General features: G+C 38.1%; 1 long non-coding RNA gene across 1 annotated transcript; it reads right to left on the bottom strand.

The window, feature by feature from the left end:
- Nucleotides 1–46,085: 46,085 nt before the first annotated feature.
- On the bottom strand, nt 46,086–98,677 carry LOC149175993 (uncharacterized). The gene is made up of 5 exons (XR_016258589.1): nt 98,459–98,677; nt 98,270–98,355; nt 97,871–97,995; nt 51,938–52,017; nt 46,086–46,396 (listed from the first exon to the last, which is right to left on the bottom strand). It is a non-coding gene; the product is annotated as an uncharacterized LOC149175993 (long non-coding RNA).
- Between the last annotated feature and the right edge of the window lie 45,502 nt (nt 98,678–144,179).

The raw sequence follows: 144,179 nt of genomic DNA, 5'->3' as shown, positions 1-144,179 counted from the left end.
GGTCTATTATTCGTAGCATTGGTGCATTAGTGAGAAATTACTTCTATTGATCAAATGTTGTAGCACATTCAAATGTCCATTCAAACTTCTTCCCCTTCTTTTGTAATGCAATGATTAGATGGCCAATCTTGGAGAAGTCCTTCACGAGCCTTCAAAAATAGCCTACTAGCCCCATAAAGGATCTAATTTTAGACACATTCTTCATTGTTGGTCACTCCATGGTGACACTAACATTTTTTGGATCAACTATACTCCCTCGTTTGAGACAATGTGTCCCAAATAATTTATGTGTGACTGGAAGAATTCATATTACGAAGCTTTGCATAAAGATATGTTGTCTAAACAATTGTGGCACTAGAACTAGGTGATCTTCATGTTCATCCTTGGTCTTTGAATAAACCAATATGTCATCAACAAAAACCTCTACAAACTTATCCAGGTAAGGTCACATCACATTGTTCATTAAGCATATAAAAGTTGCAGGTGCATTGATCAACCAAAAGGGAATTACCACAAATTCATAATGCCCATACCTTGTCGTAAAAGATATCTTATGGATGTATTTCTATTTAATGTGAACTTGGTGATAGCCTGATCTTAAATCAATTTTTGAGAAGACTGCCTCTCCCCGCAATCGTTCAAATAAGTCAACCGATTCATGGGAAGGTGTATTTGTTCTTAATGGCAACTTTATTCAGCTGCCTGTAATCGAGGCACAACCTGAGTGTGCCATCCTTCTTCTTCACAAATAAGACCAGTGCTCCCATGGAGACACACTCGGCCTTATGTAGCCCTTGTCAAACATCTCTTTGAGTTGTAGTTTTAACTCAATTAATTTTGGAGTGCTCATTCTATATGGAGCCTTAGATGTTGGAGTTGCCCCTGGAAGTAGTTCAAAGGAGAAATCCACTTCTTTGTGAGGAGGAAAACTTGGAATTTCTTCATCTTGACCTGGTTTAAAATATGATGCTTTGAAAGAATGTCACAAACACCATCTTTAGTGTTATTGTTAGCTTCAACACCACTTCTAATTTGAACAACGAATATCATACACCCCTTTTTACGACTCTTTTTGGCCTCCATGGCCGTAATTGACCTGAATGAGGTAGGATTCAATTTTGTCCAAAACACCCTTTGCTCCCCAATCTCATCGAGGCATTCAATGGATTTCTTAAAGAAGCCTACTTTGGTGTGATGCATAAACAACCAATCCATTTCGAGAAATGCATTATATGCGTCTAGTGGTAAAACATTGAAATTGGCAATAATTGGCATGCCATTAAGCTCTATGGGCATGCTCTCACCCGATTCTCCACTTTTATATTTATTCCTGCTACCAATTGGACCAAACATGATTCCTCGTGTGATTCCTTGGCCAATTGAAAATGTTCCATGTTTTTGGAGCTAATATAGGTATAATTTGAGCTTGGGTCAATTAAAATGGAAACAATTTGGTCACAAATCTTACCTTCCGTCTCAATTATGGAACCCTATTGGTTGACCTTCCCACTGTCCACCGCTACATAAATTCAAGGTAAGCTCTGAGCCATATCCCCCATGATATGGGATTCCTATTCATTATACAATCATGGCCCAACATTCCTTTGTTGGGATAGTCCCTCTTTTGATGGTTTTCCCCATAGGTCTATCATTTTAATGACTCTCTTGCATCGAACGTTTTCTGTTGCATTACTTTTGTGTTGTGGTTGTCCTTGACTAGCTAAGGTCATGTTTTCCATTTTTTCCTATATCCCATGACTTCCACACTTTCTTATGCCCCTTTTCCTTATACTTCAAGCCCCTTTTACCTTCCAATCCTTCTTAAATTTTTGCGTGCACTTTGACTATTCATAATAGTTCTTCAGTTTTTTTACTGCATCTTCTAATGCCTTGGGCTCATTGAACTCAATTTTTCCCTTGAAAGACTGTGGCATCCCACTAACATACCTCTAAATCTTTGATTTTTCATCCTTGAGGTAGAGAACATACCTCAACAACTCTAAAAATTTGGTGGTATACTCCTCATAAGACATTTGCTCCCTTTTGAGCTCATAGAACTTCTTGGATTTGCGGTCAAAATACCTTCGTGTTAGGTATCTCTTGAAATTTCCTTCAAACTCACTCCAATACAATTCTTCTTCTCTTATGACTTTTAGATTCTTTAAATCCTCCCACCAGATGGCATCCTTGACTTTCAAGCTAAAGGTAGCCACCTTTTCTTTCATATTCTCGGAGTAATCATAAACTTTGAAGAACTTTTTCATCCTAAGCAACTATGCTTCAACATATTCTACTTTCTTTAGCTCACCATCAATGGTAGGAGGTTTATATTTCTTAAACTCCTTTGGTACATATTCTATAACTCCTTTTTTCATGATGATGATGATGATGCCTTCTATGAGTGCCTTCATATTGTTGCTTATGGGTGCTTGTCCTTTTCTCTAGGGTATCCAATATAATACCTCCTTTTATTATGTCTTCACTTGTCAACTTGTGCCTCTTTCTACATCTGCTCTCATCTTCTCCACTTATTCTTTCTTCATTTGTTCCAAGGGGATTTATCCCTCTCTATGGTTATCTGCCAACTCATGCTTTATTTTCCTTTGTAAATCTGAATTGCTCTATAATATGACTGCATTCACTTCTGTGTCGCTCTCCTATGCTCTAATAAGTCTCTCATTTCTATCCTTGCAACTCCTTATTCCATCCCTTAAGACTTTCAGTGTATCCATCCAGTCATGAGAACATACATCTCCCCACTGATCAACTGATCTTTCCTCTTCATAACCATGGTGGGACCTATCAATACTATAATGCACCATTGGAGTCCTCATTTCTTTCAACCTTTAGTGTCTTCTTATGTGCTGTCACACACACACACATAATTGTTAGATTAAATAATCATAAATTCATAATATAAATCATCACCTTGGGTGGTTATTGATGAGCCTCATAAATGGGTAATTATATGGGCTCATTTTACCTCCTAACCTAGTCAAATAAACCATTCTCTTAGCTTATTGTATGATTTTCTGATTATGTGAGTTGAGTTAGTTATGATGCCAGGTGATCTAACATGTGTTTAATGCAGATTATTGATGAATTTTGAGGTCAAAGTCAAGGATCTAGTGGACAAATGGCAACAATAACTTGAAGTGGACAAAGGAAAGGACTTATAGGAGGGAATCCCCCTTATTCATTAGTCCTCACTTCAAATTCCCCTTCATTCAGCTTGGAGTACAAGCAGCCAAGTCATGCACTAGAAGGCAACCGAGCAAGTGAAGGATGACTGATGATTATCTCGAGTTTTGTGCCTCCTTGATTTTAAGAAAGTTGTTGGTACCTTCATTTGTATAATTAGAGAGGCCTAGGGCCTCACTAGGGTCATAATTTTTTCGGATTTTTGTTGTATTTTTGATTATGTAAACTCTGCTCAACTTCGAGCTTATTATTTTGTGACAGTTTCATGTAATCTTGCTATTGTTTTGGAAATAAAGATGGAGTCCTTTTTGAGTTAGCACTAAGTTACCTCAGAGGGCTGAAGCTCTTGGGTTAGGGCCCAATCCAAGCAGCCAAGCTCCTCTTTACTTGTATTTGTATGTTTTATTTCAGTTTGTAGATAGGTTGCTTTTGATGATTCAGTAGTTTGCTTCCATTTTGCTTTATATAGCAGGTTCATCAGTGATAAAGAAAAGATTCAAAAGGCTAGCAATAGTGCCTTGGCATCTCTTCTTCCCTTTGGGACCATGATTTGAGGCAAATACCCTCTTGCTGCCCCAAAAACACATATTTTCCTCATTCATAGGACTTCTAGTGTTAGCATCTTTTTAGTTGGTTAATAGTCTAGTTTGCTTTGCTTCAGAACTTCTTCATCATGATCACTTCTATATTTACAAGAGTATTCTTTCATTCTTTCCTTTCTTGCAACATTCCATAGCATTTACTTTCATAGATCGTCGTTTGGACTACTTTGATGCAAAACTATGTTTTTCTAGATGCACTTCTTTCATTGCTTGCTTGATCTCATTGGTTCACTGTTAGTTGTTTATGCAACATACCTCTTCTAGTAGCAGGCCAGCCTATCAGCCATCCCATCCTCCATCTGATCCATGCCCTACAGGTCGCCCAAGCCTCCCCTCAATTCTGCCTTAGTTTCCTGCATTTTCCATAGAACTTCTTCCTCTCTCCTTGAGCAAATCCAATCATCTTTCTCTCTCCTAATGATTCTTGGTAGACCCTAGGTGCCCTAACACATCATTCCAACCTTCATCTACCTTTTCCACCCACTTTCACACCCTCAAAACATTGAAAACTTCTCTTGGCCTCCTCCTGTAGAACGTTGTTTTTCCTCCTGTAGATTTTCCTATAGGCTTTCTTTTGAAGGCCGAGTGTGGGAAAAGCCCCCAAAAGGCCACTTGAGACCTCCTAGGACCCATCCACACCATCCTACATCCTCTCAAGTCTCAAAACCACCCTCCAACGCCACCTATTCGTTGCCACATTCACAAACAACAAATTACATGCATGTCAAGTTCACATAAAAATACACAAAAATCCAAAAAGATGTTTTTTATTCATTTACTTCCAGAAATAGTTTAGTTAGATGTTGTTTACTTGAGTAGATAATGGAATTCTTTTCATGATTTTCATAGTGCTTTTTGCAAAAGTAGAATTAGTTGGGTAACTAGGATTTACTAGGTTTGCTTTACATTTCAGTCTTTCTCTTTTCTGCAGTTAGAGTAGCATCTGTAGAGTAATATTTCTCTCCTTTCATCACATATAGAGATTCTTCTGGAATCCATAGAAGTTGGCTTGAGCTCCTAGTGATCTTGCATCAACTGACCAAGTGACAACCTATAGTACTTGTGCATACAGCATCGTCGCTTCCAAGTTTTTTACGAACTACTGGGTTGATAAGAGTAAAGAAGGCAGCCCAGGAGTTGCATCATTATTGCTGCCATACTGGTACTCACCATCTTTTTGGAGCCGTTGCCGAGGAAGTGTTAGAGTATTCTGTGATTACCGCTTTCTTCTATTTTATATTGCAACATTCTGCTAATAGTTTATTTCAGCAAGAGTAGACTAGGCATTTCCTTTCCTTTCAAGTTCTACATTTCCTTGCTTTCCTTTTCAATTCTGCAAATTTCATTTCAGCAAGAGTAGACTAGTCCTTCTTTTCCTTCAGTTCTACATTTCTTTGCTTTCCTCTTCAATTCTGCAAATTTCATTTCAGCAAGTTCATTTCAGTTAGTTGCAATTTGTTTTGTTCAATCAATTTCAGTTTTGCGGGTTCTTTCAGTTTGGGGAAAAAGAAACAAAAACCAAACAAAAGATTTCCTTTCATGCCTCGTAGGAATAGAGATAACTCAGGAAAATTTTTTCCCAAAACCCCCACTACTTCACATAGCCAACCTTCTCTCTTCTTTGGCGACTGCGATCAAGAAGAACCCTTAGGTGAACAACAAGGCATATTTGAAGAACCTATAGGGGAAGAAGAAGAAGAAAACATTTCTTTGGAGCCAATGGCTTAACACAGAAATGCTAGGGGGAATGGAGAGAAAATAGAAGGTACCTTTCCCATTTAGGAGACCAATGGGGACACCAAAATGAAGAATATAAGCCCTTCCGCCTTACCTCATTTCCATGGTCTGACTACAGAAGATCCTAACACCTTTTTGTTTGAGTTTGTTGTTATCTGTCGAACCTATGACTACGCAGAAGATGAGAAAAAGTTGAAACTATTCCCTTCTACTCTCAAGGATGTGGCACTGTGCTGGTTCATGGGATTACCTGGTAATAGCATCACAACTTGGGCTCAGATGCAGCAAGCCTTTAACAACAAGTATCAAGACTATTGTAGGTCAAAAGATATTAAAGAAGAAATTTTCTGAATGACCATAGGAAGTGATGAGTCCCTGGACGACTATGAAGAGAGGTTCCAGCTCAGTTACAAAAGGGTTGGATGTACACTTGACCCTGAGTCTCTGAAGCTGGTTCTGCTCAGGGGAATTTGGGAAGATCTTTTAGACACCCTCAATCTACTGGCCGAGGGAGACATCTACCAACTATCCTATGAGGACATAAAGACTATTTTTAGGAACCATTCTAGAGTAGCCAGAAAGAAAGGTAGGGGGAGTCAACCCATAGCCAATACGTCTTCCTCTAGCTCATCCATTAAAGGATAAATTGGAAACATGCTGGAAGACTTCAAGAGTGAGATGCTGTAGACTCTTGCCATGCAAATGGATACCTTACACATCAAAAGTAAACAAGAGGAAGCAGAGAGGGCTTTGGCCATTTTTTTCCCTAGATGCACCAGGAGGCATCCTAGGAATGAATGCCCATTGAACTCTATAGAAGTTTGTTTAGTCTGTGAAGAAAATCATCCTACAGACAAGTGCCCTTCCTTACCCAGAGTTAAAGCTATATATCAAGGGGCTGAGGGAGTCACTAAACAACTCTATTACATAAACCAAAGGAGGCCGCATGGACCTAGACCATATCAGCAGGGGATGCAAGGGACATCTCAGACATACTACAACCCCAACCAAGTCACTTCCATACCTTCTTGGGCCTCCCCTGCTCATCCTTCCTAGTCCACACCTCTTCCTTGGTCCTTCACATCTCCATATCATGCCCAACCAACCACCCATTCATTTCAATCCTATGCTCAACCGCAGTCTTAGTGGAATGCATCTCATTAGGGGTGGAGGCCCCAATACAACTCTCCTCCCAATCTTTTGCCTCCACCACCTAACGAATCACAACTGTTACCTCCTGCTCCACCAAAGCAACCCCAAATGCCTACCCATCCAAAGCCAAACCCGAACAACAGATAGGCTCAGCAAGTGTATAGTGGGGAACCATCATGGCCGACTTATGCTGTGGAGATTCAAGAAATTAACTTGCAATCTGGGAAATTTCTCCCAGATAGCCAGCCTCCACCCAAGGAGGTTGAGAAAGATAAAAAGGAAAGAAAACCTAAAGCAAATCCACCCTTTCCTGAGAGACTATCTGCAACAGTCTAGCCTACCCCAGAAGAAACTGAACTCCTGGGAGAATTGAAGCATTTATGTGTGAAGATACCACTTCTCCAAGCCATAAAATATGTGCCTATGTACAATGGGTTGATCAAAGAGATGTGCTTTAGGCATATAGGAAGGCGCAAGAGAGATGCCCCAACCATCAATGTCATAGGGCAACTGTCCAACCTGATATTAGGGCAGGTAATCTGTCCAAAATATCTGGACTCTGGAAGCCCAATAGTTGATGTCCACATCAATGGCATCATGATCCCACACACCTTGATTGATCTAGGAGCTGCCATCAATGTGATGACAAAGGACACCATGCTAAAACTTAACCTCCAGGGTTCCTTGAGGAAGACCATGACCGTGCTACAGCTAGCAGACTGCTCCACCATGACCCCTGAGGGGATTGTGGAAGATGTGATGGTCTCCATTGATTCTTGGGAGCACCCTGCTGATTTCTTAGTTCCCCAACCAAAGGCAAAGCTCACTGGGTATCCTCTCATTCTGGGAAGACCCTGGTTGGCTACAGCTGATGCCTACATCAGTTATCGAGCTGGGAACATGACCATAAAGAATGGGCACATGTCCAAGCAGTTAATCCTATATCCTCCTGCCCAACCCTTGCTAGAACATGATCTACCCCTCTGGTTGGAGGAGGAAGAGGAGGATGAAGTTTATTCCACACCACTTTGTACATTAGAAACCGCCATGGGGGGGAAACTGCAAGATGAGGATGATATGATCGAAAACTTGATTTAGAATCCACCTCCCATTGTATCACCATTAGAAGACATAGTTAGAGAAACCCAAACAACCCCTCAATTGATCTCTGTGTGGCCGACCCTACTCCTCCCCGTGTTAAGAATATAGAGTTCGGCCCAGAAAGAACCTTGAAAATCAATCCATCCCTATCCACTTCCCAGGAGAAGGAACTGTGTAGCCTGCTGAGAAAACACCTAGATGCCTTCGCTTGGAGTTATAAGGATATGAAGGGAGTGCACCCTTCAGTATGCACTCATCATATATACATCAAGGAGGATTGCAAGCTAGTTAGGCAGCCTCAAAGGAGGATGAATCCAGCACTTAAAGATATTGTTAAGGAAGAACTACAAAAATTGCTTGATGCAGGATTCATATACCCCATCTCTGAAAGTGAATGGGTCTCTCCTTTGGTGCTAGTGCCAAAGAAAAATGGTAAGTGGAAAATCTGTGTCGACTTCGGGAATTGAACAAAACCACTAAAAAGGATCATTTTCCTTTACCTTTCATAGATCAAGTGTTAGACGGTCTGGCAGGGAAATTTTTTTTCTCTTTCCTAGATGGGTTTAGTGGGTACAATCAGATTCAAATCAACCCGAAAGACTAAGATAAGACCACTTTCACTTGTCCTTGGGGTACCTTTGCATACTAGGTCCTTCCTTTTGTTTTGTGTAATGCTCCAGCTACTTTCCAAAGAGCTGTACTAAGTATATTTTCTGAATTAGTTCATGATGCAGTAGAGATATACATGGATGACTTTACTCCTTATGGCTTTGACTTTCAAGAAGCTTTATATAACCTAGGAAAAGTTTTAGACAAGTGTATTGAGATGAACCTGTCCCTCAGTCCAGAAAAATGTGAATTTTTGATGACTGAAGGGACCATGCTAGGTCATGCAATATCTCAACAAGGACTGCAGGTGGACCCCAACAAAATTGCCATCATCAAAAGGGTCCTGCCTCCTCAAAAGGTGAGAGATGTCAGAAGTTTCCTAGGCTTAGCTGGGTATTACCGGAGATTCATTAAAGATTTCAGCAAGCTAGCCTCTCCATTGTTTGGCCTCTTAGGTAAAGATGTCGAGTTCATATGGTCAGAAAACTGTCAAGAGGCCCTAGATACCTTGAAGAGCAAGCTTGTGACTGCCGCAATTCTTAGAGGCACAAACTGGGCCCTACCTTTCCACATTAACACAAATGCTTCAAACAAAGCAATAGGAGCAGCCTTGGGACAAATTGATAAAAAGTTACCTTATGCCATATACTTTATAAGCAAAATCTTATCAAAGGCAGAGTTAAACTATACGGTGACCGCGAAGGAACTCCTAGCTGTCGTGCATTCCTTAAACAAATTCGAACATTATATCATAGGCTATCAAACTTTTGTGCGCACTAATCATGCTGTAATTAGATATTTAATGAACAAACCGGATGTAAATGCTCACATTATTAGATGGTTGCTTTTACGGCAGCAGTTTGATTTGACCATTATTGATAAGCCTGGTAAAGAAAATGTTGCTGACTTTTTGTCTACAGTAAATTTTCCTGCAAGTGAAGAAGGAATGGTGGATGACCGAATGCCAGATGAACATCTATTTGCTATCTCAATACTCTCTCCATGGTTTGATAATATAGAAAACTACTTGGTTTCAGCACAGTTCCCACCACACCTATCCTCAAAAGAGAAGAGCAAGATAGTAAGGAAAAGCACCCCTTTCACCTAGATTGGAGGCAATCTCTTCAAACATGGCCTAGATCAGATCTTGAGAAGATGTGTCAGGGAGGAGGAAGACTTTGACATCCTCCTGAACTGTCATGACGGGCCTTGTGGAGGTCATTTTGCAGCAAAAAAATTGCCTTCAAGATACTACAAGCAGGATACTACTGGCCCACTCTTCATTTGGATGTGAGGAGATATACCACCCAGTGTGATCGGTGTCAGAGGATGGGGAAACCTACTCCAAAGGATGAGATGCCCATGCAAACTCAAGTGACCTTTGAGCCATTTGAGAAGTGGGGCATGGACTTTGTGGGGCCTATCAGCCCTCCTTCAAAGCAGAAACGATACATCATTTTGTGCACCGATTACCTGACAAAGTGGGCAGAGACAAAAGCAATCAAAGCAGTGACAGAGGAAACAATAGCTGAATTTTTGAGAGAGAACATATTCTACAAGTTCGGGTATCAAAGAGAATTGGTCACAGATCAAGGTAGTCAGTTCACTTCCAATTTGATTGAAGACATGCTCACACAGCATAGAATCAAGCACAAGACTTTGACCCCTTACCATCCACAAGCCAATGGGTAGGTGGAGGTCACTAACAGAGCATTGGAAGGGATCCTGACCAAGGTAGTGAGCAGCATCAGAAAAGACTGGGTGGACGATTAGTTGAGGCCACTTGGGCCTACAACACAACATGGAAGACCACTACAGGGTTCACACCCTATGAACTGGTATATGGGAAGAAGGATTTGATGTCAATAGAATTTGAATTCAATACCCCAAGGATGGTAGCTAAACTAGACCTAGACCTCAGCCATGCATAGGAAGAAAGATTACTTCAGCTCAATGGATTGGATGAACACAAAATGCAGGCCCTTCTCCATACAGAGGTAGTTCAACTTCAGAGAAAGATATTGCATGACAAAAATATCAAGGAGAAGCAATTCCAAGAGGGATATTGGGCACTACTCTATGATTCAAGATACAAAGATTTCAAGGGCAAGCTAAGGACAAAATGGCTGGGACCCTACACTGTGGAGAAATGCAATGACAATGGTTCAGTTTTGAACAGAACCATTGATGATGAAGCCATCCCCATGCTTGTCAATGGACACCAGTTGAAAGTATACAAGAAACCCCTCTCCAAGCAAGAGTTCATTGAAGATTTGAATAAGACAGTGATGGTAGTGGAGTATGTCTTAGCCTCCACTTCACCCACTCACTGAAGAAGAAAAAATAAAAATAAAAAATAAGGACTCAAGTGAAAACCTCCATGAGGTGCTTGAGTCCCATCATTGGGTTGAAAACCTCTTCTGAGGCAGCCCAATGATGTCAAAAAAATAGGAGAGAAAATAAGATCCCTAGGTGAAAACCTCCCTTGGAGGCACCCAAGGCAGGCAATTAGGTTGAAAACCTCCCTGAGGCACCCTAGTTGTTTTCAAAAAAAAAAAGAGAGGGAGAGAGAAAAGGAAAAATGAATTTTCATTTACATTGCAAGTTTGCAGGAGGACTACATGAAGCAGCAAAAGGTGCTAAGGGAGCCCTGAAACCAACACCATCACGCATCCTACCTTCCCACACCTTTCTCCATCATTCTTGGCATTTTTTTCACGTCACTGTGCTTCTTTTTCAAAAACTGTGTTTTCTACATGAGGCTCTTGTAGGAATTATAGAGAGCGAGAAATGGATATAAAAGGCAATTTGAGGGACAAGAAAGCTTCGTGAATAAACTATAAACCCTCCTATAGTCTTCAACCCTCCTTGCCACCATTTCCAAGCCTACATCACAACCCCAAGAATCATTCTTCTTCCTGTCCAAGAAAAACATAGAGAAAAAACAGTTTTCAGGAAAAGGAAAAAAACAAAAAAAAAATAAGAGAGGAAGCAGAACCATCCACCCTGCCTGAAGCCTACCTATTACCTCTCCATCCCTATCTACATCTCTGGCATCATCCTCACAGCTCCAAGCATAGAAAGAGCTGAAGATTCAAGGGGAGAAGCAGCTACAGGGGCTCCTGTAGGAATTCCTATTGCAGCTGATCCCATTAAAATCCAACATCAGTAGCAACAGAGTGAAAACATGAAGGTGGAAGAAGACACCAGAAGCTCAGATATAGCCAGAGAAGAACCTGCACAGGACAAAGCCACACATTAGCAAGTAGACAACATGCATTAAAAGAAACATGGGCATGTAGCAGAGAGAAAGAGCGACAACACCTCATAAGCAAATACATTCGGATCTCAGGTAAGTAACTAACCCGCTCCTATGTTTGAATTTGTGTAATTAGAAGGCATGCAAAAGTAATGAGATGGTTGAGGTTGAACGAGGGAAAGGTGGCTAGTTAACTTGGCCACCTTCATCTAGTTGACTCCACTCATCTGAGGATGTCACCCACACGTGTGCACAGTCAACTCAAGAAAGATGACAAGGACATGTAGTGGAGGAAGTGTGAACTCCGATGCAATCATGAGGGATGATTACGAGGATGATCCATGATGAAAAGGTAGGTGGGGACTAACGGTCTAAATATAGCCAACACATACGCTGCCATCTCACCCTCCATCACCGGGAATATCCATAAAGGGCAATAAGTACTCCTCTCTGAGCACTCTCACCACCTTTTCCTTCATTCTCTCCTCGAAACTCAACTACAACAGTTTCTCTGTGCCCCCACAGCCTCGTGACCATTTTTCTCCATTGATATCTCCCATATTCCTACTCTCGGCGTTTTCAACAGGAGCACTTGCAGTTTCTACAGGAGCACCTACAGGAATTCTACAGGAGGGACAACAGGCTTCTATACGAGGGGAATGAGTTGTTTGAAGGGAGAAAACACAGGTTTTAGCATGGTTTTCAATCTGAGGAGGTAGGTTCCATGCATACCCCCATTGAATACCAAAATTTTCAAGTAATGGTTTAAATTTGAAGAGGAGATAAAGTCTTTAGGAGGAGGAAATACATTAAAAAAAAAAAATGTTTTTTTTTTAAACACAGTCTCCTCTGTTTCTCTGTTTTCTTCAAAACATTATTGTCTCCATCTCCATATTTGGTTTTCCAAAGAAGTATAAACAAAATGACAAGAGGATTTATGAGGAAGGAGCCCACCAACTCCTCCAGGCTCCATGCACATCCCCAAGTAGTGGACATCTTCACAAGGGAAAATTGGATGAACTTTTTTTGAGGAATTTCAAGGGTTTGATGAGGAGATTGCCCAAGAATTTTCCCACTCTTTGGTTCCTCACTCGAAAATACATGCCACTGTCACCTTTAGAGGTCTTTCCATGGAGATAACCCCCAAATTTATTAGTAGAGTCACTACCCTTCCTCTTGGGTTGCCTTGGAGTAAGGATGAGAAACCAATTGGCCAGGCTGCCAAGAAAAACTTCTTCCAAAACAATGAAACCCATATAGAGGATAAAAATGGCGTTAGAAAGGCTAGCATACCATATCCTTGGGATGAAGTTAGCTACCAAATAATCAAATATATTTCCTGTGAGGGGAGGTACAACATTGTTTATGGTTATCACTTTAGAATCCTCCATGAATTAAGGTATGGGATTGACACTCCAGCACTTTAGAAGCTCAGCGTCCCCTACTTCCTCCTGCAGTCCCTCATTGATTCCAGCACTAAGATTCAAGTAGGAAATTCAGAGCAGTTGGCTCACCATGGGTTAATTAAAATTTTAGTGGAAGAAGCCCTCCATACATTTACACTCCCTATAGCATGGGAAATATTCCGAAACATGATAGCTGAGGATGACATAAAGGCCCTAACCTATGATGTCAGTCCTACTGGCAGTGAGGAGGAAGAACAACAAGGGGGAGAAGGTGAAGTCACTGTTGGCTTAGCAGAACAAGAAGGGAAGGAGAAAGAAACTAAGATAGAGGAGGAGAAAACTGAAGAAACAGAGTAGGAAGAAACAGAGCAAACAGAGACAGAAAAAGAGTTAGAAGAAGGAGAGAAAGAGGCAGAAAAGATAGAACAAGGAGAAGTGTCCCCTAAGACTCTTGAAAAAGAGGCAGCAACTGCCCTCACTACCCTCAGTACACCAATCAAGCCAAAACAAAAGAGGAAAAGGCAGGCCTCCATGTATTTCAGGGCTAGGAAGAGCACAAGAATCAGAACAGGGAAACCTCAACCCTCTTCAAAAGTACCAATTACAATTTAAGATTCACCCTCTACCAAAGGAAGAGAATCCCCTTCCAAGGCACCCATCACATATGAAAGGGGGACTCCTAGACCTCCTACATGGAAAGAAAAGGTAGAACTACAGGACCCAAAAACAGTCCTACAGGAGGCTTAGACAGTTCTACAGGAGACATTGTCAAAACTACAGGAGACCCAACAGCTTGAGAAAACGATAGAAGAACAACCACAGGGGAAGGAGGAGATACCAGAGTTACAAGAACCTGATCCCCAGCCTAGTCTGGCTTCCTATTACAATCTGCTTGAGGGAGGAAAGATAATTCCACAAAGGTTTGCAATTCCACTATTCTTTGAATTAGAGAAAGAGAGAATAAGAACACATATATGGATGCAAATAGCCAAATCCAAGGGAGTTGAGGATGTTGGCCATATGGAAAACAAACTCAGAGAAATGGGCAGAGAGCTGAGTGATATCAAAAACAGGGAAGCAATTACAAGGAGCCACCTTGAAATTGAAAATGAATTGTTAAGGAGGCAACTGCAAGAGAAGGAGACTCAACTGGCATGCATGGCCAGCTTATCCATGGAGGCATTGCAATGTAGAACACCAGCAAAATCCTATGGCCTATATCTCAAGGACCAATGGTTGCAATTTCAGATAAAGACTTTAGCACAAAGAGGCACAATGTCTTTCCAAGATTACATGCAGTTTATGGACCTGTGTGACCAAAGCACATCAGAACATAAGGCAAAGATGGCAGAATTCTACCTACATAACATGGCCCTCACAGACATGAATGTGTGGGACCCCAATGCCAGGCTAGGGGACCTGCAACTAATGGCCATGGCCTCATGGATGAACCATGAAGAGTTGAGGGCAGTAGAAATAAGAAGGTTGATGATAAAAGAGCAAAATGAGCCATTAATGATCAGAGCTAAGCCATCAGATCCCTTGGCACTCATTAGCACACATAACCTACTTGCCAATAATCCTCAGATTGCCCTTAGAAGTATAAGTGATCAGGCACAAGCCATTGCACACTTTGAGGATATGCAAAGGCTACTTGGGGATGACTATGTGCATGCATGCACGAGGAGATGGAACACCTTACCACAAAGTCTGCAGATCACGGAATATCATTCTCCCATGAGGATGAAGGAGGAATTAATAAGAGTGCCACTGTACAAGCGCTCCATGCAGAGGCTGAAGGTCAACTGGATTGGCCTCAAACTGAGTCCCCCACTACTGTTAGGCATGTTGGAAGGCAGAAGAGAAGAAGAAGAGGAGGAGCAGTGGAAAGAGATAGAAAGGAAGGCAGGATTCCATGACAAGGAAGAGGAGACCACATTAGAGGCTTGGGATGCTAGGGAGGCCACCAGGGCCATAAAAGATGAGGAGATGGACTAAGTTGCTCAGAGGATGTGCAACACTTTCAGTAGGGGGTGATGATGAGCCTCATAAACGGGTAATTATATGGGCTCATTTTACCTCCTAACCTAGTCAAATCAACCATTCTCTTAGCTTATTGTATGATTTTCTGATTATATTTATGCTTATGGAGTGAGTTGAGTTAGTTATGATCCCATCTGGTCTAACATGTGTTTAATGCAGATTATTGATGAATTTTGAGGTAAAAGTCAAGGATGCAGTGGAAAAATGGCAGAAATAACTCGAAGTGGACAAAGGAGAGGACTTATAGGAGGGACTCCCCTTCATTCATTACTTCTCACTCTAAATTCCCCTTCATTCAGCTCGGAGTACAAGCAGCCAAGTCATGCCCTCGAAGGTAGTCAAGCAAGTGAAGGATGACTGATGATTATCTCGAGTTTTGGGAGCCAAGCCTCCCTGATTTTAAGGAAGTTGTTGGTAGCTTCATTTGTATAAGTAGAGAGGCCTAGGGCCTCAATAGGGTCAGAGTTTTTTTAGATTTTTGTTGTATTTTTTCTTATGTAAACTCTGCTTAACTTCAAGCTTATTATTTTGTGACAATTTCATGTAATCTTGCTATTGTTTTGGAAATAAAGATGGAATCCTTTTTGAGTTAGCACTGAATTACCTTAAAGGGCTGAAGCTCTTGGGTTAGGGCCCAATCCAAGCATCCAAGCTCCTCTTTAATTGTATTTTTATGTTTTATTTCAGTTTGTAGATTAGGTTGCTGTTAGATGTATTTCTTTTATGGTTAAGAATAGGTTGATTTTGATGATTCAATAGTTTGCTTCCATTTGTGCTTTCTATAGCAGGTTCAACAGTGATAAAGAAAATATTCAAAAGGCTAGCAATAGTGCCTTGGCCTCTCTTCCTCCCTTTGGGACCACGATTTGAGGCAAAGACCCTCCTGCTGCCCAAAAAACACAGATTTTCCTCATTCATAGGACTTCTAGTGTTTGCAACTTTTTAGTTGGTTAATAGTCTAGTTTTCTTTGCTTCAGAACTTCTTCATCATGCTCACTTCTTTATTTACAATAGTCTTCTTTCATGTTTTCCTTTCTTGCAACATTCCTTAGCATTTACTTTCATAGATCATAGTTTGGACTACTTTGATGCAAAACTCTGTTTTTCTAGATGCACTTCTTTCATTGCTTTCTTGATCTCATTGGTTGACTGTCAGTTGTTTATGCAGCAAACCTCTTCTAGCAGAGGCTAGCCTATCATCCATCCCATCCTCCATCTGATCCATGCCCTATAGGTCGCCCAAGCCTCCCCTCAATTCTGCCTTAGTTTCCTGCATTTTCCATAGAACTTCTTCCTCACTCCTTGAGCAAATCCAATCATCTTTCTCTCTCCTAATGATTCTTGGTAGACCCTAGGTGCCCTAACACATCATGCCAACCTTCAACTACCTTTTCCACCCACTCTCACACCCTCAAAACAGTGAAAACTACTCTCGGCCTCCTCCTATAGGCCTCCTATAGAACTTTGTTTTTCCTCCTTTAGATTTCCTGTGTCCTCCCGTAGATTTTCCTGTAGGCTTTCTTTTGAAGGTCTAGTGTGGGAAAAGCCTCCAAAAGGCCACTTGAGACCTCCTAGGACCCATCCACACCATCCTATATCCTCTCAAGTCTCAAAACCACCCTCCAACGCCACCTATTTGTTGCCACATTCACAAACAATAAATTACATGCATGTCAAGTTCACATAAAAATCCAAAAAACTGTTTTTTGCTCATTTACTTCCAGAAATAGCTTATTTAGATGTTTTTTACTTCCTTGAGTAGGTAATGGCATTCTTTTCATGATTTTCATAGTGCTTTCTGCAAAAGTAGAATTGTTTGGGTAATTAGGATTTACTAGGTTTGCTTTACATTTCAGTCTTTCTCCTTTCTGCAGTTAGAGTAGCATCTGTAGAGTAATCTTTCTCTCCTTTCATCACATATAGAGCTTCTTCTGGAATCCAAAGAAGTTGGCTTGAGCTCCTAGTGATCTTGCGTCAGCTGACCAAGTGACAACCTGTAGTAAGAACTAGTACTTGTGCATACAGCACCGTCGCTTCCAAGTTTGTTACGAACTATCGGGTTGATAAGAGTAAAGAAGGCAGCCCAGGAGTTGCAGCATTATTGCTGCAATACTAGTGCTCGCTAGTTATTTGGAGTCCGTTGGTGTAAGGATAACTAAAACATTACATCCCAAGTTAGCACATCAACTAATAATATAAATAACGAAAAATCATCAGTTCCATATTGCATGCATATAGCACAATCAAACACATCAACCAACAAATATACAATACACATAACAATTAGGTTCTAACACCTATCGCATTGCTCTAAGGCCTCATATGATCTCCAAAGGTCCAGTGTTGAACCTTTAGCTTTGATACCACTTTGTAACAAACCCCCTTTACACCCATAAACCACAATAAGGGTAGAAGGAGGTTGTTACTGTGATGACTTGACCTCTAATGTCCTATTATTCAAATGGGATGTACTTTGTTTTACCTTTTTTCAAACATTTCAAAACCTAAAATTACTAATGCTATTGTTTTTTTCTTGTCGAGACCTTTCTGGTGATATAATTTTTTTCTTAATCCGACTCCCAGATCAAAATATATGGCCATTTAAAGATTAACCTACTATACCACCCTGACCTACCATGTGGCACCCACATGGTTATCCAAGTCATTTCCATGTCAACCTTCCAAGGTTCCAAGTGGTTTTTTCTATCAGCTGCTGCCACCATGGCTTATGAATCATCGTTATAGATGAGTTTTCATCCTTCCTTGGCTTATATTATATAAATGTAATAATGAGGGTAGACCCCCCCTTTGCACAAGGCACACATTCTATATGCCACATATGTTATATTAGGCACAAACCCCCTTAGCATTACATATGATTATGCATGAATACTATCCTTGACAATGTATAAATAAATATATACATGACATGTTGGGTATCATAAGTATACTTCCAACAAGACGACCTTGCCACATTACCCGCAAATAAAATCCTGAGAGTTCTTCCCAAAGCACCCATCCATAACCTCCAAGGTTCGGGGAAATATATGTGACAACATATATACCTTATATATATTAATGTTCCTAGATCTCTGCCTTTTTCAATATACGGGAATCATACAAATATGCCCTGACAACATTAGGCATGGTCCATAGGTCCCCACTTCACCACATAATCCTGAGGATAAAATTGCGAGAGTTTCCTCAGCGCCCTCATTTGAAATCTCTAAGGCGCCTTCTCGCAAAAATGTCAAGGTTACGTGGAGGCCCTACCTTACATTACGCTTCACCTTCCCTGTTGTCAATACACATATATATATACATAAAATACTCGCTTGTTCACTTGGCATATAACACCAAATAGATGGTCCCATTCTGCCATGTTGTCTCAAGGATTAAATCTCAGTACTTTCCTTTGGTGCCTCATTTAAAAACCTTTGGGGTGGCAAGAGTGGGGAAAAAGTCCCTTCAATTAATTAATGGTCTATTTTCCCATCTCGGGACGTAAATCCTGATCCTTTTTGCCCTTCCCCCCTTTCCAAAACACTAGATGATGTCACAGATCCAAAACAATGGGATGGCATCAACTAACATTTCCTGCCACAAGACTTTTTCCTTGAGATTTTTGCACTATGTCCTTCCATAAATCACTGGGGTGATGTCATACTAATGTCACACTCTCCACATGGCTCCCTCCATGAGTGTCATGTGTCATAAGTTATAGGCCACTTGGCCCTACCAAAAATACAATTTCGGGTGACACATGTCCTACCATCATGGCGCCACATTACTCCTAGGTCATGTTATCTGTCATGCTGGCCATGGGCCACACCAGGTCCTCAACCCTTTGTAAAACACTCTTTTCCCGTTTTAACTAAGTTTGGTGATTTTTGGTGTTTTCAATATTTTACAAATGATTAGGACATTTTGCCGTTCATGACTATATATATATTGTGAATGGGCCCTACTGCAATGTTATCCTGGGATTGAAATCCCATTTTTTTTTCCTTGCGCGTCCCTTTGAAACCTCTGGGATACAAAACCTCTGAGGTTCATCCTACTTTTGTAATCAACGTGGAGAGATCAATGACCTATATTAAAACAAGAGGCATGGTTCCACTAGTGCAGTTCCATTATGGGCCTCGACGCTTTGCATATACATAAACACATATAATTCATTTATTGTTTAAACATTGTTAATGTCGCTCTCAGTGTTGGTTATAGTGCCTGCCCATATGTGAATAACAAGGCTTTGAAGCCTGACCCTTCAAGAGCCTAAAGGTTCCCAACCCACACAATGCATATATAAATGAATCATAACACTCCTTCGATCTATCCCTCCATAGCTTTCCAAGACTCGACCATGGCCATCAAACCTATACATATATATGTGAATGTATATGTTTATATATATGCAAATGCATATATATATATATATATATATATATATATATATATATATATATATATATATATATATATATATGCAAATGAATGATAAGCTAGGGATGATGCTCATATTTCTGATACTTTATTTGAAAGCCTGAAATCTACTTCCACCACCCCTCTCTTTGGACTTGGCTGCAAGTCAAAGTCTACTTAGTTGGGGACAACGATGTTGATGTACAACTTGAAAGAAAAGCTTGGCATGTCGAGTGCATGTTTCTCGGCAATATTGAGGTAATTCACCCACATGATCAATTAAGTCCCTCATATTTTGATAAATCTTGTCACACAATCATCATTAAAAATGGTTGATTTTATGAACGTTAAATATTGACATTGTACAACTATATTCCCCATCAATTGCAAGTTATTTAAAGATAAGGTTCTTCCAAGTGATAATGTTTTTCCGGGTAGCTATGAAGAGGAAAATCAGTTGTGAAAATGTTGGGCGTTGAGTACATATCATATCATGCATGTCTGAATGATTGTATTATATATAGAGGAGAATATGTAGACAAAGAGATATGTCTGAAATGTGGGCATGACAGGTACCGTAAATAAAGAAAAAAAAAGGTAAATCACATGGTCCTCCTTATAAGATATTGAGGCACATGCCTATAATTTGAAGGATTAAAAGTTTCTTTCATTTCAATTAATTAGCTATGTTGCAAGGATTGCATCCCTCACAAAGAAGTGAGTCAGGAGTTATGCGACTCCGAATAGATTCAATAGCCATGAAGCATACAAAGGATACATGGCCTGAAAAATTCAAGGATGAAGTACGAAGTCTACGACTTAGCATAGCCATGGATGGGGTCAACCCATATTCCCTCCAAAACACCACCTATTTTTTTGGCCTGTAGTAGTGATCAATAATATGCCCCCATGATTTTCCATGAAGAATGAACATCTTATGTTGGATTTCATAGGCATTGGTAGAAGACAAGTGAATAATATGAATGTCTACTTACACAAATTGGTAGATGAATTGAAGTAATTATGGGAAGGGATATATGTGTCCGATGTATCAAGATCCATCACAACAAAAAGGAGTTTTACGTTGTATGGCATATGTGCTTACACCATACAGGATTATCCAAGCTTAGGAGTTTTCTCTGGTAAATTACATTTTTATTGATTTGTTTATATATGTAACAATAATGTTTCACATATTAATTTAATTTGATGCAATTGTTCTAATCTTCATGGTCGCTAACGTGCTGACCTAAATATAATAATTTCACAGGTCTTGTAACAAAAGGGTATCATGGATGTAAATGTTGCAGACATTCTCTGAAGTCTAGGTGGTTCAACAACCTACAAAGGCCAATGTATGATTGCTCTAGGGTATTCCTCCCAGAAGAACATCCTTATAGAAGAGAAACATCCGCTTTTAATGTTAAACCATAGAGAACCCAAAGGCATGCAATAATGACACCAATTGAATGGATTATAGCATATGAGGGAGAGAATGAGAAGGAGCTTGCATAAGTTTCGATTCAAATGGGCAGCCCGTGTTCGATGATCCATAATTCTTCGACACCTATGTTGAGAAATTTCCCATTGGGATGAAAAAGAAATTTGTCTTTTATGAGATCCCATATTTTGAGCATCTTAGGATTTCTCACATACTAGATCCCATGCAGATATTTAAAAATGTTTCATCTTCTTTATGGAGGCACATATCATCGGAAGAAAATGACACATTGGCTATCAGGAGAGATCTTATTTCTTCAAAAACTAAAAAGAAACATTGGCCAAGATAAGAAACTAGAGGAGAGGTTGGTCCCTCTGGGTCTTTCAAATAAGGTGATGTCCCATGGATTTTGAATAAAGATGATATTTCTTTGGCAAAGAAAGTTATAATGAGTGTGACGGTGCCTTTTTTATATGGGTCTTCACTACGGTGCTGCTTCACTGTGGAAGACCAATTGTCTGGGTTGAAATCACATGAACATTTGAACCTTCTAAGAGTACGTATGTCAAAAACATGATTTTATTATTTTTATTTTTATTTTTATGCAATGGGATATTTTATAATTAATTTGTGTATAATGTACTATTTATTTTGCAGTGCCATTATCCTTTGCTCATGCATGGGTGTGTGAACCATGACTTCCCCCAAGACCTACGATGTGCCATATCTAATTTATCTACTTTTGTACGTTGGATCACATTAAAAGAGATTCATATGGCTAGCATTCCATGATGGGGCCAAGAGATAGCTGAGATTGTTTGTATGTTTGAGAAGGAATTGTCGATGAGTTTCATGGACTTGTAGGTTCATCTTCTAATTCACCTAGTAGGTGAGGTTGAATTAGTTGGGGTGGTTTCTTGTCATTGGATGTACTTCTTAGAGAGTTACATGAAGAAATTGAAAGCTTTTGTTCGACAAAGAGTAAAACCCGAGGGGTCTATCACAGAGGCGTATATATTGCATGAGCCTTTCTATTATGCTAGTGAGTACATCAAGCATATCAACAACACGCCAGGTGCAACGATTTGGGACGACAAAAGTGATGAAGAGAAAAGATAAGGGGAGCTTCTCCAAATGAATGGAAGGATGTGCATGATAAAGAATAAGTGGCTTATCATTTGTCAAATTTCTATACATTAAATATTAACACTAAAATTCATAATAAACACTAAAATTCATAATAATGAATATTTTGATCTCATACGTACTATATATTTTGTTATGATTTCATCAGTGAATTCAGAAATTGAAGCCATCAACAAATTCATTCTTTACAATATGGAAGCAACATAACCATGGGTCGCATTGTACGAGGAGAAAATGGCACAACGATAGGAAATAATTCAAATGGTTGAATGGTAGAAGTATGCCTTATCCTAATCATTTAAAAGAAGATATTCCAATGACATGCCCTAACAGTTGGGTTGTTGATCATGTCAGAGAGAAATACAGTGCATTTGGTCATTACCCGCGTGCTGAAGAGGATGCACTAAACATAGGGATTAGGTGCAACAACTTGATAATAATCTCTTTCTATACATTTTTAACTTCATACTGCACCTTTGAATTGTAACATCTATATTTTATGTTTTTAATTATGTTTGAGTTATTAAACACACGACACTGTGAATTTTTCACTTTTAAATAAGTGCATTTGTTCCCATCTATGTGGGCATATGGGCGTCATTTTCACATAGAGGATGTCGATGATGGATGCATGACAAAAGACTGTGGAGTGGAAGTTGGGTTCGACTAATCTAGTCGTGCTTGCCACCATGATCAAAACATAATACACGGATGTTAGGTTACATTGGAAATATACAAGAGATCATTCAAGTGGATTTCTCTTCATTCTAATGTGTTATTTTTAGGTGTAAGTGATGGGACACCTTTGATTGGAATAATGTAAAGGAAGATCACAATAGTGGGGGTATCTATCAACTCTAGAAAGATGTGGAATGAAGCTAGGGAGCCTTATGTTTTCCCAAAACATTGCAACCATGTGATTTTTTTACCTAGATGTGTTGGATAGGGATTGGTGGTTCATATTAAGACATGACCCTATATCAAAACATTTTATTAGAACAACAGTGTTATAATGGAGAGTGATAAGTGCTTGTGTTATTTCATCATTTATATTAGTGTTTTATGTTTTTATTTTCTTTATTTAGATCATTATATTGGTTTTTATTAGTCTTGTTAGCATTTTATATAATTGGTAAGATTCACAAAAAAATTTACACGTTTTTTTGCAGTGGAAACATTTTTACACTTAAAACTAAGTATTTTCAATTGTGTAAAATGCCTATGATAATGGGGATTCTAGGTCACAATCTTTCTCAAATAGAAAAATGAGAAGAATATAACCAAAATGAGAAAATAGTGAATTTAGAAACAACATTGAAGATTTATTCTTGATTTAAATTCTTATTGGTTTATTAATCAATTCACATGTTTTTTCTTCTTGTTTAGTTCAAAATCAATATAAATCATGTAGTGATAACATTATGAGCACTTTAACAATAAAAAAATTGTGTATTAATATGTAAGGTTAAACTCTTGACATGAGAGGTAAAGTCATGTTTACTATATTTAATTGTCTATTAATATGTAAGATTAAATTCTTGACATGAGAGGTAAATTCATGTTTACTATATGTAAACTAAAAGGAGGTCTTATGCATGTATAAAATGTCGATTACATCTTTTTGTGGACCATAAGAGAAACAAATGGGCTTACATGGATGCATGAGAGGTTTTAATTTTTGATAATGGAACAATTTTGACTTTTCTTTTCAATGGTAATTATAAATAAAAGTTGAATTAATAAATATTTGATGGCTAAGAATTAAATGATAAATAATGTCATTGTGATTAAGAGACATTTGTTTGACTTTCTAATAGATTTGGTGATGCATTTTTCTTTCCTATTTAGATGATGTAAAATAAATATCTATTTTTATGTATTTATAAGTCAATTATTTAAAGTAGACATGTCTTTATCATTGTGAACATGATGTAATATTAGCTAAGATAAATGTGAAAACATGAATTTTAGTGACTATTTCGTTATAAGTATGTGGATCAAAAGATTGTAATTCTAAGCATGAGTTATCAATTTATAGCTATATTTTATTAAGATTTCAATCTAAATATACTCATATTATCTCCTTTCTCAAATGACATTGTGAGTATCAATCTGAAATAACTCACAAAGTGATAGAAAATGGAGAAGGAAAATCATATTTGTGTTATATATGTGTACTAAAAAGCCTACTACAACATCCATCATCAAAGTTTAACCTCCCTTATTTTCACTATGCAACAATAAATCTCCATAAATATAAATGTAATTTAAAACATGGTGTACGATATATGTGATAATAAGGATTCAAGGTCACAATCCTAGAAAATGAGAAGAATATAACCCAAATGAGAAAATAGTGAATTTAGAAACAACATCAAAGATTTATTCTAGATTTAGATACTTATAGGTTTATTAAGTTCACATGTTTTTTCTTCTTGTTTATTTCAAAATCAATATAAATCATATAGTGATAAAACTATGAGGACTTTAACAATGAGAAAAATTGTGTATTAATATGTAAGATTAAATTCTTGACATGAGATGTAAAGTCATGTTTACTATATTTAAATTTAAGTTCTTGGAACATTATGTAAATTAAAACGATGTCTTATGCATGTATAAAATGTCATTACATCTTTTTATGGACAATAAGAGAAACAAATGGGCTTACATGGATGCATGAGAGGTTTTATTTTTTTCTTCATGAATAATGAAACAGTTTTTACTTTTCTTTTAAATGGTAATTATAAATAAAAGTTGAATTAATAAATATTTTATGGCTAAGAATTAAATGATAAATAATGTGATGGGGATTAAGAAACATTTGTTTGACTTTCTGATAGACGTAGATGCATTTTTCTTTCCTATTTAGATTATGTGAAATAAATATCCATTATGTATTTATAAGTAAATTATTTAAAGTATCTAGGAGAAATTTGAAAACATGAATTTTAGTGACTATCTTGTGATAAGTATGTGGAAAAATATTTCTTGAGTTGTTCATTAAGAAATAATAAAATATATTTGTCAAAAAGTTAAATCTAATATAATATGTTTTTGTATTATTTAACTCATATTTATTATTAAGAAAGTTAAATTTAAACCAGTACAATAAAAAATAAAGAAACAAAATAGCACAAAAATGTTATATTTTTATTACTAGAAAAAAAATTCACCGGGAGAACTTCCAATAGAGCAAATCCCCAACTACAAGTGACTTCACAAGCCTGATTTTACATTTCTTAATTCTCATCTTTAGAGAGAGAAATTTCCAATTTAAATTGGTAAGAGTTGATATAAATATTAAATTTAAATTGCTTGAAAATATCATAACTTTAGTGATAAATTAAATTTTATTAAATATATATTTTTTAAGTAAATAAATTATAAAAAATTATGACTTAAGTTTTTTAAATTTAACAATAGATTGAATTTTTAAAACTTAACCATAGATTGAATTTTGTAAACCAATATAGATCCATCTTAACAGCGGATCTACCAAGAGCCAAGAGGGATCAAATTTCATTATATGAAAATATATTTTTAGAATATAAAACTTGGAAAAATATGTACATGTCAAAATATTTAAACTCTTTTAGTGATTGATAAATATGTTATTAAAATGGATCTATAGCAATGGTTTTCTATCTCTATATATAAATCTACCACAGTGTAATTTTTCATTGGTTAAATTGTATTTTGAATAATTTAATATTATTAATAGTTTACATTAAAAATGAATGAGTTGCACATGTTAGTTTTATTAAGAACTAACTAAATTATTTTACCTTTGATTATTTTTTCCTTGTGAATGTTGAAATATTTTACTAATTAGGTTAGAATGAATATGAATGAACTATCTAAGCAATAGAAAAATATTTATTGTAATTGTACAATCATAGTTTCAATCATACTAAACTTTGTAATTTATAAAAACACATTTGTAATTTTTTTTAAAGTGAGTCATTTTGCATGCAATTTCATATATAAAATTTTGATATAAGTTCCCCAATACATAATCCATAATAAATATTATTTCATAAAAATAAACATCATGATGATAACCATCTAACAAACATAAACATCATTTAAGATACACATTCAAATTCACTACCATCATCTAATTATATACACCTCTAACACATATAAACATCATTAGCTAGCACACAAAATCTGATAATTTAACAGGGTATCATCATCGTGATCACATCTAACAAAACGAAAGCATTGCAATCTAACATCATCACCACACACATCCTCAAATTAATATATATCTCATGTCAAATAATTGTTATCACATACACATATATCGGCAAGCACATTAAATGAACATATCTAACATGACCTTAAAATATACACATCAACACAAAGATATAAATTAAGTACATAGACATGAACAAAAAAAAATGCACCATATATATATATATATATATATATATATATATAAGTCAAATAATTTCTATCATCTGATACAACAAAAGTAGTAGTGGCAACCCAGTATTACATCAACTGTCAAACTCTAAGGTGGAGGAGAAGGTGGTTGGTCTGCTCTCTCAAGAGAAACTGAGGAACATCCTCTAGCTATGGGATGTGATCATCAAGAGAATGATGAGGAGGTGTACTACCAAAAGGATGATCGACACCTTGACCATGATTCGATGGGGCAATGCTACCAGAAGGATCATCGACACCCCAACCATGATTCGATGGGGAACTATTACCAGAAGCATGATCACCACCTCCATCATCATGATCTGACAGAGTAGCACTATGTGAAGACTCATCTGACATATCTGGCGCTGCATACCCTGCATCCCTCCTCGCTGCTAGTAGCATGTTAGATTAGACGATATGATGCATAAGACTCATCATATCGCACAGACAACCCCTCAAGAGATCCATGAACCTAGGATTTGCGCTGATGTCTCTTGCAGGGCGAACTCCCTTCTCAACCAAAAGTCTAGATAATCGATCACAATAGTCCATCCCAAATCTCATACTAGCCCTATGATCTTGCATGCCCACGCCCCCTGCATCTGAGGATGTGCCCCATCTCCTCATATACTCCCTTTGGTGGGGGAGGAGGCATCACCCAAAGGAATGTGTCGATGTCTACAAAATATATAAGACACAACAATAACTAGATAATTTGATTAAACAATTTAATAAAATAAGTTAAAGAATGTGTTAGAATAAATTTTATTCTAATTAATTAAGACAATAAAATAAAACTAGATTAATTTAAAGAAAACACTAATATTACCTTTATCATCTGCAGGCTCATCTTGCGTGAAGATGATGTTGCGACACTGTCTCTAATCCATACTTGCGTATGGAAACGACAACAAATAAACGTGTGATCATCCTCACTTGTGAGTAGCGTCAATGCCTAGGTGGAAATCCTAACAAATACTTCGACAGATCCCTCTTTGGCATCATCTGGCTCCACATCTACATACACACCTCAGTCATCGGCCTAGGAGGCAAGAGTCAAATTTAGGCCTTGTATCTGGAAACATCTTAAAAAATAAACAAAACAAAAAATGAAGTGAAAGGGAAGTTCGTCCTCCCATGTATCATCACACAACATCTATCTAAGGCCCTACAAAATTGCTTCAAAAAAATGGCAGACCATCTGATGCATCATGGCACCTGCATCAAATAATCGACATAATACAAAAGAGGGCAAGTAATGTGCTACCCATCACTAGTATAGTGTGAAATGGTGGTCACTATAATGAGAGGCACCTAACCTCTAGTGTAGCAAAAGAAACATTCTGTAGCGTCGACCACACACCTGAAAATATGATGGACGGACTACACGAGCCCCAACATATCTCTGAGAGTAGACAAGTTGAATCTCTACTGCAAACCTAAGGAAGAAATCATAGAACTCAGGAAAGTCCTCCCCTCTCCTAGATAGGCCATTGATAAATACATGTCCTCCTCAAAGGGCCTATAACAAGTGTTAGGATCGGCATGGAAAACTTGATCCTGGACACTCCACTGATGGATCAGATGTGGCAATAAGATAGAGTGCACCTTCTAGGATGTAGCCTCCTGATAGTACTTAAGGAGACCTACATTCATCAAGAGCGCTAAGGTCACTACACTTATAGGGTGAGGGTATAAATCCCTTTCCATCTCTCGGGCCTCCCATGGTCAGAATACATTGTATTGGTCACCATTTTCTCTTGCTCCTGTTGCTGCTCCCTCTGTTGACATATCTGCTATATGATTGACATATTAGATACGCAAACCTCATACATTAAAAATAAAAATAAAAAAATAAAAAAAATCTTTTATTAAATGAAAAATGTATTTATAAATATGGAAACATAACTCTTAATTAAAAAAAAATCTCTAGCATGCTTACAAATCAGTAATGCACTGGCTTCGATGCACTATCAAACACAACAACACCGGAAACAATGCGTACATACATATGACAAACTGTTTTTGGTTCACATACATACATTTTTAGCGTGGTGCATCTAGACAAAATTGTGCATCGGTGCACATCTATAACCTTTTCGCATTGGTATGGAACATTCAAGTTATTGAATGCACTGAGATATATTTTTTAATATTAAATGTTCAACTCATTTAGTAAATATAAATGTATTTAGCGTAACCTAAAAATGTAGACATTGACATACAATTTATAGATTTTCACGGTGTGTTGTAATTTACGAAACACACCGCAACAATAGGGGTGTGTCAGGTTCACACACCGAACTGTGGTGCACTACTATTAGTGCAAGGCAAAGCTGTCGAACACACCACGCAGGAAAATAAATTTCGAAACCAGTGGATTTATTGACCTATTTTGCAATTCTAATCGCTAAAAAAATAAATTAGAGAGAAACATAGACATTACCTGGACATTTGGTCGTTGGGGAGGCATTTTCAACACATAATTGAGAAAAATAAATTTCACCACCATTTGAGAAAATTGGAAAGCCACACACTGAGCACGTACAAAAGGATGGTGAGTAAGAGAATCACCATCGACGGGGCACTTGCGTGAGGCAAGAGTGGCATTGGTGCTTCAAAGCTCTATAACATTGTAGATGTTAAAAATGAAATTTACAACCGATAGTATTTTTTTTTTTATTTAACCTTGTTTCGGTGCATTATAATTGCACCGATACGTAAAATATCCAAGAACACCATCTTTTTTAAAATTAAAAACCCTATAGTGATGCCCTTGTTAAGACGCATCACGACATTTAAATACATGTACTGCATTGGTGCTTTGTGGGACTATAGCACCACACTTTTTAAAAATTAAAAACCACCTAACAATGCTCTTTTGTAGACGGACCAGGGCATTTTAATACATGAACAACATTGGTGATTCGTAAGAAGATAACACCACATTTAAAAAATAAATAAAAACCCTATAGCAGTGCTCTTGTGAAGATGCATTGGGGCGTTTTAAATAATTAACCACAACGGTGCTCCATGGGAATATAGCACCGCATTTAAAAAACCCCTAAGTGGTGTTCTTTCTAAGATGTACCTGGGCATTTTAATACATGAACAACATGGATGCTTCATTGGAATATAACACTGCAATTTTTTGAAAATAAAAGACCTATAGTAGTTCTCTTTCTAAGTACGCACCTGGGCGTTTTAATACAGGAAGGGCATCAGTGCTGCAGGTGGATATAACATTGACATTTTTTTAAATTAAACCTTTATCTGGTGCTATCGATTAGTGTAAGCACCTATGTGTGGTATACTGTGTATGCACCAGGGCATTATAGTATTGGTTTAACACTAGGTTGTCGTCACAATATAGCATGGAACTAGGCAAAGTGAATTTTACGACTGACATTTTTTTAAATTTATCCTTTTTATGGTGCTATCAAGTAGTATACGCACTAGTGCTCTTTGTTATTTAGTGCACTTTTTTTTTTAATAAATCTTCCATGGTGCACCATGTTCTATTAGGCTGATGCTTATATGTATAGTAAAGAACCAGTGCATTTGTATATTATAGATGCACCATTAAAAAAACATCCGCTAAAACATTTTCTCCCCCACCTCCACTACAAACAGATTTTTGGGCTATTTTTATAGGGGCTTTTGCAAAAACCTCCACTAGATGGTCTTTTCCTTGTAGAGATTCCTTTCTCTTATATTTTTAATCTTTTTTCATTTACAACTAATTATTTATTTCCAATTTATTAGTATTTTTTTAACATTTATTATCATTATTATTATTTTAAACGAAACAGGTAGGAATTTGTATTATTAAAAAATCTAGTTACAAAGCAAAAACCTTTACATATTCCAACCTTCCTTGTAGGTTTGAAATTGAGCATAGAGGCTTAATCCAAACCATCAAGTGAGCTCCCTATAACAAAAAAAAATTCAAACCCTTTATAGCTAAATTTTTTTTCCAAAAAATCATTAATATCCAAACAAGTTTGCATTCCATTACCTACTACTTTTTATTTGATTTAGTCCGACTTCTTGTTTTTCTTGGCGAAATACCTTTTTGTTTCTTCCCAACTTGTGTCCAACACATGTTTTCTTCTATTTACGTTGTATCTTTCTTCAGAAAGTGATTTTTTAATTCTTCCTCATCCACTTGATTTTCCCTAGAAGATGCTTTCCCAACAAAAATCCTTATGGATTCAGGAGGAGATCCATCTTCCACGAGGGTTTGTTTATTTTCCACTTCTGCTGAATCTAGAGGATCCTCACCGGCATGTGTTTTTTCTTGCTTGGTTTTTGTTGTTGTTGATGCATCTTCTTTGGTGATATGTACTTCCTTCTTATCTTCTAGATCTTTCTTATATTGATGTTATTCCTCTTTGTGTACCATATAGTGATCATCTTCAATTCTTTCCGACTTTTTTTTTTTTTTTGTTCGATCTTTGCTATTATGTAAATGCTTGAGGCAATTTTTAAAATATTTTTCCTCATTTCGTAGCATGCTTTACACTAGAATGAAACATTTTCATAGTTGGGCTTTTGGACCCAAACATAGTTTAGAGCCATCAGATTAATCTCAACGGGAAAACCCTTGTTGGAGTCCATGTCCACACATATATGGGAATAAATAGTCTTATAAAACTTTTTAGTTTAAGGACTATGACAATAAAACTTTCCTAACACATTCCCAATAGAAGATAATGATGGAAGATTCCAAAATTGCATGTGAAGATTCGAAAACCTTACCCAAATTGGAGTCGTGGAGATTGATGTCGTTATTGGATCAAGAGTGGGAGTCCAGGTTGCATGAAGAGGTTGACACTACCCCAAAACCACGACTCAACTTTGTAAATGGCCTTCCAGTCCTCAATATAATAAAAAACCACAACCCAAGCCATAGGGTACATATTCAAATCATCTATCAGAAGAGGCTTCCATGTCTTAGAGATCCATTTGTGCAAATCAACTAGCTGTGACCAATACCCATTAAACCTGCAAACCAAACCATGCTCCAAAAAATATTTTTTATGAATGATAGCTTCCTCATCCACAAGAACATTGAGGGAATGAAATTTATGTACCACCAAAAGACCAAAACCGAATTTCACCACATAATTGTATGAAACTGAAAAAGTGTTTACTTGACTAGTAACCATGCCTCCAAAAGAAACCAACTTTTTTGTCAAATCACCAAGATTCACTATTGAACAATCTCAAAAAAAAATCCTACAAAAATTCACACAAATTAAACCTAAATTGTTTAGTTAAAGCAAAACCCTAAATAAAGAAATCTTATTTTATTTTTTATTACAATCAATATGTTATGTCATTATATTTCTAACTTATATTTAATTTGAATATTATAGATATAAATAAATTTAAATTATAAGTTTCTCATTATTATAAAATATCAAATTAAATTAAAATAATAAAAATTATGATTTTTCTAAATATTATAAATTTCCAAATTAAATTAAAATGACTTGATAAAAGTTTTCAATTTAGATTAAGTTAAGATGAGTAAATTAAAATTATGAGTTTTACTAGAATTTTTTTGAAATTAAAATTTAATATAAAATTTTTCTTCTTTTAAATCTTATTTCAATATTTTTAACTCTTATTCTATTTATAATCCATTGTTTCTTAGTAAATAATTAAAATTTATTAGTTTTTTAATTTCATAAAATTTTAATTCTATTTATAATCCATTGTTTCTTAGTAAATAATGAAAATTTATTAGTTTTTTAATTTCATAAAATTTTAATTTTAATTTTAATTAAGATGAAATAAGAGAGATTGTGTTTTTCTAAAAATTAATAAAAAATATTAATATAGAGGTATTATAAAATTTTAAGATTAGATTAAAATAAATAGATAAAAATTACACTTTATCATTTAAATGATAAGAGGGAATAAGATCTATTACTTTATTTCTATTGAATGGATTATTTATGGATGTATAAATTTAAATACTACTATTTATTTTATTTTTTTAAATGTGGGTCACATATATTGAAGATTAAAAATATTCAAAAAGGTCCATTCCAAAGGATCATTTTTTGGGACTTATTGGCAACGCCTAACATCAAGAGCACATGAGAATTAACCTCATAACTTCTCATTAGCAAGGTGTTTTTTAGAACATATGAGAATTAACCCCCTAACCTCCCATTAGCAAGGTGTTTTTTAGAGCAGATGAGAATTAACCCCTAACCTCTCATGACCAAGGTGTTTTTTAATGTCGAGAACTCAACAAATTCAACTAACCCTTAGAGCTAATACTACTATTAGTTTTATGAAACCTACTTTGTAAAATAAAAATAAAAAAGTCTTTTACAATGAAATATATAATATAATTGTAAAATAATATCATTATAACACCCATGAATAATGTAATTTAGTAAAAATGATATATAAAAATATGCACATCTCTTTGAATTTCTACTATTTCAAAATGTATGAAAATTAAATTTTAATATCAATTTATCTGGACTATATGCAAACTATTAAATTTTAACATTTAGTTCAATCATATACAAAATTTAAAATACTATACTTGTTAAGAAACCTAATTTATAAAATAAAAATAAAAACAAATTATTCTTATAAAGATGAAACTTACAAAGCCAAAATTATAAAGGAAGACAAAAACAAATAGTAAAACATTTATATATAACATAATTTACTAAAGCTTCTTACAAAAAGGGTGGAAAATTATCGAGACATTGTATAAAACATAACTACTAACTATAAACGACGACAAAACAAATAGTAAAACATTTATATATAACATAATTTACTAAAGCTTCTTATAGAAAGGGTGCAAAATTAACCCTGTATAAAACATAATAGTATACATAATTACTATTGATTGAAAATGACACAAATCTATTTTGATTAAAAAAATGACTTTGAAGATCTAGTAAATTTATTCTAAACCATTCAAGAATATGCATAAAATAATTATTATTGAAAATGACATAAGTCTATTTTGAATAAAAAAATAACTTTGAAGATCTAGTAAATCTAATCTAAACCATTCAAAAATATGTATAAAATATAGAAATAAAAATAATAAATTAAAGAGTTAGTAAGATAGTTTCTAATAATCATTCTCAAAATAAAATACAAATGTAATATCTAATTATAATTAAAAACATACTTATAATTAAATACCAATAAGACTTGTGCAAACTATCAACACAAAGTTATTAACAATTACCATAAATTTATGGTTGCAATTAGCTAAAAACTTGTGTAAACTATCAACACAAGGTTATTAACAAGTACCATAAATTTATGATTGCAATTAGCTAAAAACTTGTGCAAACTATCAACACAAGGTTATTAACAACTACCATAAGTTTATGGTTGCAAAATAAAACATAAAACAATGTGTTGTGTGTTTCATAAAACAATGTGTTGTGTGTTTAATGTTTAATAATCATTTTTCCTTTTGAGTACTAGTATTATAAACTAATTCTTGTCTTCTTTATTATATATATATATATATATATATATATATATATATATATATATATATATATATATTTAACGTGATCTCACCTTCTCCTTCTTGCTTCATCTCCCCAAATCATCTTCAATGCTATTTTCCCATACATTTGTATTGGTAGGAACAATTGTAGATGGAAAACAAGACCTGCACGCGAGTAAAGCCAACATCACTTTTGTATATTTTTTTTCTTCAGAGTAACAACTTTTTGTATGCCATGGAGTTTTTTATATTCTCTACCTTCAAGAAACCTTTTTGTTTCTTTAGTCACAAGGTGCTCTTCTATGTTAGAAAACCTAGGTAAATAGATGTTTTTACAATAAATATTATTTTTTGTTTTTACAATAAATATTATTCTTTTTGTTTTTACAATAAATATTATTTTTTTGCACCACATTAAAGCCACTATGCAATATAATCTTAAATGTGCATATACACTTCTCTTAGCCATGATTTCTTTGAAAAACATGCACCTATGTCTCTCTTGTTACATATACTCAATTATCATTACTTTGAAGAAACCATAAAATCAAACTTGATATAAATATTTTTGTATGTTAAGTGCGATATGAGTTTTTTGAGCATGTGATCAAATAATATAATGTCTTAACAATAGGATACAAGAATTCAATATATTAAAGAAGATTTGTATGTTAAGTGAGATAACAATAGGATACAAGAATTCAATATATTAAAGAAGATTTGTATGTTAAGTGAGATATGATTTTTTTGAGCATGTGATCAAATAATATAATGTCTTAACAAGAGGATACAAGAACTCAATATATTAAAGAATATTTGTATGTTAAGTGAGATATGATTTGTTTGAGCATGTTATCAAATAATATAATATGTCTTAATAACAAGATACAAGAATTTAATACATTAAAGAAGATTGGTTAGGACCATCATAATTATAATTATTTAATAGGGAAAGTGTAATAAATAGAGTGTTTTGTTTCTGTTAAATGAAATTAATATTATTGAAAAAAAAACAATTTATATGAAGATTTTGACCCCAATTTAATTTAAGATATAAGAATTTAACATGTTATAATAAATTAGTGACGATTAGCATAATTGTAATTATTTCAATAGGAAAAATCAATAAATAAAGTGATTTTCAATAGGAAAAATCAATAAATAAAGTGATTTGTTTTCAATAAGTAAAATTAACATTACTATCACGGATGCGGGTGAATGGTACACGTAGAGGTACGAAGTCGACGGGAGGGGCAGGCGCGTGGAGCACTTTCAATGACACCTGGCCTCACTTGCTGCCAGACTTCAATCTCCTGGCAAGCTCATTCATGGTTGCGTTAATGCGGCACGACATTCTACACAGGCTCCCTCACTCTAAACCCATGGCACTTCTCCAATTCTGTTCCGTTCCTCTTTTGCGAATGTCTGGCCTCCTCACAGTTGTACTGCTATGCTCTTAGGATAATCCAAGAATCCATGGCGCTCAAGCACGCGGAGTAGTTTCTCTGCTGGATCTCCTGGTTCTCAAAGTCCCTTTAGCATTTTCTTCTGTCGTTTGTCCTCCAGCTTTCTCAGATCACCGACGAGTGGGATAACTCTCCCCCTTCCAGCCTCCCCTGGTCTGCAAAGACTTGCTGCTTGTCCTGCTCTTTTTGCTTTGAGCAGCATGCCTATCCTGCACCAAAGAATGGGCTGCCGAAGGGGTGGCGCCCGTGGTTGTCCCATTCGGCAGGTTTCTTCCTCTTCCTCAGATACCTTCTCTAGCTCTTCAAGAGGCGGCACTGAAAGCCATCATGCTACCAAGCGAGGTCGTGGTCGTGGCCGGGGGAACCAAGCTGCAATGTCGAACCCACACCATACTCATGTGCATTCAGCTCGCTTTCAAATCCCCTGCACTCTCAGCAATCACTCTTTCATTGCTTCTGTTATGATTCAGCTGAGTGAAGGCACAGTTGGCTTGGTTCCGGCAATTCCAAATGCGACTTTGATGCCGAGGGCGTAAGTATTGCCAGGCACCTCTTAGAATCCGAGACAACAGGGCAATGTCCCAAGGAGTTCTGTTTCCCAAGATAAGCAAGCTCTGGCGTGTTCGAATGTTCCGAGTGAAGTTGGTCCGCCAAAAGAAGAGGGCCATCCCTCAGACGATGATGACTCCTCCAGCTTCGGTTGTCGGATTGTGGAAGAAGTGCCTTCCACCGCTCAAGATGCATAATCAGGTTGTCGTTCTCTTTTGCAGTCTCCGTGTCTGTTCAAGGGGAAATGTTCAGTTGTTTTTGTCTATGTTTACAGTTCGGGTTAAATGTATCAACTCAGTCAAGCAGTTTCGGCACTCCGGTTAGTCTACATTTTTGACAATGTGGTTCCTGTTTCAATGTACTGGTCATAGTCCGAGTTCTAGTCAGTCTTCTGCTAGTTTTTTTGGGTCAATTTTCATATATGTAATGTGCGTAAGCCATCTTCAAGGCTAGAACTCTTGAGGCTGCTGCTTCGTTGTAAAAATATTTTGTATCAATATAGGGGTAGACTTATTAAAAAATAAAAAAAAAATAAAAAAAAAAATAAAAAAAAAAAATTAACATTACTAAAATATAGAAAACTTGTATGATGATTTTGACCTAAATTTAACTTAATTATTTAGAAATTTTAAACGTAAAAGCTTTTATACAAATTACATTAGCGTTAAATTAAATTAAATTGTTAAAAATGATGTTGAAGAAAGTGACTTAGAATTATATAATGTATAAGGGGGCATTAATCATGCATGGGACATAAGGATAAAGTTAATCAATTACTAATATTGTATGAAAATAAATAAAAATGAACTGCCCAAAAGGGTTGGATCCAATCGTGCAAAGCGGGGAGTTTTTTATTGTTAGACAAGATTCAATTCTCGTGAAGGCATAACCTTGAAGCCATGGAGGCACCTTGAGGTAGTGGTTGAATGTGTGGTTGTACCCAAAGAAACTATATTAGAAATGGTTTCATGACCCGTGCATACATACTGGATCAAAGCTCATCCCCATGTCCTTCAAAATATGGGAAAAATGGGCTTTGCAACTATCGGACGGTTTCCATAGGCGCGAGGGTGTTTTCCTTCAAATTTTCTTCAGTGTTTTTCTTCATGAAGATGATGGGTTTCACCTATCATGTGGCCCATTGCTATCCTAGTGAGTCTGTAAAGGGTGTCTCCGTGTTTTCTTCCTCCTGAGTTCTTATCTCCTCATCACTCCAACCCATGAAATTATGGTTCCTTGTGTCCCCACTCTTGATGAAAGGGGTCCTTTTGTTATTTTTATGCTAGATGGCTTGCTGGGAGGAGGACCAGGTGGAGAACAAACTTAGTCCACCTTATGGTCCAATCTTTCGCAAGCAGAATGAATATTTCCCTCTCATTGTCTTGTCATCAACGATTAATGAGGTTGGCATTCTAGACTCTTACAGGGTATTTTCGAGATCAATAGGTGCTTATAGCATTGCCCTTTGTGTGATTCCCTGCCATCTAAAGTGCTCATGCTTCAGACCCTACTTTTCTTGCTCCCCTCTCCTTGCTTTGTTAGTGATCTGGTCCTCCTCTGTCCTCTTTTGTTCATGCAAGTGCGAAGGTGTCCCCCTCCACTCTAGTGAGCTCTGAGCTTGAAATGAAGGGGTAAGTGCATTCACAAACAAAAGGAAGTTATGTTTCTAGTATTATGGAGGGATATTGAGTTAGCAAACATAATGGACTATGTCGGAAAAACTATTATGGGCAGGTTTGGCGTGAAATATTATAAATATTGGTTGCTTCATTCGTGGGTCTTTGTTTTGTGGGAGTCTATTCTCATGTATGTGCCGGCCATTTCTCATGGTAAGGGGATGGATCAACATTTTGTTTTTGTTCAGAAGAAAATTTATCATGAATACAAGGCTAATTCTGGAATTAGCGTCGTGATTGTTTATATCTAAAACCCTAGTCAATATACTTCAATCCAGTGAGGGAGCTTATTGATGAGCTGAGGATTTGGGCCATTCTACCTAGTTTGCCTCTTCATTTCTAGAGAATGGAGGTTTTCAAATCTATTGGGAACAAAAATTGGCTCTTTCGTCAAAGTTGAGCATGGTTGGCAGATGAAAGAGGACCAACAAATGGCTTGGTTTCAAATCGATGTTAGCCTAAGAATCAATTTGGTGGTGGATTTAAAACTTTCCATAACAGGGTCTACTTGGTATCAAAAGGTAGATTATTGGAAGGTCCCATCTAGATGTCACAAATTCCACGAGGTGAAACATGTCTAGAGGAATTGTTTGTATCAAGGCCCCTCCAAGTTTCCTCAGCCCTTTTCACAAATTCTAGACGATCCCCCTGCTGGTGTCATTCCTTCCTTTGGTTTCGAGGGTCATTTTCATGCTTTGGATGTGTGAAGCTCTCCTCTAGACATGTGCTCAGTTGGTGGCTCCTCTTCTAGTATGGTTTCCATTCTCTTTCCCCTCTTTTTTCCTCAGATGTCTCTTTTTGGCCCCTACTAAAATCATTCTCCCTTCCCTTGTTGCATCCCTTGGTTCGAAGCCCCCCTTGGTCAATCTTTCATTCATGCTTCCCCACACTATGATGCCCCTACTATTTTTGTAACCAAGTCCCTTTTCCTATCGTATTCTGAGTCCTTCCCCTCCTCATCCCCTCCCTGTGTTATGGAAGCAAATAAAAACTACTCCTTGTGCCACATATCAAAATTTAAGGAAATTCTTCCATTCAATGGAGGGTTGGGTTTGAATTTTCCCTTGGAAAATTTGGGTGGCAGGAAATCCAACCCACATAAGCTCAAGAAAAATCCAAGTTAGATATTAAAAAAGGAAAAAAAAATTCCATCTCAAGGGCCTTGGAGCTAATGCATTCCTTCCCAAAGGTGGATCATGATCATCCTCTCTTTAAATTTGAGGGGTATTGTGGGTGTCCGCAAAAGACTAACATGTTTTTTGTGTGTCCATTTTTAGCAGTTTATGGCAAGTGATTTTTACTATTAGCGGTTTTTAGGTAGATGGTGGTTTTCCCCATGGTTTTGTAAATCCGAACAAAGAAACTATGATTATATTATAATCTAGGATTAATGGATTTGGGGGTTTATGAATTTTTTATAACATTGTAAATGAACATAATGAAAAATCAATTTTGTTTTCCCGATTTTGGGTTCAATGAATTTTTTTCTTACTCTTAAATATTTTTTTCCAGGGATTATCTATATAGGGTTCAAACCTAAATCGCCCTCAAAATCTCTGGTGCAAAAGTTACAATTTTTTTGAAGGATTGCTAAAAATTTTATCTTTTGTCATGTGGATTCGGAGGGTCTTTTGGCATGCACAAGTGGATAAAGAATATGATGCAACACCTGACTTCATTATTCTGGAATCCCAACAAGACAGGGTAAACAAACCAACCAGATAACATTGTAAGAGAATACTAATGAAAATGGATTCTCAGAGTCTAGCTATCTCAACCAATGCCCAATCAAGGCTACAAATCTTTCATTTGGGACAAATTCCATTAACAAGAAATGTGAGAGTGTATCTGAGATGGGTTTACTGGGAATCAATAACATGGAAGCCCTTTATTTTGCTCATTTACCTCAGCACAATAGGTTTTCTACTCCAATGATGATTGGGTAAAAAGTTTCCTTGCCATGAATCGCGTGTTTGTTCCTCACCAAAAAGAAACTATTCGAGGAAAATTTTGAAAACTAAAAGAAGTAATAGTTGTTGAATGTGTCAAAAATTGGTATCCTTTAAACTCTTTACCAGACAGAAAAAGCTAAATCATGTTAGTTTAAAAAAATTCAAATGATTCACCACGAATGGTTTTCAAGTTTGTTGTATGACTTTTTGACCCACATTAAGAAGATTACAACTCTGTTGGCAAGTTTTACAACCTATGGTTTACAATGTTTTGCCCAGCAATTGCTTTCACATTATCAATTTGTTGCTTTCACATTATCAATTTGTTGCATGCCACTTTTGTGCTAATTCAGTGCTTGTGCTAGATTAACTTTGTATTAGAAAATATCTGCACCATAATTTTTAGTGCACTTCGACTAAACAACACTAGAGATGGTGTTGTTGCATATGTGCAAATTCTACACCTATGTTATTTCAATCTACACTTTTGCAAAATTGCATTCAACACTAAAACTTTTCATTACATTTTTAACAATCTCTTGTAATGAAAAATCAATTAGCTCCTTCATGCCTAACAATTCTTTGAACTTTTGAAATTGTCCTTCCTTATGGCTCATTGAAGATATGTACTAGCTAATTTACAAGTTTTATAAACTTACAAGTGAATTTGGCTTCTCACATGCATGAAAGATAGCATTATTTGTCAGTTGAATTGCTTATCGGTTGTTGCAGGATACTTTTGTTGCTTTCTCTCGCATAACTTCAATATATCCTAGGATTCTCTTTTGTATGTCGCATTAAACATTCTTTCATGCTTTTTGTTTGTTGAAGACGATGCTAGTTTGTTATTTTCCACTACCCCAATTGATCAAGATCTTGCAGCTTTTGCTAGGGATACATGTCCTGCTGCGAGATCAATTTTTTGGCAACCAAACTGTTTGTAGGACATGTTTCCTTCCTGCAGTAGGAAGTAGATACTGGAAAAAATTGAAAATTCATGAGAACTTTCCTTTTTTCTGAATGTTGGTGTGGCAAGTCTGTCTCATAACCAATTTTCTTGCATAGCTCCACAAATTTTGTCATACAACTCTTACCATTTTTTTATCAAACCCATAGTCCTTTTAACAAGTTTTCTTGCATAACTACACAAAATTTGCCATACAACTCTAGCTTTCTTGAATTCTTAGAAAGAATTCAGGGCAATTCCCCTATATATATATTTTTGGGGTGTATTGGTGTTTTGCAAGGATAAGTATATTTTTGAGAATTTGATCCCTAAAATGCGACCTACTTGTTTGAGAATAATGGGTTTTTCTTGGAGGTCCATGGAGGCCTAAAGTTCACAGTCGTCGTGTCATATACAAAGAAATTGATTGCTCTTCTCCTGTTGGTTTCTTCAATGGTGTTACTTCCACGGGGAATGTGGTTGTGGAGCCTACATTGTGATTGATCCCTCCCATGCTTTCCATTTCTTTTGGTCAGGGGTTCTGGCACAAACGGTTGGGCAAAGGTGTTGCACTTTGGGGGTGTTGAAGTTTGCATCTTGGCTTGCTATTGAAGAGATTCAAATCGTTGGAGATTCCAGATAAGTTATTGAATGGGTGTGCGTCTATTTTGAAGGCAAGGCAGGATTTTGCCAATTGTGGCCTTCATTTGGTTTCCCTTTGTCGTTGGTCGTATGGAAGGGGAGGCATACCTTCCTCGGTTCTGCTTCCAACTTAATATTTTTTAGCAGCATTTTTTTTCTTCCCATGGATCGACATATAACACTTGTCTTGTAGCTGGAATTAATATGACAATATTTTTTTTATTTTATGTGGTTCGACATTTAACATTTTTCCTGTAGTTGTGCATCACGCTCATGTAATGGCTTTTATTATAAATGAAAGTTATTTTTTTTTATTGTCATTTTTTTAATAAATTTTACAATTTAAAATATGATTTAAAATGACAAATGGATTCAACAATTGCACAAATCACATAGTTCATACTTACTATTACAAAAAATTCGCACCAAATTTCAAACCATATTGACACTTGAGTATTACAGTAAAGGTCAGAAACCAGAAACCTCTGACAAATGGACCATGCGATTATTTAAGAGGTTGACCGTCAATTTCCGCATGAGACTTCAGATTTTTATATTAATTAAATTTTATAATTAATTAAAAAAAAAAAAAACACAAATTTAGATATTTTTTTAAATATATAATTATTTTGTATAAAATATTAGTAATGATTTTTCTAATTATTTATTTTAAAATAACCATTATTTTATTTCGACATTTTTTTAAGTAAATTTTGTTGTTTACCATATGATTTCAAAAGTTAAAGGGGTTCAACCATCAAATCACGTAGTTCATGCTTACCATTGTGACAAATTCACACCAAATATCAAACAAAATCGACACAGAAGTACCATAGGAAACAGTGAGAAATGTCTCACAGATGTACCGCGAAATTATTTAAGAGGTTGATTGCCAATTTCTGTGGCAACAAATTCAAAGGGTGGAAAAGACAACATGGAGGTAGCCGTTTTTTTTTTTAACAATGTACGACCGTTAGAGGAGCAAAGGGAGTGCGATATAAAGATTTTAAAATATTAAAAATTACTTACATTTTGATATTTGCGGGGAATGGAAATTTTAAAATAATAAAAATTATTTAAATTTTTTTCTAAAAGAATTTGTATTATTAAAAAAATCAGGTTATTAGGTCAAAATTTTCAGACTTTTTCCAACTAAAACTTCTCCAAAACACTCCCATTCCCAACATTCCATTATTCACTGTTTTTGTTTTGACTCTATTTGATTTCATGTTTTCTTTGGTAAAATGTGTTTTCCTTTTTTTCCAATACGAGGCCAGCCTGTTTTCTATTTCTGGCATATCTTTCTTTAACAAGTGAAATTTGGATTTATCCTCATTTGCCTGATTTGCCCAAAAGATGCTTTTTTAGCAAATAATTGTTGTGGATTCAGAAGGGATCCATTTTCCATGAGGGTTTGTTGCTTTTTTACTTTCGCTGAGTCCATAGGATCCTCATTGACATTTGTTATTTCCTCCTTGTTTTTTTTTCCACTGATGCAATTTCCTTGCCCACCTCTGCATCATTTTTGTCATTTGGTTCTTTCTTATTTTGAAGCACATCCTCTTTAAATAATGTATAGTGAATACCCTAAGCTTATTCTCACATTTGGGCCTTCTAGTTTTTTTCTGGTCTTTGCTATTCTCTAAATGCTTGGGGTAGTTTCTAATTACATGCCCTGTTTCATAGCATGCTCTACATCGGAAAGAAATATTCTCATAGTTGAGATTTTGGACCCAAACATAGTTTGGAGCGGTGGGATTAATCTCCAGATTAAAACCCTTATTTAAGTCTATCTCCACACGTATTTGGACAAAATTGGTCTTGAAAATTTTTCCCAACGCATTTTCAATAGAGGAAAATATGGGAAGATTCCAAAATTTCAAAGGGAAGGTTCCATAGCCTTACCCAAACTGGAGTCATAGAGTGGGAGTCTAAAGGTGCAGGCAAAGACTGACACTACCCCAAAACCACACCCAACTTCACAAGTGGCCTTCTTGTCATCTATGTTATCAAAAACCACCATGAAAAAACCCTGAGCGAAAGGGTACATATCTAATTCATCTATCAAAAGGGGCTTCCATGTCTCAAAAATCCATTTGTGTACATCAACCAGGGCTTCCATGTCTCAAAGATCCATTTTTGTACATCAACCCGCTGTGGCCAAAACCCATTAAACTTGCAAACCAAATCCTAATTTATTTTTTTACCACTATTAGCTCCCTCATCCACAGGAACATTGAGTGAAGGAATTTTTTGAACCACCAGAATACCAGAACCAAATTTCAACAATCAAACTGTAGTACTTGCTAGATCGACAGCCATACCTTCAAAAGAAACTATCCTTCAAATGGAACTATCTTTTCCACTGAATCATTAGAATTTGCCATTACATAAAAGATCCGCAAAAATTCATGCAAATTGAGCATAGAATGACTAGCCCTAGCTGTGAGGGTTTGTAGAGCTTCATCCATCCTTTCTCATTATTTTAAAATTTTAATTCAAGTATCGTGGTAATGTTTATTATGGAGTTTAATATTAAATAGTTATGTTGCTTTCATATTTTTTATTTTTTTTAACTTCATGGATAAGAATTTTGTACTAATAAAGACTAGATTTTGGGCCAAAATTTTCACAATAGCTCATTGAAATTTGGCCATAAATATTTTTAGTTAACCTTTCCTTAAAAAAACAACCAAGACACTTCTATTCTTAGATGTACAAAAGGCATACAACTGAAAACACGACAAAAAGCATGGCAGCATAAAAATGTTTTAAGATGAGAGATGGCCATCAAAAAAGACCTCCGAAAATTCTACGATCAATTGCGTCCATTTCTAGGAAATTCATCTTCATGAGTGACAAGTTGTCTTCTGAGACGCCACACTCAACCAATACCACCCGAACCAAACTATGAACTCTTGGTGATAATATTTTCCAGAGTTGTAACCCGAGCATTAAGAGAGAATCTCCTCCCATAACTTTCATAGAATTCTCCATGCCAATGAGGTGACACATAAGCTTTACTTCCATAAAAAGTTGCAATGGTTGGCATTGCCTTTCAACGAGGTTGTCGACTCTGCCTGGCATCCAACAAGACTTTATCAAAGTCTAGGAATTTGTGGAGCATTCTTCCATCGTTTCCAAATTCCTTGATCTAATTGCTACCACCAAACTTCTAGGTAAATCCATGTGCGCCCATGTACGCCCCAATGCATGGCGTACAAGGTTAATCAAACGAGATTTGAACCTCAAACCACATACTTCACAAAGACTTTATATCACAACAATCCCTAATTGAGTACAACAATCTCTAATTGAGTAATTAAGACAATATTAATACATTTTTTTTAAGTATCTTTATTATTAATCAAACGAGATTTGAACCTCAAACCACATACTTCACAAAGACCACGACAATCACTAATTGAGTAATTGAGACAAAATTAATACATTTTTTTAAAGTATCTTTATTAATATAATAATAAATGATGAAATAATAAATATGTTTTTATTTTTTTCCAAAAAAAATCATATGAAGTGGAAATCTACATATTTTTAGTAACTGCAAAATATTATATTTAGAAAAGTCTTTTGGTTAATTGTGAAAAGGAAAGACACACATTTTTAAAAAGCATAGTCTAACTTATAGACTAAACAACCTTTTTCAACAGAATCCGACAATACAATTTCAAGCAACAATGTGATTTTTTATATTTTAAAATACATTTTTGAATGCATAAATAAATTCGGTACCCTGAAAACCCCAAGGCACTTGAATTCTACAAATAAAACAATTTAAACTCAAGTTTTTTAAAAATTCTGCTCAATTTAAGTTAAAACTAATAAAAAAAAGATCGTGAATAAAGTAGTTTCATCTATAAATTAGACTATATCTTCTCAAAATCAAAAATTAACCTGAAACTTTGTAAACTTTGTATATATTTTTGTACATTCACTATTAAAACATCTACATACTCACTACTTCTCTTGCAATATTAATATTGGTTTTATAATTCAAATTACAATTTGTATATATTTTTATACATTCACTATTAAAACATCTACATTACTCACTGCTTCTCTTGCAATACTAATATTGGTTTTATAATTTAAATTACAATTTGTATATATTTTTATACATTCATATTAAAACATCTACATTACTCACTGCTTCTCTTGCAATACTAATATTGGTTTTATAATTCAAATTACAATTTTAATCATTTCCTCTATATATTAGATTACATCTTTTTAAAATAATTCAAATTACAATTTTAATCATTTTGTCCATAATTTTTTAAAATAATTCAGATTACATTTTAATCATTTCATCCATAAATTAAACTACACCTTTTTAATAATCTTATATATTTATCCACATTCACTATTAAAACATCTGCATTACTCACCGCTTCCCTTGCGATACTAATATTGGTTTTGCAATTCAAATTACATGTTTTGAATACTAATATTGGTTTTGCAATTCAAATTACAATTTTCATGTTTTGATTAGAGTGGCCTTTGTTAACATGCATATTAATAATATGGTTTTGCAATTCAAATTACATTTTTCATGTTTTGATTAGAGTGGTCTTTGTTAACATGCATATTAATAATATGTTTTATTAAGTACACATATGCATATGGTGCCGATGTTTGAGAAAATTCTATTTATATTAAAAACAAGGGTTGGCAGCGATAGTCCCTGCCTGTGAAAATGTAAAAGAAACATCTTGCAAGGATGTGAAGCGACTGCCCTTCAAACATAATGGAAGGTATTTGTGCTGCAATGACAAAATGGAAGAAAGTCAGGCCACTCCCTAACCATAAATCTATAGTCTAATCTCACAAACCCCTTTTAGGATGCACTGACTTGATCCAAAAATTAAGTCTTCAGGTGCTCCGAAGCACACATCTCCCATTAACAGCTGTGACTTGCCACTGATTCACATATTTGCGACAGCAATTTTCGCAATTGCTGGGCTCTAGCTTTAGAAAGCTGTATAACCAAGCTGGGATGCTAATCAGAGTATTGTGTGTCAAGGCAGATGAAGGTCTGTTCTTCGCAATGCATCCGAGAAGGTATTTGTACCCGGTTGTTCCTGCGAGGTACACAAGATTATTTGAAACCCCCTTAAAGTATGGTTAAAGTGTGATAATGAATGACGAGCAAAGAGGATTGTAATTAGTCCTACAACACATAACTCTCTAGGTTGAACAACAGCATTAGAGGGAAGCAGTAACTGTGAACTACTTCAGTTCCATAGGATTATATAAAAAGTTTATATATATATATATATATAATTTGATATTAAACAAGTATATATAGATAATAGCACACGGTACGAAATTTACAGAATCTAGAAATTAAACTAATCTCTTATGGAAACTAAATATCAAACCTGCAAAAGAATTCATACCTTAATGTCCCATTGCTTGCTGACATTTTTCCTCTTCAACTCCTAATGGATCTTTATAAATCCAACAGAACTTGTTGATTGAACTTGTAGATATCAACTTGTTGATTGAACTTGTAGATATCAATCAACACAGTCAACTTTGAAACATATACTTCAATAATTTTCTTCCAATTTTTAAAATCTGGCCTCTGTTGACATTACTAACTTCCTTCTTGCCTAAAATCTCTATGGTTTTGAGGACGCAGACGTTATATCGCATTCAATCAGCAGGGTTTCCTACAGGATATCGAAACTGATTATCATTCAGCATGAGACCATAAAAGTACAAAGTTTTTATAATGGATAGTAAGGAGGATATATAGAGAGAGGGGTGAACTCATTGACTCTGCATTTCTGCTATGTATCATTTGGCTTAGATGTCCTACCCTGTTCATTTTCCCTTCTATTTGTTTTGTTTTTTCTTTCTTTTTTAAAGCCCTGTTTTACATTCAGCTGTTATCAAAGAGTTGTTTAATAAAATATTGCTACTTTGTTTTACGTTCAGCAGTTATCAAAGAGTTATTAATAATATGTTGCTAACTTCTAAATTGTTTATTAAGTTTATAACAAGATATTTTAGACATTGCATGGTCGTTACCTTCATTAAGAGCGATATTCCTCAATGTTCATATAACATGTCAGGATCTGGCTCAGGGATTCACAAAACACGTGTAAATTGGAATATACATTAGATTGGAATTCCTCATATTAACGTTAGCAGCATTTTGATCATTTACATGAGATCGAAGAAGTTAGTTTACCATTCCATCAGTCGGGCCCTGCATAAACCGCCCATTGCTTATTCTGATCAGCTCTAGATGTGATGCAGAGAGAAACAATTCAAAGTAAGAATATTAAAGGGGAAATTACATAATATAGAAAAGAATACATATTGTCCAATTTCAAACATTTAGAAGACACTATTCTTGCCCATAAATCTATGCAGTCTATTAGTTCTCCAACTATTTGCTATTTTGGTGCCCAAGTTGCAATATCATCATCATCATTCAGAACCTATAAACAAGAAACCAAGCTTTTGGGTCACCATGCTTCTTTATTGAAGACAAAATATCGTCTACAAATGTCTCTTACCATTCACATACTGAATAGAATATCAGGCAGCCTATCTTTGTAAAAATCTTCACTAGTTTTTGGGTACTAGTATATTTTCCAGGCAAGTTCAATTCTACAAGTCTAGACTCGTGTATGCAAAGCTCGTTGTTCAAACACAAGTACAGATAATATATACCTCTTGGGAAGACTTGCCACCGTTAAAAGCAGTTATCATAGTTCAAATAGTCTCTCCGCTGAAACATTCATCCACAAAATAGCCAACCCTTTCTTAGTGTCTCTTACCATTCAAATACTGAATAGAATATCGGGCAGTCTGCCTTTGTAAAAAGCTTCACTAGTTTTTGGGTACCTGTATGTTTTGCAGATAACATATACCTCTTGGGAGGTCTTATGCCACTATTAAAGCAGTTAGCATATGTGAAATAGTCTGTCCCCTAAAACATTCATCCACAAAATAGCCAACCCTTTTTTAGTGTCGCAGTGATGCCTTCAACAAATATATCGAAAAAATGAGAAAATCTATTGACTGAAAGCTACCCATGAAGCCAAAGTTGTAGCATATTGCTCCTCGTCCAAAGGAATGACATGGTTTTACTGCATGTATTGGATCCACTCTGTTAACTTAGTATGGAAAATCTACACACAAATAATCATGAAGCAGTAAACTCAAGCAATCCTTACCACATATTTTACTGCATGTATTGCATCCACTATGTTAACTTAGATGGAAAATCTACGCACAAATAATCCTGAAGCAGTACACTCAAACAATTCTTACCACAGAAGCTGGAAACCAGAAAATGTATTACCTATTACCAAACACTGTTTGAAATTAAATCTGCATTGTGATTTTGGCATTCCATTTGATCAACATATAGAATTTTAAGCATCACACCCAAACAATAATCTTGAACAAATAAAATCCAGGGCTCTTCTTGCAAGATGTATGTAATCATTACGGTGTGATCTTTATTTACTAACGTTCAAGAACTCCACTCCAACAAATATGTCACAAATGCAATCAAGATCTTATGTTCTATTTTTCACATAAGCATTCTTTCTACAGGTTTATCCTTCAAAACAAGTATACTAAAAAATACTCATTACTCATTTCATAAAGTTCAAACTTTTCCGTTAGAAATCTCAGAAAATCTCGTGTAGAAATCAGAAACAATAGAGAAATCTAAAAAGTCAATCCAATTCATCAAATACACTTACATGTCTTCGTAATAGAAATTTTGGCCATGTCCAAATTTCAAACATAACAATCGAGCGCATGAACTCAATGAGTGTGTTCTAGTAAACCTGATTTGTTCCAAAATATGATTCCTGTTAGCATATGTCCAATGCCCAGGACAATGGCATTGAACGTTACTACAAAGAACAACGGCATTGTGCCTAGAGCATGCATATAAACGTAAAATAATCAATTACCAAATCTAAGTCTTCTTGGTGATATCCACAAACTGCTTGTCCTTATAGGACTTAAGGTTTTGAACGGCGACCTCATCAATTGGATCGATAAGGAACCATGCCTGAAAGATAAAATATGATATCCAGTAAGGCAACCACGAACCATGGGTACCCATAACAAAAGGTGACATTTCTCGCACTGGTCATGTTGTCTGCAGCAATATAATATATAGCGTTTTGGCTTTCTTTCATGCTATCAACGTAATTGTCCAGGCTAACTAACTCATCCTCATTAAACAATGAATAGAAGTGAAGAAGAGCGAATTTCTTGTGATTTGCATGGTCCTCATAAACTGAAGAGGTGAATCCGGACCAGGAGGACACGAAAGGTAAGAAACCTGAAAAGCCCACTAATGGCATGGCTTCTTCTTTACCTTCTATTGCACCATTTAAAGCAAGATCGATATACCAACCTATGATGGACATGCTGATTTAACGCAGTGTTCCACGTGGGATGCGTCTCCACGATCAGCTGTGCGCACCCCATGCACCTGGGAGGAGAGGATGTTTGGGGAAACGTTTCCCCACTTCCCCTTTTTGGGGAGACCCAAGAGGGGACATTAATGTTAAATTCTTAAAGTAAAAGTGGCATTCTCCTTTATCTTTCATTTTCATCCTTTTACTTAAATTTTTAACATTAATGTTTGAAAGTGGTTCCAACCTCATTGGATTTCATATGGAGAAAGTAGAATTTTTTATCTCACTCAAAATCCAGCAGACTTAACAATTTTTCACGAATTCAGGATTCGATGGATTGCAATGTTTCCATTGCATTTTGTCATGTACAAGGGTATGGAATTAATATTTAATCAAGAGCACCAAAACCTCTGTGTATTTTCGAGTAAATTTTAGACTCATCACTCCACTGTTTTTGAGTTTTAGCTATACCAATTTACTATTCCAGACTTTAGATTTCAGTATTCAGTATCTATCATAGTCTATTTTTCTTACTTTAGATTTCAGTATGCAGTATCTATCATAGTCTATTTTTCTTAGTACGAATTAGATTCTAGAATGATGAATGATGAATTTAAATTTTAAATCAATTTAGAATCTACGATGATGAATTTAATTTTTAAATCAATGCAGATTCTAGAATGGTGAATAATGAATAATGAAAAAGGATCAGAGTATTTTATTATTGAATCTTGTGGTCTATGAATGAATCATGTATGTATTAGTAAGGATGATGAGTATGGATCAATGTATTTCATTATTTAATTCAAATATGTATGTATTATTGTATTTATGCTTTCATTATAGAATATGAATTTGATATATATATATATATATAAGGAAAAAAATTATATACCCCAACGTCCCCCTACCCCCCCTAAATTTCCCTAAAATTTGATGGTACTCCCACACGTCCCCTTTGTGCGTCTCCCCATCCCGGAGTCTTGGTGGAACATTGATTTAATGCAAGATCGATATACCAACCTATGATGGACATGTTGATGCTGAAAATCTCAGTGATTGCTTCAACCAAATGGAGCTACTTTTCCGTGTCCAAGGATAAAAACATACATTGCTCAGCTGCAAATGATTTGCAATTTTTCTTGAGGCTTGAGATCTCACCATAAGGAATAAGAGCATTGGTGATTGAGATCTCAAGGTATTTCACCATATAGCTCTGAGCTATGCATTGATGAAAGGGTGGACCAATCCAATGTGAAGAACCTTGGGGTAGTGTTTCTTCTGCATACACATAGCCTTAGCTATCTAGTAACAAAGTTGAAGAACCTTAGGGTAGTGTTTCTCCTGCATATACATAGCCTTAGCTATATAGTAACAAAGCTAGAGAGTTACACACATTTGCTAAAATCTGTCGACACTTGTATTGCATGAAGTTTATTCTCTAGTTAGAACTTTTTTATATATATTATCATTATTTATTTTATATATGCTAGTTTTGCATGCAGTGCACATGCCCCCCTCTTAATGCTGAATGTTTGTGTTTTTTTCGCTGAGACTATGTTTATGCAAGACAAACACTACCCTAAGATTCTTCACCTTGGACTGGTCCACCGCTTCGTCAATGTAGAGCTATATGGTGAAATATTGTGTAACACCCCTTACGTTGAGACCCCTGTTTTTGTAAATATAAATGATGATTGTGTAATGCCAACATGGAGGATTGAAAATGGCTGGCTGAGACATCATGTAATTATAAAATAAAATAAATTTTAATTCGCTGGCCTCAGTGGGACAGATGGATCCATGGTCTAAGGGAGAGTTGCGAGTGGGTGGTCCGGTGTGAAAGAATGCCCCACCGCCAAACAATTAGAAACAAGATGATGGGGCAAAGGAGATGTCCACATCCTTCCTATTCACCCCACGACGTAAACACTGAAGATTGCTTGCAAGTAGAATGATAAACCACTTAGGTGCTTGTTGCAAGGCTAATAAACCACTAGGCAAGGTGACAATCACTAGGGTGCTTGTTGAAAGGGCTGATAAACCACCCAATGCTTGTCAAGTAAGCTGATAAATGCACAAGTGGTTGTGGCTGGAATACCCTCAAGGATCTTCCCGGGATCCAAGGCAGACCGTTTCAGATTAACTGCAACTAGCACAAAGAAGCATATACATACCTATATCAATGCATAATTAACAAAGTGGAAGAAGAGAGATTACCTTAGTCCTTGGTGTAGCCCTGTAAGGAGAACCCAATGTAGCAAAGTGGAAGACCCCTCTGCTAGCTCCTAGATCAACACCTACACATAAACAAGACAAAGAGTAATCCTACAACATATAAACTCTGATGATTAAAACATTAATACATAAAGATATGAAACAACATGCATCTAAGCTACTTATAAGTTATGGTATTGAATCAACATGTAAATAAACACTACATCAACACCATCAAGTAGACAACACAGCAACAGATCTATATTATTAGATTGAAGAAGAATAAATACAACCATCTTGGTTGGATCAAGCTTTCTCTAGTCCTCAAGCTCCTTTCTCTCTCTCTCAACCTCTTGGAAGCATAACAACTATATCTCATACAAAGTTTCAACAATCATTTGACAACCATTCGACCTCAATCACAATGCCCAAGCCTCCAATATATAGATGGTGAGAGGCTCATCCTTGCCAATTTTCTCATGAGTTCCATTGAGGCAAAAGCTAAGATGTTTCCCCGCTTTATTGCTCTTTCCCTTTCCATGAGACTCCGTTAGGAATAGCAATGTCCTTAGTTAGGTCGGAGGTAGATGCTTACTGCTATTCGGGCTGATATTTGAGTGAAAAGTGGAGTGTGAGTCAGTCCACCCACACTTTGACCTCCAAAATCTCACAAATCTGCTACCCTTTAGGAAAAATAGTGAGTTAACCTATCCTCTTCTTCCTGTATCAACCATTAAATAATTGTCGGGGATTTTTCAGTTCAAGAGCGATAAAAAGTCCAAAAAAAAAATGCTCATATCCTCTTTGTGCTAGTTTAACGAGCCCAAAGAAGTAGACTCCAGGTTTTTCATATTAATGAGCAAAAAAAATACCATAAAAAGAATGCTCATGCTTCTTCGTAGTAGTTTAACAAGCCCAAAGAAGGAGACTCGAGGCTTTTTCAGATTAACGAGCAAGAAAAATACCATAAAGAGAATGCTCATAACTTCTTGATCTCTTGCTCGTCAATAAGAGAGTCTATGTCAGGCATTTCCTCATGAGACCAAGTGAATACATCGCGGAATTCCTTGAAAAGGCAGGTGAAGCTTGCAATTTCCTTAGGATTGCAATCGGCTCCAATCTGAATATTTTCCACGATACCTATTTTCACTGAGATATCAATGAGCATCGTATTTGAAAGATTGCCCATGTTCCCTTCTGAGTCCAAAGTTTGGACAACCGTGTAACTAGAGGGAACTACCTCAAGTGGCTCAAAAGATATGATTTTTACAGGGGTCGCGTCCGAATCAGATATCGAAGCGCAATGGTGAGAGGTTTCCCAAGGTCACTCCTCTAAAGACAAGATCTATCGAATAGCTTCATCCGTAGGTAGACTTCATTGAGGAGATCATTAGAAGGAGACGTTATGGGAGGGGAGATGGTACCGTTGGTCGTAACCAAAGTGACTGAAGAATCTGACGCAGATTGAATGGCTTGGTAATCTAATTCAGCTGGTGAAAGCAACATTTGTTCTCCATAAGAGTCAATGTCAGAAGGGGCCGAGAGGATCTAGGGATTAGTTTGGTCATAAGGAATAGTGGAGACCTTAGAAACCATCTGTGGAACCTTTGACGACGAGAGGGGAAAGCAACCCATCAGGGAGGAACCCTTCAAAAGACCGGTACCAACATTGACGTAGGAGTCAGGTATACCACCCGATAAGGGTACGGTGCCACTAGGCAAAGGGGAGTAATCTGGGGTACAGAAGGACAACTAGTCTATTGTGACTATTCTCCCATCCAATGGAAAGAATATTAGGCAAAAAACTGAAGACACAATGGAGGTCATGGCATAAGACCAACTGTGGCCCAAAAGCAGATTATAGTTGAGATGACGATCTACGACTTCAATGTCCACCATTACCGTTTTCCCACTCAGAGTGATGGGGTAGCTGGCAAGGTATCCTTTTGGGATGAATGTATGGCCATCGAATGCTTTAAGGGAATTCGACAGCGGAGAGAGGGTTGGAGAACCCAAGGCAAACCAACATGAATTAGACATGACACAGGTCAAAGTGCCTTCGTCAATGACCATTCTATGGATAGATCTGCCTTTCGAAATAACCTACACCTGAAATGCAAGTTGGTGGGAAAGGTGAGGCTTACATTTCTCCATGTCAAATATTGCTAGCATGGAATCCTAAGGGTCAACCCCACCAATGGCCGAAAGCAAAGCTTTCCGTTGTGTTGGACAAGTTTGCAATACTTCGAGTGCAGATATAGTTAACGGTGCTTGCAATAAATCTTCTACAATACTGTAGTTCTGGGTGTTGATTTGGGGTAGCATCAGATGTGCTCAAGGCCTCAAATTTTGCAGGGAGGCTTGAGCATATGTATTCCAAAGAACCCAAAAAACATTTTGGGAAATTCCACCGAGAAGTGATTTTATTAAAATAATTAATACTTTTAATGGGGTTCCTAAGGCTAAACTTAGAAAAATTAAAATATTAATGAGTATTAATCTAATGAGGGATGAAACTTACAGAAAAAGCCACCGATCAAGCCAAACTGATCTGAGCCTTTAATTATGATTTAATCCAAGTTATATGGGATCATCAACCATATCAGGCTCAGGTGCAGACAGACCATCCAGAATATCCAGTGATCATTCTCTTCCTTAGGAGGAGGAGGTAGAGGAAGATCTCTTGCTTTTCCATGTTGGTGAGCAATAACGGGAACAATTTTGTAACAAGCTCTTATGAATTTTATTTTTTAGATCATTGCACCTAGAAAGACTAAATCATATGATATTAGATTTATTAATAGATTCTTGGATGAAAATCTCTTATTTCATTATCATTGCCTTCAAGAATCATTCGTTCATAAATTGACTTGCTTTATTTTCATGGGACCTATAAAAAACGAGTGTCTACTTGCAATAAAACATGAAATCATGGAAGAAAAGAGGTGATCAGGTTCTTCTACTCTAAGACGTATCAAAAAAAAAATAACAATTAGTTACTCTGTAAAAAAATCCACTGAAAAAAATAACAAAGTAAAATTAATTTATTACCTGCGGGAGAGGGATGGCCAACCATACTAACCAGCAATGTTTTAATCATAAATTATTTATTTTTCATCCGATTTGAATGATTCTAAATCCAAATGAAAGTGAATTCAGAGGGATATCTCCAATAGAAATAGTTTTTAAAAATTCCATGTTATGTTATGTCAAACATGATCAAAATGACCTGCATAAGAGAGTTGTTTTCTATTTTCCACTTTCCCAGAATCCTGTAAAGTATCTCGAAGCCAAAGTGGTCTCTTCTTGGAGGGAGGATCACTGGGAGGACGATCTAACAGATCCATGGGCTCTATTGGATCATCAACCATATCAGGCTCAGGTGCAGACGGACCATCCAGAATATCCCAGTCATCATTCTCTTCCTTGGGAGTAGGAGGTGGAGGAAGATCTCTTGCTTTTCCAAGAGCTGCATCTTCATCAAATGTTACATCCCTACTAATTTCAACCTTCCTCTGACTAGGAATATAAATTCTATATGCTTTAGAATTTTCACAATAACCCACAAATGTACCTTTTCTGCCAGTAGCTTCTAGTTTGTTCCTTTTGTCTTTCGGCACATGAAAATATACTAGGCATCCAAATACATGAAGATGGTTGATATCAGGCTTAGTTCCTGTGAATATTTCTTCAGGAGTCTTGTTTTCCAATGCTTGATGAGGCACCCTGTTCTAAACATATACCGCAATAGATGTAGCTTTTTCCCAAAAGAACTTTGACACCTTTTGATCATGGAGCATAACATGTGCAACTTCTAATATAGACCTGTACTTTCTTTCGGCTAGACCATTTTGTTCAGAAGTATATGGCACAATCATTTCCTTCTTGATTTTGTCTTTCTTGCAAAATGCTATGAATTATTTTGACATGTATTCTCCTCCATTGTCAGACCTGAGGACTTTGATTCTCTTTCCTGATTGATTTTCGATCAATGTTTTGAATTCCTTGAATGTTTCAAAAGCTTCATCCTTGTGCTTAAGATAGAATATCCATGTCTTTCTTTCGAAGTCGTCAATAAAGGTTATGTAGTAGAGATGACCACCAACAGAATGTACAGGGATCAGACCTGAAGGATGCCACAAGTTTTGTTCTTACTGGAGGGAAATGGTCCCCTTGTTTTCTTTCCACTTGCACAACCTGGACAAACTCCATCATGATGACCCTGAACATCAGGAATACAAGAGAAAAATTTCTTCAATTTCGGAAGTGCATCATAGTGAAGATGAGCCAGTCTGCGGTGCCATAATTCGCTCAAGTGATTGGTATTATGAACCAATGCAAAGAGAGGTCTTCTAGTGACCCTATAGAGTCCTTCAAATCTTGATCCTAGTGTGAAGGCATCTCGCATAGATGAATCAGCAGGCCAAGTTAGAACTTTACCTTTGATGAAGGCAACCCTCATCCCTTTGTCTTCCAATGCAGATACAGATACCAAATTCTTCATTAATCCTGGTACATACATGACATCATGCAGTAGAACTAATTCCCCAAAATTTAGCTGAAATTTGACGGACCCAAAACCTTTCACAGGATGAGTAGAATTGTCTCCAAGAATGATCTTTAGCATAGTCTCCCTCTCTACTAGAAGAAAGAGGACTTCTTTATAACCAAAGAAATGATGAGTGACCCCACTATCAACCAACCAACTATCCTACAAATCCGGTGGAGAAAAACTAGGAGCAGAAATGAGATTGTATTCAAATTTATTTACAGCATTACTTTCATACTTGTGAGCCCTTGGCTTCTTTTGAGGAGGATGATTTTCTTCACAATCGCTTGAGGAGTCTCTTCGTCTTATAGCATCTCTTCTGTCACATTTATTTCTTTGATTGTCTTTTCTTCTTTTGTTATTGTAGTTGCCTCTAGTGTTCTAGCGTGGCCTCTTTCCTTTCTCAAGACAGTCTTGTGCATAATGACCTTTCGTATGACAATTGAAGCATTCAATATGAGATGTTGATTTGTCATTCCTTCTTTTTTTATTTTGAGAAGAAGGCTTCCTTAATGAACCTCTTATTGTCTTCTTTCTTTTGCCATGAGTGATTTATGCAGCGGGTCTCCCTCTTCATGCTTTCGAATCCTTCCTCTTGATATCATTCTAGATTCTTCTTGAGTGATTTTTCCAACAATCTCATCATATGACAGAAGGACATTGTTGTTGCTGATAATGGTAATGAAGGTTTCCCAAATAGAGGGGAGATCTCTAAAAGTCACTACTACAAGCTCCCTATCAGATATATTTTCTCCAACCCTCTGCAATTGATCTCTAAGACGAGAGATCCTCATAATGTAAGATTGAACAACTTCCCCTTTGTTCATCTTGACTTCCTTGAGTTGATCTTTCAAGGTGATGATCTCATTTAGGTTGTTGACTTCATACATGTCAATTATCTTGTCATACATATCTTTAGACTTTCTTAAATTCCCAACATAAGCAAGTAAATGATCTTGTAAACCATCAGTTATAATTTGCTTTTTAGACTCACCTTTCTTGTCCCTATTCTTTAGAGAAGCAGAAGCATTTTCTGGAGGCTCGGGCATCCTTCCTTGAATGTAAACATAAGCAAGTAAATGATCTTGTAAACCATCAACTATAATTTGCTTTGCTTTAGACTCACCTTTCTTGTACCTGTTCTTGAGAGAAGCAGAAGCATTTTCTAGAGGCTTAGGCATCCTTCCTTGAATGTATTCCAGCACATCATTGTTGTCAGCTATGATCTCTAATCTGACTTTCCATGCGGCAAAGTTTGATGCATCACCCAACTTTTCATGCTCCTTGAAGGTAGAGGAGAACATCTTGGCCTTGATTAGGCAATCTGCTTTCTAAAGGAGAAAGCTTCAAAGCTTGTCTTCTCCTAGGCTTGACTTTCACCTTAGCTCTGATTCCATGTCAAATCTTTTGATTGTTTAATGTTGTATTAATTACTTTAACCCAAATTTATCTTTTCATTAACAGTGCATCCAATTATTCGTAGTATAATCAATCATAAACGTAATTGAAGAAAGAACAATATATGCAATGATAAAGAAGACAACACAACCATAAGAGACAACATATTAGTCCAAGACCAGGGAAAAACCCCACAAGGGGGAAACCCTTTCAAATCTTCATCTTTAGTAGATTGTCAAAAAACGATTTCAGCAGTGAGTACAATGAGCCCAATACATATGATTTGCAGCGGAAAACAATAAATCAGATATGCAAATCTGTTTTAACAACAGAGAAACTCAGATCTACCAAATCATTGAAGCTCACTGAAGCCAAGATGTCAAAACCCTAGATTTGAACTGCGTCGCCCTCATCAACACTGTCTGCGGGCGACTGAAACTTCAAGGCCGCTCTCATGAATACAGTATGCGAGCAACTGTAACTGCAAATTCGCTCCCAGGAGGTCTCTATGCGTGCGAATTTGGCACTGAATTGCAAAGACCCAAAGTCACTCGCTTGTTGAGTTGTGTGAGCAACCGACAAGCCAAAGTTGCACCCTGGTCGTGTTGTACGAGCGACTGAGATGACAGGGTTGCTCCCAGGGCTACCTGGTGCAAGCAACTGGGGACCGGATCCTTCCGATCTACCTCTGAACCTAGAGTCGCTCTCATTGAACTGTCTCCGAGAGACCAAAGAGCCAAAGTCGCTCTCTTCCCTAACCTGTGCCTGCAACCAAAGACGAAAAACTTATGTTTTGGGCCAGCAACTGAGATCTAGAAAACCCTAACCTAGAGTGAACCTCTTGCCTGTACTTTCGGACCCAATGCGAACTTTTGTCGATGAACTTGTGCAAGCCAAAACAAAATAGAAGAATAGAAACATGCCTTGATCGAGTGTGTTCAAATGAGCTTGAGGTCGCTTCCTTTTATAGGCTTTCTTGAGGGTTTACTTGGGGTTGAGGTTGACCCAAGTGGTTAGGGCCGACCCATTCCATAATAAATGAAGGAATAAAATAATTCAAAACTTGACTTTCGCTTAACCGAATCGGGTGATCTTTAGGTCGATTTTGATCCTCTCGCAAAGAGGAATTTAATGCAAGAATCATATTGGTCAGCTGAGTTGTCCAATGTGGAATTTGACCCTAGTTCCCAAATTAACATGCAAGAGGGAATTGGCTTCCGAATTTGAGATGAAGTACCTAGGACAGATGCACTACTTCCTAGGACTGGAGGTCTGGCAAAATCCAAGTGATATTTTCCTTTATCAAGGAAAATACATTGTGAAGTTGCTTGAGAGATGTGGGATGGTGGATTGCAAGTCCGTATCTACTCCGATGGAACTCAACTTCAAGAAGCTATGTGGAAGTGTTGTTGGGCTCAAATTAGCGAACTCTTCCGAGTATCGTCAACTTGTGGGGGGCCTAATGTTCTTGGTCAACTACCATCCTAACATATGCTTTGTTGTGAACATGTTGAGACAATTTATGGTTGAGCCTCGTCACATTCATTGGATCGCTGTTAAGAATCTCTTGAGATATCTCCAGGGCACAATCCACTATAGACTGAGATACACTGTCGGGAACTTGACAGTCATGGATATTCAGACGCTGACAGGGCTGTTGGGTGTTTTTTTTCTTTGGGATTTGCTTCAATATATTGGATGAGTAGGAAGCAGAAATCATTTTCTTTAAGCCATTTGCTTTAAGCACCGTAGAGGCGGAATACATTACTGCAAGTATGGCTTGTTGTGAAGCGGTTTGGTTGAGGTAGCTCTTCAGCAAGCAATTTGAGCGCATGTTGGATACCACCATGATCTTATGCGAAACCCAGAGTGAGATTCGCCTATCAGAGAATCGTGTGTTCTGCGACTGGTCCAAGCACATTGATATCAGGTACCACTTTATCTAGGTAATGGTACAACGAGGAGCAATAAGGCTCCAACACATTAGGACAGATGAGCAGGTCGCAAACATTCTAACGAAGCCTTTGGAGAAGGTCAAATTCTTAATCTTTCGAGAGAGACTTGGAGTCATGGAAAGATTCTCCTATGAGGGTACCGTTTCAAATTGTTGACGGAGCTTCTTGGAGGAAGTTTTGTGGTTGATTTTACTACCGTTGACTTTCTAGTTAGGCTTGCAATTGACTGTTGTTGATTGTTGATTTTGACAGGGTTGTTTTGACTATGTATTGGGCAAGTAAATTTGATCTAAGTACTCTCTCTCTCTCTACTGAACTATTGAATAATAATAAGAAGATTTGATGAAAGGGTTTTCCCCACATTGGGGTTTTTTCCTGACATCTACCAAATCTTGTGTCCTCTTGTCTTGGCTTTTCTTTTGCACATTTTTTTATGTTCTATCTGCATTTAATGTCAATGTGATTAAGATAATGTGATTGCTAATGGAAATAATTTGAAATTGTCATTGGGCTGCTAATGGAACATTGAGGTAAATTGTGTTAAAGCATAGAACATATCATTGTTATCTAAAATTAACATGGGATAACCAAGAAACCCCCTCCCCCCTGGAACTAAGTAGTTCCAACTGTGGTGTATAAAGAACCCAAGCAGATGATGCAATGTCCCGTGTGTGACCACTAGCACCATCTGCATATCCAACGTATGGTAAGGGTGACAAAGACATCTATGCAAAGAGAGACGTATATGAGACAAATACCCATTTAAAACCAAAAAATATCCAGATACAAAAAAAGAAGCAAAACTTAATTACATAAAATTATAAAGCACATGCATAGTGTAGTAGAACACTAGGCGAAATAATTTTTTAGATAGAGCTCCCATTACGGGGCTCTGCGACCGGGATTCCATCGCAGTCCTAAAGAAGCAAAACTTATATACATAGAATTACAACGCAGATGCATAGTGTAGTAGAACACTGGGCGAAATAATTTTTCAGATAGAGCTCCCATTACGGGGCTCTGCGAGCGGGATTCCATCGCAGTCCTGAAGTTCATAGGCTCCTTTAGAAAGAACCTTAGTAAAGACATATGGACCGACCCATAACGGTTGAAGTGTTGCTGCCCCCAAGAAATCGTGCTTCTGATCGTAAAGTAAGACGAGGTCGCCCTCTTGGTAAGATCGAGGCTTGACATGTTTGTCATATTGAGCTTTGAATCATCGCTTATGTGCTTCGAGAGCCAGTGCAGCATCTCGACAAGTCTCATCCAACTAATTTAGTGACAGCAAGCACTCTTTTTCGGCAATAGCATCGAGTAGGAGTTCAACAGCTAGTTTGAGGGAGGGAATTTGACACTCGATAGGAAGAACTTCTTCCAAGCCGTAAGCAAGCTGAAAAGGTGAGAACCCTGTAGCATTTTTCACTGACATTCGGTATGCCCAAAGTGCAAAATATAATATTCGATGCCAGCGGGTTTTATGATTCCCTACTAACTAGCGAAACATGTACTTGAGAACGCCATTAGCCTGTGGGTAGAAGGAAGAAGAATGTTCTTTCCGAAAATCGAGCAAAGATGTCCAATCAAACATCATATAGTTCCGAAATTGGGAGCCATGGTTGTGTAGGGATTAATGTATGAGAGGCTGTGGACAAAAAAACCCTCTCGGGTCTCCCGGGACCCAAGGTAGACGGAATTAGATGACCTGCAACTGCTCAAAGACACATGCACATATCCATGTTAATCTAGAATCAACAAAGTAAAAGAGAAGAGTTACCTCTCAATCTCTAGTGTAGTTTCATTGGAGATCTCAGTGTGACAAAGGGAGAACCGCTTCGCCCGCTCCTAGAACAGAACCTGCACATAGACAAGACAAGAAGTAACCTTCACAGCATATAAACCTTGACGATTAAAAACATTAACATACAAGAGAATATAAAACTAACATGCATCTAAGAGGACTATCAATCTCGAAATCACATCAACATATACAAAAAAGAAGTCTCAACATCATCAAGTAGACAAAACAGGAGCAAATCTATATTATTTGATGAGAGAAGAATGATTACAACCATGGTTGCTTAATCAAGTCTTCCCTTAGCTCCTTGGCTCCTTTCCCGCTCTCTCTTTCTACTCTTCGTGAACATAACAATACTAGTCTCAATACTCTGATATTTGTTACAGTGGTTGAGCCTTTGATTTATAGATGAGGAGAGGCTCTTTCCTTGCCAATTTCTCCATGAGTTCCAATGAGGAAAAAGCTTGGATGTTGCCTCACTTTATTTCTCTTTCCCTTCCCTTGTAGCTTTTCTAGGATTAGCAATGTCCTTAGTTAGGACTAAGGCAGATGTTTCTTGCTTTTCGAGCTGACATTTTAGTGAAAAACGAAGTGTCAATCAGTCAACTCACATTTTGACCTTCGGAATCCCACAAATATCCATTAACGCTTCCCTTTAGGCAAAACAGAGCGTTAACCTAGGGACTAATGCTCCCTGCTGAGTCATGGGCAGCGTTATAACGCCCTCTGTCTGTTTTTGGGGTGCATTACCCTGGAAAATGGGCCTGCAACTTAGTGTTTTTCTTCCAGTCAAAGTGTCCTCCTCTGAGTTGATGAGGAGCTCATTTTGTGTATAACAGATGCCCCCTAAAGTGTGAGGTCAGAGACGGAGACGATGGCCTAAATATTCTATATAAAAAGAAGGGAGAGAGAGGATTGGAGCTTTGGAACTGTGGGAGACCTGAAAACAACAACATATGTCAAAAATATGTAAACATGCCCTGAGTCGGGCATTCCCATGCTAAATAGCTGTATCAGAGTGATTGTCAAAAGAGATATGACTGTCATGCCCACTAATAGGCACAATGTGGAAGTTGTGTCATAATATTATCAATATGAAGAGTTGTCTCCGAAAACAATATACACAGCTTGGGAGAGGAAACAAGGTTGAGTGATGTAAGCCTCTACCCAAGGTCTTGGTCGCTACCTCTTTGAAATGTTGATTTGGGGTAGCATCGGATGTGCTCCAGGCCTCAAATTTTGCAGGTAGGCTTGGGCACATGTATTCCAAAGAACCCAGAAAGCGTTTGGGAAATTCCACCTAGAGACAATTTTATTAAAATAATTAATATTTTTACTCGGACCCTAAGTCTAAATATAGGAAATTAAAAATATTAATGGGTACTAATCTAATTGTGGGTGTAACTTCTAGAAGAAGACGAGGATCAAGCTAAAATGATCTTAGCCATTGATTAGCTTTTAATCTGGGCCGTTGAATGTTAACAAGAAGATTGTTTAAGGGAGCTTGAGGGTCATTTGGAAAACACACCAAGAGATCAAGAGATCGAATTTCTAAAGTGAGAAGTTCTCACGAGGAAATTCTGATAGAGTAGATTTCTTGCAGTTGAGGGGCAGAGATAGCATGTGGAGAAAGAGAGATTTTCTCAGCCGGAGAATCATCAACAAAGAGAGGTAGAGAGTGATCCAGCAGCTCTCTCACGTAGAGGTTGACGCAGGGCCACAAAGGGCCACGCAGAGGATGAGAGAGTCTGAAATTTTGCTAGGCAGAGTCATATTTAGAAGCCGAGAGCCAGGGTGTGAGACCGGGAGGCTAAGAGCAGTGAATCTAGGCAACAAATCGACCAGTTGGCTGGGTGACGCAGTGTTTAGAGGGGTTGACACAGGGACTGCGTGAGGATTGCGAAAACGCAGAATAGGGCCTGCCCAAGGCACCTCATCTAGTGTTTGGATCAGCCAAGATTTTTCTCAGCAACTGTGTGAGTTAATCTCAGAAATCTTTCTACTAGTCTTTCTCTCTTTGTAACTGAACAAACCTTGAGGTATTCAGAGATGTATTCATAATTTTCTACTGCTTAATTAAATAAACCTCAGATTTGTTGCATTGGTTTTCCCGCATTGGGTTTTTCTGGGGACATTTGTCCAAAAACAGCAGTGTGAATTGTGTGGTATTTTCTTTCTTGTCCAATCTCTTGTTTCCGCATATAATTTAATTAATTGAAGGCTGCAGTAGTATTTACTTCGATATTTACTGTAGCACCCAGTAAATAACTTGTATGGATGAACAAGGAGAGAGAAGTAACATCAGTTTGTTGCAGTAGGGATTCTAGTTTAGGAATTTTCACATGGTATCAGAGTTGCAGGTGAAGCAAGAAGAGCAGAGTCGGTAGATCCAGCGTTGAGTAGAAGAGGGAAATTGGAAAAGTTGCAGGAGGCAACAATTCGAAATCCCAAAGGGCTGAAATTTCGCGGCAGTCTCTCTTCGAGAGAGTCGACAGAGAGAAGGGCTTCCAGATCGAAATTTTGTCGGGGCAGAGGGAGCAGCATTGAAGCCTCAGTGTGAGGAGTGCTGGTGGGATGTAGATTTTTCTACAAGCAGTTTTCTAGGTAGAAAATCGTCAGAAGAAAGAGGAGAAGCACGGTTGAGGGAATTTCTTCCTCAGAGAATTCCTAGCCAAGGTATTCGAATTCTCTAGAGTTGAGCAGCAACAGTTTTACTAGCTCCAGCGGGGAGTGTGTAGGCTAACCAGCAACAACATAAAGGAGAGAGGAGGTCATTCAACTTTCTATTTTTGGCACAAATGGCAACCAGTGGCTTGAGGGATCAGGACAGGTTGGATGAAGCATCCAACTATGTCATTTGGAAGGCTAGAATGTCATTCCTTCTAGATGAGCATGCCCTCAAGACATATGTCGACAGCAGGGTGGTTGTGCCTGCAGATGCAGATCCATTGAAGAAGTACATATCAAAAATGGTGAAGGCCAAGAGGATGATCAAGGAGAGACTACTAAGGAGATGTGGGATGCCTTGGCAATGCTATATCAAGGATCTTCCGAGGAGCGGAAGATGTACTTAGAGCAGATGTTGAGATCTGCTCAGATGCAGAAGCGGGAGTGTATGGATCCATTCCTCACGAAGCTTAAGGAGACCTGTGATGAATTGTCTGCTGCGAGGCATACACCTCAAGATTTAGAGTTGGTTAGACTGACCCTCAATTCTGTCTCAGATGAGTGGCAAGTCTTTGTCTAGAGTATCATGAGCAGAGCAGTATTGCCAAATTGGGATGAGATGTGGGCAACTCTAAAACAAGAGTTGCTGAGGAGAGACTTAGTCAAGGTTAAACTTGACTGAACTAGTAGGAGTGGGTCAAAGCCCAAGGAGGAGGAGGATAATGCATCCCTTGCATCGAAAGGACAACAGGAGCAGCGAAGATGTAAGAAGGACGTCTCGAAGATCAAGTGTTTCAGGTGTGGTGAGATGGGTCACTACGCTACCCAGTGTCCTCTCAAGAAGAAAGACAAGGATGAGAAACACGATCCGAAGGTTGCACCCGCTAAAATCGAAGAGGCGTTAGCCATGATAGCCGAAATACCTCCAGGAAGGAGGTGGGTTGACTTGGAACTGTAGTTCGGAAGAGCTACAGAGGGGCAGGATCCTTGAGGAGTCCACCTCTTAGATCAATACCTTGCTACGGGAACCCAGTTTTGTGGTAGCAGGATGGACTAGTGTCGGATGGTGTCGAGGAGTGTTGGAGAGAAGTTGCAATGGTTAGGAGCGCCAAAGTCTGAGCAGCGTACAACAAAGTTGACAGCAGCGCAGATGGAACACAACAGAGGTCAGCAACAACGCAGTATATTCAGAGGGTTAGTGCAGAGACTAGCAGCAGTTAGGCTTTAGCATTCACGTGGTATCATACTGAACACAGTTGCTTCAGTAATTTTGGATGTTTTCCGTTGTTGAGGGAGTAGCAGCGATAGTTTGCAGTGTAATAGCAGTTGGCAGTGGCAGTGCTAGCAACAGCACAGATGCAACACTTGAGAGGAATCTAAGTACGGATGCAATTTTGACAGTGGCAGTGTCAATAGCAGTACAGTTACAACAACAACGCAGTAGTTGGTGGACAGCATGTCAAACATCAACAACACAGAGGACGATGCTTCAGAATCAGAGCAGTATGCATCAACATATATTGCTAGAGTACATTCCTCGCTAAGAGGGAGTGTTGAATTGGGGTAGCATTGGATGTGCTCTAGGCCTCACATTTCGCAGGACGGCTTGGGCACATGTATTCCAAAAAACCCAAAAAGCGTTTTGGGAAATTCCACCAAGAGACAATTCTATTAAAATAATTAATATTTTTTAATGGGACCCTAAGTCTAAACTTAGGAAATTAAAAATAGTAATGGATAGCAGTATGCATCAATATATATTGCTAGAGCACATTCCTCACAAAAAGGGTGTTGAATTGGGGTAGTATTAGATGTGCTCTAGGCCTCACATTTTGCAGGGTAGCTTGGGCACATGTATTCCAAAAAACCCAGAAAGCGTTTTGGGAAATTCCACCAAGAGACAATTTTATTAAAATAATTAATATTTTTTAATAGGACCCTAAGTCTAAACTTAGGAAATTAAAAATAGTAATGGGTATTAATCTAATTGTGAGTGTAACTTCTAGAAGAAGATGAGGGTCAAGCTAAAATGATCTTAGCTATTGATTAGCTTTTAATCTGGGTTGTTGAATGTCAACAAGAATATTATTTAAGGGAGTTTGAGGGTCATTTGGAAAACACACCGAGAGATCAAGATATCGAATTTTTGAAGTGAGAAGTTTTCAGGAGGAAATTCTGATCGAGTAGATTTCTTGCAATTGAGGGGCAGGGATAGCATCTAGAGAGAGAGATTTTATCGACTGGAGAATCATCAACAGATAGAGGTAGAGAGTGATAAGAAACCCTCTCTTTCACATCTGAGGGTATTTGGATGTGATGCATATGTACACGTTCCAAAGGAGAAATGAACCAAGTTGGATACTAAATCTGAAAAGTGCATCTTTATTGGGTATAAGGATGGTTTAAAGGGTTATAAGCTTTGGAACCCAGTCACACCGAAGGTTGTGTACAACCGAGATGTGGTGTTTAGAGAGGTAAAAGATGTTATTAAACATGAAGTCCAACCAAAGGAACCTGAGAAGATAGAGTTTGAGTTGAAGGAGAAAGAATCAGACTCTACAGCAGAAGAGGAATCAGAAGACGAAGACCCACAAACTCCAGGTGTGAGAAGATCAGTTCGAGAAAGAACACAGCCAGAAAGGTATAGTCCATCTGCTTTCTGTTCAAATTTTTCTTTATCTATTACTAACGATGATCCCAGAACTGTGAAGGAAGTAGTAGATTCAGAGGATGGCAAACTCTGGAAAGAGGCCATAGTTGATGAAATGGCATCTTTGCACAAAAATGAGGCTTGGGATCTGGTGGAGTTGTCGGCTGGAAGGAAACCCATTAGCAGCAAATGGGTGTTCAAGAAGAAGACAAATGCAGAAGGAAAGGTGGAAAAATACAAAGCTCGGTTGGTAGCAAAAGGTTATTCCCAGGTGCCGAGAATTGATTTTGGAAATATTTTTTCTCCTGTTGCCAATGTAACTTCTATTAGATTACTTTTATCCATTGCTTCTGCTTTTGATTTTGAGGTAGAACAGATGGATGTGAAGACAACATTTCTTCACAAGGATCTAGAAGAGGAAATATACATGAAGCAACCTAAAGGCTTTGCGGTGAAGGGTAAGAAAGAACTGGTATGCAAGTTAAAGAAGTCTCGTTATGGGTTAAAACAGTCACCAAGGATGTGGTATCAGAAATTTGATACATTTATACGGGGACTTGGCTTCACCAGAAGCAAAGCAGCTCATTGTGTGTATTTTAAATTAATTGGTGACCGTGTTATTTATTTGGTCTTGTATGTGGATAATATGTTGCTGGTTGGAAATGACAAATAAACTATCCAGGATTTGAAGACCCAATTGTCCTCCAAATTCGACATGAAAGATCTTGGTGCTGCAAACTACATTTTGGGCTTGGAAATTAAAAGAGATCAGGCAAAGAGGAAGCTTTAGTTAAACCAGAGAAAGTATGTCGAGACAATACTGCAGAGGTTTAATATGCAAGATAGTAAACCGGTGAAGGTTCCTATTCCTGTAGGTGTGAGGTTATCTGCTGAACAGTGTCCCAAGACACAAGAAGAGGAAGAGGACATGTCCCGTGTTCCATATGCAAGTGCAGTGGGTAGCTTGATGTATGCAATGGTCTGTATTAGACCAGACATTGCACATGCAGTGGGAGTATTAAGCAGGTTTATGTCAAAACCAGGGAAGGAGCACTGGACAGCAGTGAAGCGGGTTTTCAGGTATTCGCGTGGCACTAGTGATTATGGTTTGTGCTACCAAGGAAGATCAAGATTGGACAGAATATTGGATATTCGTGGCTTTGTTGATGCAGACTAGGCTAGAGATCTGGATCACAGAAGATCTACAAGTGGGTATGTATTTAACCTATTTGGAGGTGCAGTTAGTTGGATGAGTAAGAAACAATCTGTAGTGGCACTATCAACTACAGAGGCGAAATACATGGCAGCCACTCATGCAAGCAAGGAAGCAGTTTGGTTGCAGAGATTGTGTTCAAGTATGGGGTTAGTACAGGGAGCTATAAGGATAGACTGTGACAGCCAAAGTGCAATTTTCTTGGCAAAGAACCCCGCATGTCATTCAAAGACAAAGCACATTGATGTTCAGTATCACTTTGCGAGGGATATGATAGAAGACAAAAAGGTGTTGCTGGTAAAGGTGGACACTTTGAAGAATATTGCAGATGCATTGACAAAATCTGTGAGCTCTGAGAAGTTATCTTGGTGTAGAGAGACAATGGGCGTTTCAGGGTTGGAAAAATGACTAAGCTCTCTTGTGGCCCCCTATGGAAATAAAACAACAAGTGGGAGAATGTTGGGTTGTGTTATATTCTTTCCACGACCAACCCACGTAGTTAACCAGGGGGTTAGAGGGGGCGCAAAGCCCCCATTCGTTGCGTCGATTGTGTAGCTGGGGGGGGTCACAGGGGGTTTGAGGTGTACCCGTAACCCCACTTTATGGGGTCCGGGGCATCGCCCCAGAAAATTTTTCTTTTGGACCCTATGTTAGGTTGGGCGGACCCACCTATGGTTTTGTGCATGATTTTCGCACATGTTTTTTTGGACGCGATGGTTTTCGGTCCATGGTATTGGATGCTTCGGCATGTATAAATATGTATTATAACATTCAAAGGAACATAATGAAAAATCAAGCTAGTAGTCCCAGTTTTGGGATCCAGGGGAAATCTATGTATATGTGTTTTATGTGTTATGCTCTCGCATTGTTTATTTTCTGTGTTTTAGAATTCGTATGCAGGTAATTTCTGTATGGGGTTAAAACCTACAAGAATAGCAATATGGTGCATGTTTAAACCAAAATATGAATGAATAGCTTCAATTTCAAAGACTAGATAAAGTGAGTCATACCTCCAATGTGAGTATAAGAAGGGTGACATGCCCTCATTTTCACTGTTTGAAGTTTGTGAGAGTGCTCTAGAGAGAAAATGGAGCAAAATTTTCTCGAGTGATTGTGAGTAATTCAGGCAACCATTCAACGTTCTTTTGTTCCAGGCTAAGTCACTTGACACGGGGATTTGGGATTCGTAGGATTTGGGATTCGTAGGATTCGGGATTCGTGGTGTCGGATTCGGACACATTGACCCCCCGGAACAGGACACATAAGATTCGTTATATATTATTTTATTAAAATATATATATATATATATATATATATATATATATATATTAAAATTAGATATTTCTTACACAAATTTTAATTAATGATAAAAATTTATTGATTTCAAACATAGATCTTCATCTATAGCATGCATAGTACATACAAAATTCAAATACATGTCAGTGGTATTGGTCACATAAATCATGATTCATAATTCATAATTGAAAGACAACTTACAACTACAAGATAGTAAGATAAACACACTGACAACTGTAGTTTTCTCATTAAGTCATCAAATCAAAATGTGTTACATAGGTAGTGCTAGTGCAATGCCAATGGCAAATAGAAATTTGTATCACCCAAAATGAAAATGTCCAATTACTGTGTATCTTCTGCAGACAAAGTGCAGCTAGATCACTACATATAATGTACCCAATTAAGGTCATATGATCATGTTTTTTTGGGTCAATGCATCCATTCTTTGTCTACTCAAACAATTGTAGAATTGTCAGTTCATTCTTTAGCTGTTCACATATAAATGAGAAGTAGTTCCCAAAAGAGACAACCAACAGAATTTGCAAGCACTGAGCAGCCAAATGAATTATATTACATTTCAAAAGATCTAGGCATCACTATTGCACATATATGTATTTTGAGAGCAATTGTGCTTATGAAGAAATTTATATAGTTTCCAGAAACCCCAACCCTCAAGGTAAATATGATTATATATCTTCTATAAAAGGAATGGGAATGAAGCTTCTATCTTCAGCACAATGTTGAAACACCTTTGGAACATTGAACAAACACGTTATTTTGGACCAACTAGTAGTTTCCTTTGGTAGTTTGTTTGCTATTCCCTCTACCTTGACATTTATCTTCTAGTGGGACAGCATTTCGTTTTCCACAAAATAAACCCTTCTCCACTTGCCAACAGCGCAAACAATGCTTGCCAAATGATAAACAGCATGGTTGCAATGAACAAATTCGGCCTTTTCTAACCCGCGCAGGTCACTTTTCTGCCAAACGAGTCCTGGAAAACAGGACACGATGTCAAAAATTGTGACATGCTAGTGAATTTCATGACAGGCTTGGGATTCGACGTGTCATGTTTTTTGGACACGATTTTCGAGCGAATCGTGTCCGACACGCCGGATTCGGATTCGTGGACCCTATATAACGAATCCGGTTACTTAGGTTCCAAGTAAGAGGCTTGATCCTTATCTTGCATTTGAGTCCTTAATTTATGTTTTTTGCTGGTAAATTTAGCATTTTTTAGCAAGCTGTAGGTAGCTTGGTCAGGTAACGCAATCATCCAGGGCATGGGGCACATTAAACTCCTTTCCGGTGAAGAGGAAGGGTGTTAGCACGCTCTGTAAGTTTGATTTTCTTTACTAGCCTCAAAGGAGAAGTTTGATTGTTGCGTTGACCATCTTTGACTTTTTTATTAGGGCCGAGTTTGACTAGAGTTGAGTGCAGATTTGACAAGGTTGTTTTAACTCTGATTTTGCAAGTCAATTTTGACTTTTTGTATTCTCTCTCTCTGTGTTGAACATTTGATATAATAATAAGAAGAATTGATCAAAGGGTTTTACCCACATCGGGGTTTTTCCCTGGCATCCGCTAAATCTGGTGTCTTCTTGTCTTGGTTTGTCCTCTACTTTTATTTTATGTTCTATCTACAGTTACTGTCAATATGATTTATGGTTCATGTGATTGCTATTGGAATCTAATTTGGAAATTGTCATTAGGTTCCTTAAAGTACATTGAAGTAATTGTGCTAAGCATAGAACGTAGAACATACCATTGTTAACTAAATTTAACATGATATCACCGCACAGGTGAAGACAAAGCCCAAGAAAGAGAGAGAAAAGCAATCCACCAAGAAAGATTTATTGAACAAGTTTCAATGGCTTCTTCATCTTACTTCAAGACTGAGGACAAGCTCAATAACAAATATGATTATCATGCATGGAAGATGACTTTGGACCTGACTTTGGAGGAGCATAAAGTATTGGATTATGCGCAGGGAAAAGTGGTGGAACCTCCTTCAAATGCACCAACTACTGCTAAGATTAAGTATAGAAAAGGTGAGGTCAAAGCCAAGAAAATTTTGGTTGACTCTATTCAAAAGCATTTGGTTGCCTATATTTCAGATTTGGGAACTTCTAAGGAGATATATGATAAGTTGGTTGGGATGTTCAAAGTGAACAATACAAATCAAATCCTCTTTCTCAAAAACATGTTGAAGGACATCAATATGGATAACGGGGAGTTTATCCAATCCTACTTCTCCTAAAAAATGACAGGATTCCTAGTTTCGATGAATTATTGGCTAGATACACTCAAGAGGAGACGAGGATGATGGAAAGAGAGAAGCCTTCAAATGGAAATGAACCTAGTGTTTTCTCTGCTCATGCTAAGAAGAAAAATAATGTTGGTCCAAGGAGACAAGGTCAAGGATTCAAGCAAGGATTCAAAGATGGAAGCAAAGGAAGGTGCTACAATTGTAACAAGTTTGGCCACTTGTTAGATAATGTCCTCGCAAGAAGAATTCTCCAAGGGATGACGACAAAAACAACAACAATTTCAAAGGCAATGGAAACCAAAGGAACAACAGGTTCAACAATAAAGGAAAGAGGAATGCTCTCGCTGCTCGATTGGGAAATGGTGGACCTCCCAAAAGGACGAGAAATTCCAGGTATGAGGAAAGTAATGTTGTAGAAAAACAAAAGGAGTTTTATCTTGTTTCCGCATTATCTACTGCCTCACCTCTGGATTCTCTGGATCATTCGTTGATTAATAGTGGAGCCTCAAGGCGCTTCACTCGGAACAAAGAGGCCCTCTCAAATTTGATTGAAAAGAAAACAAATTTGGAGATCATACTTGGAGATAATGGCAAATACCCCATGAAATGGATGGGTACTATCACTCTTCACTTGAATCAAAGGTCAAACAATTCATCTACAAGAAGTATTGTATGTGCCTGATTTGAAGAAAAACCTGGTGTCTATTCCTACGATGGAAGATAAATGCTTCAAGGTAGTATTCATTGAGGGAAAGGTACGTATTTGGCAAAGAAACCCTAAAGATGCATTTGCACTTGGATTTAGGGTTGATGGTGTCTATCAAGTTGAAGGATGTCCTTTAGGAGCCTTAACTTGCGATGCTTCACTTCAATCTGAGCTATGGTACTGAAGGTTCACCCACTTACATTACAAAGCCTTACCTGGGGTAAGGAAGATGGTCACCAGTATGCCCGATTTCAACATCAATCATGGAGGAGTTTGTCAGGGTTGTGTAGCTGGGAAAATTACAAGGGGACCATTCCCTTCAAGTGAAATCCAAACTACTAATTTTCTGCAATTGGTCCATTCTAACGTATCTCGTATGTTGCCCATAAAACCATTGGGAGGATACTTGTACTATGCAATTTTTGTGGATGACTTCTCTCACAAAACATGGATCTATTGCTTGAAAAAGAAGGATTGGTGGAGAATCAAACAGAGAAGAAGATCAAAATATTGAGGACCGACAATGGAACTGGATATGAATCAAATGAACTCAATGACTTTTGCAGAGAGGCTGGCATTAAGAGGGAGACAACCTTTCCATACACTCCTAAGAAAAATGGAGTTTCTTAAAGGAAGAATCGAACAATTATGGAAGCCACCCGTGCCATGCTCCATGATCAAGGCCTACCTAAGTTCTTATGGGGAGAAGCTCCCAAAACTAGGGTGTATGTTCAAAATAGGAGCCTGCATCGAGCACTGGATTTCAAGACTCTCGAGGAGGTCTTCTCTGTTAAGAAACCTAATGTTTCTCATTTTAGAATATTTTGTTGTCCAGTGTATTTTCATGTTCCTAAAGAGAAAGGAAACAAGTTGGAAGCATCTGGGAAGAAAGGTATATTTGTGGAATAAGGTAAAAATTCAAAGGCATATAGAATCTATGTGCCTAGTCAAAAAGAGGTGGAAATAAGCCATGATGTCACCTTCAATGAAGACACCGCCCTTGGGAAAGAAAGAGATATCCCCATTCCATGGAAGGATAATGATGATGCTGCAGAAAAACAAGATGAACCTCTGACAGATGAGCCTATGCCCGATGTTGAAGGCTCGATGGATCCCATTCATCCATCTTGTGGTGATCCCTCTACCTCAAGGAAAATACTATTGTGGATCAAAGATACTCTCGAAGATGTTGACAGACATATTGCTCCAAGAGGGGCATTTCGTGAAAGTAAGAATCCAAACAGGTATCAAGGGTACTTAGCTGCTATGATTACTATTGTTCAAACTAAGCCATGTACATTCGAAGAAGCCGTAAAGCACCAAGTATGGAAGGATGCGATGAATGAGGAGTATGACTCTATCATGAAAAATGATGTTTGGGATGTGTTGCCTAGACCGAAGGACAAGTCCGTAGTCACCTCAAAATGGTTATACAAAATCAAACATGGCGCTGATGGGAGTGTTGAGAAATACAAGTCCATGTTCGTTGCTCGAGGCTTCTCTCAAAAGGAAGGAGTGGACTATGACGAGATATTTGCACCAGTTTCTCGATATACCACTATCCAATCTATTATTGCTCTTGCTACCACTCAAGGATGGAGCCTACATCAAATGGACGTTAAAACTTCTTTCTTGGAAGGCTCGCTTAAGTAGGAAGTCTATTGGAACAACCTCAAGGGCTCAAAATACAAGATCAAAGGACACATGTATGCAAGTTGAAGAAAGCCCTCTATGGGTTGAAGCAAGCCCCTAACGCTTAGTATGAGAGGATTGATAGCTATCTTGTGAAGTTGGAATTTACAAGGAGCGATGTTGATCCTAATCTATACTTCAAAATTCAAAAGGACATACCTCTCATTTTGGTCCTTTATGTAGATGATCTCTTTCTGGCAGGTGCAAACCCTCTCATTTATCAATGCAAGAGGGAGTTCGCTTCCGAGTTCGAGATGAAGGAACTAGGAATGATGCACTACTTCCTAGGCCTATAAGTTTGGCAAAAGCCAAGTGATATTTTCCGTTCTCAAGGAATATACATTGTGAAGTTGCTCGAGAGATTTGGGATGGTGGATTGCAAGTCTGTGTCTACTTCGATAGAACTCAACTTCAAGAAGTTATGTGGTAGTATTGTTGGGCCCGAATTGGAAAGCCCTTTTGAATATAGACAACTTGTGGGGGCCTTGATGTTCTTGGTGAACTCCCGTTCGAACATATGCTTCGTTGTGAATACATTGAGTCAATTTATGGTCGAGCCTCATCACATACATTGGATTTCTGCTAAGAATCTCTACATTGTGAAGTTGCTCGAAAGATGTGGGATGGTGGATTGCAAGTCTGTGTCTACTTCGATAGAACTCAACTTCAAGAAGTTATGTGGTAGTATTGTTGGGCGCCCGAATTGGAAAACCCTTTTCAATATAGACAACTTGTGGGGGCTTTGATGTTCTTGGTGAACTCCCGTTCGAACATATGCTTCGTTGTGAATACATTGAGTCAATTTATGGTCGAGCCTCATCACATACATTGGATTTCTGCTAAGAATCTCTTGAGATATCTGCGTGGCACAATCAACTATGGACTGAGATACATTGCCGAGAATTTGAGGCGACATAGATATATTGAACCTGATCGGGCTGGCAATGTGGTCGATTGAAAGAGCGCATCAGGATGTTGCTTCTCATTGGGGTCTGCTTTGATTTTGTGGATGAGCAGGAAGCATAAATCGGTTGCTTTAAGCACTGTCGTGGCCAAATATATTGCAACTAGTATGGCTTGTTGTCAAGTTGTTCAGTTGAGTAAGCTCTTCAACGAGCTATTTGAGCACGTGCCAAATACCACAGTGATCTTCTGCAACAACCATAGTGGGATTCACCTTTTAGAGGATCTCGTGTTACAAGACCGCTCCAAGCACATTGATATCAAGTACCACTTTATCCGGGATATGGTACAATGGGGAGCAATCAAGATCAAACACATCAGTACTGATGAGCAGGTCGCAAACATCGTCACGAAGCCCTTAGGGAAGGTCAAATTCTTAACCTCCTGAGAGAGACTTGGAGTCGTAGAAAGACCCTCCCGTGAGGGTCTCACTTGAGTTGGACATTGAGCTCAACGAGCTCCTGGGGGCTTGGGATACTTCTTGGAGCTATGAGCAACCATAGGGTGAGTGGTTCACCTTCCCATATTTGTGCGTTGTGTACAGGGTGAGTGGTTCACCTTCACCTGTGATACCCCATGATGGTTGACATGTGTGTAGGGTGAGTGGTTCACCTTCCCCTACAATTTATGACACGTGTGTAGGGTGAGTGGTTCACCTTCCCCTATGATTGACATATGCATAGGATGAGTGGTTCACTTTCTCCTATGGCATATGAGTAGGATGAGTGGTTCACCTTGATGCCCCAACATACATCCTACCCATGTAGTCCGGGACTCATGGGAAGTACCTCTCATATGGCGAATTAGTTGGGAAAATTGAATAAGGACCATAACATTACATATGGACACATCGTGTATTGTTGTACTCCCTATGTCTAGGATGCATGGTGTTCAACAACTTGATTTGGGATCAAGTCTAATTGAGATTCTACCTCTGCACTGACTTTTGTCAGTGGAGAGTGGTAAGGTCTTGTGACTCACTCGATCTATTCTTCTTCATTATTCATATCAGTGTTCAACAACACAGAGATGAGATGAAATACAAAGATGCTACATGACGATAGGATGGCATTGATGGCATTGATGGTCGATGATGATGGATAGACCGACAGGTGGAATTCTCCAACACATCAGGACTGATGAGCAGGTCGCAGACATCCTCACAAAGCACTTAGGGAAGGCCAAATTATTATCCTCCCGAGAGAGGCTTGGAGTAGTGGAAAAGCCCTCCCATGAGGGTCCCACTTGAGTTGGACATTGAGCTTTGCGAGCTCTTGGGGGCTTGGGTTACTTCAGCTATGAGCGAGCATACGGTGAGTGGTTCACCTTCCCCTATTATTACATTGTGTACAGGGTGAGTGGTTCACCTTCACCTGTGATACCCCGTGATGGTTGACGTGTGTAGGGTGAGTGGTTCACCTTCCCCTACAATTGATGACATGTGTGTTGGGTGGGTGGTTCACCTTCCCCTATGATTGACATATGCATAGGATGAGTGGTTCACCTTCTCCTATGGCATATGAGCAGGATGAGTGGTTCATCTTCTCCTGCTTACATCCTACCCATGTAGTCCAAGACTCATGGGAAGTACCTCTCGTCTGGCGAATGAGTTGGAAAAGTGAATACGAACCATAGCACTACAGATGGACGCATCGTGTATTGTCGTACTCCCTATGTCTAGGTCACCTGTGATACCTCGTGATGGTTGACATGTGTGTAGGGTGAGTGGTTCACCTTCCCCTACAATTAATGACCTGTGTGTAGGGTGAGCGGTTTACCTTCCACTATGATTTACATATGCATAGGATGAGTGGTTCACCTTCTCCTATGGCATATGAGCAGGATGAGTGGTTCATCTTCTCCTGCTTACATCCTCCCATGTAGTCCAAGACTCATGGGAAGTACCTCTCATCTGGCGAATGAGTTGGAAAAGTGAATACAAACCATAGCACTACAGATGGACGCATCGTGTATTGTCGTACTCCCTATGTCTAGGATGCATGGTGTTCAACAACTTGATTTTGGATCAAGTCTGATTGAGGTTCTACCTCTGAACTAACTTTTGTCTGGACTCACTTTTGTCAGTGGAGAGTCGTAAGGTCTTGTGAATCACTCTCGATCTATTCTTCTTCATTATTCATATCATTGTTTAGTGGCGCAGAGATGAGAAGATACAAAGATGGTACATGACGACAAAATGGCATGATGATCAATGATGATGGATGGGCTAGCAAATGGAATTCTCCTTAGTTGAGAGGGAGTGCTAAAATTGGCAACTAGGGCCAAATTCCACCTTGGGACAGCTCATTTGATTGAGATGATTATTGCATTAAATTCATTTTTTCAAGAGGATAAAATTGATATAAAGGTCATCTAATTTGGACAAGCAAATGTGTGTTTTTTAATTTATGCCCACACATGTGCAAATTACTCAGGTCGGCCACATCATCATGTTGGCTCATGAAGCCCAATGGACATGTCTCTTCACTCTCAACGACTTGTATAAATACAAGAGACCTCTCACCTCATTTGGCATCATCATCACTCACACATTCTTCTCTCTCCTTATCTCATTGGTTCGTATATCTATTGGGCATTCTCTTTCTGTCACACGTGTGGCAAAGGAGGACAAATTTCAAATAGAATTACAAGGCCAAAAATTTCAGAATTCTCTGTAGTTTGACCAGTGCTGACTTTGACTTTTTGAGAATCCTTCGACTTCCATTTTCAAGGTGCATTTCTAACTCAGCGAGCTGCATTTTTGGGCACAGGAACCGAGGCAAAAGGAGGACTTTGACCTACGTTCACTGCAGGCCACTTTGACCACAGATTTTATGACTATCTTGGGCTGACTTTGACTACTGTTGCAGGCCGAGTTTGACTGCCTTTAACCGAACTTCAAAGGAGAAGTTTCACTATTGGATTGACCATTTTTAACTTTCTAGTTAGGGTTGTTTTTTACTGCAGTTGATTGCAAATTTGACAGGGTTATTTTGACTTTGATTTGGCAAGTCAATTTTGACTTTTTGTACTCCCTCCCTATTGAACATCTGATATAATAATAAGAAGAATTGATCAAAGGGTTTTCCCCACATTGGAGTTTTCCCTAGCATCCGCCAAATCTAGTGTCCTCTTGTCTTCGTTTGCCTTCTAATTTTATTTTATGTTCTATCTACAGTTACTGTCAATGTGATTTATGGTTAATGTGATTGCTATTGGAATCTAATTTGAAAATTGTCCTTGGGTTGCTTAAAGTACATTGAAGTAATTGTGCTAAGCGTAGAACATACCATTGTTAATTAAATTTAACAGGGATCCCCTTGAATCCCAATATAGATAATGGTAGCATCCTCTAATCTCATAATATGGGGGGAACCTAAAAATGAGGTGCATCTTGGTCTCTCGCTACTATAGGTGGCACATTTGGCATCTCCTATTTAAACGTGGTATATTGTTTCCATCTATATCTAGATTCTATGTGAACCAACTCGAAACTAACCTTAGTGGGATCTTGAGGGAGTGCATCTAATGTCGGCATGTGTACAGGGGGCAAAACTATGCTGTAGTCTTGAAGTTCCAAAAAGTGCTTTGGTAGATGGGCATCTTTGAGTGCAGGCTTGTCAAAAGTGAGGTCCAAGTGACCTAAATGTAAAATCTGTAGATATCCTCTCTTATGGTCTGATTCAGTACCTATCAAGTCAGCAAGAGTTGGCTCGACACATCAAGGGAGAATCTGAATGGCGCCATATTGGTCAAGTTATGGGGACATCATGACTCCACCAATTAAATGAACACCAACCAAGGGTCATTCTTAGGATCTTTGCATATTCGCTTTCACTTTAGAAGAAAACATTGATAGAGTTGTCTAAGATAGTAAAGTTAAGGATGACAAACAAGTAGAACCTTTAAATCTTAACATTACTTGGCAACATTATGGTCTTCAAACTTCTTTGAGAAATAGCAATTGGGAGTAAGGGGTGGTGTAGGAAATGACATATGCCATCTGAATGATGATATTAACTTTAAGGAGTTGACCTTTCCAGCTTTTGTTAAAGCAAAAGGCACTCTTGATATTCAGCCACGTAGGATAATCCTTGTGATCAAAGTGTAAAAAGAAAAGGAGACATAGAGCCAAGAAGAACCCTAATCACAAAGTTAAGGGGGAAAGATTAACAAAGGAAGACATGGTCATGATGGATAATGATCCCTGCCCATACAAGGTTCATGAAACTATTAGATCCTATTATTTTTACCTGACTAACCTTGATGGGGTGAAGTTACCATTGCCAGTTAGTGGTCAATTTCTAAACCTTATTTTGGCACTTGATTAATTATGATATATTTGACCAGATTACAGAAGGTTATGTACCATGAATATTGATTTTGCATCATTCATTGCTTTTCTTCCAAAAATAACGAAATGGTAATTTAGTTTAATTTAGTTATATTTTTGACTTGTAGTTTTTATTATCTCTCCTATTCCAAGTGATGATATCACCCTATTGCTATAATACTAATAGTTTCACCTATAGATCTAGTAAATACTAGAGTGATGTAGGTCACAAGTCTGCGAGCACCAGGGATTGATGGGATTCTCATGCACTCTTCTTTTGTGCACATGGATTATGTGCTCTTACAGTGAGCACATGTCCCCAAGTTGGAGCCAAATGTTACTCATCCACATACATGGGTAACTTTAAGAGAAAATTGTTCTCCTATAATGCAACAACCCCTAACCATGATCCACAAATACCCATTCTTTTGTTGGTACATTCATTTATATAGAATATTCATCCAATAAAGTGGGGTAATCTATTGTAAGGTACATCAACCATGGGTAATCTATTGTAAGGTACATCAACCATTTTTACATATTCCATTTAATGTTTTTGGCATCCTAGCATGGATCATGTGTCGAGTTTAGATTATAGATCATGATGCTTGGGCTGTATAATTAACCCCTTACTTCACCTTGGTGGCTATCATTTGTTCCTAGTCCATTATGGCCTTCCTTTGGGACTTTCTTTCATTGTCTAGGAGGGGCACATATAAAAGGCTCTAATTGTGGTAGTGATCCGTCTTTTTTTACAAATGTCTTGGATCTCTATTAGCCTTTAATTTTCCAAAAGGAAAACCGGACCATTGGAAAAATAGAATATCCTTTGTCCAAAGAATGTCTAATATCCCTACCATAACAAAAATATAATAAGGATCCTTTGTCCAAATAATGTCTAATATCCCTACCATAACAAAATTATAACAAGGTCGAGGCTAATAAGGCCAAGGCTAAATCTGCCTCTATCCATGCCAACCTATTTTCCATGTCCTTGAATTATAGTTAGACTTCATCTAACATAAACAAGAATTCTTCCATCTCCTCTCCAATAGGACTTTTTCCAATGGTGATTTTAGTTGCCAATAAAGATCAACAATGTGCAAATAATGATTCAAAAGAAAATGACGACTATTGAGCATATCTGACAAGCAATCCGAAACGATAAATAAAACCTTTGAGTCCGAAAAAAAATCACTCTCACTTACAATTTCCTCCTATACCTCCCATAATTCTTGTTGCACCTCGGGTAGTGTTCGTTGGTGGAAGAGTCAGCTAATGATTAGGCCCACGCATGCACTTAGGAACCACCAGCTGAACCCCGACCTTCACAACTACATCTTCATGGGGTTGCCTATTTGGTCATATTGGGTGCCAAACCAGCGAAGAGAAACAAAGATATAGAAGTGAGAACCTGCGGGCACAAGAGAAAAGGTTGGGGAAGAGGTCTCAAGCCTAGCCCAAAACATGAAAAACCTGCAAGCAAATATCACCTTAACCAAGTAAACATCATATAGACAGACAAGAAAGTTCCCTAGGCTAGCTCAATGAAGTCCAGAGGAAGAGACTGGAAAAGTCAAAAGGGAAAGATGGAAAGGTAGCCAAAGAGAATGAAAACACCATCATGAACCAAAGCCAAAGTACTTCGAGAGACTTCCCAAGGCAAGTGACCAACCCACCAGAGATACGATCGCATGTAAGAGTTGATTGTCGAGAGTTAAAACCCATTATACCATGAACATACAGTAGACAATAATTGTTATTGCATACCACATAAATAACATATTATGAAGGGAAGCAAACATGGATCCCTCCTCCATTACCTGAGTTGACAACAACATTTCCCCCTCAACCCTTTGCGCTTCTCAAGTCACCCCATCTAGGGTGGTAGTGTTGCATGTTGCTCATACTTAACAATTGTCATTATTTCCTCATTTCATTATCCCATCATTTAATTGGTTGTTCTCATTCGCTCATGCTAGAAACCTATATACCTTATCCTATGAGAAGAAGGGGTTGGAAATACCCAAGGTTGATGCAATTGTAAGAAAAGAAAAAGCATAATCCAAAAGTCACAATGCAAAAGAATGGAAAGGGATGTAAAGCAAGCAAAAGCCAATTATAGCTTAAACTCTACCCACTCTTATATAGCCACTCATCCACAAGAGCATCCATGCATATCACGCCTATCAAAGTAAAAAGAACTCTCAAAGAACATCCCAACCCAGATGAAGTGATAAACTGCACAACATTAAAGGAGGAATATAATATCGTTATTGTGTGATAATTAAGAAGCTTGTCAAACAAGCTAAATCAAATAAAGAAAAATGAAAATAAAGGGGCTTGGAAAAAACAAAGGCGAGGGAAGATGACTCAAGCAGCTAAGTGCTCCCTCTACGAAGGAACTCATGGATGGCACTCCCTATACAAAGGAACTGGCGAGGGAAGATGACTAATGCTGCTAAGCGCTCCCTCTACAAAGGCACTCATGGATGACAATCTTATACAACCTAGTATAAGATTATGACAACTTTCATGAAGACCCATCACTTGCACTTATCTTTTGAAATGGTAAGCATAGGAACAATTTTTCCCCTAAATGTTGGAATCACCTAATAGGGTCATGTGAGAACTATTCCATACCTATGTCTGAAAACTTGTATACAATCATAAGCTAGTGGGACATTTGAAGATGATACCTGTATGAGGTACTTTGATGGACTTACATTAAATATGGTCCACCTTGATGATCTTATAGCTCTTTTACCCATGATGTTGATCTCACTTGATTCCGAGAATGTGTTAGATGATGCTCCAAATGCAAACAAGATTCCTTGAGGAATGATGTGAGACTATTCCAACACTTCACATAGGACACTCCACCACTTGTATTGATGATGCGAAGGATTGTACGGAGGATGTTGGGGCAATTTGGACGTCTATTACTCTTCTCTTGATAGTGATTGATGATGATGATCACTTGGGACCCCTTTGGAGGGAATATTACACCTTCTAACTTGATGATGTCATGCCCTAGCTTCATGATTCACCCTAGTACTCCATTTGATGAAGGAAAGAGCATTTAGAGGGTGACATAGGGTTTGAGAGGATTCCATTCAATGATGCGCCACCACTTTGGATGGAGAAGCATGATAATGGGATGAGAGAAACCGCTTGAGTCATCCATTTCACCTTTTTAAAGAAAGACATGCCTTTTGATGATGATGTCACCTTTGGAGGAGATTTTGCACACCTATGTGGGCTTTTTGAAGTTATTTTTCATGTTATTTCTTTTTAGAGGCTATCTTTTCAGTCAACTTGATGACCTATCCACCTTATATCATGGATTTCACACTTTTTGGGGGTTTTTATTCCTATTTTTGGGGGCTTTTATTCCTATTTACCTCCTTGATTCATTGTCACAAATTGGATTATTAATCTCTTGCTTAGTCTTCTTCTCTCTTGTGCACTATGGACACCTAGTTGAGCGACTTCTCTTGGATGGAATTGGGATGTGATGTGATCTCTTTTCAAGAATGCTTGTGGTCAATCTCAAATGATGCATAGTGAAGTATAATTGGTTTATATGCTTTATCTTGTATGTTCATGTGCTAAGTTAGTATTTGGTATTTGCTTCATTGTCCCTTGTTAGACTAAACCCTTCTAAACCCTCCCTACAAATATTTGAAGAATAAAGATATATTTTTCTTTCCCTTAATCATCTGGAAAATTAAGAACCTAGATCTCAAACCCTAGGACAAATTAGTTTATTTTCCCTAGTTGTTGGGATTTAGTATCACTCCAAGGAAACCCTAGAATTGTCTGAATCCTAGACTCCATATGCCCTAGATTGAGAAGGCACTAGCCCATATCTCTTATGGCATTCATTTAAATTACAAAAATGTGTGTTTCCTTTTATAGCATGGTAGATTAAGGTTGATCTATAGAAAAATCTTATATTTTCAGCATGTAATAACTTATTCATGTATTCCCTAAGGTTAGACATTGTGTAAATGTGCATTAGAGAAGCAAAAATTATTTTCCATTAATATTTCAGCCATTTTCTAGAGTTGATGTCAAATTTTTATTTGTTGTTATGTGCCTTGTTAACCATAAAAATTGTTGTAACTTTATCCCTAGTTTACTCTCTAATTTAGCCTTCATTTCACACAGTTTATTCATTATTCATAGCTAAATTTGTTGTCGTTATAAACTATTATTTTGTTACTACAATTTGCTAATTCAAAACCCTAATTTATAGTACCTTGAGTATTTTCTTGATTCGATGTGTTTGTTTGCGCTTGAGATTTCACCCTAGGCTGAGGAAGGTAAACCTTCAAGGCAACATCAAACCATTTCACCTCGTAGCTAGCCCTACGGGGTATGAGAAGGCTCTCTCCAGTCAATCTCAGTAAAATATTCAATGGACAGAGATGACCAATACAGTGACACTGATATTAGGCTAGTAAACTGATAAGGAGGGTTGATTTAAAGTTTTTGGGGTTTTTGGTGGCAATTGGAGGGAGTGCAATTCAGGGTGTGGGGATTGAGCTCAGTTTTTGCAGGTGGGTCTTTGGGGCAAGGTAGGAGTTTGTGCTGATGCCTTAAGCTGAGATGGATGATCAAGGAAGAAAGAGAGGGAGCTAAAGAGGGCAAACAATGACTTTGAATCCTCTTTAGACAGTGGAAAACATAAATATTAAACAAAATTGAAAGCTGAGCATGGCATGCATGAATTCAAACTTTATCACTTCTTTTGTTTAATTAGCAGCAATAGAATAAGAGATGGAACACATAAACACACTTACAATGACAAGTAGGAAACACACCATCAACATAATAATCCACAAGAATCCACAATGATGTCTGCAAAACCCTGGCCTTCCTTTTCCTCAAATTGCAGAGATACAAGTAAAATATACAATAGAGCTTCTCCCTCCAGAGTCCAACCATGAAAATGAGCAAGAGAAGGCATAATATAGATGATCTAACTCCTTTCCCCACCTCTAGGGGTCGAGCTCAGCTTCCTAGGAGCTGTTTCAACTAATTCTAAACTAAGCACTAGATAATAGGCAGTCAAAACAACTTGCCTCTAAAACTTAGGTAATCTATCCATGCATTAAATATTCACTATTTACATCAAAGAAACTTCTAGAAGTGTCAAAGGAGAGTAAATGTATCCAAGTGCTATGAAAATTACACAAAAATCCATCATTTACATGCCTCAAAAGTCAACCAAAGTAAAAACAGTGTTTTGCTGGCCGAACTGGTCAAAACAGTGAAATTTCCCTGAGTGGTCGCGCCCCTCACTTTGACTGGTCGCGCGCATTGACAGCTCTGTTTGAGGGCCTTCCCGGTGTCCAAATCAGGTGCAAGATAGCTCATTGGAAAGGTCTGTGAGTCTACTTTCCAACCCCACTGGAATTTCTGAATTTGGAGTTGATTTGACCCCTCAAAAGTCATTTCTCCCAAGGCAGCGTTCTGCAACTCAAAATAGGGGCAGAAAGTCAAAATTTGCATGTATTTTGAGCTTTTGGAAACCCAAATCTCCATATAATCTGAAACCCATCCATAGGCAAGTGTATTTTTGCATGACAATTCCAAAAATGTAGAGTTTTCCCCGTTCTGAGCTTTCCCCATGACTGGTCGCGCGCGGGGTGAGACCACTCAAATGGCCAAAACCTGTAAAATTCTCAAAAATGCCAAAAATGTCTCAAAATTCTCAAAATTTCTTGGGTTTGCTACTAGGAGGAGGCTAATGAGTATCATGGTGAGTGAGAGAGGCCTCAGCCAAGATACGGAGCGGGTTGGTCTTCTTCTTCCCCCTGCGGGCCTCGGACAACTTCCTTTGGAGTATCTTCATCTTTGCTTTGCAAACATGCATCCTCGCCCAATAGTGATTCTTCATGTTTCGTAGCAACCTCTTGTCCTCGTTTGCCTTCTCTAACAACCTCTGCAAGTGTGCATTCACACGGATAAGCATGGATTCCCTCTCCTTGGGCAGCAAGTCACCGGGCCTCCTACGGTTGATGACCACCTTTGCCTCCCCTACGAGGCCTCCACTGTACCTCAACCTCTGTGGAAGAAGACCGGTCATCACCTTGCTCATAGGTTTCAGTGGTTGACATGGTGCTTTTGAGCAAAGTGGAGAAAATAGATAAAGTAAACTGCTGCCCTTGCCTGCAAAAATACTGAGTTGTATGCTGTTTTCAAGGGGAACAAAATCATGAAGGAAATGTTAGGGGAGGGGATTTTATTTAAACAGGGATATTAGGGATAAAAGGGAAAACAGGGCTTATGGTTTTGGGAGACACAACAACATGATTTTGTAATCACCATTCACAGCAATATGTCCTCTGTTTTTGTAAGGAACATGCACAACAATCTTTGCTCTGTTTTTTGTTTTATTATTTTACCATTATATTGCTCTTTTCTCCTTTTACATAACATTTTTTATCCTTGCTGTGTGGAGGGTATTAGGGTTTTGTAAAGGGATTTGGGGGAGGGATAGGGTTTTGTAAAGGGATTTGGGATGAGAGATTTAGTATTTATTGCAATTGAGATAAGATATATATGACATTTGTGAATTTAATAGGAAACAAGGAGGGAATAAATAGGGATTTAAAGCCTTGAAAAAACATCAACCCTAGCATAATGCCTACATGAACAAGCAATCACCCAAATCCATTTCTCCTTACATTTCTTGGTGATAAACATATATATGCAAGCCCATCATTTCATGTTTCAAGCATTCAAACGCACTAGAAGACCCTACCTCGATCAGTTGAGCAAGCAAGAGGGCGATTTAGTCGATTTGGAGTGGTTCTGTAGAAGACAGCTTGAGTGGTCGCGCCCTGCCTGAGTGGTCGCGCCCTTTAGAAAAATACACTGCAGAGGGGTCGCTGAGTGGTCGCGCCCCACCCAACTGGTCGCGCACTGAGCCTGAGTGGTCGCGCCCCTGAGAATGACTCCAACTTTCTACAAATCGCCTCTTTTGACCTCTCACTCGTTTTTGCAAGCTCTCAAATGCATAATGAGGCTATTTAGAGGGAAATTTACTCTTTATAGGCCCAATTTGAAAAAATTAACTTACCAAACCCACTTTCTAATGTTTTTGTTTTGACATTCACTTTTAACACTGTTTTGAGTTCACTTTGTCCTGAATTTGACTTTTCGGGTGCTTTAACTCCGTTCTTTTTGCAGGTTGACCATCTGATGGACTCTAGTGAGGAGACCAGGGTTATTGCCGGCATTTTGAAGAATTTTGAAAATTTTCCTTATTTTTTGCAAATTTCACATGACCTTGGGTTTAAAAAACAGGGCTTTTAAATCCAAGGTATAAATGAGCTGTACCTGATGAAAAATATCAATGGAACATATTAACATACCTCCTTCCGGCTTGCTGGGGACTATTAGACCTCTGACTCATGACCTTGCAGTGATTTTTGACCAAAACCCTAGACCTAAGACTTGGGATTTCAAGACAAAAATAAAACAAGTGTAACACAAGCTCATCAAATGATATGACCTGATCCAGCAAAGCCAAGAAGGGAACAAGGACCAGCTCCTCCATCAGTTTTATGGCATGCCTAACAAAATGCAAAACTGACATTGATGAGACACCTACCTATGCATAATGCAAAGAGCTTTTGATCACCGATGGAGGGCACAAGACCGACACTAACAGTGTTCACAAAATCTATTTTAGGCTCTTTAGACCTAGGATATGATTACAATCTCCTAATACAATGTGAGGTTTAACACTCTCCATAACCTCAAGCCCTCTTTGTTTGTACTTGACTCCATACACCCTTGGATTTACAATGATCTTAGCAACCCGCCATCCACACAACCTCAAGCCCTCTTTGTTTGTACTTCGCTCCATAACCCTTGCATTTACACTGATCTTAGCAACCCACCATCCACTATCCACACAAATCGAATGTAAATCATAAATTTCCTTAAAGAAACGACCCTCGTGGGTTAGCTTAAAGTGAGAGGAAGTGTAGTTGTAATGATAAAATGGGCAATGTTCCTAAGTTCCTCCGAGGTTGCACTTGTGTTTTAGGACTTTACAACTTGAAGTGCAGGTTTAGGACGTGACATAGAGAATAACTTCCACCCGCTTATATTAAGCCATGGTATGCACTTGTAACTTCATCATATATATAATACATATGAAGCCACTTTGCAAACATGTAAAAGCTAAAAGGGTAGAGAGGAAGATTTATAGTTGTAATAGATACAATGTAATAAGTTATTTCAGAGGTGTTTATGTTGGACAATGTGTTTTAAGAGCTGAAAAATTGTTAAACTTAAGTACAACAATTCATTATCTATTTACAGCAGTAATAGATCTAATTTAATAAGTTATTTTCAGATCTATTTTATATTGGAAAGTGTGTACACCAATTCAGTATCAAACATGAAAAATCTAAAGGGGAAGATTTGTGGTTGTAATAGATCCAATGTAATAAGTTATTTTTAGGTCTATTTTATTTTGGAAACCGTGTATTAAGATCTGAAAACATTGTTCCCTTGAAGTACACCAATTCAGTATTTATTTCCTTGCGCTACTTTGTGTATTTGGTTGAAAAGAATTGAAGTGTATCGTGTTGTAAAACATTGTTCCCTCGAAGTACACCAGTTCAGTGTTTATTTCCATAAGCTATTAGAATTTCCTGAAACAAGCACCTGGTATTCAGTTCACAACAATTATTAACTGAACAAATACATGGCTAAGTTCCTAACCAAAATATTTAGCAGAAGAAAAATTACTTGATCTAAATCACATACACATAAACAAATTTCTACCTAATCAACAGTTTTCATTAATTAATTAATCACATAACTTACTTTGGCTCTCATCCTGATAATGACCGAACTGAGAAAATAAATATTACAAAACTGATCACCAGCCTCTCTGCACTCTCTCAGACCCAACACACGCTCACTGAGAAGCCTCTCTCAATATTGTGTTGTTGTTGTGTCTTAGCTCCTCACTTTAGGCTCAATTTATAGCTTTCCTAAGTTAAAATTAACAACCAAAATTAGCTCATCAAGTTAACTAAAGATAAGTAACTTTACTTTAGTAAATATCCTATCTTTAGCTTTCTCTACTTTAACTCAAGTACAAATCATAAATTTAGCTTGCTTTACATGCACATCTCAAGCATGTCACATTCAACACATTCACATGGGTGCAACTCACTTACACACTCTACCTCTTGTATGCAAGCTCTGAAAGAGGCAAATCAAGGTTCTTCTAGTCGAGGCACAAGACTAGAAGTACCTTACGAGCTACAAAACTTAACACTCCCTCTTAGTGAGGGAGGTACTTCAGGGAGAATCTACTCCACCTGGGTTTGTCTGCGACACCACCATGCCATCCGTTGTTGTAGCTACTCCCTTTGAACTAGAACACTTCCCTGCTACAAGCTTCGGAATCCGATTTGAAGACATGTTCCTTCCAACCATGCTTCTAGGATCTGTTAAAAAGTGTAACTAGGTCAGGTCTTCATAATGACATGTAATTATGATGTTATGTAATGAGATGTAAAGAAGAAAAATAAAATTATTATATTGACTTGCTTCATTGGTTTCATGAGAAAGAAATTTTATTTTTGAGTCAAGACTCCTATTAAGAGTCTTTAGGATTTATTTGTCATCTAGTCATAAAATGTTAGAGTCATTGTCATGTAATGAAGTCATGTTACACTTTGTAAAATGTCAAACTTGTCTATGAAAATTATCCTCCAAGACCTTGTCACTTATCCTCATCAAGTCAGCCTACAACGATGGAAGAAACAGCAAGAAGAAGTCGACCTAACCACAAGTGATCATGTCGACCTAAAGGACACGAGGAAAGGTTTATTTATAAGCCACACTCGGCCTCACTTAGAGCAAGCAACTCGACAAGCATTCGATCAAGAAGAAGTGCGAAGAAAAGTCCAACAAAAGAAGTGGGAAGAAGGTATAGCGAAGGAGATTCTTCTAGGTATTGCGAAGTAGGGTTTCTTTTGGATCAACAAAGAGAAGTTTCTTCTTTTGGGGCAACGAAGAAGGGATTCCTTTGGGCCAACAAAGAGGAAGTTTCTTCTGGGACAATGAAGGAGATTTCTTCTGGGTAATCGGGATCAAAATCTAGAGACCAAGATTCTCTAGAGGAAGCTAGTGAAATCATAGAGCAGTTCAAGATTAAGAAGGAAGTTGAGAAAGGAAAGACGCAGAGCATCAAGGTTAGTGACAAGGTTCTTGGGAGGATACTAGAGTCAAGGGTCTGTGTCATGGTCTTGGTACTCATCAATTGAAGATCTAGAAGAATTTTGATCGGGTTTTACCCTCAAGAGGTGCGAGGTTTTGGCCCTAGCTGAAACTTGTCTTTTATTGTGCACATTGGTAAATGTCTTGATGAAAAGAACACAATAATAACATAATGAAGAAAAGACTATAAACTATCACAAGTAAGTACCAAGCAGAGAAATATTTTAACAATTCATGTCGTAGACTTCTCAACAAAACTTTGATCATTAGCATCTAACAATGTCATATCATACCGGTCGAGGCTCTTTGCAGTACCTAAAGAATCACTCTTCCTTGCCACCTACTCCCTCTTAGCAACTGACATTGATCCTGCATCCAAGATCCCCTCAGATATACCCACAGGTTGTCTCAACAACCTGTATGACTGCCCCTGACTGATACCAAGCACTATAGTTGCATCCAAGGTCGCTCCCCCTAAATATAGAAGCACATGTCCATCTTGGAACAAAACTACATATCCAACATCCTTCAAGGTTGATACTGAGAGCACTTTTACAATGAACCCTGGAACAAACAACATCCCTGTCAGCTCCAAAAAATCCTCCTGACTCTAGCTGGAATCTGACACATCCAACCCCCTTCATTACATGCATGGTACTATGAAAATTTCATCTATTGCAACAACTGGAAATTATTCTTCTAACTATAAATTTAATTGTGCAGTTTATTTGCTACGACAAATAATGAATAAAATCACAACTGCAATTTTCACCATAAAAAGGTATTGCGGAAAAATAGAAAGCTGGAAACTGAGAAATTCTAGCACACACAAAATTTTGACACCGTTATTTTTGGACAATCGTCCACGGAAAAGCCCAACTTGGGAAAATCAGTGCAACAAATGAGATTTTTATTATTATTATCCAACAAAAATTTTACGTACAATAAAATGACGCCAATTTGGTGTTTCTATTTGAGAAAAAATACTGAACAAAATACCTGAGGGAATTTTAACCTCCCCTCCAAACAATCCTAGCTCAGTCTGAGCTCTGAAACTAATCCCTAGAATGCTCTGCGTTAACCTCTGTGCAGGCCCTGCACAGTCCCTTGTACTCTCAGCTCATCACTCCTTCTGAATCAAGCGTCTTGCCTATATCTGTTGCTGGAAGTCTCTGACTAGGCCCTCTGGAAACTTTCCCTACCTTCCGCACCTAAAACAACCTGTTTCTACAACCAAATCAAATTTCCCCTCTTGAGGCACCACACAACCCCTGCATAGTGTTATAGACATTTTTGGGCACTGCAACCCCAATCATAAATGTCCATAAAACAAGGGCTCTTAAGTCCCTAAAAGCGTTGTTCCAACCCCTAAAAGAACAAGGTCAACTGATTACATCTTCTCCCAGAAGTTCTCCATGAAAAACTGCTCAGAACTGGTCAAAACTGGACCATCTCACCTGCTCCATGGTCAAAGTGCGCTGCATCCCACCTAAATACACACGGGAGGTGCGATGCATCTTGAAAAGCCCTTCTATGGGGTGCGATGGGCGAGAGTGGACAAATGGCTGGGTCAATCTGCAAGGTGGAGGATCATGAAATCTTCCAGAAATTTCTCCTGTGACACTTGCCTCTCTGCATTCGCCCAGGGATGAGTAAGAGATCATCAATCTCCAAGTGGAATCAAGAACTATCAAAGAGAGGACACTAATCAAATCTCAAAAGCTGACTCACCCCCCTTGCAAACATCTATATACGGATCCCTCATCCCAGAGATCCAGAGGCTGGAATTTTGTATCTTGTAAGGAAGTGCTGCTGGTTTCTTGGTGTAATATCATAGTGTTGGGTGATCTAAGCTTTTCATGAGGTGAAGAAGGGATTTCTTGCTGAGAGGATGATGCTGTGTTAGAACAATTGGTTGTAATCATCTTTGCTATTCTTGATTATTAATAAAGCTATTCAAGTTTTCCTCCACATTCTTGTATGATTGATGATATATGCATTTGTGTGGTCAATATATATCTGGTCCTATATTGTTTATGATAATAGATCTATGTTCTTGGATAGTGTTATGCTGCTTTGATTCTACAGGTGCTCTTTGAAGCTGGGTAGACGAGGAAGCTAGTGGCAAAGATCTATCAGAAGGGAGAGGAATCAAGCAAGGAACCAAGCGCATGACAGAAATTGGTCTCCTTTATTCCCCTCTTATCTATTTCTCATAAAGGAAAACGAAAGTGGTTTTAGTTTGTTTATTTCTAAGGTAGCTACCAGCCTTAGTGGGACTAGCAGCTCTGCATAGACACTAGATTTCCCGATAGCACATAGCCTCCTGGAGGATAAATTCAGCCTCTTCTTCTAACTCCTCCAAAACTGGAAACTCCTCCGAAAAATCTCTATGCTGCCCCTCTACCACCTAATACTGAGTCACTAGCTCACACTGCTGAATCACCTACTACTAGGAGATCGAATTGCCTAGATCACTTAGTATCTGCGACTGGTGTATTCTCCATCTACCCATCGACTTCTTCTTACAAGCCAATGTTGGAGCACCAATGACCAAGATTAAAACTTAATCAAGGGCCCAAATTAATTTCTTGTCGATCCACGTGAGTTTCTAGAAGATTCTCACCTTATCTCGATTAATATTGATTAATTAACCATATTCCCTAAGTTTAGACTTAGGAAATATTTTAAAATCGACTAATAATCTAATTGAGACACTTCTAGGTGGAATTTCCATAAACAATTTATGGGTTATGGAGATCTCATGTGTTTTAACCTCTCCACGAAGTTTCGAGCCTAGAATGCATCTGATGCTACAAAAACTAACACTCCTTCTTAGCGAGGATTGTGTTCTAGTGCTGCACGTCCTGCCACAACACCTTGTCTTGGTACCACCCTCTGTCACATTGCTAATGTTTGGCCATACTGCCCACCAACCACTGCGCAACTCTAATGCTACATCTACGTTGTTGCTGACACTACCATACTACTTCCAACTTGCATCATTCTTCTCTCTATTCTCTTACCTCTCATCATTACCTCTCTCCTCATTTGGACATCACTCACACACATCATTTTTCTCTCTTTTCTCTTGATTGGTTCGTATAGCTTGGACAACCCCTCTCTCCCTCCCACGTGTGGCATAGAAGGACGAAATTTTCAAAAACAAGTACAAGGCGAAATTTCAGAGAACAGACTAGCATTGACCAGGGGTCGTTTAACCATCTTTGACTGCATTTTCTAGGCAGAATTCTGATTTCTTGAGGCTGCATTCTTTGGCACATAAACTGATGTATTTGGGGCAGTTTGACCTGCATTGACAGCAAGACTATTTGACCACAGCATTAACTGAAGTTTGACTAAATTTTACTTAGGCTGGGTGGACTATTTTGGGTTAACTTTGACCCTTCTTGAAGGCCAAATTGGACTATTGTTGACCGAATTGGACTATTGTTGATTGGTTAGGGTTGAGTTTGACAATAGTTGACTACAAATTTGACAGGGTTGTTTTAACTTTGATTTGGCAAGTCAATTTTGACTTTTTGTACTCTCTCTCTCTCTGTTGACATTTGATACAATAATAAGAAGAATTGATCAAAGGGTTTTCCCCACATTGGGGTTTTTCCCTGGCATCAGCCAAATCTGGTGTCTTCTTGTCTTGGTTTGTCTTTTGCTTTTATTTCATGTTCTATCTACAGTTACTGTCAATGTGATTTATTGTTGATGTGATTGCTATTGGAATCTAATTTGGAAATTGTCATTGGTTTGCTTAAAGTACATTGAAGTAATTGTGTTAAGCATAGAACATAGAACATACCATTGTTAACTAAATTTAACATGGTATCATCGCCCAGGTGAAGACAAAGTCCAAGAAAAAGTGAGAAAAGCAATCATCAATGACTGAGGACAAGCTCAATGACAAATCTGACTATCATGCATGAAATATGACTTTGGAGGAGCATGAAGTATTGGATCATGTGTAGGTAAAAGTGGTGGTGGAACCACCTTCAAATACACCAACTGCTGCTAAGACCTTGATTATCACAATAGACATTGGTCGCCTCCATCCTTTGCCTGAACAAGCTTACTAGCAACTTCCAAAGCCATATAGCTTTGCAAGTAGTTGTGCTTGCTGCCATGTACTCTGCTTCTGCAGAGCTCAGTGCTATTGATTTATGCTTCCTGCTACACCAAGAGGCCATCCCTGATCCAACATTGAAGCATTACCCAGAGGTACTTTTCCTGTCCACTGAACTGCCACCCAATCTGCATCTGTGAACCCACATAGTCTGACGTCATCCCCTCAGTAATATCTCAACCCATACTCGACTGTGTCGCAAACATACCTCAAAATATGCCTCATTGCTACCCCATGTTCCCTCTTCGGTTCTACCATAAACTAACTAAGGGTATTAACTACGAAGCAGATATCTGGCCTAGTGTTGACCAAATACATGGGAGAACCGATAAGTTGTCTATACAGGGTGGGGTTGACATCCTTGACATCTGATCATCTATCTTCTTCCAGTTGGTGATAATGGGCATAAACATGGGTCTACAATCCTGCATTTTAAACATCTGTAGAATATTTCTAGCATATCTTCCCTGCCCAAGGAAGATCTCTGTTAAAACTGGCAACTAGGGCCTAGTTCCACATGGGTCATCTTATTTATGACAGCTGATATTTTTCTTGGATTCCTCTCTCCGAGAGGTGTAGGATTGATCTAAAGATCATCCGATTCCGACATGTACAAATGAAGTTATGAATTTATTTTGATTATGGACAAATTGTCAAGGTCGGCCAGCAAACTTATGTAGGCTCAGAAGCTCAACAGTCACGTCTATTCATCCTCAATGTTTGTTATAAATCCCTGATGCCTTAGCCTCATTTGGACACACTCATCCTCACACATCTCTCTCTCTCCTCATTGATTGGGTACGGATTTCTGGGCAGCTTTCTCTCTCACACGTGCGAAGGAAAGGAGGAAGAAATTATTGTTTTGGGAGTTGACAGCGTTGACCAAAATTCTGGGACAGTTTGACCATGTGTTGACCAACAACGTTGACCTATTTGACTGCGTTTTTGGGTGAGGTATTTCTGTTTGGGCAAGCTGCATTTTTGGGCACAGAAATCGAGGTCAAACATTAACTTTGACCAACGTTGACTGCAACTAGCGCTGACTGCAGGTTGGTTGCTTGACCAAATTTGACTAGGCTGATTTTGGGTTGTTTTGAGGGTTGATTCATCTTGTTGTTTGGAGGTCGAAGTTGACTGAATTTGACCAATTATTGAGGGTCAAATCTGCCCTGTTGACCAACGTTGACTTTTCTGGTTACGGATCTTTTGTTGTTGTTATAAATTATCAAATTTGTAAATTGTACTATCTCTCTCTGCTAGACTATCTATAAGAAAAATTAATCAAGAGTTTCCCCACATTGGGGTTTGTCCCTCGCTGGTGCCACATCTTGTGTCCTCTTGTCTTGGCTTGTCTTCTACTATTTATGTTTATGTTCTATCTGCATTTTACTATCATGTTGATGTGATTGCTAATTTGAATATTGATATTGGGCTAATTAAGAAATTGAAGTAAAATTACTCTCAAGCATAGAACATACCATTGTTGCCTAAAATTAATATGGTATCAGAGCTGAGGTTAAGGCAAAGCCCAAGCAAGAGTGAAAGAGCAATCACCAAAGACAGTTGGACAAGGATAAAAGGCTCCATGGATTCCTCATCCTACTTCCCGGCTGAAGACAAGCTCCATGATAAATCTGACTATCATGGATGGAAGACGTCTCTTGATTTGACCTTGATAGGCATGTTCAAGGTTAGTAATGCTAATCAAATTCTATTTCTCAAGAATAAGTTGAAGGATACTAAGAAGGGCAAGGATGAGGACATTCAATCCTATTTCTTGAGGATTACTGAGATCAGGAATGATCTACTCTCGATTGGAGAAGTCATTCCTAAAAGGGAACCTACTCTCACCACACCTGGAGGACTCCCACCTGAGTGGTATGTATTTAGAACCATCATACTTAACAATGATCGAATTCCAAGGTTTGAAGAATTGATGTTGAGATGCATTCAAGAAGAAAGAAGAATGGTGGAGCAAGAAATGCCTTCTAATAGAAGAAACCCCACTACATTCTCTGTTCATGCCAAGAGGAAGAACAATGCGGGTTCAAAGAAGCAAAGTCAAGGAATACTAGGATTCAAAAATGGGAGGAAGGGAAGATGCTTTGTTTGCAATAAGTTTGGCCACTATGCAAGGGAGTGTCCAAATCGAAGGCACACATCGCATGATGATGATCACAATCATTTCAGGGGCAACTTCAACAAAATCGATCAAAAGAATGGCAGGTCCAATGGCAAAGGAAAAAGGAATGGAGAACATCCAGGAAATGGTCGAACCTCCAAGAAGTCAAGGAACTCCAGGTATGAAGAATCCAATGTTGTTAACTATAAGCAAAAAGAGTACTATCTTATATCAGCCCTCTCCACTGCCTCTCCTCCAGACACTTTGGGAAATTGGCTGATTGAGAGTGGTGCCTCAAGGCACTTCACCGGATACAAGGAAGCCCTCTTTAATCTGATAGAAAAGGACACAAACTTGGAGATCATCCTTGGAGACGATGCCACCTATCTTGTGAAGGGAGTAGGGAATGTTACCCTTCAATTGAATCAAGGTAACACTATTCATTTGCAAGAAGTACTATGTACCCGATCTGAAGAAGAACCTGGTGTCCATTTCAGCAATGGAAGACAAAGGATTCAAAGTGGCTTTTATCGATGAAAAGATATGTGTTTGGAAAAAATAAATTTAAAGATGCTTTTACTCTTGGGTTTAGGGTTGACACTTTATATCAAGTTGGAGGAAGTCCATTGGGAGCCATGTCTTGCGACACATCTTTACAATCTGAACTATGCCACCCGAGGTTCGCCCATCTTCATTATAAGGCCCTACCTGATGTAAGACAGATGGTGACAGGTATGACCGGTTCAAAGTCCAGCATGAAGGTCTATGTTCGAGATGTGCTGAAGGAAAACTTACAAGTGGACCATTCCCCTCAAGTAATGGCAAGACCACAGATATATTACAATTGATCCACTCTGACATATATGGTATGATGCCCTTAAACTCCTTGGGAGGATACTTATATTATCTCACCTTTACGGATGATTATTTTCACAAGACCTCGATACTTCTTGAAGAAGAAGGATGAAGTGTTCACCTGGTTCCTATTGATTTAGGGTTTCTGTCCACACGTGTGAAGATCTCAATAGTATACTTTTGTGGATTTGACAACAGTTAAAGGCATACATTTAGAAGCCTCATTCGGATGTGTAACTAGGTCTACAAGGTCTCCTAAGGAAAGCGAAGAAGGTTCTCTCTAAAGGGAAGTAAAGAAGCCCTAATTTTCTAGGGTTTCTCCTAAGAAGAAGAAAGTATAACTTAAACAAGTAGCAAAAAAAGGATGAAGTGCTGAGGAGCAAAGTGCCGAAAGACAGAGGTCCATGTGCCGGAAGTTATAGTGCAGAAAGAAGAAGGATTTGACTTATGCTTGGAGGATATCCTAGTTAAGGGTCTAGGGTTTTCCTCTCAAGAGTGGAGAGGTTTTGTCCCTCGCAGAGAACCAAACTTTGTGTTATTGTTATTTTGTTTTGGTAGCAATTTGATGAAACACACACACTAATAAGAAGAAGAAGATAAATTGTCAAAGTGCATCACAAATTGTTATCAAGTAACGAAGAATCACACTACAATACTTTGACCTAGATTCTTCAACACAAATAAACCAACATAAATGCGAGCACGTAGGCTTCTATAATCAACTTCTTCAACTCGCATAAACTAAAAGCATAAATAACACCTATCAAGCAACTACCAAACAAACTAAAAGCTTAAATAACGCAACTAAATAACAATTATCAACCAGATCGCAACTATTCCGTACATAATGATAATTAAAAACTTGTGAATTATATACATTAAAGATAAAATACCCAAAACAAAACAAATGTGGCCTCTGAAGCGTGCGTCTCCTATCATGTTCTTTCTCAATCTCAAACCACTTTTCATCTTCTTTCTCAATGTCAAACCACCTTTCAATTCATTATTAGGTCAAAACCAATAAGAAAAGCAATTTCCAAAAAATTTGATCATTTCAAAAATGCGTATCTACCTGATCCGGACTAACCATATTCTTCGACGTTTCTCCTTCACTAGCATATCATCTCATCTCCTCAATGGCTATATACAAATTCGTTGTTTCTCCTTCACTCGAACATCGTCTCATCTCCTCAATGGCTACACACAAAAATTAGAAAACAATCAGAATCTGCCACCACATTGATTATATATAAATGAGATAAACAGCCCAAACGAACAAAACGTATGGAAGAAAATGTCAGCCCTTTAAATTGAAACAAAAGCATCCCTTGTATCATCTACTTTCTCAATAATAAATCCTCTTGTTTAACCTACTGCAAATCGGGGCTTATTTCAAATCATTCGCTAGACCAAATTAATAACCAATAATTGCCAAAGGAAAATAGAGAAAAATTAAAATTAAAACACATACCTGTGTAATGAAATACGTTGAAATCGAAAAAATAGTAAAACCCTTCTGCACAATAGTAAACCCTTTTAATTTGTGACAGGTTCAGTCTGAAATCGAAATAAGAAATAATAAGCATTAACTTCTTCCAGGGTCAGCGCCATATTTTAACGATTTTTTTCTGAACAGACATCTATAGGGTGAGCAGTTTACCAAAACAAAAACGACAGAATGACGTCTTCGTATCAACGAGACGAGGTGGTATCAACGAGGCGAGTGTCAATCCGCCCTTAGACGAGTCTGTTTTGTCACCTGAACGAATAATCCAGACACACGGCAAAAGGATAAACAGAAACTAAAAGTTAACCGTCCAACACGAAATAAGGCATTTCACACTACGCTAATCATTTTAGTGATATTTTGATGAACACATATTCCTAAGCAATATTTTATGCCCAATTAGCAAAAGACATTTTAATGGGTTAACCCATTTTCTATGGCGTCTGTGTTAGCGGGTTGCTAAAAGAGTAGTCTACACATTCTTCGTCCTTTCCCTGCACGCCATTGATGAGAGAGAGACTGCACAACATTTGTGAGAGGAAAAGGAAGAAATCTCAAATAAATCAGAACAAACCTGAATTCGTGAGTCTTCTCCCGTCATCTAATTCTTCTTATGTCGAAATTGCTTTCGATAAGCTAAAACACTACCGAGTTTTTAGGGCTCTCCATGAAGTTGCGATAACATCATAAAACAGCACTTAGGGCTCTATGAATAATCATTATCGACCACACGACAACCATTCTGTACATATTTATCACTTAAGAATCATCCGAATAGTATACATAAAAAAAAATAAACGTCCTCCTCACGGGAATCCAAAATCATGGAACATATTGCAACAAAATACTGCCAACAAACCGCAGGGATTATCTAAACAGAGGATGAAAGAGATGAACAAAATGTGTGTCTAGTTGATTCGCTCAGTTGGAAATCGAAATGGCAAATAAAAGTCTTAATCGCTTCCAAAGTCATCGAAATCGTGAATTGTTTACATATTCGGAGTTAATTATTTACCAAATCAAGAATGACCGAATGACGATTTGGTATCAACTAGGCGAATTTCGTGCCGCCTTCAGCCGGGTCGGTACTCGGTATTATATTTTGCTCTGTCGAACCTATGCAACAAAATAAATGCAGACACACGGCAAAAAGATTGACAGAAAATAGAAGTTAACCGTCGAACACGAAATCAGGGATCTCATAACTAGGTTAATCATTTATACTCTTTTGGTTCACTTTCCGCTTCTAAAATCATATTAATGAAATTTCGCTGAACAGATTCGTATGCAATATTTTACGCCCAGTCACCAAAAAACAATTTAAATGGGTTTATTGTGTTAGTGTTAACGGCGTACCTGGCGTACCTAAAGGAGAGTTAATGAATGAAGCGGACGATCTTTTTCTGCCATTGCACGTACCCACGCGAAAGAGAAAACCACACGTGCCGGACACCAAAATCATAATTCTTCGTCCCATCCTGCAGTTTGAGTGCAGGCAGTTGATTGAGACACAGACTGCACAACATTGATGAGGCAGTTGATTGAGACAGAGACTGCACAACATTGATGAGAGAGAAAGGAAAAAATCTGAGTTCCTGACCCTCCTCCCGTCATCTAGTTCCTTTACGTCGAAATCCCTTTAACTTCTTTCAATTCATCAACGATAAAACGGCAGCTCTTAGGGCTTATGCACAAATCCACGCAGCAACTATTCTGTACGCATTTATCATAGTAAAAACCATCGGAATGATTATACATAAAAAAAAAATAAACGCATACCTGGTCCTCCATTCCAATGGATAACTTCACCGAAATCCAAAATCGTAGGACATCCGGCAACAAAACACTACCAACAAACCGCCGGAGTTAGTTTGTTAACTAGACCGAGAACGAAAAAGATGGACAAATGTTTGCAACCAGTTGATTCAATTCAATGCTAAAAATGAGGAACAGGACTATATGAATGGCATACAATAATAAGAGGACTTGTCATATTCTCCATCATCTTCAAACCATGAACCATTTATGACACCACCTCTGACATAAACATATATAGAAACAAACCAGTGTTCAAGTGCCATCATCTTCTTCAACGGCAAGCCCTCATATGTTACTGTTGCACATCAAAATTTATTTGAAATTAGGTCAAAACTGTCCCTACCTAATGGCTTAGACCTCTAAACATGGCCACAAGGCAGCTTCCCATTAAATACATAACTTCCCGGAAATTCACAAAAATCGAAGATAACAGGTTTCATAGACGTCCATCTATCTTTTGCTCTACATTCTGCAACTAAATAAAATTCTGAGGAAAAAAAAAAGCCAACCATTACCATCCAAACAAATAGAAAAACCAAGAAAATCCAAACAAATGGAAAAACCAAGAAAGAAAACGGACTGTAAAATACGACATGCATGGCCATGCAATGAAAAAAAATACACTGACAAGAAGCAAGCCAAGCGAAGGCAAATATGTGCAAGAAAGAAGCCGAACCCATGTAATTCAGATCAGAGAAGAAGGTAAATACGAAAATGAAAACATGTTCTGCCTATGAAAATGCTTTATATAGCTTTTCCCTCCCTTTTCAATCGGTCATAAGCGCCTTGAACTTGGTAGCTTTTTCACAGGGGAGCTGGCATGCGATGACCTATATTTCATAGAAATTAATCTAATCAAATGACACGTGGTGTTATGTGTTATTTACATTCGTGGACACATATGAGAGAATGTTATTAATTTAATTTGGTTATCAAAAGTTTAGATATATTAAGTTTTTATATAATTTTTTTTAATGTAAAATTTGAAGATTTTCCTGGGGTCTTGGTAAATCTAGAGTTAACATAAATCTATGCGATTGGTAAATCTAGAATTAAGATAAATCTATACTAGTTTTAAGAAACACATCAAATGGAATATTTGTTATCTTTACCATCCAATTTCAAATTCTTGCTAATTATACGATAAAGATAATTTATTTCCTTAGAAAATGTATATATTGAATTAACTTTATTATTAATATTTTTTTAAATGTTACATATCAATTCATATTAAACTTAAAGAGATTACATATCTCTTTCATATGTTGAATTATAAGGAGCCTAGAATAAGAACTTTCTCACTCTTTCTCTATATATTGAATGTTAAAAATATTTTATTCAACATACATATTGAAATATTTGATTTATGTTCCACATTAAACTATTTTTTAGTCATTAATATTTTTTAAATATTACATATCAATTCCATATTTAAAATGAAAAAATTATACATCTCTCACAACGAAAATTGAAAATATAAGATTTTTTTTTTAATTTAAATTACTTTGTTTTTCTTTTCTGCTGTAAAAATATTTATTTAATATGAACATGAAATATTTTATGATTAACAAAAAAAAATATATTTTTGTTTTAAATATTACATATTACTTAAGCATAAAAATCATTACATATCATGTAATATCAATAATATTATGTGTGTATAACATATGTAAATTTCATATTAACTAATTAAAAAAAATTACATATTAAATAAATTATTTTTGTTTAACTTTAAGTTACATTGTGGAAATTTAAATAATTTATTAATAGTTGACATTGATTTTTTTTTATTATTACTATTTTTAATTTGTTTATGTAAAAAATAATCTTCCTATTATTCTTTTAACTTTTATTCATAAATTAAATCTTAAAATTATTAATAAGTTTGTTTATTTATATTTTTTTAACAATTTGTAAATGTTTTTTTGAATAATCGTTAGATTTGGAAAGATGAGACAACCGGCCAACGCAAATAGGGGAGTAAGATTTTGAGCGAGCATGTAACTATAAATAACTCATTTGTAAATCTGAAAAGAGCCATAGTTTAGTCCCCGCCAAATAACTTTTAATACAAAAATATTTTCCTATCATCACTATTTATCAAAATATATGTATTAATTTTTTTTATATTAAATTTCGCTGTATAAAAACCTTGATAATGGAATATTTTAATATATTTTAACTTAAAAAATAAGAAATAAAATTATTAATTATTATACCACTTAAAATAAAGTTACAAAATTAAATATGTAATATTAAATAAAAGTTGTATTCTTTTTCTCGAATATATTTTAATTTGTATTTTTTTGCAATTCAATGATAGTTATAGAAAGGCAGTAATAGTAATTTAATGAGTGTACAAATTTATAAGATTTTTTTGATGGTTAAAAACCAAATTTATCATTTTAAATTTAAAACAAAGAAATAACGGTAAATATAATAATAGTAATTTAAGGAATTAAAAAATTATAAATTTTTAATGATTATTTAAAAATATAATCATGATTGAAAATAATTTAACAAATTGATTTCCTTAGTTGCATGCAGAACCATAAATGTATAACAAAAGATAATAGGAAAGTGTGCTCAAGGTGTAAAAAGCCCTTGTGACTATGTAACCGGAAGTACTGCACAAGGCGGAATAATAACTCAAATTTTTTATGCAAAATTTTTTGACAAATTTCATTTTAATTTTTAGGTTGTTTATTGCCCTCTGCTAACAGGAACCTTAGTTTTGAACAGTTCAAACTTCATCACCCAGTAGAGTAAAAGCTGCAAAATAGATGAAATCAAACTAAATCAATAACTTAGTTGCATGTCTTTGCTCGAGATTTTGAAGCTATTAAAGATACTTTTACTTTTAAAGCAAGTTCAAAGTTAAAGTTAATTCAATTAGGTCCCTCCAATTTACTCAACATTTTGCAAAAGTTATGCTTTAAACAAAGTTTAACAAGTTTTAGCGCGAACCCTCCTTGAGTTTGATCTTAACGGCCTGTCCAAATAGCCTCAGCGTGCTCTATACCCTAAGAAATGCCGTAATTAATTTGTGGAAATCTCTGAACGTTAATTGCAATTTTGGTTTTGATTTGGGAAATCTGCTATAACTATTTATGGAATCTGCATTGTGAATCTTACTTATCACAGTGCCAATGTCTCATGGTTCTTTCCAAATTATCATCTTTCAAAAGATTATTTAAAGAACCTTCACCCACATTCTTGCTATAGCTCAGGAAATCTACCTTAATTGCTTATAAAATTTGAACCTTCACCCACATTCTTGCTATAGCTCAGGAAATCTACCTTAATTGCTTATAAAATTTGTATCATCATAATTTTAATTGTAAATTTGAACCTTCACCCACATTCTTGCTATAGCTCAGGAAATCTACCTTAATTGCTTATAAAATTTGTATCATCATAATTTTAATTGTATAAATGGGGAGGACGAGATCCCCTAGGACCCATTAATCAATATACATTATGTACAATCACATCACAATCAATTTTCAAATAATACATCATATGCTGCCTCAGCAGCGCTACAAATGGGGCTCGAATGCGGACCGGGTGCGAGAAAACCGTCAACCCCAGCCGCGTGACCATGCACTCATGTGCATCATCATAATTTTAATTGTATATAGTAGTAACTTAGAAAGTGGTATCAAGGTATGAAGCTAGGTGACAGTCCTGGTTTATACGAAAAATCATCTAACAACAACCGTAAAGTTAAATTGCCAATCAAACAGGAATCAAGTTTAAATAATCAATAAATCATATATGTAACCGAATAAATTCAATTGAAAATAATTTTGACTCAAAATTACAGGACTCTGTATCCGCTCTGCGGCTAATGTACCACTGCAGCGTTATCATACTCCTGTGACAAAATTGTGTAGTGCGCATACAACAACAGGAGCAGTAAGCTGCTCCTGCAGGATTGGTAGACAAAGATATAAAAAACTTCTCTAAGTACATGATCACTGCCAGCAATGCTCTGAGATGAATTTTCATACAAGTCGCAAGCTTCATCAATCAAGTCGGATGCCACAGCAGAATCTTGGAAGAGGGGCCGGAAGATTGTGGATGTTCAGATTGTGCTGCAGGGACCACAGACTCTGAGTATTGGAGTTCACTTCCGAAGCCGGACAGAGTTGCGCCCTACTCGACTCGTCTTCGGGAAATAGAGTTAAACATTTATCGTGTGGGTTTGGTAACGCTCAAGTGTGCAAATCCCTAATAATGTTTACAACTGCAGCAATCGGCAAGTGCCACGTACCAGCCGCTTTCAGTTAATGCACCACTACCTTAGATTCAACCTCAAATCCCGAGATTAAGGCTGATGCATCCCCCCAAGGCCGTTACACACATGTATTTCCACCGGTGATTTTTCAGAGTTACAGAGTTTATTTGGGATTGTTTAAGTTTTTTAATTATAATGAAAAAATGTAATAATTTTTTAAGAATAATAATGGTCAGGGATTAAAATTTTGAGTTGAAAATTCTTCATAATTTATGTCGTTTGGGGTGTTTTTAGGATATCGAATTTATGATTATACATAGCTTTTATAATAATCTCTAAATCTCGTAGCACCACTAGTTTTGAATTTTTTTCTTGAACAAGCCAAGCGTGAGGTACTTGGCTTGATTTTGGATGAATATACTATCTATATGAAAATTTGAAATGTTTAAATTTATTTAGATTATTAAAAAAACCATCAATAGAGATTGTGTTGATTATCAACTAACCTTTCTTGATCAATAAAATTGAATTGTAATATATAATGTTTACATTGTAAAATAAAAATCATTTTTTTTAAATATATTAATTTTATTTATTTAACATTTTATTTTCAGCACGAAAAAACTCAATATTTGTATTATAATGCATGATGATTACATAAACAGCTGCTCCATACAGATAAACATGCAACAGCCCGTAGATGATAATGGATAGATAATGTCGCCATCCCCACACAGAATCAGACAATGTGGTTCCAGAGTAATCAGATACATAGGGGATTCTGTGTGGAACTCAATTGAAAATGAGCTCAAAAAAAGATTCAAATAACACTGTAATTCCAATGCATGATCCCTACAGCGGCTTCATTCAAAACAGCCAGTAGATAGCAAAATGGGGAAAAGACATCGTGTCTCCACGCAGAGAGCAGTCAAAGCCAGTTCCATAACATAAAATATCTCAGATCGAAGCAGGGGGAAGGCTAAGAGGATCCTGAAGAAAAACTCAAAAAAAGATTCAAAAAAACTGCAGAGGAAAGGTTGTATAAAAGAAGAAATACCTATACTGTTGAAACTGTCAGGCATGCATAATATGTACTGGAAATTAACCAAAATTTCTCCCATTTTTCACCATATGCTTTGAATCTTGAAGTCCTGGATCTGGTAGGTGTTGCTGTCCACTATTATCTGCATTCTCCCTGAACCCTGGGGCAAATTCAGACCCAATTTTGATAAGGCATCAGCCTTCTTGTTTTTTTGCCTGTCTATATGTGATATATGATAGTCCTTCCCGCTTCTCCATAGAGCTGCAATCCTATCCAGCCATCCGGCAAGGTGAATGTTTTTTACTTGTTGCTTTGACATAACATGTTCCGTTATTACCTTGGAGTCTCTGAATATTTGCAGTTTTGGGATTTCAAGGAATTTGCAGATTGAGAGAAGACCCGCTAATGCCATAGCTTCAGCTCTATTGTTTGTTCCGGGGCCTGCATTCCAGCATATTTCAATGGCTTGTGCGTTTTCTATACTGATGACAACACCACATGCACAAATCCCCTGTTGGGCAGCACCATCGAAATATGCACATGGAGATGACGAAACAGATGATGAACAGGATGTGCTCCATACCTCATTTCTGTCAGTGGAAAACTCATAATTCCTTCCTTGATTGTAGCTGGTCTTCCCATGAATCTCGAGGGCATAGTACAGGGTAATAATAGAATCCGTAACATAAGAGCTGGTATCCCCCTTTGAGCTAAAAATTTTGTCATTCCTCCATTTCCAGATGCCCCATAATGCCAATAAAGGAATGGCTCTCCATTCTTTCTTCATGGAGCCCCAAATTTTAATAGCTTCAGAGATGGATGGATAATTGCCGAAAGGGAAACCAAAATGTTCAACAAGACTCTGCCAGATTGGCCGCACCTGTTTGCATCCGAGGAATAAATGAAAATTATCTTCACAGCCCTCTCTGCACAGCGGACATATGGCTGGCCCGTGCCAGTTGCGCTTTTGCAAGTTCTCCCATGTAGTATTCTTGTTGTAATATACCAGCCAAACAAAAATGATAATCTTGGTGGGGCATCCCGATTTCCACAGAGATGGAGGAAAAATTTCACCAGGAATCTCTGCCCCAGCATATAGGAACTGTAAATAAATATATTTTACCCGCACCTGTTGAGAGCCATCCATACCACCCCAAATAATCTGGTCTTTGTCTGCCGAGCGGAAAATCCCGTGGCCATGCAGTGCTGATAAAACCCCTTCCCACTGCACCTTCATGTCTCCACTGAGTTGCAATTCATCCGCGGATTTCCAGATGGGTATGGCCCCATCCCATTGCCGGATGACGCTGGCCCAATAGAAATTTCCCCTGTTATAGAGTGCTCTCAATAAACGAGGGGAGACATGTATTTTCCCTGCCGCACCCGCAAACGCATCTCTGCCAATCAAGATCTGAGAACCCGTTTGGAACTTCCAGATGATGTTCTTTCTAAATTGTGGTTCCAACTTCTTGAAACCTCTCCAAATAGTCGATCCAGTAGGGGTTCCAATGTGGTCCATCCTTATCCAGAAAGACATGTCCCTGTTATACATATATTTGGCGCGAATTGCTGAGCTCCACAATGAATCACCCATGACTGCCCTGTACATTGATTTGCATAAAATGGCTTTCCTGAAATTTGCCAAATCTAAAATGCCCCATCCTCCCAGATTTTTAGGCCGGGTAATTGCCGATAGTTTGGTTAAATGAAATTTGTAATGATCTTTGCCACAACCCCAGATGAAACTGGCAATCATCCTGTTCAAGGTTTTGATAATAGTAGCAGGGATAAAAAACAAATGTGCCCAATAAACTATCGATTGAACAAGGACAGCCTGTATCAAGGTCATCCTACCGCCTTTAGACAGGCACAAATTTTCCCAAACTGCTATTTTCTTGTATATTCTGTCAATCATCCAAGACCAATCTGCCACCCTGTAACTTGATGTTTTCAGTTTGAAACCCAGGTACTTGATCCCGTTCCGAAGAGGATTGACTTGAATGTTAAAGAGCTGGGAGAGATAGCGGATCAAGTCCCCACTCGTGTCTTCAACATAGAAGGAAGATTTCCCTTCATTCACATATATGCCTGTTGCACTTTGAAATCTTTGCAGAATGCCGTGGAGGCAGATCCATGTTGACCTGCATAACATCGCGGTTAAGAGAATATCATCTACAAAGAAACTGTGAGATGAAAAAATACCTCTGCAAATGGGAAGTGGACGGCACAAATATTGTTGGGTCGCCTTTCTGATGTGGAGGCTGAGTGAGTCCATCACTAAAATGAAAAGGAGCGGGGCCAAGGAACATCCTTGCCTGAGTCCCCTTGGTATCGTGTCAATTACGTACAGCCTGCAATATAATAGCTAGTGTCTCCCACTTTGTGTCATGTAAATTTGGCCTAATTCGTGAAGTGGCCTTGTTTAATTTTGGTGTCATAATGTGGCAGTGTTGTATTTTATAAGCCTATGATTACTTTGTCCACAACTTACAAGTCAAATAAATGATAAATCAAAAATGACATTCTCAATATGGTAGAGGAATCAAGACTAAACGACTTCATCAACAAAAGTGTCTCCTCCACTTACATTGCATTGATTCCTAAGAAGAAACTCTCCTCATCATTTTCCGATTATCGTCTTATCTCTCTGTGCAATGTTTTGTATAAGATAATTTCTAAAATCATTGCATTACGCATGAGGAATGTTTTATCCACCCATTTGTCCAGAGAACAGCTCGGGTTTCTAAAGGAAAGGAACATCTTGGACGCGGTGGCTCTCACCCAAGAATGTTTACACTCCATTCACACTAGAAAGCTGGAGGCTGCTCTACTTAAAATTGACCTAAAAAAGGCTTACGACAGTGTGCACTGGGGCTTCATCTGGTGCCTTCTTGCAAAAATTGGACTTGATAATAGGTGCTCCAGATGGATTATGGTGTGTGTGACGGACGTCAATTATGCAATTCTTATAAACGACACTCCCGCTCCATTTTTTAAGGCGGCAAGGGGGCTCTGTCAAGGTTGCTCTTTGTCTCCCCTGATCTTTATTCTCGTTATGGACTCACTGAGTCTCCATATCAAACGGGCGATTCTCTTAAAAAATTACAGGCCCCTTCCTGGTGGGCTCCAGTATTGTAGCAATAATGCTACAACTCCTGGGGCTTCCTATCTCTAATTTTATCAACCCAGTAGTTCGTACAAACTTGGAAGCGACGGTGTTGTATGCACAAGTATTAGCTCTTGTCGCAGCTGTCACTTGGTCAGCTGGCACAAGTCCGCTAGGGCTCAAGCCAACTTCTATATGCTCTCAGAAGAAGCTTTCTAAATGATGGACGAAGGCTATCTCAAAGGAAATTAATCTACTTTGCAAAAATGAACTGAAAGCCAACCAAAACATGGAAACCCTAGTAAACCCTAATCTGACTAGCTTAATCTCTATGATGCAATGGTGGGAGTGCAAATGTCTAAGAATGATGTCGTTACCTCTAGTGATATGAAATGCATGAACTTAAACTACTTCCATTGAAAAGAACATTGTTTTTGTATTTTTGCTTAAGTGGTTGGAGTGATTATGATTTTGTTTCTTATTAGGGTTTGGCTGTGCAGAGGTGGTGCGAAGGGAGAGAAAGCTTGGGAAAGGTCAGGAGGGCTAGGAGAGGTTCCAGGGGATCCCTAACATCATTCCACAGGAGTCCACAACGTTCGGAGGCTCGGAAACCGAGTTTGCAGGCTTCTACAGGATGTCTGCAGGGGATCCTACAGGAAACTCGGGATTTCTACAGGAAGTCTGTTAACTTCTACAGGATGTGCTACAGTGGGAGTTTTGGGTGATGGAGGAGTGGAGGAACTGGATGGATGGATGGGTAAGATGAAAGAGGAGCTTGAGATGGCTCAGGGACAGAGATATGAGATGGAGAAAGAGTGGGTAAAGTTGGTTGGTGGATAGAAGGGTGGAAGCAATGAAAGGTCAAGAAGATGGAGCTATGTGAACAGTAGAAGGGTTGGAAGGCTAACGAGCTGAACAGAGGATGAGTAGGTGGCTTTAGGCATGGTTGAGAAGAAGAAGAACACCATCAAGTGATGCTTTGCAGTGTAAAAGAAACAAATCCTCTATGTCTTGCACAAAACTAAGAATTCCATCAACCTATTCTAACTATGTTATTAAATCAACGAACAGCAATGTAAATTGTGGAGAAAAACCGTGCATGGTGTTGGAATGAAGAAGTAGTGCTCAAGATCAGAATGCATGGATGGTTTTATAACTGAAATGATTGTGTTGCAGCTTGCATGAACGTATAAGACTGCGTTTTTTGGTGGTTGGTACAGCCCACACCCCCGATCTCTAAACAGAGATGGCAGCGAGTGCACTATCAACCTTTTTTGGAGCTCTAATGAATGTTGATCCTCCTACTCTAAGCTAAGCAACTAAAAGCACTTTAACCATAAACTAATCCTATTCAATCACATTAAAGAAATTAAATCAGCAGACTGTGTGTTTTCAAATGCATGTCAAAGCAAAGAACTAAAGTGCTGAAAGGAAAAAACAAGTAACAATACAAGGAAGAGGAGGTCTATTGCTCTCAGGTTGGGCCCTAACCTGAGAGCTATAGCTCCCTTAGAAACTCAAAATTGAATCCAAAGCTGCCTGCCTTTATTGAATAATCATGAGTCTAACATCATGCCAAAACTGGCTTACACTGGCTAACCAAATTGACTAACTGGCTAACCCAAATTGACTAACTGAAATGAGGTCTTAAGCCCTCTTATTTATACAATTTGAGGACCCAATAGTCCTCCTAAAATTTAGGGACTTGGCTGCCCAAAACTTGGAGTTAACAGCAGTCCTACTTGACTTGCTTGGCTGCCCTTGTGCTGATTGATTCGGTGGCCCTTGAACTCCGAGCTGATGGTGGAGAATTCGAGGTAAGGGCCCATAAATGAAGGGGACACCTTCCTACAAATCCTCTAGCTTGTTCTCCCACGAATTTGGCTGCCAAGTGCTCATTAAGACCTTCAATTTTGTCTCCAAGTTGACCAAAAAGGCTACACAAAGCACCCATTAGACTTGTTGGCATAATGACTAACCAAATTCACTCTATTAACATAAATATAATAAAAAACATGCAATAAACTAATGAGAATGGTGGATTAAGTCAAATTAGGAGGTTGAATGAGCCCAAATAATTGTCCATTTTTGGGGCTCATCATCACCCCCCTACTGAAAGTGTTGCTCATCCTCTGAGCAACCAATCTCTCTCCTCATCTTTGATGGCCCTGGTGGCTTCTTTGGCTAACATCTCGGCTGATTCCTCCTTTGGCTTCCCTCCTTTCAAACTTCCTGTAGAAACAGTTCGCTGGCTTCCTGTAGAAACAGTCCTCTGTCTTCCTGTAGAAACAGTCTGCTAACTGTTCTCTGTCTTCCTGTAGAAACAGTCGGCACTGTCTTAGCCTGCTTGGATGAGGGTGCTTTTCCTTTCAGCTGTGCTGCTGGTTACCTTGGGTGTGTCCCTACTTGTTTGGCCTTCTTCAGTTCTCTCTGCTCGTGCTTGCAACCGCTTCTCCCTTGGCGTTTGTGTTATTTTACCACCCACTGTTTTGGCCTCAGCATCCTGTTTTTTCTCCTGCTTTTCCTCTTTCTTTTCTGGCGACCTCTCCGGTGATGGTCTGCCCTACGTTTCCTTGCCCTTAGCTAGTTTCTCTGCCTCAATTTGCTCCTTTTCCTTGCTGCAAAAGGAAACAGTGGGTGCTCATTTTTACTTGGATGCAGTGAAAATGCAAATGGAGGCCTTTAGGTCTGCTTCAATGCCTGCGGCCATGAAGGATCCAAGCCAGAAACAATGCAAAGGAAGGCAAATATATGTATATGATTTACCCAAAAGATTCAATGCAGAGCTTGTAGAGCAATGCCACAGCCTGATTCCATGGCTCAGTCTCTGTGATTATCTTAGCAATGAAGGAATGAGGAAGCCCATAGAAAATTTTTATAAGCACTGGTTTCAGACTCATCAATATGCTGATAGGCCTGATGGATAGGCTGAGTATCACATATATTCGTTGTGATATGTCTAGACAGATCTGAATATAGAGCCGAGATGCAACCCTTGTTATTTCTGCAATATATATACACAGTCTTCTTTGTCCATCCAGGATACTGCGTTTCAGGTATTCCGAGCTTGTAATTGCTTCAGTGTTTTCTTCTCTGTAGATATGTGAGGAACTGTTGTCATTAGCCATCCTTATTGCAATAGACACCCAACTTGAGAGGTACTAGCTGATGATGAAAAGAAACATACAACTCTGCCTCTATTGTTTGACCTGGACCAAGACAGGGAATCTCTTGCATAGGAATAACTTTTGGTGGTTCTGATGAAACCACAGGTTGATCATGTACTCTGCTGTTGGTGCTCCAGATAGTTCAGTTCACCACCTCAGGGGTTGCTCGTAACTTCTTTGAGTCTGTAGGCTCTTTTCTAATGAACCCTCTCGACATGGTAAAAACTTGCTTTGTTGGCCTGCTCGCCTGCTTGTATACAGAAGTGGATTTTTGGGATTTCCTTAGAGAGAGCGCAGAGCTATGCCTCTGTTATGCACACAGTATATAAAATTCACAATTTTCTGCAAGTGAGCCTTAACAGTGGCTCAATTATGAATCAACCCCTGGAGAAAATCTCGCATACATACTACGACAACAATTCTCATGCAGCGATAAGAAAATGGCTTGTAATTTCATGAACAGACTTTTATTCACAATTTTCTACCCCTTCAACACGTCAACTCCACCAGCTTTTTAATCAGTTGCGTGGGAGAATTATGTTCAGGCCTACCTCATTAAGAATCGCCACCCCGACATGAACAGTCCAAGCTCTTCGTATGCTGGGTTTCTTGTAGAACAGCTTCCTGTAGAGTGCGACAGGCGGGAATTTTTTTAAGGAACTGTAGAGATCTCGAGAAAAAAAGGCAGAAATCTTGTAGAGCACCATCGGTTAACTGATCTGGAAATGGTGGACATGCGCTTCAGTTGACTGCAGTTGAATGGTGAGAGTGTGAGAGTCAACCGAGCGTCATTTAATTTGGCGTGATTCATGGTGAGGGAGTGCAGTGGCCAAGCGTACGTGGCCACATGCAGACGGCAGTGCTGTGATGAGCTGCATGGCCTCTTCCCGTTAATCAGTTGCACTGGAGTTACCACTGTCTGTTTTTCATTTTATTATTTTTTTTTTTAATTTTTTTAATTCCCCGTGACTGACTACACACATACGCTGATGATCCCTGGATGAGTGCAATCATACTTGCTACCTTTCTAACTGAATCTCACCATCTCATTCATTCATGCAATGCTTTAGATTAGATCTATGCAAACAGAGGAACAAGTTTAGTCACGTACCTGCAAGTCGTGCGTGGTTGCTTTGCTGCATGCATGTGTTGATCTTCATTTGCTGCATGCATGGCGGCTTGATTGATGATTCATGGTCATTTTTTCTTGTGCAGGTGTCCTCTGGCCGGATCTGAGCTGCATGCAATTGTTTCCACGTTCAGATCTGCACCTTCAAGCTGCTGCTGCTGCATGGTCACAAAACCAGAACTTGTTTTCGCCATTGCTCTCAAACGGTAAACCGGATTGATCTGAAACTCGGTGAGCATGTTCCTATCATCATTATGCGTCTTCCATAGAAAAATCGTGATCAATGGATGCACGGATTTCGAGAAAAATGGAAAATGGCTGAAGATTTCAGAGATCAATTTCTCGGAAACCGTGCATCGGAATCGGCTGAAACTGCTTGGGTAGGTTACCATCACTCATATGCATATCCCCATGAAACAGGTTTTGAAACGGATGCACGGATATGGAGAAAAGGCAAAAATGGCTGATGGTGATGGAGGCTGATTTCTTGGAAACCGTGCATCGGAATTGCATGGAACTGCTCAGGCATGTTGCCATCAACCTTGTACAATTCCCCATAAAACGGTTTGTCAAATGGATGCATGGCTTTCAAGTTATGGCAAAAACAAATTTTGTTCTAGGTATTTTCGCTTCAAGGCCTTTTGCATGTGCTTGCATGGAAGGAAAAACTGAGCTTGGGCTGTGATGCAGGTATGGAGATGATGGAGGAGGCGTTGGAAGATTGCATGAGGGCTTCTGAACCCTTGAGGAAGCTACCATGTTCACCAAACCACTTTTTGAAATGCATGCCTAGTTTCCCACAATTTCTACAGGAAGTTCCTGTAGAAGCACAATGAGAAGCACAAGGAGGTGGAAAAAAATGATGGATGAAGGCAAGGGATGGACACACAAGTGCGTGTAGGCCTAATCAACAGATTCCCACCATTAGATTCACTTTTGAAATTGGATTTGGCTCGTCCAAAGGTTCTACAGGATGTTTCCTGTAGAAATACAGAGCTTCCTGTAGAAGGCACAAGAAGAATTCCTTTAACCTTGATTTGAGTGCTCCTCCTGTCATGAAACGTCCTTCTTACAACCTGCAATGTCATTGCTGCAACATGAAATTATTCAATGGAGATTAGCTTTATTTTTCTTTTTCTTTTTTCTCTTTTTTTTTTTTTTTTTTGAAAAACAACTAGGGCGCCTCATGGAGGTTTTCACCCTAATTGCCTGCCTTGGGCACCTCCAAAGGAGGTTTTCACCCAGAGATCTTATTCTCTTTTCTCTTTTTTTTTCCAACCCATTGACCGCCTCATGGAGGTTTTCAATCAATGAGCCAATCTAAGGCGCCTCCGAGGAGGTTTTCACCTTAGATTTTTTTTTTTTCTACCCTACCCTACTTGAAAAACAAAATCATTTTCAAGTATAAGAATACTTCCAATGGAGCCATGTGCACATCGAGATTAGAGACAAGATGATGTGAAGGCTCGGAATGCATGCTTTGACAACTATCCAAATTTCAGAGACAAAATGATCTGACTTTGAAAGTACAAAACATAGCTGAGGAGGAGAGTACTGCTGCAACTTAGTGACCTTCTGAAACCATATCTCAATATAGCTTTGATATCCTTGGTCATCTTGCTGATTTGGATCATTCTTCATGTCACCTTCTATCATGACCTTCTGATCTTCCTCTTTTTGTTGATCTTTCTCTTGAGTACATGGAGGATTTGATGATAACCATGAGGGAACTCTCTCGATCTCTGATTCTGATCTCTTCTCTTCATCAAGTGCAGCCCATGGTTCTTTGATCTCCTCTTTGGAATCTTCTTTTGCTTTTGGTCCTTCAATGTTGTCAATATAATCTCTGCTTTGCAACACTCTTCCTGAGCTTTGGTGAAGATCATTGGGCTCGAGAGGAGTTGTTTGGATATGTTGTGCCTTAGCTTTGCAATTGGGTTGAGCTGCTCCAATGTGTGGTTTTGGAAGTGGTACGGGTAGTTGAGTGGAGGTGTGAAATTGAGATGGAGATGGATGGCATTGTGGTTGGGTAGGCATTTGGGGTTGCCTTGGTGGAGGATGAGGCGATGGTTGTGGATGAGCAGGTGGTGGAGGAAAATGAGCGGGATGAGAGTTGTACTGGGGCCTCCACCCCTGATAAGGTGCACTCCACTGAGGCTGTGGCTGAGCATAAGAGTGAAACGAATGAGCAGTTAGTTGGGCATAATATGGATCTGTGAAGGAATAAGGAGGAGGTGTGAACCAGGAAGGATGAGCAGGGGGACCCCAAGAAGGCATGAAAGTGGCTTGGTAGGGGTCATAATAGGTCTCGGGTGTCCCTTGCAGTTCCTGCTGGTAAGATCTAGGTCCATGTGGCCTCCTTTGGTTCATATAACAGAGTGATTCAGTGGCTTCTTTGGTTCTCTGATATGCAACTTTGAGTCTGGGTAAGGAAGGGCACTGATCTGTAGGATGGTATTCTTCACAGATGAAACACACTTCTAGGGAGTGCATTGGACATTCGTTCCTAGGATGCTTTCTAGTGCACCTAGGACAAAAAATGGCCAAAGCCCTCTTGGCTTCTTCTTGCTTCTTTTGGATCCGCAAGGTATCCAGTTGCATGGCAAGAAACTGCCTCATATCACTCTTGAAATCTTCGATCTGATTTGCAAATTCATGTTGGGACAAGGTACTGCTCCCAACATTCCTGCTTGTAGCCATTTGCTCCAGAGGAATGGTTTCTTCTTCTTCCCTAGAGGTTCTTTAAATATGCCTTGATGTCCACCCAGGGGTTCTTTAATCACAGCCATCGAAGAAGAGAGAACGTTGGCTGTGTGAAGCAGTGGGGGTGTTGTGCAATCATTTTTCTAACTTATCTCTACTCCTACAAGGCATGAAACGAAATATTTTTGGTTGATTTTGTTTTTTTTTTTCTACTTCTACTTGCAAAACTGAAATAGATTGAACTGCAACTAACTATCTTGCTAAAATGAAAATGCGGAATTGAAATGAAAGCAGGAAAGGACTAATCTATTTTGCTCAAATGAAATTGCAGGAATGAAATGCTAGGCTACGCTTGCGAAATTGAAATGCTAATCTACGCTTGCAGAAATGAAATTGCGGAATTGAAATGCTAATCTACGCTTGCAGAAATGAAATTGCGGAATTGAAATGCTAATCTATGAAAGCAAGAAATGCTAATCTACTTTTGCATAAATGAAATTGCATAAGGGAAATGAAATAAACTACTTAGCAGAAAGTTGTAGTAGAAAATAGAAGAATAGCAACAATCACCAATACTCTGCCGCTTCCCCGGCAACGGCGCCAAAAAGATGGTGGGCTCCAGTATTGTAGCAATAATGCTACAACTCCTGGGGCTTCCTATCTCTAATTTTATCAACCCGGTAGTTCGTACAAACTTGGAAGCGACGGTGCTGTATGCACAAGTACTAGCTCTTGTCGCAGCTGTCACTTGGTCAGCTGGCACAAGTCCGCTAGGGCTCAAGCCAACTTCTATATGCTCTCAGAAGAAGCTTTCTAAATGATGGACGAAGGCTATCTCAAAGGAAATTAATCTACTTTGCAAAAATGAACTGAAAGCCAACCAAAACATGGAAACCCTAGTAAACCCTAATCTGACTAGCTTAATCTCTATGATGCAATGGTGGGAGTGCAAATGTCTAAGAATGATGCCATTACCTCTAGTGATATGAAATGCATGAACTTAAACTACTTCCATTGAAAAGAACATTGTTTTTGTATTTTTGCTTAAGTGGTTGGAGTGATTATGATTTTGTTTCTTATTAGGGTTTGGCTGTGTAGAGGTGGTGCGAAGGGAGAGAAAGCTTGGGAAAGGTCAGGAGGGCTAGGAGAGGTTCCAGGGGATCCCTAACATCATTCCACAGGAGTCCACAACGTTCGGAGGCTCGGCAACCGAGTTTGCAGGCTTCTACAGGATGTCTGCAGGGGATCCTACAGGAAACTCGGGATTTCTACAGGAAGTCTGTTAACTTCTACAGGATGTGCTACAGTGGGAGTTTTGGGTGATGGAGGAGTGGAGGAACTGGATGGATGGATGGGTAAGATGAAAGAGGAGCTTGAGATAGCTCAGGGATAGAGATATGAGATGGAGAAAGAGTGGGTAAAGTTGGTTGGTGGATAGAAGGGTGGAAGCAATTAAAGGTCAAGAAGATGGAGCTATGTGAACAGTAGAAGGGTTGGAAGGCTAACGAGCTGAACAGAGGATGAGTAGGTGGCTTTAGGCGTGGTTGAGAAGAAGAAGAACACCATCAAGTGATGCTTTGCAGTGTAAAAGAAACAAATCCTCTATGTCTTGCACAAAACCAAGAATTCCATCAACCTATTCTAACTGTGTTATTAAATCAACGAACAGCAATGTAAATTGTGGAGAAAAACCGTGCATGGTGTTGGAACGAAGAAGTAGTGCTCAAGATCAAAATGCACGGATGGTTTTATAACTGAAATGATTGTGTTGCAGCTTGCATGAACGTATAAGACTGCATTTTTTGGTGGTTGGTACAGCCCACACCCCCGATCTCTAAACAGAGATGGTAGCGAGTGCACTATCAACCTTTTTTGGAGCTCTAATGAATGCTGATCCTCCTACTCTAAGCTAAGCAACTAAAAGCACTTTAACCATAAACTAATCCTATTCAGTCACATTAAAGAAATTAAATCAGCAGACTGTGTGTTTTCAAATGCATGTCAAAGCAAAGAACTAAAGTGCTGAAAGGAAAACAAGTAACAATACAAGGAAGAGGAGGTCTATTGCTCTCAGGTTGGGCCCTAACCTGAGAGCTATATTTCCCTTAAAAACTCAGAATTGAATCCAAAGCTGCCTGCCTTTATTGAATAATCATGAGTCTAACATCATGCCAAAACTGGCTTACACTGGCTAACCAAATTGACTAACTGGCTAACCCAAATTGACTAACTGAAATGAGGTCTTAAGCCCTCTTATTTATACAATTTGAGGACCCAACAGTCCTCCTAAAATTTAGGGACTTGGCTGCCCAAAACTTGGAGTTAACAGCAGTCCTACTTGACTTGCTTGGCTGCCCTTGTGCTGATTGATTCGGTGGCCCTTGAACTCCGAGCTGATGGTGGAGAATTCGAGGTAAGGGCCCATAAATGAAGGGGACACCTTCCTACAAATCCTCTAGCTTGTTCTCCCACGAATTTGGCTGCCAAGTGCTCATTAAGACCTTCAATTTTGTCTCCAAGTTGACCAAAAAGGCTACACAAAGCACCCATTAGACTTGTTGGCATAATGACTAACCAAATTCACTCTATTAACATAAATATAATCAAAAACATGCAATAAACTAATGAGAATGGTGGATTAAGTCAAATTAGGAGGTTGAATGAGCCCAAATAATTGTCCATTTTTGGGGCTCATCACTTCCCATCTGCAAAGGGACCCTCATTTCCCATAATTTATTTGTCGATGATTTTCTGCTGACTGCGATCCTGTGCAGAGACACGTGGATTTGTTTACATGAATTATTGGGAAGGTTTCAAATGGCAACAGGCATGACTGTCAACGCTGGGAAATCATCTTTTCATGTCATTGATGTTAACGGGGATCTGATCACATTCCTCTCTCACCTCTTCAACATTAAAGTAATCCCTCTTCAAAATGGGCTCAAATACTTGGGGTTTTATTTGAAGTGTGCTGGATACCGAGTGGCAGATTGGTCATGGATAACTGATCGGTTTTACAGGAAAATTGATGCATGGGAATATAAATGCTTATCCAAGGGTGGACGCGCTATCTTGTCTCAATCTGTTCTTGTGCAAACAATGGTATACTGGGCGCATCTTTATTATATTCCATCAGCAATCATTAGCAGTCTGAATAGGATGATGGCCAATTTCATATGGGGGGGCAACAAAGAACAGAGAAAATACCACCTATGTAAACTTGCCAATCTAGCCCGACCAAAAAAAATGGGCGGCTGGGGAATTTTGGATTTATCCCTTTTCAGGAAGGCTCTCCTATGTAAAACAATGTGGAAAGCAATCATGGGATCGTCCTTTTGGAGTTCGGTCGTTCGGGCCAAGTATATGGGGAACAAGGATTTATCTTTCTGGATTAGAGAGAACCACATTGGAACACCTCTCGGCTCGGCTATTTGGAGAGGATTTAGAAAACTTGAATCTTTTTTCAGACAAAATCTTATATGGAAATTTCAGACAGGGTCAAAGATCATCATTGGTAAGGACAAAATCGCAGGAGCGGTTGGAAAAATTCAAATACCCAATCAGCTAATCAGAATGCTTCACAGCAGGGGCATCTTTTTTTGGGCCAGTGTCGTCCGTGAATGGGCTGGAGTGGTTCCCATGTGGAAATCAGCAACCGAATTGCAACTATTCGGTGAAATGGCGTCACAATGGAATTCTATATTAACCTCTTTACGTGCTCTGGGTATTTTTCGGTCAGCAGACGCAGACTTCATCATATGGAAGGGTTACGGTGGCTCCTCAGATGTACTTGTTAAACACATATATCAACAATTACTGTTAAATGATCCTGGATATTCAGCATATATTTTTCCTCCTATTTTTTGGAAATCAGGTTGCCCCACAAAGATCATTATTTTTGCCTGGTTAGTGTTCCATAACAGGAACCTCACATGGGATAATTTGCAAAAACGGAATTGGTGTGGGCCTGCCATTTGCCTACTTTGCCGAGCTAACTCCGAGAACAACTTTCATATTTTTCTCACATGTCCACAAACACAGATTATCTAGCGGAAGCTCATGGCACACTTCGGCTATACTCATCTCTCTTACCCATCCATTCCTGAGGCATTTATAGAATGGAGTTGCTGGATAACAGAATGGCGCGCCATCCCATTATTGACCCTTTGGGCCATTTGGAAATGCAGAAATGGCTTGCTCTTCAGAACATATAAGGAACCTCTCTCAACTGTTTTCGATTCAATCATCTGCCATTACAATGCTCTCGAAATAGCTGGACAGAACAGGACCAAAAAAGCAGAATTAGCTGGACAGAACAGGAACAAAATAGGAAGCGGAGCAATGTCAAGGAATCCCACAGCGATCCCACGTGCCTTCTTCGATGGTGCTGCTCAACGTGGCACGTGCGCATGTGGTGTTTATATCATCCCAGAAGCAGGACATGCTTATGAAATATACTGGAATGGCAGACCCGGTTCAAACAATAGAGCTGAGGTGATGGCTCTAGCCGACCTTCTCTCCTTCTGCATCTTTCTGGATTTGCCAAATGTACAAATCTATGGAGACTCGAAAATAACCATCGATCATATCCTATTAAAACACAAGATAAAAAACATACATCTCGAAGGATGGCTTAACAGGACAACGGCTCTATGGAACAACAGGAGGGACTACTCTATCACACACATCAACAGGGACCTAAACAACAAAGCAGATGAATTATCCAAGATGGGACTTTCTTCCCCACAAGGAATTTGGAGAATGCAGATAAAGAATGACAATCTCTCCTACCAGATCCAGGATTTCTGCCTACCGGGTACATAATTTCCTTTCTTTATGAAGAATATCTGGTATGTATCCTTTTTTCTTTCATAGTTTTGTGAAGGTTTTTTGCACATATATAATCTGGCCAATAGGCACTTAATCCCACTATATCATGCTCATATATTCCAATTTTCAATGGATCAACAGCATGGGGGTTGCTGGTTAAAATCCATCTTATCGGATTTTCCCAACCGTGGATTCTGAAAACACATTTGCACTGCTGCAGACTTTATTTCTCGTTTAACAATATGCCTATATATCTCTCCTTTATGAATATAAAATATATAACACTTTTTCGTGCTGAAAATAAATGATAAATCAAATAAATGAACGCAGAGAAGGAACGAATTGTAAATGTTTAATTATAAATTTGTTCGTTAAACATCGGGTCAATTACAAAATATAATAATTAAATCAATTGATATCTTACAACATAAATACTAGTGTATCTGCTTTTTGTCGTGTCAGTTTCGCTTGCGTATAACCTGCAACGTATTAACTAGTGTCTCCTGCTTTGTATCATGTCAATTTGGTTTAATTTGTAAGGTGGCCTTATTAGTCCCTGCCTGGGACTAATAGCGATCGATCGATCGTTGACCATATATTAACCGGTCTTTTGACCAAAAAATTTGTGCACTATCAAAGTTTAACCAAAGTTTATCTCTGCAAATATCAGTGTAAGAAATTTATAACCAAAGTTGCGAATTGGAGGTCTTATTGCACGCTTCACGTGCCCCGAGGTTATTTTAGCAGGGACAAAATATTTTACCGTAAATTTTATGTGTTTTATGTAGGGTGTGCATGTTGTTCTCCATGCCCTGCATGAGCGCCTTGCATGCAGCCAGTGCCAGATGTCTCTCGCTCGGGCTATCTATTCGGGTCCCTTAATATTTTGCATAGTTAGCTCCTGAATATTGCCCTGAGATAAATGCACCCTTGTTTCTTCCTCATGGAAATTGTGTGTACTGCGCGCACTATGCTTTGGCTCAGCGAGTGTCTTAAACTTATTCTTCTGTGTTTATGGAATTCTTGCTCAGGTCTCAGTTTGCATGTATATGATAGAGTTTCTTGAAATTAGCTTCAACAGAGCCATATCTGGAAGCCAACAAACGTTTTAAGTTTATTTGTGAAATTAGTCGAGATGCAGGCTCTCTGAGGTGTCAAAGCGCTGATTTTAGCCTTAGATATCCATTAACCATCTTATTATTGATGTTTGGTGTCTGAGTTTAGCGTGCAAATCAACCATCAGATGGATTAGTGCGGGATAGAAGCACCTGAAAATATCAGATACGAAATGTAGGTTGAGGTTGGGATGCCTGCAAATTGTTTATTTGAAAAACGTATGATATTAATAGAAAAGCTGATATAATGTCGGATGTCCCATTTCCCTTGCCAGTTACATGTGAACCTGGAATTAGTATGGCAATTTAGTCTAGTTTAAGGCGTGGACAATAGTTTTAGATGTAACAAGAGTTATACTTCAAAATCTGACTCGTTTTTCATGCCTGTTGCAGATAAGTCTTTCCTGCCTAACAGAGATTTAGAATGGTACTTTATCAGTCCACGTGATAAGAAGTATCCCAATGGAACACGCACAAATAGGGCCACTGAAGCTAGTTACTGGAAAGCTACTGGAAAGGACAAGAAAATCAGCTCGAAGTCATCTATGATTGGAACAAAGAAGACCCTAGTCTTCTATGGTGGGCGTGCACCGCAGGGAAGAAGAACAGATTGGGTGATGCATGAATATCGTCTAGATGAGACACAATGTGAAGGGGCAGCTGGTGTTCAGGTATCCTGATTGAATTGGATTAAGTTTTCTTTGCCCATTTATAAAACTAGAGAATGGGGTTAAATAAACTTTAAAGCATAAATCATAGTCTCTCTATTATTTGTATACTCTTTGAATCAGAATTTTCAGTAGCCTTTCCTGCTGGATTTTAAAAATATTAAGAATAATTCTATTTACTTGTAGAAACAGAGTGTTTGAGAAGAGTATAGAATATTTTTCTTAGTTTAAGCTGGAGGTTGGAATCACTCCTTGCTCACACTTAGGCACAATGATTTTGACTGACATTCCAAGCAACTGTCATTACCAAGATTTTTTTTTTGGGTCTTTTATTCTTCAACAATTATCATAGCCTTGATTTGTCACTGATCTGTTTAATATTATTTTCTCTTGTCAATGTGCCAAGCTGAGAGATGTATCTGTGCATTATGTGGTTTTCAGTGACCAACAGTGTTTATAGGCTTTGTTCTCAAGTTTTCATCCTTCAGCCTAAGCTATATCTTGCAATTAATTTCTGCTATCATATCCCCAGTATTCTTCTGAATTAGTTCTATCAAATAATTAACGATATCCTTATGCCATTTATCAAGGCAAAAATTTCATTCTGTTGTCTGCTTCAATTATTGTTAGAGAATTTCATTCTGTTGTCTGCTTCAATTATTGTTAGAGTAATTCCTTGATGCAACCCTTGATGATGATTTTCTTTACTTTTACAGGATGCTTTTGTTTTATGCCGTGTTTTCAAGAAAAATGGAATAGAGCCAAGGATTGGAAGCTCGAATGAACCACCAATACAGAGGAATGCTTTTCCTTCAGTAATGAATAGTTCCTTTTCTGATAAGATGACCAAACCTGATGCTGTTGAAGATCTGTCAGACAAAAGCTACCCACAAGTGAACCAGGAAAAGGCCGACATCCAGGCAGATACTACATTGTGATCAGAAACTTTATTTGAGAGACTGCATGATATAACTGATAACAGTGCTACTCTTAATCAGTGGCTGGAGTTTCTACTGGATGACTCCAGCCCAAGTTACATTTTGGCATCCCCTACCAATGCCAGAAATGATTTAAAGGTGTGTACTACTGTAGACTCTTGTGATGATTACCTGGCATTAGTAAAGCTTTCCTACTTATGGTAATCTACAAATTTGATCTGTAAAGTAAGGTTTACTATCTAGTAATGTCAATATATAATTGTTTTCCAGGTCAGTTCTATGATTGGGGGTGCAAGATTGGAGCAGGAATCTCTTTGGCCAATGTTTAAAATAGATAATTTTTCACAAGGCGTAGCTGATTTAAGCTTCAACCAGTTCACATCTCAGATTGAACCTATGTTGAGTCATACAACTGATGCCTGCTTTGAAGAGGAAGATGTTTTAGACGAAATACTAAAGGTTGCACAGGCAGCTCAGAATGAGGATACTCATAACGAACATCCTTTCCTTATGGCCAAGTTATCTGGTAATTTGGTTGGAGATTCTCTCCAATTTGATAATATGTACAATTTATGGGGAAACTAAATAATCATGGAGTTATTATAAAATAGTGATAGTGAAGGAGCTGGATAGATTAGCTTGTACAGACAGTCGTGGATTTCAGGAATGTTCTCGGGATTTATCATGGAATGGATGTGAGTAGGTTTTGCACATCCATGTTTAAACAGAGCTCAAAGACACTGGATCAGCGAATTTGCAAAGGAAAATGAGTACTTTTATTGGTGGCAGGTTAAATGTTCATAGGTCATATATGCTTGCCGATTGTTGTTATTGTAAGATAGTAGTATGCTAATCAGAAATTTTTAAATGTGTCATATAGTTTGGAACTAAAATTCTAGAACTGATTAACAGTGGATTTTTCAATTTTTCTTTATTGTATGCAAGGTAGCTGGTCCAGTATCTCGGAGCTTCATTTATGAACAGATGTTTTGGTGTATTAAATTGCCACCATAGTTATTCTTGTGATTTTGGCAGTTTATTGTGGATTGACAACAGCTAGCCCTGAAGTAACATGTACCATATCCATTTGTATGAAAAAGAGAACCAGTAAGTCTCTTTTATTATTTTCCCCAAAAGTTTACAAGATGATTTTTTCCCGAAAGTTTACAAGAGGAACACTTGCAAGCAGCAACAACAGGACTATAGCCAGAAAGAACTGGGATTGTGAACCTTTTCCATTTTGATGTAACTAGGTTTGGTCATCCCTCGCATTATTATTTTTTGTTTCTTCCCTGATTCCACTGAAATTTCTGAGTCTGTTTTGGTAAATGTCTCCACAACCTTTCACTAGTGGATATTTTTGTGAACATGGGACCTTCAAATATATTTGAGAAGGTACCTTAATTAGAGTTAGAAGACAGCAATCCTGGATCTGGAAAGGTTGACTGATCTTGTTATGTACACCATCATCGTGATTCAGTATAGCCTCAAAGCAAGCAAATAATCGTCTGATGCCAAACAGATATGGATTGCGCAGCTAGAAAGTGATTGCAACATCCAAATATGATGCACAGATACGGCTCTGGTTGGCTGCAACTGGATTGAATTATCTTGAATTGAATTATACTTTGCTCAGATAACAAATAATTCTACTGTCTATGTGTGCAGGTAGTTAATTATGTCATTCAATTGGCACAACTTTGAGGAAATTACAAATCTAATGGAGTGAATTGTGTGTCCTTTTCGGATAACAAATAATTCAACTGTCTGTGTGTGCAGGTAGTTAATTCTGTGATTCAATTGGCACAACTTTGAGGAAATTACAAATCTAATGGAGTGAATTGTGTCTATTAGCTAATTTCATTGAAGCATCCATTGGTGGACTTATCTTTTACTGATGCAATTAGTAATGGGAATTCTATACTTGAGTTTATCAAGTTCGTATGGCACTATCATTTGCCTTGGCATTGTAGGAGGCGTTACGATTTTGACTCTTATCTTGGTGAACACATGTGCGGGCAGGATGCCCTTCAACTCCCGCTCCGAATGGCATCTCATCTGCCCAAAAACAGACTTGTGTTGTTGTTGTTGCTGATACTCACGGTTCTTCCATCTAACAATATATCTGCGCCACTTCCATTCACAAGTTTTGAAGTTCCTCTGTTGATCGTCCACCACATCAGAGTCTTTGCTACATGAACGGGCTCTTCCGTGTGTCTTGGCCAGGCCAGATCTCCCATTACAAGAATCCTTCCCTCCCGGTTGTGAACAGTCGAATTGTCCCCATCACCATCCAAGATCTCAAAATTTCTTGTGCCTTCCATCAGTTTTGAAACAGAGCTGGAATGTGCTCGGGCCAGCCTGCCATATGCCCCTGTTACCAACCATATGCCCCTGTCTGGTAACAGAAGAAATGAAATGGGGAATTGGCATCGGCGAGTAATGGAATGGAACAGTTAGCCCGTTTTCCTATGAGGACCCTGCTATCTATTATCAACATCCCAAGGAGCACAAGTGAAACCCGAACATAACCCGACAAGCATGCTGTGATTTCTGATACCAGCACAAGAGTAATGGCAAAATCACCTTTAATCACCTGTAGTTGGTGAGCATCAACGATAACGTCTAGTTTTGGACAATTAATCAGATGTGGGACAATTCGTTCCAGTTAGTGCTTGCGGATCCCGTCTATTTTGCAACGGCAACAATTGCCACACAATTGAAACAGCACCTTAAAGGAAAAGCTTTGTTTTCTCTCTGGATTTAAAGGACCTTAAAGGCATACTGCGCAACACCCACATGAATTGATGTCAGCTAGCGTCTTTGCCGAAAGCACGAGAAATGGTGCACAAATCAGAAAAGGGCTTCATTTGTGCTTGAGGGAGGCCATTCGCTTACGGCAGGGACTACCGGTTGCATGCAGCACTTGTTTTAATTTTGACATGTCATAATGTGGCGGTGTTGTATTCCAGAAGCCTATGATTATTCTCGTCCACAATTCACCAGTCAAATAACTGATAAATAAAATAAATGAATGCATGGAAGGAATAAATTGTAATTGTTTAATTTTTATAAATTTGTTCATTAAACATTGCGTCAATTACAAAATATAATAATTAAATCAAATGATATAGTTATATAGTGATAATGGTGAAATACTCTAATAAATTGACTAAATATTTTTATTATTATTATTCTTATTATGATTATTATTACTATTCTTATTATTATTATTAGAGAACATTGTAATTTAAATGATAATTTGATTAAATATTTTTTAATATTGTTTTATTCGTATAAGGAACATTGTACTCTAACTAAATGAATTTAGTGTAAATTTATTAATTGATTTTTTAAATATTTAATTATTATGAGTATATTTGTCCACTATAATTGTGCTTTGTTTACTATTTATATCATTCTCTCGTCATTATTTTTTTTTAATGTGGTTGTGCTTTATTTACCACATATATTGTTATTATTTGGTGTTTCCTCATGTATTTGATATGACATTGTGACTGTCGCTATTTAGCTCTGACTGAGCTTTTACAGGGTTGTGGTGAGGATTTTCTTTACTGTGAGGATTTTCTTGAATGGAGGTAAAGTAGAGTAAGGAAATGCAATCTAAGCATTTAATAGTTTCAAATATGTTGCAGGTTTTTGAGTTGTGGTTGCTATGGTGTTCGTGGGAATTCGTTTTCTAATTCCTTTAGCATTAGGATAGAATCTTCCCATCATTTAAGGTCTATTAATCATATACAACTTTATATGCATAAATATATGTCACGTATATATTTATCCATATATGCTTTACTTCTTCTTACTATACTCTTGTCAAGATTTGGACTTCATTTTAAGTATTAAAAACCATAATTTCTTATTCTGTAATAAAGTGGTTTTATACATTTGCTCAAGAAAATTTATGTAGTGTAATTGTTATGAAAATATCATTGTTTTCTAATCATTAAAAGAATATCATATATCAATTTGATTTACAACTAGATTGTAATCTTAAAACTAAAGTATTATTATATTATATTTTATTTTAGTTTGTATATCAAATAATTTTCTTATTTTATTTTTATTTTTACTTTTATTAAATAAAAATATATTTTTTATTTTTTAATGAATAAAAACATCTTTCCACATTATTGTTCACAAAAAAAACTACAAATAATTTTTTTTATTATACTAACTAAATTATTATTGAATTGAGGCTTCTGTGATCCATATCAATTATAAGAGAGTTTCTTCGGCGTAAATCACAAGAAATTTCATTTGTCGACGCGTTTCGAACCAACAAGTGTGGTTCATCGTCAGGACAAGTTGAATGATCAGACCAGGCTAAGTATGATTAAATAGATAGAGCAGAAACTCCAACGAGTGTATTCCAAGACCAGGTAACGGCTATATTGACAACGGCTAGATGAATCACACTTGTTGGTTCGAAACGCGTCGACAAATGAAATTTCTTGTGATTTACGCCGAAGAAACTCTCTTATAATAAATTATTATTTTCAAAAGCAAATATTATACTAACTAAATTGTTTTTTTCAAAGGTAAATATACTCTTTAACTCATAAATTAAAAACATTATTCTAACAATTATACTATGCATTATTAATTCATACATATAGAAAGTAAGAACACATTTTCAATATAAGGAATCCAAAACTTGCTTATTTAATTGATGTGTGACATATATAAATTTTATGAATTAATAGTGTTTATTTTCTTTGTTGGTTTGGTCTATAGGTCTTTGAATCTCATTGTTAACATAGTGCTTCATAACAAGGTAATCACCAATTGACCTACAATAATGGATGAAATAAAAATGTGTTATTTTTATTAAAGAAATGTTTTTAACTATATTTAATCTAAGTGATAATAGCTACTTTATAGCTCTTGTTCAAATATGGGAGCTAATTCATACATTTCAAAATTCAATAATTAAACTAAGCAACTAGTTATGCATCCTTATTTTTATATTAAAATGAGAAAATGTAATACTTAAAAAACATTATTTAGATCCATTTTCATAAATATATCAATTTTAAAATTAACATTATATACATGTTATTGTGTAATTACCTATTTTGGTGTTTGCAAAAATCATTACATATTATATGATTTTGCATTTTTTCTCTTTTTTACATAAATATGTATAATAAAATTATAAATAATATTATATTATATGTTTTCTTTTATTAATATGAAAGCATTACATAATTATAAATAATATTATATGTTTGTTTTTATTAATATGAAAGCATTACATATTTACATAGTATTACTATATTTTCCCTATTTTTGTTTGTTTGTTAGGTAATGTGAGTTCTAAGATGACTAGCACACTTAATCTGTGGCTTGACTTTTTGCAACCCTGAGGCATCTAAGTTATCAAAATCACCCAGGGATCACACCCAACCTAGGCCACACCAACCCTCAGCATGGATGGATTTTTGCCCACAAGGTTTTGTATCAGTGACCTTTACACCATGGAGTGCCTTAACAGAACCTCTACACTGCATGGGTATACTTTATTTTCCACATTATGTGAGATTTTACAAACTATATTTTTTTATTTGCTTAAATATATTCATGCGTTTAAAGCATTGGATAATAATGATTTTATTTGTTAACAAACTTTATACAACATACCTACCATGGATAACTACTTTACATGTAATGAATAATTACTTAAATCTTATACAATTTATATGTAATGAATAATTTTTTTATACAATATATATGCAATGAATAATTATTTACTTTAATGTCGATATAAAATTACCAAATATTTTGCCTAATTTTTTTCAATAAAATTTAAATCACTTACATAATATTTTCTTTAATATTTTTTCTCCGCAAAAAGAAAATCATACTTTCATTCATATTTGAAAAGAAAGCAAATTTGTATATACACACATGATGTGTGCACTCATCAAGGATCTGCCCAAATCCTTGTGTGACAAAGAACTAACAAAGAAGAAAATTATTGTTATATGCTTACATTTTGAAACTAAAGAGAGAAGAAAAAAAGAGAGAAATAATAAAATACAGAGGGGAAGGATCAAGTAATGTAGAAATCACTCATATTCCCTTTCTTTCCTTTATTTTTCTAGACTTGTTGTCATTCCCTAGAATTGGGGCCCACCAGAACTAGAGCCAAAACACCCACATTTGACTCTAGAGGGTGTTATTTATCTAAATCCGAGCTTTTTGATACATGGGCATGTTTTGTACCCCTTGATTCATCCTCCATCTGAGGCATTGGTTGTTGAATTTTTTATTTATGGATCATTACTGCATTTGTCCCACACTGTTTGGGGGTAGTAGTGGCATTTTAATCCTAAAAGCCCCCTTCTTCTTTGGTTGGATTTCTCATAGTTTCTTCTTCTTCTTCTTCTTATCAATGTGGATTTGTAAACTGCCATCCTCTAGGCTTATGTGCTTTTTACTTCTTCTTTTTTGTGTTCTTTGTTATTTTTGGACATATGCTCTGCAAATGTCTTGTTTCGAAACAATTTCTACACCTGAATATCGTGTTCTTGTAGCCTAGGAATTGGGACCAATGAAGATCTTTGCGTTTTAAATTAAAGTGATCCAGTAAACCTTTACTAAGGTCGATCTCCACACATACTCTAGCAAAGGTGAAAATACCATTCTCTGTTCTTTCAAAATCTCCCTTTTTAAATTTTCCCAAGGTGTTTCCAATATTCTCTAAGACCTTATGGTATCAAAAGGGAAGATGAATATTTGGAAGTCTCACCCAAACTGGATTTTTTGAGACTGCCATGTTTGTTGGATCGAAATTTGGAAACCATGGAGTTGTGAAGAGCCCAACATTACCCTAAAAACAGGGCCCTTCATTTTAAACAAAATCATAATCTTTATGTATATCAAATTGGACTATAACTAATCCTTTGGAGCATAAGTAAAGGTCACATTTAGTTCTCCAAGAGGAAAAGATCCATTGATGTAATGCTTATGGTTTTGGCCAAAAGCCATTAAACCTAAATCTTATCGCCTTTGATTACAAGGAAGTGAAGAGGGAGTTTATCTCTATAAAATTAACATCCATATCTGAAGAATGTTCCATTTTTTCAATAATGTATGGACAGTGAGTGTTTTGGATCTGTTCTGCTGAGGAGGAAGGTTTCCCTTTCACTACATCTGTGAAAGAGGTCACAGGTTATTTTGGTATTCTAGCACCAAAAGCTCTACCCCACAACCCCATATTCAGGACTATAATAGAGTTCCTTTGTATGTTATAGTCTTTGATCTAGACTGAGTTTTGAAGTACCCTCCCCTCATATTGTAGACTTTAAGAAAATATAGGAATACCACATTTAACCTTGATGATCAGTTTCAGTATGTTGACAGTATCTGAGCTCCTTACCCAAAAGGTTGAGATCTTCCCATATAAATGTTTAATAAAGATTTGATATGGGCTCTGATCCCATCCAAATTTATTTGCATACAGTTTAAATCCATAATAAAATAAGGGTGCATTTTGAAAGGAAGGAACTCGAATATGTTTAAGAATTAAGCTACCTTTCAGACAAAAAAAACTGAAATAGAGCATCCTCAAAATATAGGAAACGAAGAGGTAAGGGGCTTATAGGTCGATGCAGTAGTTACCCACTAGTCATAGCGACCATGCACATAATAATATTTTGACACAACAACCATTAATAGGGAACACTAATAGTTGAAGCCTCATGCCCCCCATAGGGAAACATAAATTGCATCCCCAATATGACTGCACCGAAGCATAAGAATTCCAACATTGTAGAAAACCCAACCATCTATGCCTTTTTTATTCTAGAATACAGTCCTAGGTAAAACCCTTACTATCAAGTCCTCCATAGGGTCAAATCCCCCACCACCATTCTGCTCCTTGGACACTAAGCATTGAAGATCCAGTCAAATATCTACATGAAAGGGCAAAGAAAGACATTATCCAAGGTTGTGCTCACACTGTGTGTTGGCGCATGGGATTTTGATAGACTTGGGATTCGCTGCACAATGTCCAACAAAAACCCGCTCAACATTAACCCTTTCGACAACACCCACGGAGTGGGTGAAGTCTAATCCAAATTTAAACAAGAACACAACAAATTACAGATATAACCATAAAAACAAAGATGCAACAGAAATAACACTTCATTTCATTAATATCAAAATAATGAAATATGCTTACAAACAGAATGGAAATAAACTAGCTCGGGCGATGGTAGCTTATATCTGAGAAAAGACGTGGTGGCTACATGCCTTTGAACTATGTTACAATGAGGCTCAATGGCCTATTTATTATTTAACAACAAGGGAAAACCCTAAACAACCAAAATCCTAACCCCAGGAGATGTAATGCCAAGAGTTTGTGGGCCCCGTTGGGGTTAGTTGGGCAACCAACTTCCCGAGGCCATAACTTGGTCATATTATCTCGGTTTGGCGTGCATGATACCTTGTTGGAAAGGTCCCTCCGAGTACTACAAGATTTGCCACAAGCCATAGCCTATGGCCATGGGCCTGCTACGAACTTCAAAAAAACGTCGTTTAGGGGGTCAAAATTGCTCCGAAAGTTCAAGACCGAAAAAATTGCTAAAAATAGTAAATGATGAAATAAAAAAGGAAACAGATGAAACCGAAAGGAGGTCTAGGTGGAATAGGTGGGTGGCCATCAATATCCACCTAGATCAATCATCCCTCCTTAGGAATAAATGGTCCCCATTGTGTGCAGAACCTCGATGAGGTGAGGAAATTTATGTTGAACCTAGTCCCTGGTGAACCACTTGCCCTGGTGAAGGAGTTGGCCTATTTTGACAATTTGATATAGCTGGATCCTCTGTTGGCGAGTGTTCTTGATATGTGTGTCCATGAGATGATTAGTTGTGGCCCGTTCCATGCAATCTGGTTTGAGCTCATTGGTGTGAGTTGTTTTGCAATGTTGGATGTGTCCAACAAGGGTGGAAAGTATGGCTGAAGGTGGTCTACATTGAACACTAGTGTAGACCAAAGAACGGTGGGATGCTGAGCTTGAAGGCATTATCACCTAAAACATTGGTGATGGTGTATGGCCCATATCAAAGCCGATGAAGCTTGCGATGGGGTCCAGCAAGGTGCTCCTTCTGCAAATGTAGCCAAACTTTGTCACCCACCTAGAACTTGTACGACACTCGATGTTGATCATGGTGTTGCTTGTACTTAGCATTAGCTTTGTCCAATATATCATGGACCTGTTGGTGGATATGTTGAATGTGCTCAATGAAGTTGTTAGCCCTATCGACTTTGGACTAGATGTGAGGCAAATTTACCTAAGTAGCTGCAAATGGTATGGCCACATCAATGGGACATAATGGTTGAAATCCCAGCCCTACTTGAAAGGGGCTATGGCCCGTCGAGTTATGGAGAGATCTTTCGTAGCTGTGCTAGACATAGGGGAGGTTTTCATCCTATGTGCACGGATGCTTCGAGTTGTACATGCGCAAAATGTGTACGATCATCCTGTTGACGACCTTTGTTTAGCCATTAGTTTGGGGGTGGAACGTCATGGACTTAGTAAGTTTGGTATCCAGCATCGACTATAGACTTGACCAAAATGCACTTAAGAATATGTTGTCCTGATTTGAGATAATGGATTGTGGGATCCCAAAGTGTACCCACACTCGCTCAAAGAAGAGCTTAGCAGCGGAATCTGTTGTGATACTCTTCTTGCAGGCCACCATGATGGCCATGTTAGAGAATCTGTCGACAACCATGAAAACACAATCGTTGTCATGCTTAGTAGAAAGAAAGTACAACATGTAATCCATGGAGATAGATTCCCCAGGTTGACTAGGAGTAGGTACATGGGTATATAGGCCTTTCTTCTTGATGGTTGGTTTGGAATCATACAGGCGGTGCGGGATCTAATGTACTTCCCAACATCCTGACGAAGTTTTGTCCAATAAAAATACTTTTGCAATATTGCCATTGTTTTCTCTCCTCCGAAATGTCCAACGACCCGACTGTAGTGGGTCTCCCAAATCATCATGACACGCTCGCTTGAAGGAACACAGATGTGTCCCAGGTGGCATAATAATGCATCTTGAAGGTGAAAATTTGGAACTTGCTTCCCTTCTAAGAGTGTCTGGTATGTGTTGTCGAATTTTGGATCGCTCTGGTAAAGATGCGGCCACTTTGAAGTCTTGTGCCCATAAGAGTCGAGCACAGTGATCAACGCCATGACTGGTGGTCAGTTGAAGCAGTCTACAACATTATTGGTGTTGCCCTTCTTGTAATTAATGTTCAAGTGGAACTGTTGCAGGTAGGTGGACCATTTCTAATGGCGATCATTCTACGACTTCCCTTGTGTCTGTATGAACTGCAGGGATCGGTGATCTGTGTGGATGATTGTTTCCTTCCACAAAATGTAATGCTTCCATTGACGGCATGCCTGCACAATGGAATACGTTTCTTTATCGTAAGTGGGATACTTTCATACTATGTCCAAAAGTGTCTCACTGTGGTAAGCCATTGGATGCCCCTATTGAGTAATAATTGCACCAATAACATATTTAAAGGCTTCTATCTCAATCTCAAATGGTTGTTGCGGGTCTAGTAATGTGAGCATTGGTGCAGAGCAGAGGTGATGCTTCAACTCAGCAAATGCCTTCTGTTTGGTTTCGAACCAAAAAAACTTTTCTTTCGCTTCGCCCTTGGTGACTTGACTTAAAGGCCAAGTGATATGAGAGAACCCCAACATGAACTTGCGGTAGGAATTGGCAAGACCCAGAAAGATTCAGAGCTCTGTTAGAGTGGTTGGAGCTGCCCAATCCTGAAGATTTGTATCTTGGTTACATCCACATGCACACCCTTCTCATCATTGATGTACCCCAGATATTGAACCTGGGTCATGCCAAAAGTGCATTTCTCCAAATTGGCACACAACTTGTGTTGTCGCAGGGTTTGAAGGACCTGTCGGATATGGTGGAGATTCTCTTCCCAACTCTGGATGAAGATCAAGATGTCATCTAAATACACCACCACGAATGCATTGGTAAAGTGTCACACGATGTCATCCATCAATCTCATGAAGGTTGTGGGGTCATTCGTCAACCCGAAAGGCATGACCAACCATTTGAAAAGACCCTCCTTGGATTTGAAGGTGGTATTCCACACATTGGAGGGTTCGATAGGCACTTGGTGATAACAGGACTTCAAGTCAATCTTGTTGAAATATTTGGCCCCCTTGAGCTGGTCTAAAAGGTCATCAGTACATGGCATTGGGTACCTATTCTGGACAGTGATCTTGTTCAACACCTGATAGTCAATACAGAGTCACCAAGTCTCATCCTTCTTCTGTACCAATACAATCGGGTTCCCACAGGTTGCCAAGCTTAGCATGATGTGTCATTTCTACAACACCTCCTAAATTTGCCTCTTGATCTCATCGTTCTCTAGAACAAAGCGTCGATAGATCTATCCATTGGGTAGCGGCACGCTCGGGGTCAGATCAATGGAGTGCTTGACCTGATGGTGCAGAGGTACCCCTGTAGGTGAGTGAAAATTTCCTTGCACTCCTCCATGACCTTATCCATCTATTGTTGTTGTGTGGAGGAGCCCTGTTTGGAAGTCGTGGCCACAACCTTCTTCTTGCCCTAAGGGAAAATCATAAGGAAAAGAAATTTCCTGGTCTGGGAAATGATCTTTACTGCATTACTTTGCAATGATAAAAGAGATGGCGGTAGGCAGGGCTACCTTCGTTATCCTGTACAACTTATTGCCAAAAGTAATAATCACCGAGCGAGGTCTAGACTCATATACAGCATGTCGCTTCCACAAGTATGGTTGTCCTAATAATACATCACAAACTTCAAGAGGAGCAACATCACACAGTACCTCATCCATGAAGGGATTGATGTTGTAGGGAAGGCGACACTGTTGGTTGATGCGAAGATCTCATCCTTGGTGAAGCCACCCGATGGTGTACGGATGTGGATGTGTTATCATTAGTAGGCCCACCCACTTCACGACCTCTACTGAAATGACGTTCTTTTAGCTCCTGATGTTGACAATGAACTGGAGCGGAGAACCCTTCACCCACATATGTGAGTGGAAGAGGCATTCCCCCTCCTATGGATCTTCAAGCTCATTCCTTTGGATCTTAGTGGTGGCCATGGTGGCATTAGGCTCTGCGTCAATGATTTTCTTCCCTTTGTCATTCCCCTTGTCAGGTTCTGACTTAGAGTCAAAACATGGTTCTGAATTGGGAGCCTTCAACTCGACCACCAGTGACTGCTTGCCCCGACACTCACTTGTGTTGTGAGTGGAGTTCTTATGGAACTCACACCATTTTCTTGTGTCCTTCTTTGTCCTCGTGGTCTTGTTATTTTCTTGTGGCTTCGGAGGGTTGTCCTAGGTCATCCCACCTTAGCTTTGGCCTTTGCTCTGTGGTTTGGGGGCGCCTTTTCCTTGCTTCAGATTCGCAGATCCAAAGTCTCGCTTCTTTTGTTTAAACTTTTGCTCAATCTTGATAGAATATCGGTATGTCATATAAAGCGAGTAGATGTCTAGGGACTCCATCTCATCCTGGATGTACTTGTATATATAGTCACGGTACTTGAGTACCAAATTCCACTCATAATCCTTGATACCTAACTTCATGCGAAGGGTGTGGAAAACATTTGTGAATTGTGGCACATCTTGGTCCCTTCCCTGTCATAGCATTGTCCACTTTATGTGTTTATCTTCATAGCTACCGACAGGCTAATATTGTTCCTTGATGTCATCTCGAAAAGAATCCCAAGTGGGTGTGGCTGAAAACAGTGAGGATTCCTTCTTATCCTTTTGTTCACAGTAGGTTTTCCACCAGTCCTTGACGTTTGGGGCGGATTTGAGAAGTGCAAAAGTAATATTTTCTTGTTTGGAAAAGTTATGAACTAAAAAATATCCTTCCAACAAATTCAACCATTTATCAACGATGTTTGCATCTATCTGGCCCTCAAATATGGTAATATCAAAGTTAAATTGTACCTTAAAAGGGGTGGCACCTCCAGAGTGGTTGTTGGATGAAGATGTGTCGCCTGTGGGTAGCCGTCGGAGATCTGAGCAAAGTATTTTGAAAGCATCTCCTACCCCCTCGTCTTTATTTTCTTCTGCCATGGGAGGTCGTCGGGATTTGCGAGGCTAGGCTTGCAATGGTTCAACTAGTTCGAGCCCTAACTCCTTATACCCTGACCTCGTTAGGGACATGCAAAGAAAAACAGAGAAAGAGAAGACCTCTCTGATACTACTTATCCAAACTTAAACATGAACCAAAAAATTTATAGATATAACCATAAATACAAAGATGCAACAAAAATAACACTTCATTTCATTAATATCAAAATACTGAAATAAGCTTACAAACAGAATGGAAATAATCTAGCTCGAGCAATGGTAACTTATGTTTGAGAAGAGATGTGGTGGCTACATGCCTTTGAATTATCTTACAATGAGGCTCAAGGGCCTATTAAATATTGAACAACAAGGGAAAACCCTAAACAGTCAAAACCCTAACCCTAGGAGATGTAACGTCAAGAGTTTGTGGGAGCCGTTGGGGTCAGTTGGGTAGCCAACTTCTAGGGGTCGTAATTTGGTCATATTATCTCCGTTTTGTGTGTACGATACCTTCTTGGAAAGATCTCTTCGAGTACTACAAGATTTGCGGCAAGTTGTTGCGGACCTCAAAAAACGTCGTTTAGGGGGTCAAAACTGCTCCAGAAGTTCACGACCCAAAAAACTGCTAAAAATAGTAAATGCTGAAATAAACAAGGAAACATATGAAACCGACTGGAGGTCTAGGTGGAATAGGTGGGTGGAAACCAATATCCACCTAGATCAAGGTCTCACCTGAGATGCTAATGGGGTCGGAACTAGGTTTCCACAATTTGACAGTATTTTCAATGGCTTTAGACACTAGATTCCCACCTATAGTGTAGAACTCAGACACCCACTAGACAAACACTTAACCATCATCTTGGAACTATGCACCACGCAGGACCTCCAAACCCTTATGTTTCATTGGTTAACGCGCAAGTTGTAGGCAACAATGCATTAGAGGTTGAACTGGCTTACGCTTCTCGACATGTGAGGTGACATTAACAGTAGCAGACTTTATTCTTTACAAACACACAATAAAGCATTAATACATTACTAGTCCTTCACTAGTGTAATGATTCAGACATTCACATGTACTTAGAGTTGTAGCAGGACATTATATGCATGTTAAACCAACATACCATAACAAGAGAGACTCATTCATTCATAAAACAAGATATTAAGGACAACCCAACCATCCATTATATTATAAATAAGTAAAGGTGTTAGGCACTACAATGCAAATTATATATGGTCTGGCTCACCAACCATTAGTCTCTGCACAAAGTTCAAGAGGGAATACACACAGTACAAAATCATCCAACCTTTACTATACATGATGGACTTTACATCAAGGGCTTCTAAGAAGCTACAGGCTCAGGTGCTACCAATATCAGACTACCGACTCACAACAAAAAAGAAAGATACAAGCATAATGACACCTTGATCTTCAGAGGCTATATCTTGAACATTCAGCAGTTCGTCCCCCAGTCGTCTCGTCTCTTCATCAACCTTCGAACTTCTGATCTGTCTTGAGAATCCCCCTTTTATCTATCCCTATTAACTCCTCAAACCTTCTCAGTTTGCACCTCTATCTCTATAGCTATCCTTTTGGCTAGAAGATCATTAGGATATTTTTCAATATCTCTCTTAGCTATCCCACGCTTGTTAAAAATATCTATTTCATGTTTCCTCCACTTCGGCGACCTTCCTCTACCCACAATATATCTCTAACTTTCCCTACCATGACATCCCTCTTCACCTTCACTATTGCTACAAAATCATAACTACCTAACCTTCCTCACACGCATCCCTCTCTATGGACACTGACATCTCCTTCTCGTGCGATACCTTCCTCTATCGCGGCTCTTCCTCCTACACCAGCTCCCTCTACTGCACACCATCTACTCCTTCCACACTCCTCTTTCCTCTTGCGTGTTCCTTCACTTAGCAAAATTTAAACAAAATAATTTTTGGGCTTCAACAGGCACCATCACCAAATTGTGGTTTGTCCCGAGTCAATCAACCCTTCTTCTATCCCCATGTATTTGGTAACCTCTCTTCATATTTAGGTTGCCTTCACTCTTCTAGTACAACAACTTGCAGGGCCAGTGAGTTGGTCTGGTTGTCCTGGAACTCTAAAACCAGATAAGAGGGGAGTGTCACACTTCATCTCTCCATAGAGATTCTCTTAGAAAAAGAAACTTAGCCACCACTGTTGCTCTAGGGGTGAGTTCTATGTATGTCCCTGACCATTTCCCTTTTCTTGCTACTTTACCTTCTCCATCCTTTGGAAGGCAATGGCATGAATTTGACTTTCTTTCCTTCTCCATTGTATAGTGAGGGTCGGCATTGAGAGGTGATTCATCCTTTTTTAGTTGGACGCCACGTGCCCTTGAAGTGATTACAACTCGTTTTACTCACCACAATGGGGGTTCTTCCCCAAGTGTCCCCATGACACTCCATCATGCACGGGGACAAAACCTTGTCGAGTTGCTACAAACCCCATGGTGGGGACTGTCTCGACACCAGTTTGCTAAATATATTCATAGGGTCCTCCCAAAATGAGTGTTGGGCTAAACTAACTAGTGGAACTACAATGTATTTTGAAAACCATTCTAGTGAGCAGGGGGCCCTCCCTTATCTAGGCCACTTGATGTAACTTAATCACCCCCCATGGACAAATTATTTGGTTCTCATTATTCCATCCCAGGTTATCTTGACTCAATCTTGTCTTACATAGTTGTGTCACCTTATAGCTGTCAGCAGCTTGGAAACTTTATCTCAACATTTTCTCAACTCTTCTCAATCCTACATCAACTCCCTTTATTACTCTCACCATAACCTCCATCCCTTGCACCATCTTCACGATAATCCTCTTTCTCTCACCATGAACTACTCTAATCTCCTCTAATCTCTTCACCCCTATGATGTTTTCCTTACAATTCTTCTGCTACCTCTCTGTCCCTTGGGTGGTATTTTATAGCTCTTCGCGTCCCCTACTCCTCTTCCAGGATGATTGTGATATTGATTAAGTCATCATTGTTTACATATTCAAATCATCGCTCATATGCATAGAACATGTGTGAAATCTTCTTTTAGTTCATATTGACAATATGGTTTACATGTGTTACATCTCACATCCAAGCTAGTCTCAACTCACTGTATTCCTCTACCTAAGTATTATCATATTTGGTTTCATTATCTCGATAATCCATGGATTGAATTAACGACTTGCATGCTTCTTGTTGTAGCTGTTGTTCCTTAAGAAACCAATTTCTTGGCTGTAGGGAAATTGTGCTCAAGACATTAATAAATATTATTTACTATCACTTATTTGTCACTTAGATATATGTTGTGTCTTTAAATGAAGGACCTGGAAACTTGGTCTTTAACCCTTAGTACATGTATGACTAGAACATCTCAGAATGCCATTTGTTGCTAGATATAAATGATGAATGAAGAAAGATTGAAGGAAAAGTTAAAGATAATATGCTAATCTTTCACATAAACTACTATCCATTACTTAGAAGAATGATGGAAATGAGCACTGAATCATAGACAATATGCTGCTTAACACAGAAACTACCATTTGTGACTCTGGGAGAAGTTAAAGATAGCATGCTGGTCTTTCACAGAAACTATTATCTATAACTTAGAAAAGAAGGTGGGAACTTCAAGTATAGGAGTGCTCGTTTAAGGAATTTTAACTTTATCTACATAAGCAAATAAAGACCCGCAGCTTCATTACTATACTTGAAAGAAGAAAACATAACATGACACATAACAGAGAAGGTTACAAAATTATACCCAACAACTCATGGAAACTTCTAATTCTTTCATTAATCAACGATGATATTAGGAATACAGTGGCCTAGTCTCCGAGTTCTCCAAAATTCGAACCCTTTCTTAGTAAATTTTCCTCTTTTTATACATTGTGGAAATAGTTGTTGATTTCAGATCTGCCCCAAATTATTTAACTGCTTCTCTACCTATATGAAGTAAAAACTATTACAGGATTTTACAGAGGGTAAAAGACACCTCAAAGAACATGAAATTACAGGAACATAACTGAATTCAGAAGGAGATGATAACTGCTGGCTTTCTTTGTTAATTTGCTTCTATAAATACCCTAATGATGCTTAATTTGTTTAGTCGTAATAAATTGCATTTAGCTTGTGTAATCCTGAGCTTATGTTGGCATTTTGATTGGCCAAAACACAAAGAAAACATACTCGACTGTCTTCTTCTTCAGATTCAGCTCTAACCCTGATTTTCCTCTTTACACAGCGAAATTAACGCAAACTTTTGATTAATATGAGACTTAAAAAGAGTTAATCTTGCTTTATAAACTTGTCAAATCCATCCATTTAGTGCTCTGTTGACTTCCATCGCAAATCGCAATCGGCCCAATATATCACTGCAAACTTAACTTTATGCACCCTTAAGCCGCATAACTATGGTAGTGTTGGACTTATACATAAATCCTTCATATTTGCGCTTTTCCATTATATACCTTTAATACTGAAAATATGCTATAAAACATGCTTTTTCCTCTTTTAATACGAGCTCCGCACAACTATCGAGGCATACCTTTCCCGTGATAAATCCCCAACGTAGATTTTCACTTAGCAGATCAGATGGTCTACAAAGATTTCGAATGGTAAATAAGCCCGGAGAATACCCGCCTGAAATGGGCAGTTTTCTCTCTCCACCCAGCTCGTACGTGTCAAACAATAAGTGGAATCGGGTAAGCTCCACTAAAACCGCTTACCGCTTTGCATCCGCCCGAAATTCTGCCTTTTAGCTTAAAATCCGCCTTTTCGTACGCCTCGTGGACCCGTCGGGGCTTATAAATCATCATATATATATGCTTCGGATCCGGGCTTTCTATTATAAACCTTTATAATAGAAATACATATAAAATTGTGTAAACAAAATATAAATGAAGGGCTTTTGATACAGCGGACCTGCCAGGACTTTACAATAAAACATATATATTTCGGGTCCGCGATTGCAAGTCGCAATCAGCGGAACCCAACATACATAGCTCAACAATGTGATAGACTTGACGAGACTTAAAACCACGATGTATATACCTTTCGGGTTCTGCCATCGCATATCGCAATTAGCAGAACCCATATACCCAAACCTTAACGATTTGCGATACGGCGGACTCGTCGAATTATAAACACAATATATATATGTTTTCGCGTCTGGTTGTTTAGTGCTTTGCAATACAGCGGACCCGATGAGACTTTTAAACACGATATATATATATATATATAGATAGATATCGGGTCGGTCCATATAACCATTTATATAGTAATTTGTATAGCAACCTTGGCTACTTCGGGTCCGATTCTTTTATACTTGTTTTCTTTTTATTTCAATGTGCAATTATTGCATCGCCCCTTTTGTGCTTTATCTATTTTCCAATGACTTTTAAATGAAAAACAATAATTATAAACGATGAAGATCCATGTTACAACATCTGGCTCCACCTGGGGATAGTGCTTTTGCCACAGAAGCACTAAGAACCATAGATTAGTGCCTTATCCATTGGGCATGGAGTCATATATTGCTTCACCAAACTTAATTGTGTGAAAATTTTGCAGTGATAAAATGCTTGCGCTTTGATAACAAAATATTGAGAATCGTAGATCAGTAGCCTTAGTTGGGCATGGAGTCCAAAACTGTGAAAACCTTGAAATCTGACAACTGAAACCTGACAATCTTGAAGTCTGACACCTCTGCAAACCAGTTTCCAACTGGGAAAGTCACCCTTATTCATCAACTAATGATTAAACTGAAGAACTGCAACTGGAAAACCAAATGCTCAACACCTGAGCTTATTTATGTACAAGTTCATACATATACACATGATTGATCTCCATCAGGTGAAGTCAATCTTCCAATGGTACCAGGTTAGCATCTGAGTGCCTGATCTAGAACCATTCTGCCAGTTAATCTTGAAAAAACAATTCATTTTGAGTTTCTCCTGAGTTCCAATGTTGTGATCTTGAATGTGTTCATCCTGTGAAACCTTCCCTAAGTCAACAACCACATCATTGGGGTTAGAAAGCCTTTCAAGAGGAACAAGTCCCTTTGGAAAAATATTATCCTTCAATTGAAAAATCTTCGGATTAGCTATTGAATCTTTTAAACCACTGATTTCTACAACTTCTGTTGTTTCTTCTTTATCCTGATCAATTTCTATGCCCTGAAACTCCTCAACTATAGTCAAAGATTCTTTAATCTGTTGATCATCTTCAAAAGCTTGCCAATTTTTAACATTATCAGGAACAGAGGGTCTGTGTCTCATCCCTACCTCATATCTTAGCCTTGGATTAATAGGAGGCTTGAAAGTACTAGCAGACACAACCAATGAATCTGCTAATCTATTCTCATTTCTTGGAATAAATTGAATGTTAAAAGCTTCAAAAAAGTTCTCAATCAAATCCCATACCTCATTTCTGTATACCCTAAGCCTAGGGTTCTTTGTTTGGAAATGATTTTTTATTTGCTTGATAATCAGCTATGAATCTCCAAAAGCAGAAATTGACTTAACTCCCATCTGTTTAGCTCTAGGCGCAATTAGAAGAAAACCAGCACCTGTTCCTTCCTTGGAATAAGCCCCATCAAAGAAGCATTTCCACACTCCTTCAGTTTGCAACTCCGTAATTACGTTCGCTGAAGGAAGTTGCTTCTGATTATCTTCAGCCAGTTCTGCATTATCATACAGTGTGAAACAAGCAAAGTCATCTTTCTCCTGGCTATATACAAGTGAATTACTTGCTCCATTTATTGTAATTGTTTTTACAAATCTAGTTTCTCTGTACAATCTCCTCTCTTCCCCTCCAAGAATAGGTATAATAGCATATGTAAAATCCAGTTTCAAAACACCACCCAATTTAGCCCCCCAGGACCTAGATAGAAGCATTCCAAATCTATCAGGGATATCTGCTACTACTACATCCATGACCAAGCTTCTAGCTGGAATTTGGGCTAGTGACACTGCCAGATCCTTAATAACCCCCAGACATTTGACTTTGTTTGAATCAAAAGAATACAAGTCCCTATAGGGTTTGGTAACTTGTAGATTTAGTTGCTTCATTACTGACAAAGGCATAAGATTGTGTGAAGCTCCCGAATCAAACATACAATTATGTAAGGAAGTAAAAAAGGAGGTATTGAAGGATCTACTTCCTCTACATGTGGACCAAAAATCACTACTGGTTTGTCTTCTTGCAGATTTACAGTATCATTTATAATCTCATTTTTTCACATTAACAACCTCGACAATCTCCTTTTGATAAATAGGTATTTTTATCAATTCTATAAGAGGAACATGAATTCTTACCTTTTCCAACTCCTTAGTAAGACTAAACAAGTGATCATGTTTAGCAGTCCTTTCATTCTCCTCTTCACCTTTTTTCATGACTGGGATTACTTGAGGAGTTGAAACAAGTCTCTCCAAAGGAATTTTTCTAGTTTGATCTTGAGAAGACTCACCTTGAAGTATCTGTGTCTTGCCATTTACATTTTGTTGCTGCTTTCCTTTATTCACTTGTTTTGCAGACTGAGATTCTTGTGGAGTCGCCTTTGGTGAGGAAGTTGAAACTTGCTGCTCACTTTCATTTTCTTGATTTCTTGACCTCTTCCTCGATCTCAAGTCATATTTCTTATGTAGTTCAGCCTACATAAAATTAGAAAATTGCTTCCAATATTCATCAATTTTATCATGAATGGCATATGTTTCATCATATTCATACTCTTCTTCTTTGATACCAAGTTCATCTTCATCCACTGCATATAATGTAAAAATTTGATCTTCAGGATGCTCTTGTTTTTCAACAAGACCTGCCTCTATATATAATGGTGCTTGAATTTGATCTTGATCTTTTCTTTCCCTTTGCAAGATTTGCAAAGGTTGTCTTCTGTATTGGGGATTAAAGTTCTTATTATACTGTGTTTGCTTCTGAAAACTCTT

Source organism: Pinus tabuliformis, chromosome 4_1, assembly GCF_031772625.1.
Source record: "Pinus tabuliformis cultivar Carrire ecotype Pingquan chromosome 4_1, CPIR1, whole genome shotgun sequence".
Taxonomy (NCBI): Eukaryota; Viridiplantae; Streptophyta; class Pinopsida; order Pinales; family Pinaceae; genus Pinus; species Pinus tabuliformis.
This window is presented reverse-complemented; position numbering and strand designations above follow the sequence as displayed.